The sequence below is a fragment of the Tiliqua scincoides genome, chromosome 9, assembly GCF_035046505.1.
Source record: "Tiliqua scincoides isolate rTilSci1 chromosome 9, rTilSci1.hap2, whole genome shotgun sequence".
Classification (NCBI taxonomy): Eukaryota; Metazoa; Chordata; class Lepidosauria; order Squamata; family Scincidae; genus Tiliqua; species Tiliqua scincoides.
In genome coordinates, this window is record NC_089829.1 from 2590563 (window position 1) to 2731234 (window position 140672).

At 47.2% G+C, this 140672-nt stretch overlaps 6 protein-coding genes and 1 pseudogene across 13 annotated transcripts; 3 read left to right on the top strand and 4 right to left on the bottom strand.

Moving 5' to 3' along the window:
- The first annotated feature begins 289 nt into the window (after positions 1 to 289).
- On the top strand, positions 290 to 24810 carry LOC136660466 (C-type lectin domain family 12 member B-like). 5 transcript variants are annotated; one of them, XM_066637665.1, is made up of 9 exons: positions 290 to 377; positions 3439 to 3560; positions 4860 to 4913; positions 9469 to 9549; positions 12867 to 12997; positions 13351 to 13527; positions 14650 to 14798; positions 15521 to 15630; positions 23227 to 24810. In XM_066637665.1, exons 5-9 carry the CDS (start codon positions 12928 to 12930, stop codon positions 23339 to 23341), a joined length of 621 nt encoding a protein of 206 aa, XP_066493762.1. In that variant the 5' UTR covers positions 290 to 377; positions 3439 to 3560; positions 4860 to 4913; positions 9469 to 9549; positions 12867 to 12927; the 3' UTR covers positions 23342 to 24810. The 5 variants fall into 5 exon arrangements, with proteins under 5 accessions (XP_066493762.1, XP_066493757.1, XP_066493760.1 ...); XM_066637660.1 differs by lacking the exon at positions 12867 to 12997; XM_066637663.1 differs by lacking the exons at positions 12867 to 12997; positions 23227 to 24810 and adding an exon at positions 16969 to 17028.
- Positions 24811 to 39195: 14385 nt separating this feature from the next.
- On the bottom strand, positions 39196 to 42660 carry LOC136660234 (C-type lectin domain family 2 member B-like). The gene is made up of 4 exons (XM_066637338.1): positions 42648 to 42660; positions 42294 to 42478; positions 40501 to 40535; positions 39196 to 39310 (listed from the first exon to the last, which is right to left on the bottom strand). The coding sequence occupies exons 1-4, from the start codon at positions 42658 to 42660 to the stop codon at positions 39196 to 39198; spliced, it is 348 nt and encodes a 115-aa protein (XP_066493435.1).
- Positions 42661 to 48436: 5776 nt separating this feature from the next.
- LOC136659954 (early activation antigen CD69-like) lies at positions 48437 to 62545 on the top strand. Its single transcript, XM_066636842.1, has 8 exons — positions 48437 to 48511; positions 53192 to 53286; positions 54676 to 54870; positions 55637 to 55735; positions 56615 to 56778; positions 58664 to 58770; positions 59311 to 59434; positions 60335 to 62545. The coding sequence occupies exons 2-7, from the start codon at positions 53211 to 53213 to the stop codon at positions 59411 to 59413; spliced, it is 744 nt and encodes a 247-aa protein (XP_066492939.1). The 5' UTR covers positions 48437 to 48511; positions 53192 to 53210; the 3' UTR covers positions 59414 to 59434; positions 60335 to 62545.
- A 6097-nt stretch (positions 62546 to 68642) lies between these two features.
- Positions 68643 to 74616, bottom strand: LOC136659953 (zinc finger protein 420-like). Of its 3 annotated transcripts, none has more exons than XM_066636839.1 (4): positions 74529 to 74616; positions 73687 to 73769; positions 73350 to 73476; positions 68643 to 72729 (listed from the first exon to the last, which is right to left on the bottom strand). In XM_066636839.1, the coding sequence occupies exons 1-4, from the start codon at positions 74596 to 74598 to the stop codon at positions 70994 to 70996; spliced, it is 2016 nt and encodes a 671-aa protein (XP_066492936.1). In that variant the 5' UTR covers positions 74599 to 74616; the 3' UTR covers positions 68643 to 70993. The 3 variants fall into 3 exon arrangements, with proteins under 3 accessions (XP_066492936.1, XP_066492935.1, XP_066492938.1); XM_066636838.1 differs by having other exon boundaries at positions 68643 to 72732; XM_066636841.1 differs by having other exon boundaries at positions 68643 to 72732; positions 74525 to 74596.
- A 2647-nt stretch (positions 74617 to 77263) lies between these two features.
- On the bottom strand, positions 77264 to 107456 carry LOC136659959 (zinc finger protein 420-like). 2 transcript variants are annotated; one of them, XM_066636858.1, is made up of 5 exons: positions 107408 to 107456; positions 105332 to 105414; positions 104968 to 105094; positions 101404 to 103170; positions 77264 to 79316 (listed from the first exon to the last, which is right to left on the bottom strand). In XM_066636858.1, exons 2-5 carry the CDS (start codon positions 105401 to 105403, stop codon positions 77617 to 77619), a joined length of 3666 nt encoding a protein of 1221 aa, XP_066492955.1. In that variant the 5' UTR covers positions 105404 to 105414; positions 107408 to 107456; the 3' UTR covers positions 77264 to 77616. The 2 variants fall into 2 exon arrangements, with proteins under 2 accessions (XP_066492955.1, XP_066492954.1); XM_066636857.1 differs by lacking the exons at positions 77264 to 79316; positions 104968 to 105094; positions 107408 to 107456 and having other exon boundaries at positions 100400 to 103170.
- A 5241-nt stretch (positions 107457 to 112697) lies between these two features.
- LOC136660236 (zinc finger protein 420-like) lies at positions 112698 to 115976 on the top strand (annotated as a pseudogene).
- A 2276-nt stretch (positions 115977 to 118252) lies between these two features.
- LOC136659961 (C-type lectin domain family 2 member B-like) lies at positions 118253 to 137949 on the bottom strand. The gene is made up of 7 exons (XM_066636866.1): positions 137888 to 137949; positions 128248 to 128352; positions 126405 to 126497; positions 124976 to 125080; positions 123033 to 123211; positions 121671 to 121777; positions 118253 to 119774 (listed from the first exon to the last, which is right to left on the bottom strand). The coding sequence occupies exons 2-7, from the start codon at positions 128270 to 128272 to the stop codon at positions 119666 to 119668; spliced, it is 618 nt and encodes a 205-aa protein (XP_066492963.1). The 5' UTR covers positions 128273 to 128352; positions 137888 to 137949; the 3' UTR covers positions 118253 to 119665.
- Between the last annotated feature and the right edge of the window lie 2723 nt (positions 137950 to 140672).

Here is a 140672-nt window from a genome sequence, read left to right on the forward strand (position 1 = left end):
CACGCCCCGCGGGCACCGGCAGGGGACAGGCCTGGCCAGCGCGGCTGCAGCGCTGCAGTAGAGCTGTTAGCTTCAGGGCTGCTGCCCAGTCCTGGCGCGGAGGCCCCGCCCACTCGCCCGCTTCCAGGATGGCCGCGCCTCCTGTTGCGCCAGCTCCTGACGTCAACCGAGACGCCGCCTTTTCAGGGACTGGTTGTTATGGAGCCGGTGACGTCACTGACCGGTAGCGAGGAACCCGGCCCTGACAGGGCTGTGCGCCTGTCACTCTGACCATGCGTCCCTCCCCTTGCCGGGGGTGGTGACGGGGGCAAGATGCCGGCCGGCGCGAACGGCGGTCCTCGGAGGCGGTGATCAGGCTGGGCAGCTCGCCTCAGCAGGTGGGTGGCTGGCTGGCAGGGGGAGCTGGGGCAGCAGAGGCCGGCTTCGGGCCTCCTCGGTCGGGGGTAGCGCTCCGCCCCGCAGCCACGCTGTCCTCCTCTGGGACACGGGCGGGCAGAGGAGGCTGGAGCCGCCGGGCGAGAGCCTCCCTGCTCTGTGGCTGCCTCGTGCCCGGCAGGGAGGCGGCGAGTGAGGAGCGACGGCCGCTCTCGGAGGCCCTAACTCGCCCATCTCTTCGCGTGGGCTGCGGGCGGCGCTCTTGGCAGAGCGCGAGAGGACGCGGTCCCTGCCCCGCGGGGCTTCCAGTCTCCAAAGAGGCCGCAGGCATCTGCTGCTGGGCCGGAGTGCAGGCACTGCTCCCCCCACCATGTGTGTGGGGGGCCCTGCCTGACCTGGAAGGGCGCCTCTTCGCCAGGCAGCACCGTCCTCTGGCACCCCGGCTCAGGCCGCTGTCTCTGGAGGGAGCCTTCCCAGCAGCCACTGAAGTCACTTGGGTGCAGGGCGTGTGGTGGGTGGGGAGGCAGAGCCTCCCCAGCGGAGGACTCCACCATGTGAGGTGCTCAAGTACAGTGTGCTCTGCCTCCCCACCCACCACACACCCTGCACCCAAGTGACTCCGCTACACATCCTCACTTTTTGCTTGCACATGGGTCCTAAGAGCTTGCAGGCCTCCCACGGAGGCAGTGCTTTTCCAAGGACTCCAATGCGGACACTTGGGAAGCTCTGCCTCCCCTCCCGCTGCACATCCCTCCTCTGGGCAGCTTAGGATTAGGCTGTTTTTGGCCTGATCCTCTGCGGCTCTTCTTCTGTTCCTATGTTCACTGCACTGCTCTGCAGTCGCATTTGTTATTGTGTGTTTTACTCCTGACAATTGCAAAAGCTGTGCATGACAGAGACACACTCCTGCATTGTCCATTGGGCCTGCTCCACAAGGCTGGCCATCCAGCACACCTGAACCACAGCACTACACAGCTCTTCAGTCACATTTGTTTTTGTGTATTTTACTCCGGGCAGCTACAAAAGTAGTAAATGACAGAGACATGCTCTTGCATTGTCTCTTGCACACTCTTACATTGTCTGTTGAGCCTGCTCCGCATTGGTGTTGGTAACAAGCAGGTTTATTAACAGTGGTGTATATGTGTCTCCTTGGGCCAGGCTCAAAGCAACCCTGCAGTAGAGGACCCTCCCCTATTCGTTCCTTAGCACAGTGTGGGTTGGCTGCCACTTGGCAGCATTCCTGAAGTGCCACAGAATGGGAGAGTGGGGGCTTGCCACAAGAGGGACATGGATGTGTCATACATAAATGTATGACACTTACATGGTGAAGAAAAAGCTCTGGAGAATATTGATTTCCACTTTTATCTCACCCTTCCTCCAAGGAGCTCATGGTTCTTTCCCTCCTCTTGTTTTCATGACAACTCTGTGAGTTAGACTAGGCTGAGAGAGAGCTTCCTGGATGACCTTGGGTCAGTCACTTTGTGGCTGAGTGTGCATTTGAACACCAGAACTACTGCACCGTCTTGGCTCATAAGAACATAAGAACAGCCCCACTGGATCAGGCCATAGGCCCATCTAGTCCAGCTTCCTGTATCTCACAGCGGCCCACCAAATGCCTCAGGGAGCACACCAGATAACAAGAGACCTCATCCTGGTGCCCTCCCTTGCATCTGGCATTCTGACATAACCCATTTCTAAAATCAGGAGGTTGCGCATACACATCATGGCTTGTACCCCATAATGGATTTTTCCTCCAGAAACTTGTCCAATCCCCTTTTAAAGGCGTCTAGGCTAGACGCCAGCACCACATCCTGTGGCAAGGAGTTCCACAGACCGACCACGCGCTGAGTAAAGAAATATTTTCTTTTGTCTGTCCTAACCCGCCCAACACTCAATTTTAGTGGATGTCCCCTGGTTCTGGTATTATGTGAGAGTGTAAAGAGCATCTCCCTATCCACTCTGTCCATTACCTGCATAATTTTGTATGTCTCAATCATGTCCCCCCTCAGGCGTCTCTTTTCTAGGCTGAAGAGGCCCAAACGCCGTAGCCTTTCCTCATAAGGAAGGTGCCCCAGCCCCGTAATCATCTTAGTCACTCTCTTTTTTAAGTCCACTATGTCTTTTTTGAGATGCGGCGACCAGAACTGGACACAATACTCCAGGTGTGGCCTTACCATAGATTTGTACAACGGCATTATATTTGAAATGAATTAATCACTATGGATTGGATTGAAATTGATTAACAATCGCCATCCTGATTAATGAAACAAACTGATCAGTCCTGATAAAAACATGACCTTGCTTCGGACTCTTAAAATGAGGGATTAGAAGAACAAAAATATGACAGAACAAACCTAGGCAATTTTTTTGTGCCTTAAGAATTAAGAACAAAAAATGATAGTGAACGTAATCATTTAATGATTAGCTTATTGTAAAATAAGGGATGTGTAAAATTGAATAAGGGGTTAAAAATCACCTGATGATGGGATTATCTACAATCTGAATTCAAGGACATTTAGCAAGTATGTGAAGCCTGGAAAAGATGCATTGTTAAAAAATCTTTTGTTGTTTTTGGATGTACAAGTTGGAATATTGACTACCTCCTGTGATTTGGATATCTGTGATTGCAAGACTATTTCACGAAAAAGAAATTAGCCCCAGGAAATTTGCAGAGTTTGAAATGTTGTTTGTAGAGAAGGATATAGAAGAGTTTTTTTTCTCGAACGTTGGATTCTAGCAATCCACTTCTGTTTCTTGTCACTCCACTGGTGGAAGGTTCCCAAGGCTTAGCCTTAGCCTCATAACATGATTGTTGCCTCACTAGCGTATTGCTTGTGCAAGGAGCAGCTCCTTGCATGACAGGTGGAACCCCTGTACCATAGGCCTTCCCTGTTTGAAAAATAAAACCACTCTTCTGTATAAAGTTTTAAAAAAACACAATACAAATGATGAGAATCAATCAGCTTTCAGGCAAATGCTTTTGAATAAATCCTGCCTAAATGTTGAAGCTCTCGGGGAATGTGTATATGTTACAGATGTTTACATGTCTCTGATTTTCCAAAGGATGGAGCAGTTGGCTCAAAATGATGTAAACATGAACAGTCCCATTGTGGAGAACAAAGAAAAAGATCCAGGACAAGTCCAGTTGCTCCTGAACAAACCAGCAGAAATGAGAGACTCTCCAGGTAAGCCAATTTCTGTTCTGCTGCAGAAGAGAGGCTGAGCGATCAACCTTTCAATGGAGGAGTACCATGCTGAGCTGAAAGCCCCGTCTCCAGCACCTGGGAATTCCCTCCCAAGTCCTGCTATGAGTTTTGTGGGCCAATTACGCAGTTCTCAAATTGTGGTACTGGTAGCTTTGTGGTATTGCCAAGGCTCACACTTGCTATGGGCCTCCCAGCTCCAAAGTGCCTCTGACTTACTGATGATGGTGAGGCACAGGCCGGGTTTACAGTAGTTCCTGTTGGACAACTGTCTCACTTTGGAAAAGTGCAAGAGGCCCTTACACTCACTGCCCTGAGTGAAAACGACTAGGAGAATACACTGGGGAGTCAAAATTTGTAATTGGGACTAACTGGATACCCCCTCTCCCTGGTTTTACCAGACTGTTATTTTTTGTTTTTGTAAAAACTCGGGGCTAACTCAGGGTTAAGAACCCTGAATTAAGAATCTTGCATGCCAAATCTGTGAACACAGAATATGCATTAGCCATGAATCCTGATTTAAGAGATAAAGACCAAGGGCAGAGAGTTTTCAGTGACTCACCATAGGAAAATCTATGGATCCTATGGATCCTAGTCTAGCCTCAGAACAAAAGCCACACCACATCTCTGTGGTGCTCCAGGACATTATCTTGTTGAGAACAGTCTACGTAGTCTCTGTCCATGTGTGGAGGAGCTCAGAGTGGGTCTGGCAGCATTCCAGAAACAGCCATGGTAGCTGCTAAATTTAGCATATATACCTGTATGTGTGTTGCATGCTGTGTGTGTGGCTGTACTTGTCGTAGATGGGACTCGTCAGCCTGGGAAGGCAGCTCATCTGAGAGAAGGAAAACTCTGATCCCAAACCTCCACTGCCTTGTGGCTACATCCAGTTATGGAAAATGCTTCAGGAGTCAACCTCGAGGCAAAATCCGGAGCCAGAGTACCTGAGGCAGTTCATGGCTGAACACAGTCATGTTCTGGCAACTCCTGCGACGCCACTGGAACTAACCGTACTGGCTTCTGCCTTTCCATTGGACCATTTCAGCGATGTGGAGAGGGGGAATTTGCTGCATGGGAAACAGCCTATCCTCCATACCTACTTTACCCAGGCTTCGCGCACTGGAGAGGACACTCTGTTCCAGAACCACCATTAAGAGCGTGATATCATAGTCTTCCGAGACTGAAGGATGCCAACAACATGGTGTTGCATGTGGCTTATTCATATTTGCCCTACTGTTGGGTTGACAGGCTTTTCTTCTTTCTCAATTTCTTTCAACTTAGAAAGTGGACAACAACAAAAAAGTCCCTGGACATTTGTAAGGAACTGGTGCCTTGGTAAGTCTTGTATCTTGCATACCCAGTACAACTGCAGAACCTGATTGGTTCTCTCTTGACATCATAAGAGCAGTTTTAGACATAAGTACTGATCTGCCTCTTAACTGCCTTATTTTGAATAGATTTTTGGCGAATAAAAACAGATTATTTCAAATGTCTACTCCATTGCTAATGGACTTTAGCAATGGACTAATGGACTTCAGGTGTGTGTGTTTTAATTGTCATTAATAAACCCTCAGCTTTTGTAGCAGAGTTTGGAAGTGTTCTTAAACATGGGGGCTATTTCTGAATGCCCACCTTAGAGCCAAAACGCTTCTTGTAAGCTTTGGTGTATAGCAGGGGTGTCCAAACTTTTTGGCAGGAGGGCCACATCATCTCTCTGACACTGTGTTGGGGGCCAAAGAATTAATTTACATTTAAAATTTGAATAAATTTACATAAATTAATATATTAGAGATGGAAATTTTATGAATGAATGAAGGTCTTGCAATAGCTCAAGACCTATAAAAGGCCTTGCACAAAGCAAGACTGGCCTTTCCTTTGCTGCCACTGCTGAATCACAGACATGAAACAGCAAGCAGTGGAGGAAGCCCTCGAACTACAGATCACATGAGAGGTCGAACAGTCATCCTCACGCTGAGAGCAGTTACATCGGGCCAGCATGGGCTCCGGCAAGTCGCCGGAGGGCTAGGGGCTCCTAGAAATGGCCCCTGGGCCAGGGGTTGGGCACCCTTGGTGTATAGGAAAGAGTACCTTTCTATAGTCCCTCAAGGGATCTATGCTGCTGTATGGACCTCTTTGGTTGCTGTGTGGTGGTACAGCCATTATTGCCGACTTCCAGTTCAGCCACACTACATGGAATGTGACTTCGAGCTGTGCAGCCACACAGCATGCTGGGAACAGGGACACTTTTATCTTGAAAATTAAGGATCTGGCCGTGGCTGTATGTGTGATCCTAACCACTTAACTACCACAGCTCCCTCCTTCGGGGAAACTGACCCCGAAAATTCCTGTTGAAAAGGGTGTGAAGTAAGGATGTTTTCTCCCCCCCCCCCTTCTCACTCTTCCTTAATGATTTGGTTTCTTTTCTCTTGGAAGTAGATGGTCACCCCCCTAAGTTGGGCTCTAGGCACGTGCCTCTGCTGCTTTATGCTGATGACGCTGTCTTGATGTCCTGCTCACATATAGGTTTACTGCGTCTTCTAAATGAATGTAATGATTACCTAGTTGCTAATAAATTGGAACTTAATTAAGGGAAGACTAAAATCTTGGTATTCTCAAAGTCATGGAAACCATATCCATGGTCTGTAGAAGGGAGGAAAATTGAACAAGTTAAGACTTTAAATATTTGGGGGTGAATTTTTGTTATAATCTTACATGGACTGCCCATCAGAAGCTGTCAGCTAACTTAACCCACTATATCAGTGGTACTCAAACTTTTCTGGCCAGTGGCTCCCTTGACCCCCGTGTCTGTTGGCCATGACTCCCCATCATGTTCCTGAGGGCTGGAAGTGACATCATTAAACAGGAAGTGGCCAGAAATATTAACTATATTTATATAGTTAACTATAATATAATATCAAATATATATTAACGTTATTAATAAACAGCAATATACATGCTTTATAAATGATCAGCTGCTGATCACTATTGGAGACAGGATGCTGGAGTAGGTAGATTTTGTCTGGTCCAAGAAGACTCATTTTTTTTAACTTTGTAAGCATACCAATAGAATTGTTTTATCAAATGAACTTTGTGAACAACCAGTCTGACCAACATTACACACACACACACCCCTGTGGACCCCAATCCAACTAGTCATTTCTCCCATTCTCCTTGGATAGGATTGAACCCTTTATTAATTTAATTAAATTAAATTTTTCCAGCAGCTGGTGGGGAAAACAAAAATAGACCATGAAAATATATCAGAGCTGATAAGGGTTTGGTTAGGATGCTGATTTTTCTCCTATACTAGGAGATGCACAGCCCAATCCTATGCATGTCTACTCAGAAGTAAGTCCCATTAGAGTCAATGGGGCTTACTCCCAGGAAAGTGTGGATAGGATTGGGCTGGCAATCACTTCATCAATGGCTGATAAGTATTCCCTACAAATAGCAAGATTCATCACTTTAAAAATATACCCTTTTCTCTTCAGTCAAACAACAAGATTAATAAATCACTTTAAAAACAGTACCCTTTTTCTGCTCCTGGCCAAGTAAAGTGTGTGCTTGTCTCTCCCCTCCCCCTTTGCCAACTGCATGGAAACAACTTTAAGGGGAAGGGGAGGAAAGTGGGAAGGTTTGGAGATTGAAAGGGGGAAGAGGGAGGGGGTTGAAAAGAGAGATTTCACTTTGATGAGAATCGATCCCAGGCTGGGAACTAGGAACCAACCATACAAGGATCAGCAAGGGTTAAGGACTGCAAGCTGAGCATGCTCAGAAGCGGGCGGGGCAGCAGCTACTCTTGCAGCTGAGCAACTCCTGTTTCTTCTGCTTTAAAAAAAAGTGCAGAAGACGGCTCTTATTCTGCCCAGGGGTGTGACTGTATCGCTTTGAGAGGACATCCCGTGCCTCCCCTTTGAGTTCCTAGCACTTCCCTAAAGAGCTGCGCCTCACAGTTTGAATAACACTGCAATATACCATTCAATCTATCACTCGTTTCTTCTTTAGGCAAGGCAATTGTCATTTTCCATCCACTCTTAAAGTTTGTAATGCCAGAGTAATACCACAGCTCCTATATGGTTCTCCAGTATGGTGTATTGGAATCGCGGAAGATCTGGCGAGGAGGTGGACGTGGTGTCAGCAGTGGCCCCTTTAAGGTTAAGGCCTGGACATCCAGCAGAGTGTGCTGCACAGCTGCAGCCACCTGAAGGCAATAGGGCCCTCAGGGATATAAGGAACACCTGAGGCAGGAAGGGTTGTGGGTTGTAGGAGGAGTGTAGGTTGGAGTTAGGAGAAGAGACTGACTTGGCTTATTGAATTTGGAATCTGACCGCGGACTGTGACTTGGCTTAATGACTTTGGACTTTGACTTGGATACTTTGACTGATTTGACTGGCTACTTGGAATCTTACCTTGAACTGTGACTCGGCTTATTGGCTCTGGACTCTGGTTTGGCAACTCTAACTGATTGGACTGACTTTCTTGGAATCTGTGAACTGGGACTGGACTCTGACTTTTGCTTGCTGCACTTGTGAGTTTAACAAGGGAAACTAATCAGCGTTAAGCGGGCATGAGATTCAGTGGGGAGGAGAATCTGGCAGAACATATGGTTAAGCTCGATTAATCATTCGTTCGAGCGTCCTCAGGCTAAGTTCTTTAGGGGGTACACTGGGTCTCCCTAGATGTGCACCTGATACAGCTACTTGTTTGTTTTATTTTTAATTATTTATTTCTTTTTATTTTACATCTTGTTTTACTTTGATGACTCATTTGTTGGAACATGAATTAATGCCAATAAAGGTCTCTAAATCTAACTACCACAGCTGCCGTTGAACACAACCTCGAAACTTGAGCCGATCCAGGTTTTGGATGCAAGACTTTAAGTTGCTCTTATCCACAGGGCTCAAGTCGCATTGATCTTTCTGTGAGCTTTGCTATCTCCCATTTGTTTCTGGGCTAAATTCCTGGGTCTGGGACACCTTAAAGGGAAGAGGGTGCTGTGTGCCTTTTTCTTCTTTGTGTCATGGTCACATTTGAGTTTTTTTAAGATGCAAAAGGGGTATAAAATTATAATAAAAATGAATTGCAAATGGAATTCCATTTTGAATGCACTTGATCTCCAAACTGGCGACCACTTGATCTCCAAACTGGCGACCAAACTGGCGACCACTGTACACCAGGAAAGGCGTCCCTGGCACGAGCGGTGCTTACCATTCCTCTGGGGAGCTGCTGTTCTGCACTTCTGATACTGATACTGCTGAAACTGTGACTTGGCCAGTTTCGTCTACCTGGAAATCCAGGCGCAGTGGTCTGCTGAAGGCTCTCTGGGCACCTGCATCAGGAAATGAGCCACAGCCTCTAAGTGGCCTTGCAAGGACATTACTGCTTAGCAGTAGTTTTAAGCTTTCACCTATGGTATAGCTTGAAGGCATTCTGCCACTGCCAGGTGGGGCTGGTGTTGGGGTGCTTCAGCCCAATGAAGAACATCTGCCATGTTCCAAAGTGGCTTTCCCCAAGTAGGATCTTTGGGGGGCTTCCAGTGCACTCACCACAGTGGTGAAATTGAGGCACCCTGCAATTTTCAGCCTTTTGTTGAAAATGTCCAGGTTTGTCCTAAAATTTAGTGCTAAATCTTCTGTTTGCACATTTAATTGTTTTGTGTAATGTGCTTTTAGGATATTAGCTTTTTTGTATTAAATGCATGTGGTTGCATTCATGCGCATATACTTACCTATTTTTTGTTTTTAAAATAAACCTTGCCCATCTCTTTTCATTTCAGAGGTGTCACTTGACCCTTCTCTGTGAGTCTTGTGTCTTTGATGTTTAGGGCTGTTCTTTTATGGTTGCAGTCAGTATACTTGTGTTAAGCAATACATTTGTCTCTTTGTCTTAGCAAACCCCTGGAAATGGAAAATTATACTTGTTGCTGCTGCTGCTGCCATCATCGCTGCTGCCATCATTGTCACCATCTATAGTGAGTTCTTAATTCCCTTGGTTCTTATACATTTATGGGCATCCTCTCAAATTTTTTTCCTGCTTTTTTTTGGGGGGGGGCTAAATGCATTATATAGGCTTCCTTCTGTCTCCCCTAAACCCTACCTTATAGGTCAGATTCTCTGTGGCTCTTTACTTTCACTCTCCTGGGCACCTCACACAGCAGCGGCATTTTTCAAAGGACTCCGGTGGGGAGGCTCTTCCTCACCTGCCTCCCCACCCATCGCACATCCCTGGTATTTTCTGCCTTTTTCATCTTATGGCACACTGTCACGGTGCTAAAATTGTCAAGGCATATCATTTTTTGGACAATTGACAAGGCACTCGACACTGCCGTCTGGGGACTCACATCCCCCAATGGCCCTATTAATAAATGACTCCTCCCCTAAACTCCTACAGCACACCTGCGAACCATTCACAGCACACCAGTGTTGAAAAGCAGCACAGTGGTTGAAAATTGCTGCCCACTGGGTTCCTTCACTGTTAACTGTGGCCCATTGTGGATTGTAAATCTGCAGACAAAATAACTAGAGATGGCAATGGAGCCTTTTGAACTTTGCCTGAGAATGCAAGCTGGTGATTAGGAATGGCAGCATACAGAATTATGGGACAAGCAGCCTTCAGCCTCAGTGTCCAGCTAAGATGTCTGAATCTAGACAAACCAAGTGGAAGTTCAGTTTGGACAAAAATGGTTGGCAACCTTCAGTCTCGAAAGACTATGGTATAAGCCTACAGCACCCGGTATTCCCAGGCGGTCTCCCATCCAAGTACTAACCAGGCCTGACCCTGCTTAGCTTCCACGATCAGATGAGATCAGGTATGTGCAGGGTAACAATTGGACAAAGCTGGTCCAAGGAGTTAAGTCAGATAGAGGTTAAAAGAGAAGATGTTTCAGACCTCATTGATAAATTAAAGATCAATAAGTCACCGGGCCCTGATGGCATCCACCCAAGAATTATTAAGGAGTTGAAGAATGAATTTGCAGATCTCTTGACTAAGATATGCAACTTGTCCCTCAAAATGGCCACGGTGCCAGAAGATTGGAGGATAGCAAATGTCACGCCGATCTTTAAAAAGGGAAAGTGGGGGACCCGGGAAACTATAGGCCGGTCAGCCTAACATCTATAGCGGGTAAGATGGTGGAATGCCTCATCAAAGATAGGATCTCAAAACACATAGATGAACAGGCCTTGCTGAGGGAGAGTCAGCATGGCTTCTGTAAGGGTAAGTCTTGCCTCACGAACCTTATAGAATTCTTTGAAAAGGTCAACAGGTATGTGGATGCGGGAGAAACCGTGGACATTATATATCTGGACTTTCAGAAGGCGTTCGACATGGTCCCTCACCAAAGGCTACTGAAAAAACTCCACAGTCAGGGAATTAGAGGACAGGTCCTCTCATGGACTGAGAACTGGTTGAAGGCCAGGAAACAGAGAGTGGGTGTCAATGGGCAATTTTCACAATGGAGAGAAGTGAAAAGCGGTGTGCCCCAAGGATCTGTCCTGGGACCGGTGCTTTTCAACCTCTTCATAAATGACCAACAATACGGCTGGAACCAACCGTATTGGCCTCTGCCTTTCCATTGGACCATTTCAGCAACATGGAGAGGGGGGATTTGCTGCATGGGTAACAGCCTATCCTCCATACCTACTTTACCCAGGCTTCACGCGCTGGAGAGGACACTCTGTTCCAGAACCACCATTCAGAGCGTGACACCATAGTCTTCCGAGACTGAAGGATGCCAACAAAAAAAAACATAAATGACCTGGAGACAGGGTTGAGCAGTGAGGTTGCAAAGTTTGCAGACGACACCAAACTTTTCCGAGTGGTGAAGACCAGAAGTGATTGTGAGGAGCTCCAGAAGGATCTCTCCAGACTGGCAGAATGGGCAGCAAAATGGCAGATGCGCTTCAATGTCAGTAAGTGTAAAGTCATGCATATTGGGGCAAAGAATCACAACTTTAGATGTAGGCTGATGGGTTCTGAGCTGTCTGTGACAGATCAGGAGAGAGATCTTGGGGTGGTGGTGGACAGGTCGATGAAAGTGTCGACCCAATGTGTGGGCGGCCATAAAGAAGGCCAATTCTATGCTTGGGATCATTAGGAAAGGTATTGAGAACAAAATGGCTAATATTATAATGCCGTTGTACAAATCTATGGTAAGGCCACACCTGGAGTATTGTGTCCAGTTCTGGTCGCCGCATCTCAAAAAAGACATAGTGGAAATGGAAAAGGTGCAAAAGAGAGCGACTAAGATGATTACAGGGCTGGGGCACCTTCCTTATGAGGAAAGGCTACGGCGTTTGGGCCTCTTCAGCCTAGAAAAGAGACGCCTGAGGGGGGACATGATTGAGACATACAAAATTATGCAGGGGATGGACAGAGTGGATAGTGAGATGCTCTTTACACTCTCACATAACACCAGAACCAGGGGACATCCACCAAAATTGAGTGTTGGGAGAGTTAGAACAGAGAAAAGAAAATATTACTTTACTCAGCGTGTGGTTGGTCTGTGGAACTCCTTGCCACAGGATGTGGTGCTGGCGTCTAGCCTAGACGCCTTTAAAAGGGGATTGGACAAGTTTCTGGAGGAAAAATCCATTACGGGGTACAAACCATGATGTACAACCTCCTGATTTTAGAAATGGGTTATGTCAGAAGGGTTATGTCAGAAATGGGTTATGCAAGGGAGGGCACCAGGATGAGGTCTCTTGTTATCTGGTGTGCTCCCTGGGCGTTTGTTGGGCCGCTGTGAGATACAGGAAGCTGGACTAGATGGGCCTATGGCCTGATCCAGTGGGGCTCTTCTTATGTTCTTAAACTACAATTCCCAGGAGGCCTTGCAGGTCTCTTATTATCTGGTGTGCTCCCTGGGGCATTTGGTGGGCCGCTGTGAGATACAGGAAGCTGGACTAGATGGGCCTATGGCCTGATCCAGTGGGGCTTTTCTTATGTTCTTATGGTCATGATGGCTGAAGAGACTTGAAAGAGGTGAAGATTTTGCTCAGTTGTAGAGCGGAAGAATCCAGGCTCCGCTGAACACAGAGTAAGCACTTAGGCTTGTGACATTTGACCTAATTGGTGTGTTAAGCAGTGGCCACAAATGTCTGTCAGCTCTGTTTGATAAAGTTTTAATTATTTCCTCCTTCCGAGTTGTTGTCAGTTCACTAGTGTAGGAGGGGCGGCTCCTTTGTCTTCACCTCCAGGTCCATTCATGTTACCTCAGTTCCTAACCCAGTTTAAAGACACAGAGTGACATTTGATTGGCCTGACAAACATTCTCTCTACCATTGGGAGGAGGAGGAAAATAGTAACACATGACGTCTACCACTGAAATCTCCGCCTGCAACTTGTAGAGATGGGCTGTGAGCTGGACTGCAGTATATCCAAGGTGCATCTAGAAGAAAGAAGGGAAGGAGAGAAAGGAGGTAGGGAGAAAGATCTTTCAAAATGGCTGGTGGGGTGCTTGTGATTCATCTCATGTAAAGGGTTGAGCATCAAATTGTCAGGGGAACAAGAATGTTTGGCCCAGCAACCGACTGGATTAGCAGTTGGAGTGCTGTGAGGCTGCAAGTGCCCTAGCACAGAAGTGCTTGCAGCATCACCCAGGTAGGGTGGTGAGTGAGGATTCCTTGAAGGCCCCTTCTCATTCTACAATCCTGTGATTCCGTAATAGCTGGATAGCTGGATTCCCCTTTTCGCTCCCACCCAGCCCCTCCTGCTTCAACTACAGTGTGTAGAGTAGCTCATTCTCTTCCTCCCACTGTGATATGTTCTTCAGTGGCCTCTAAGACAAGTGGGATCTCCAACCAGCAGTCCCATAACAGCTCCCTGGAAAGCTGGACTGAGAAGACTACAGGCAACACCACAGCTGACTGCCTGAGAAACCAAAAAGAGTACCATCGCTGTTTAAGAGGCGTTTCTGATTTCACAGATGGAAACATTACCTCACTACATGGTGAGTAAACTCTTCCCAGCTGCTGAAATAGTTTGCTGAAGACTGGATAGAATCACAATTTCTTTTCTCCTTAACGATATGAAAGGGATCTGCTGGATGCAAACCCAAGACCCATCTAGTTCAGCATCCTGCTTGCCACAATGGCCTGCCATATGCTTATGGGAATCCTACATACAGAAAAAAGGGCCCGCCACCCCAGTTGTCTCCTAGCAACTGGTATTAAATGGTAGTCTTCTGCATATGGGGGCTCTATATACAGCAAGTCCTCACTTAGTCATTGATAGGGTCTTGAAAACTGCAACTTTAAGCGAAATGGCTTATGTTTGTAGTACAGAAACCAGTTTTACCGTAGACTATTTGGTATATGTAAACATAAGTTGCCTTCCTCCAGCATATTTCTGGTCATGAAAAGTTACCAAATTTCTAAATAGAGATCCCAAAGACTTCTAATTTTAAACATTTAAATAAATGTGAGTTTGGGGGGCGGGAGGAAACCCATGCAGTCATGGGGAGAATTTGCAACTCCACATCGAGAGTGGCCCCAGCTGGGAATCAACTAAGTGAGAACTTGCTGCATAGCCAATGGTAATGGCTAGTTCTCAGATGCCCTTTTAAAGCCACCTAAGCCGGCTGCAGTTACCAGTCTGAAGGCAACACATTCCAAATGTTGGTTTTTGTTTCTTTTAGCACATAACTATCTCTGTGTGTCCTGAGTCATGTAGTGCTGTCCTGAGCACTGTTGCATGGTGGTGAACAATGTTATCGCACCTTCTCCATTGAGCCCAGATGCACCCCATTTTGTCCTTGCAGTTTCCCAGAGAGGGGGTGAGGGTGGAGACTTGGCAGAGGGTGAAAGCACAGAAAAGCATCTTCCTGCTTTCCACAGCTCAGCATTGGGAGAGGCCCTTCTCCAAAACCTGGCAAATCACACCATGAAGTTTAAAAGTCTTTGCCAGGTTGAAAACTTGGTGGTCCCTTGTCACCGAACTGGTCCAGGACTGAGAAGTGCTCTATTTTGTCCAGCAGAGAGAGGGTAAAGATGAAGTGGAAGTGGATGGGCTTGTGATGGGATGGAAGAGACTATCCTAATGTGGAGGAATCCTTTTCTTTCTCATCTCATAGGGACCTTTGTTTGTGCACATTGCCCACGCACTGAGAGAGAAGAGCCCATATATTTTGTTGCTGGACAGAAAGTAACATGGTCTGAAGCCAATAAGTTTTGTAGAGACAAGAAAGGGAAGTTGTTCACACTCAAGAACGAGACAATACTGGTAAGAAACGCAGTAGGATAATTGCAAAATTCGTGTCTGGAATATGGGTTGATGCAGATTCTTCAGATGGGACATTAAGCATTAAGGAAGAAGGTGTGTTACTCCTTCAGACACTTTTCCCCCTAAATTCTACAGAGGATTGATTACCCCACACTTTGTTTTATTCCCCGCAGAAGCTGAAGGGGAGGATTTCATTTTTTTCAGAAGGGCACTATGAGCAGCATCATGGCTGTTAATTTGGGAAGGGCAGGCACACCTACAATTCCCCCATTCCACATGTATAATCAGGGCTGGCCAACCCTGCAGCCAGTAGAGGTCGCTGCATGGCTTTAGACTGCAAGGGAAGGAGGGAGGTAGTGGCAAAATCTGGGTGCTTTTCACCCTCAGTCTGCAGTGCTCAGAGAAGGAGCTGCTTCACATGGGATTAAGCACAAAGCAGCTTCTGCTTCGCACTCTAAACAGATCATTCCCCTGAAGACTTCCAGGTTTCAGGCAGCAGGCAAGGAGCACAGTAAGGGTTTGGGGTATTCTTAAGGTGTCATGGCAGACCTGCATCAGCATTATTTGTGTGTGATAATCTGGCTTCAGCTGGATCAGGGCACTTTCCCCCTTAATTTATCCTGAGGTTTGTGGGGCATACAGTGGTAGCGAGTACATCTGGGGGTTAAAGATCCTGGGGAAGACCCATGAATGACAGTTCTGGAATGCAATTTATTTGGCAGGAAGCTATCCCGCCCTTCATCCTACCCAACTTTTCCTATTGGTTTGCGGCTAGCTGTGTGCCTTCAGGAACCTGCAGTGGGACAGATGGTTCGCCATTCGATCCAACCCTGTGAGTGTGTTCCTGTGTTCTCTGTTTTATAACTGCCTGAGAGAGAGAGAGTACTTAGAAAAATGTCCTAATCCCTTGGCATTATTGGTCTTCTGGTTGTCCTCTTTGCTTCATGGTTCAGTACTCAAAGAATTGGCCAATCCTCTCCCATACATAAACGTAATGAGAGTGAGCTGGGCTTCACATACACTCACCATGGATTTAAACTTTACATTTGTGGCACCCCATAGTGATGTCTGTACTTTCATTGTATTGTTTAGGAGAGTTCCTTGCCAAACTCACTCGATGTGTGTCATTGATAGCAAGAGAGTTTTTGGTGAAGAGTCCATGTATCTAACTTGAGGGAGTGGATTTTATATTTGGGTCTCCATTCCAGAAAGCTGCTGCTGTGGCTGACATCTGCAGTGAAATTTCAGTAGAATCCACACGTGATTAAAATACTCAACCAAGCAACCAAATATCAACTGCCCCCTGCCCTTCTTTCAGCACTGTCTCATTGGAGATCATGTCTGGCCACAGAAAACCTCTTTTAATCCATGATGGGTTGCCTCTGTCACGTGCTCAGGTCCTGGCTTGATGCAGCCACCCATTGTGACTGGAACATCCATTGTGTGAATTCACCCTGCATTTGGGGTTTTCAAAAGGCCTAGTCCCCTCTAAAAGGGCAGGCAATTGCCATAGGACTGGTTCTTCCTTCATTCTTACCATCTGATTTAACTTCATTTAAAATATTTTATATACCACTATAAAAGGAGAAAACATTTATGGAGCATTTTTCCATTGCAAAACAAAAGGGAGGATGATTCCTTGCCTGAAAGTGGCTTATAGCTAGAGGTGGGTTTTTCATTGATAATGAAATAAAAACACCGCTTTCTGCACTTCTCAGTTTTGTAAAAAAGCAAAAGCAATCAAAATCTGTGAAAAAATAAAACCATTCTCTAACATCTCTCCATGCATGTGGTTGCAACTACTGACACTACACCAGCTATGTCTCCTATGTAGTACACTTTTAAAGGAATTATAAATTATATTGTATAAATTCATTTATTATAATTTATAAATATTATATATAATATAATTTATAAATTATGTTTATATAACTTATAATATAGATTATATAATAGTATACATTATATAACATATTATAAGTTATAATAATTTTTATAAAAATACATCCTTGGACGAAAAACATATAACAGTGGTTTCTGCATTACTAACTTTGGAAAACACAGAAGTCAACAAAAAAAGAACCATTTTCACCCACCTCTACTTATAGGGCATGCCTGTATTTCTCTTTAAGCTATATCTGCTGGAATTCTGTTCTGTAACTCCCCGCAGTTAAGTGAAACCATGGATACGGGGTGAACATTCCCCACCCTCTGGAGCCAAGGGGGAGCAGAGTCTCTGGAGCAGAGTCCTACTCGTGAGTAAGAGCCCAAGGGTCAGGCATTTAAATCAAAGTTGAAAGTTAGCTGCACCTAAGGTAGCACCTAATCGAAGGAAGGGAGGAAGATAATGTGAAAAGCAGGTTTTTCTACTTGTTTAAATTAAACCTATACTTAACCCAGGTTAAACTTAATCTAAGTTAGAACATAACCTAAACAGGTCAGTAAATTGGGACACAGGATCTAGAGAGCAATAAATAATTAAACAAACCCAAATAAAAACTAGCTTGAGGTTACAAAAACAGTCCAGCCTAAGAGAACAGAACTAGGAGGGAAAGAACCTAGGAAGGGCCAATTCCCAACCCATTAAGAGCCCCATTAGGCTAATCCAAGCAGTCCATTCAGGAGCCTGCAGAGTAGGTCACACCCATCAGCAGCCATTTGCCTTCCTGAGCTTTTGTAAACTCACCTGGGAAGGCCAGCCCCCTTTCAATCAGGAAGGAAGGAGGGAGGGGGAGCCAGCCAGGAGTATAAAGCTAGGCCGGCCATCGCGTGAGGCTCTCTGCAGACGCGTGTGGCCTCTGGGAACCAAGTGCCTCGGGAACTAAGTGCCAGGTAAGGCACGAGAGTTTAGCATCTGGGCGAGGAGGCCAGGGCCCCATACACTGCCCTTCCTCTTCCCTTGAGAAAAGGGCTGCTATCCAGTGTAAAGTTTTTAAAAGGACCCCTAAATAAAACAACAACAACAACAACAACAAAGCTATTCAGTCAGACAGCCAGCAGGAGGGTGGAGGCTATCCAGTGTTCTGCATCGAGTGCCACATGTATGATTATATGCCTCTGGGGCATAAGTCATGGGTGTGTCCTCGGTGCAAGGAGCTCCAGGGTCTCAGGGAACGCGTCCGCTCCCTTGAAGCCTTGGTGGCCGACCTGGAGAAGCGCAGGCAGGCAGAGGAGGACCGTGGGGAGACTTCCGGGGACGATCAGGCTTCGTCCCAACCTCAGGCGTGCAGCTCCTCGGCTGCCCGGGTGGGAAGTCTCAGGACTGGAGGACGTCATCCTGGAGAGGAGGGAAACGATCCCCTAGGGGGGACCCCTTCTCCAGGGGATGGGCCCGTATCCGAGCGCACTCGGGATACTCCTCGGTGGGAGGGGGGTCGGGGGCTTCTTGTAGTGGGGGATTCAATTATTAGAAACATAGGGAGGGGGGGTTGCGACGGATGTGAGGACCGCATGGTGACTTGCCTGCCTGGTGCAAAGGTTACGGACATCACTTCTCGTATAGACAGGCTAGTAGACAGTGCTGGGGGAGAGGTAGCGGCTGTGGTGCATGTCGGCACCAACAACGTGGGCAAGTGTAGCTGGGAGGTCCTGGAGTTCAAATTTAGGCTTTTAGGCAGGAAGCTGAAAGCCAGGACCTCAAAGGTAGCGTTCTCTGAAGTGCTACCTGTTCCACACGCAGGGCCAGCTAGGCAGGCGGAGATAAGGGGTCTCAATGTGTGGATGAGACAGTGGTGTAGGGAGGAGGGGTTTAGATTCGTTAGGCACTGGGGAACTTTTTGGGACAAGTGGGGCCTGTACAAGAGGGACGGGCTCCATTTGAACCAGAATGGAACCAGACTGCTGGCGCATAACATTAAAAAGGTGGCAGAGCAGCTTTTAAACTGATCCCTGGGGGAAGGCCGACAGGAGCCGAGGGGCATCCAGTTTGGGACTCCTCATCCCTATGGGATGAGGATGGGGAGGTTAGAGAACAACAAGACAAAGGCAGAGTAGGAGAAGAAATTGGGAAAGGTAGGGTGATGGGATGTGATAAATGGTTTGGCACAATGAGAGGATGCGTGGACAAAGGAGCGAATAAGCAGCCCATCCTTGGGCATTCCGTGTATAAATACTTTTATGCGAATGCCCAAAGTCTACGAGCAAAGGTGGGAGAACTGGAATGTCTGGTGACAAGGGAAAATATTGACATAGTGGGCATAACGGAAACCTGGTGGAATGCGGAGAATCAGTGGGATACCGCAATCCCGGGCTATAAACTCTACAGGAGGGACAGGCAGGGGCGTGTTGGAGGTGGGGTGGCCGTTTATGTTAAGGAAGGGATAGAATCCAGCAAAGTAGAGATTGAAGGTGGGTCCGACTCCACCGTAGAATCTCTGTGGGTTAAATTACCAGGCTTGTGCAGCGATGTAATACTGGGGGCGTGCTATCGTCCTCCAGACCAGAAATCGGATGGGGACCTTGAAATGAGGAAACAGATCAGGGAGGTGACAAGGAGGGACAGGGTTGTAATCATGCGGGACTTCAATTATCCTCATATTGACTGGGTCAATTTGTGTTCTGGTCACGATAAGGAAACCGGATTTCTTGACGTGCTAAATGACTGTGGCTTAGATCAGCTAGTCACGGAGCCCACCAGAGGACAGGTGACTCTGGATTTAATATTGTGCGGTACGCAGGACCTGGTTAGAGATGTAAACGTTACTGAGCCATTGGGGAACAGTGATCATGCTGCAATCCGTTTTGATGTGCATGTTGGGGGAAGAATACCAGGCAAATCTCTAACAAAAACCCTTGACTTCCGACGGGCGGACTTCCCTCAAATTAGGAGGCTGGTTAGAAGGAGGTTGAAAGGGAGGGTAAAAAGAGTCCAATCTCTCCAGAGTGCATGCAGGCTGCTTAAAACAACAGTAATAGAGGCCCAGCAGAGGTGTATACAGCAAAGAAAGAAGGGTTCCACTAAATCCAGGAGGGTGCCCACATGGCTAACCAACCAAGTTAGAGAGGCTGTGAAGGGCAAGGAAGCTTCCTTCCGTAAATGGAAGTCTTGCCCTAATGAGGAGAATAAAAAGGAACATAAACTGTGGCAAAAGAAATGTAAGAAGGTGATACGGGAGGCCAAGCGAGACTATGAGGAACGCATGGCCAGCAACATTAAGGGGAATAATAAAAGCTTCTTCAAATATGTTAGAAGCAGAAAACCCGCCAGAGAAGTGGTTGGCCCTCTGGATGGTGAGGGAGGAAAAGGGGAGATAAAAGGAGACTTAGAGATGGCAGAGAAATTAAATGAGTTCTTTGCATCTGTCTTCACAGCAGAAGACCTCGGGCAGATACCGCTGCCCGAACGGCCCCTCCTGACCGAGGAGTTAAGTCAGATAGAGGTTAAAAGAGAAGATGTTTCAGACCTCATTGATAAATTAAAGATCAATAAGTCACCGGGCCCTGATGGCATCCACCCAAGGGTTATTAAGGAATTGAAGAATGAAGTTGCAGATCTCTTGACCAAGGTATGCAACTTGTCCCTCAAAACGGCCATGGTGCCAGAAGATTGGAGGATAGCAAATGTCACGCCTATTTTTAAAAAGGGAAAGAGGGGGGACCCGGGAAACTATAGGCCGGTCAGCCTAACATCCATACCGGGTAAGATGGTGGAATGCCTCATCAAAGATAGGATCTCAAAACACATAGACGAACAGGCCTTGCTGAGGGAGAGTCAGCATGCCTTCTGTAAGGGTAAGTCTTGCCTCACGAACCTTATAGAATTCTTTGAAAAGGTCAACAGGCATGTGGATGCGGGAGAACCCGTGGACATTATATATCTGGACTTTCAGAAGGCGTTTGACACGGTCCCTCACCAAAGGCTACTGAAAAAACTCCACAGTCAGGGAATTAGAGGACAGGTCCTCTCGTGGATTGCGAACTGGTTGGAGGCCAGGAAGCAGAGAGTGGGTGTCAATGGGCAATTTTCACAATGGAGAGAAGTGAAAAGCGGTGTGCCCCAAGGATCTGTCCTGGGACCGGTGCTTTTCGACCTCTTCATAAATGACCTGGAGACAGGGTTGAGCAGTGAAGTGGCTAAGTTTGCAGATGACACCAAACTTTTCCGAGTGGTAAAGACCAGAAGTGATTGTGAGGAGCTCCAGAAGGATCTCTCCAGACTGGCAGAATGGGCAGCAAAATGGCAGATGCGCTTCAATGTCAGTAAGTGTAAAGTCATGCACATTGGGGCAAAAAATCAAAACTTTAGATATAGGCTGATGGGTTCTGAGCTGTCTGTGACAGATCAGGAGAGAGATCTTGGGGTGGTGCTGGACAGGTCGATGAAAGTGTGGACCCAATGTGCGGCGGCAGTGAAGAAGGCCAATTCTATGCTTGGGATCATTAGGAAGGGTATTGAGAACAAAACGGCTAGTATTATAATGCCGTTGTACGAATCTATGGTAAGGCTACACCTGGAGTATTGTGTCCAGTTCTGGTTGCCGCATCTCAAAAAAGACATAGTGGAAATGGAAAAGGTGCAAAAGAGAGCGACTAAGATGATTACGGGGCTGGGGCACCTTCCTTATGAGGAAAGGCTACGGCGTTTGGGCCTCTTCAGCCTAGAAAAGAGACACCTGAGGGGGAACATGATTGAGACATACAAAATTATGCAGGGGATGGACAGAGTGGATAGGGAGATGCTCTTTACACTCTCACATAATACCAGAACCAGGGGACATCCACTAAAATTGAGTGTTAGGCGGGTTAGGACAGACAAAAGAAAATATTTCTTTACTCAGCGTGTGGTTGGTCTGTGGAACTCCTTGCCACAGGATGTGGTGATAGCGTCTAGCCTGGACGCCTTTAAAAGGGGATTGGACAAGTTTCTGGAGGAAAAATCCATTATGGGTTACAAGCCATGATGTGTATGCACAACGTCCTGATTTTAGAAATGGGTTATGTCAGAATGCCAGATGCAGGGGAGGGCACCAGGATGAGGTCTCTTGTTATCAGGTGTGCTCCCTAGGGCATTTGGTGGGCCGCTGTGAGATACAGGAAGCTGGACTAGATGGGCCTATGGCCTGATCCAGTGGGGCTGTTCTTATGTTCTTAAGGGGTGCTATGCTCCTCTTGCCTCCATAGGGTCTTCTGAGCTCAGCAGAGGCTGCGCTCATCTGTCCATGGACTCTGCCAGGCTCAGACTTATACTTAGAGTCAAAAACGCATTACTTGCTGTTTTTCAATTTTAAAAAAAATGCCTGGCTTCCTTGGGCCTCCTAATGTTTTTTAAGGCATTAAAAAATGACTTCCAGTTTTATGGGGGGGGGGGGGGGAACCCAAACTGACGTCATGTTTTTTTCCATTGTAAAGCTCAGTTTCAGTATGGCAGAGGCTGCAGACAGATGTGGGCAGCCTCTGGTGGTGAGGGGAGCAGACCTCTGAGAAGAGTGGCATGCCCTGGTATCCATGGTTTCAATTAACCACAGGGAGTTCTGGAACAGAACCCCCACAGATACTGGGGCATGCCTGTACTTACAATTTATAAAAAATGCACACTTGGAATAAAAACACAACTCTGCTTTCTGTGCTTGGAAAACACCAAAATCCGTGGAAAAACTGTTTTCACCCACCTCTACGGATAGTTTAGGAACATAGGAAGCTGTCGTACCAAGTCAGGTTCCTGGTCCATTGAGCTCAGTATTGCCAACACTGACTGGCAGCAGTTCTCCACAGTTTCAGGCAGGGAAGTCTGTCTGAAACTGTCCCCACCCTACCTGGAGATGCTGCTGGGGCAAAACATGGCTGAATGCAGAGCAGGAACAGCTTTACCACTGAGCTGTGGTCCCTTCCTGAACTATGTTTGGACAGTTTGGTTTTGTTTGGTGGTTTTCAACGTGGATGGTTACCCTGGGAAGTTTTGCTTGAGGAGGGAAGTGGGAATACTATGAACCATTGATTTCCATACAAGGGGCAGGGGAGCCAACCAAGCAGCCATGTGCTGTCACCAGGGTCTTTCAGGTCTGCTTGCCTCTATGGTGAGGGGAGGTGTGAAGTGGAAAGGCACACTATCAGCTCAAGCAGAGTTGAGCAGTAAGGCAAGCCATCAACTGTTTGGATGCCTATAGTGGGATGACCACAACTTATGTCCAGTGGATAGCACTCTGGGGTCAGACACAGCCAGGGCACTGACTGCTGGGAGTTGCAAAGAATGTTAGGCTAGGAAGCAGATTGGTTATGCCTGAATTGTTAAGAGTCTGTTTTCCCTTGCTTTGTAAATTTGAACATGTTGGTGTACCAAGGGGATTTTAGTTGTGCTTTTGAACTGTAGGCTATGTGAGGCTTAAGTCAGCCTGCCTTTGAAATTAAGCATTTTCATTTTCACATCTGGAGGAAGAAACTAAAGGAAGAAACTAAAGGAAGAAACTAAAGCAAAAATCTTTTCTTTCTACAGCTACAATGTCACTCCACGCAGGAAAGCAAGAAGCTGTGGGGCTTTTGAAAATGGAAAAATTAGTTTTGAACTGTGCAATGACAGAAGGAGATTTATCTGCACATTTGAAATTTGACCTCCAAAAAGCTGTCAACCGAACACCAGCCTTTTATCCCACTGCCCTTTGGGACAAGAGATATCCAGGGTCTCCTGCAAAACGATGGTCCGTGCCTTTCTGACTTCAAGACTGGATTACTGTAACTGTAACACTCTTAAGTGGTGCAGCCCTTGAAGACTGTTTGGAAGCTGTAATTGGTGCAGAATGCAGTGTCCCGGTGGTTAATGGACAACTGCTCCAGTGACTGCACTGGCTGTCTATTCATTTCTGGTCCCAATTCTCAAAGTGCTGGTGTTAGCCTGGACCCAGAGCATGAAGACACTTCAAGGTCATTGAAGGGACCACTTTCCCCCATACACTCCAACCTGCCCTCTTAGGTCGCCAGTTCAAGGCCACGGGAGGGAATGGCGAGATCTTGAAGCAGCTGACAAGCTGAGCTGAGTTATTCCACCTGCTCTTTGGTGTGAGCAAAGAAGTGTCTTGGCTGCCCTTCAAGATAAAGGAGCTGCTTGTCAGCCAGCATGGGAGGCAACTGGGGGCCAGAAGTGATACCAGACTGTGAAATGTTGTGCGGTTCTTAAGACAAAACCTTTCTGTTATTGTAAAAATCTCCTCGGGGATTTAGAGATAGGCAGGCTATGTGAACTGCCTTGAATAAAGTCAGAGGAGTAATCTGATGACCAGAAAGGCAGTATTATTATTACTGGTATTATTATAATACCAGTATTATTATTATTTTATCTGAGGGGGCTTTCCTGCAAGTGCCACCAAGTTAAGTTAGAGCAGGATTTCTCAAACTGTGGGTTGCGACCTGAGGTCAGGTGGGTTGCGGAAAGATGGGCGCTGCCATCTTGGAACCTGGCAAATTAGGCAGGCGGCGCCATCTTGGAAGCTGGAACTGCCTTTGCCTAAAGCTCTGAGCTTTCTGTGTATGTGGAACACCATCTTGGAGGCTGGCAAACAGGGCAGGCAGCCGTCTTGGAAGGTAGAACTGCCTTTGCCCCAGCTTGCCTGTGTGTACTCAAAGCTCTTCCCAGGAGCAAAAGAGTGGCTTGCAGAGCCACACAGGGAGTGAGAGTGGCTGCTGAGTGCCTCAGGGAACGTTGCTGGATTATCTTGAGGTGGGATTATCTTCAGCCTCTCCCTGCAAATGGGGGGTGTTACCAAAAAGGCTGTTTTGTTTAGGGGAATTAGTATATTAGCCTTTTGGAAACTTTTAGGATTGCAGGCTGGATAGCAAGACAGTGTAAAGCGAAGAAATCCCTTGTTTAGCTTAAAAAGGAGACTGGGAGAAAGGTAACTTTCAATCAAAGGATTATATTTTTATTGCAAAAACACACAAAGGCAAACATAATGCACATGGAAAATGGTAAGTGTATGTCTACTTGAATCCTAGTATTTGGATACAGTGTACCTAGCTTTATGATGGTTGTATGTGCTATGTATTTGGGTGCATCCGAAAAGGAATCAGAAATGGATAGGTTGTAGAGAAGTATTTTAGGGGTTCCTTAATTTGCTAAACCCAGTTTGCTAACTAAAGATGAGGGAAGAAGGGGAGAAATAGGTAGGATGGAAGGGAGAGAGTTTTAGACGCAAGATATATTTACCTGTCCCGGGGAGCAGTTGGATGGGAAAGAGTCCTAGGAAGGACCACTCCCTTGGGAGGGCAGCCAGAAAGAGAGAGACATGTGCTCAGAACTTTCTCTTAAAGGCTTGTGTCTGACCTAGAATGACCCAGATGTGTCCTACAGCTGTCCTAGATGCGCATGCTCAGTACAACGCAATGGTACACCTGGAGTATGTTAAAAAAAAAAAAAAGGGTGGAAGGGTCCAGAAATCAGCTATCAGCAAAGCCTGACTGGGGGAGGGGGGAGCCTGACTTGCTTCCTGTTGCTACTGGATTTTGGAGATGTAGCTTAATGGCTGTAATTTAGTTAACAATAGGTGGAGGCTAGGTATTTAGACTTTTCTGCCAAGGTTCTCTTCCCTTAAGGTGTTTGCATATTCAGTGATTGACTTAAACAATAAAGACATTTCCAGTGTCTCTAGAGAAAATGAGTCTTTCCAGACTGAAGGTGGCCAACAACATGAGAAATGAGTGAGCTTATGATTTGACTCCTTTTGTGGCCTGTAAGAGAAATTTTAGGCCTGCATTTTAGTCCAAATACATAACCAGATATAAAAACACAACTTGGAAGGGAAAAGGGGATTTTCACGTAACAGGGGCTTGTTTCTTGTTTGCTTTGCTTTCTCTTTTACCACCTCCTTCCAGCTCAAGTCCAGCCCCCCTCTCCCCTCACTTGCATCCAGCCCAGCTGTGCCCTTCCCACCTGTTACGTGAAAATCCCCTTTTTCCTTTTAGTTGTGATTTTTTCTCTCTATCTGGTTATGTTACTATGGACTAAAATATCATGCAGGCTAAACTCACACAGGCCACATTTCCAAAACTCTGGTCAAGTTGCAGGCTCATGGTTACACCACCACCACCTCCCTATGGTCACACATTATGGGAGGAAGTCTGGCATCGTAAATCATTGTTTAAGTGTCTCCTACATTACTGTATTCATTGTATTGTTTTAACCCAATCACTGTTTAAGGCAAAAGTGTCTCCTAATCCAATCACTGTTTAACTCCTGTATGCAAACTTGAACTGCCTCCTTGTGTTGCTGATTCATTGTATTGTTTAAGTTCCCCCAGCTAGGAAGCCAGCCATAGACCCCATTGAATTTTGCTGATAACGGACATTCTGATCCTTTCAATGTTTTACACACTCCAAGCACCCTGCTGGGTGGTAGTAAGGAAGTTACCATCCAGCTCAGCACTGTCTGAAAACCCCTTTTAAGTGAGGGCTTCCTCTCACATACTCTCTCTGGCTCTCTCTCCAAGGACCAACACATCTGTGTTGTGTCAGAGGGTCCTCTTCGCAGGACTCTCCCCCTCCCATCCAGCTGCTCTACAGGACAGGTAACTATCTTGCAACTGGAACTCTTTCCCTTCTTCCCCCCTTTTTTCTGCCCTTCTCTCCCCATCTTTAGTTAGCAGCTGGGTTTGGCAGATCAGGGACCCCTAAAATCCTTCCCTACAACCTTTCCTTTTTCTAATTTCCTTGGATGCACCAAATACTCTTTACACGCAACCACCATAAAAGCTGGGTACACTGGATTCAAGTACTAGGACCAAGAAACATACACTTACCATTTCTCCATGTGCATTATGTTTACCTTTGTGCGTTTGTAATAAAACTATAATCTTTTATTAAAAGTTATCTTTCTCTCAGTCTCCTCTTTAAGCTAAAGGGAATTTCTCTGCATTACACCGTCTTGTTATCCAGCTTGTGACCCTAAGGTTCCAATTAGGGGAATTATTACACTGCCCTTAACAAAACAGCCCTTTTGGTAACATTTTAATTGGTGGAGAATGCTGGGCAGGCATGTGTTAGTTATGCCACATGTGACAGAGCTAACACAGGATCAGACAGTAGGTCTGCAGAGATCCTTTTGGAAAGTTTGGAAATGCTAGGAAAAACCTTGCTGAGTGTTAAAGGAAGAAAGCATAGGAAGTAGGAACATAGACTTGAGAAGCGCTAGACTCACAGACTTGTGATATTTGGAGTAGGGTGCAGTACCTGAATGCAGACCAGGGAAAATTTATGCCCGTGGTACAGGTTAACAGTCTGCAAGAATCAGACCCTCCAGTATTCTTTGGACAGTAGTAACTGTTGCAGGACAGTGAATAATACGTCTTTTGCTCCTAAACCTGCTAAAAGAAGTCAGCTATTTGCTCTTTATGAGTCAGAAAGCCTCAATAAGAGTTCCTTTTTGGTGTGCTTTAACTGAAGCAATTGGCAAGCAAAATAAGCATATATAAACGAGGAGAAGCAGCATGAAAATGAGTGGTGAAAAAGCAGAAGGTAAAGAAACTCAGCTTGTACACAAGCTCAGGAATTAATTGTCTGGAGAAATGGGTTAGGAAAAAAAGGACAGAGTCCTTGGGCATTTGGATGTTTTGAAGATGAGGACATTTGTGGAAAGATGATTCATCTGTGAGGAATATAAAAAGAAATACAAACCAAGAGGAGATAAGAAAGATGCTGTTTTTGCCCATGCTTTGTGGAATGGTATTCTGACCTTCCAGAAAAGCATACAAATCTTAAAGGAGTTTGATGGAGCACAGAATCAGTGGGATAAAGAAAAAGAAAGGTTGCAGCTACAGCTTACTGACCTTGCACGAGACAAAGCCAGGCAGGAAGCAGAGAAAGAGGCTAGAATAAATGATCTGACCAGGCAATTACAACATTACACAAATCAACATGCCATCTACACCATACAAAGGAGAAAGTTAGTAGAAGCGTATGCAGAAGTTCATAAATATAAACAAGAGAATAGTAAGCTAAAGGAGGATCTAGAACAGACTAGAAACTTAGTGTTAAAACTTATGACCCAAGCCCAGCAAAACAAACAGGCTGTAAGCCATGTGAGTTGCCGGAACCAAACACAGCAATTGAAAGAGGCTTTGAATTCCCATAAAGCAGCCATTGCAGCAGTCTATGGGAGTGGTGCCCAAGAAATCTTTGAATCAGAGCAAACCTTGCCCTCTGATTCAGTGCCAGAGTCTCCATTTAACCCTCAATGGGAAGGAGAGACACAGTACCCAGTTAATCACTTCCTGCTTGATGATGTCACTTCAGGCCATGACATCACTTCCAGGTTGATCACGTCACTTCCGGCGGGTCCCGGACAGATTGTCATTCTGCAAAGTGGGTCCAGGTCTAAAAGGTGTGAGAACCACTGAGTTAGATGGATGGCAGTGCAAAGGTGGCTCCACAACTATGGAATTCCCAGGGAATTAAGAACCACCCCCTCCCTAATGGCTTTTGGAAAGGGCTCAAAACGTTAAGTTTTGCCTGATGTTTGAGTAGGGGTTGAGTTCTGTTCTCTGTGCTTCTGTAATAAAGCTCTGTAAAAAAAAAAAAAAAAAATTGGTCCAAATAGTTGTCATCAGCCCTCATAGCTCTAGTTTTATTGTTTTATAATGGTTCAATTTTTATATACTGTGCAATAAAATAGACTGATATTGTTTCCACTAAATTATTTGTCTGAACCCCATCTCCTTACAATGTCATCCTCCTGCACACCCCATCTGCCTTTCTGTGCCTCTCCTCCCAAAGCTCTGATCACAGGCTCAAGATGGGAACTTTTGGGTTAGGGCAGGGCTTTTCAGACTGGGGCCTCAGATTGCTCCACTTTCACTTCTGAAGCTGCAGGGAGCCCTGCAGAAGGTCGCGCAGAGCTCCCCGCACTCCCACCAGGCTGCAGGAGGCTCAGGTAAGTGCACCCAAGCCCCTGCAGCCCCCTTGAGCGGTGCAATCCTGGGGATCGCACCACTGCCTTTCCCCACCCCTGCTATCTCTCCCCCCCCCCCCGGCAAGAATTTAGAGAGGCTCAAACTCTCCCCAAGAGTTTGAAAACCGCTGGGTTAGGGAATATACCCCAACCTTTCCAATGGTCCCTTGACAGCCCCATTCCCTCTGATCAACCAATGAGCATGCACTCCAGCAATTTATTTTAAAAGTTTGTTAAAGCTTTTGCACATTAGTGAGAGATACTTCCTCCACTCCATAAGATAGCTCTAAAGGGAGGGTCCCAAGGCCGTGATTGACAGTCCAATCCTATGCAGTTCTGCTCATATGTAAGTTCCATTGTGTGCCATGGAGCTTACTCCCAGGAAAATGTGCCTAGGATTACAGCCCAAGATATACATTTTCAAGGCAGCAGTAAACAAACTCTTCATGACTCTTGTTTATCAGAGTCCCACTGCAGGGTGGGTGGGCAGAACATCCTGGTGCACGTATCCCTGTGAGTTCACCTACTGTATATATGGCCAAAACCCTCTTTGATCCAGTCCACTCAAAAAGCCTTACATCTTGCAGTCATGATCTACCCCTCATAGCTCAGGTACACGGCATAATTCCAAATTCACAGTGCCTGGTCATGGGCCATGCAGCCTGCATGGTCATCAGATAACAGGCCACCTGTGGGTTATCCCTTTTGGCAGGGCCTCTTAGAGGAATTTTATCAAGGAGTACAAAGTTCTTTTGGGCCCTTTGCAGAGGGTGAGGGGTGAAACCACAGGGGAGGGTGGTGATGGGTAAGCAGAATGGGGGCAGGGAAGGGGGATACCTTTTGGTGGGAAAGGGGGGGAAAGTCTTTGGAAAGGGGGGGAAAGCTGGAAAAGTCTGGAGCTCAGGGGTGGCCCACCCATGTGGCATCGGCTGCTAGATACAGTAATACAGAAAACCAAAGACACTCCTAAGTCTCTGTAAAATCTTTTAAATATAGGAAATCATGTAGAAAATTAGCATCATTGTATTTAGATTAACACTAGAATAGAGAGTGTCCTGTGCAGACCAAAACTGGCTTCTGCAGCAGCTGTAGCCCCACAGCTGTGACCCTGAGCTCCTATACACTCCTTTATGGCAAGCAGATCCACAAGCCAAAGAGCTACAGTATCAGACCAGTTTTCTCCCACTGTGGGCACAATCCTAACCAGGTCTATTTGGAAGTAAGTCCTATTTTGTTCAATGGAGCTTAGGAAAGTGTGGTTAGGATTGCAGTCTGTGTTAAGGAATGTCATGTATGCATTCCTTGGCCCAGCATATATGGCTTGCCAGTAGCTGTGGTAGCTGCAGCTGCATGCTCATGGTAGTGTCCCTAGCATCCTGTGCAGGCAACAAGTCTGAGTTGATAGGAAAATGTAAGGTCCCAGGAAATTTCTGGGCCCCTCCTTTGGCTCCTGGGCCCCCTTTTTTACCCTGGACCCAGATACCAATTACCCCCTTTACCCTCCTCTCCTAGGCCCTGCCTTTTGGTTTCCAGGCCAGTAACACTCCACTCTTGGCATTTGGTGTGTTTGTTTTATTCCCCTAGCTGGGCAGATCTCTTGACTTCTCCAGCCATTTCAAATACTTTCATGCTCTCCTCCAAAAATGGATATTCAATAGTGAGCATTGCCACGTGAAAGCAATCTGGATCTTACAGACCTTATATCAAAGCACAAAGCTCTGGTCACTTTTAATCCCCACCATTACTTTTCCCACATTTCCACTCACCCTTCCAAGAGGATGTAACAGAAGTGGAGGGGGGAGAAAACCCAGCTCTGTAATAGTGAAGGTGGTAAAACCAAGGTGGCGGGTCTGAAATGTTCCACAGAAACTATTTGGTTGCCTTCAACAGCTGCTGTTTGACCCACATGGCCTATAGGCAAAGGCTGAAGGTGCCTTAGGCCAGCTCATTCTAGTAGTTTTCGATGTGGTGGTGCACCAAGGCAAGGGTATTCTACACACATCCATAGCATTCTGTCCCAAGGCCAGATCACCCAACTGGTCTGGATTAGGCGCATGTGTTGCCCGCTTTCCTGAGGGCTATTGAGGGCCAAGTGCTTTGCCCTCCCTCCCACTGCAGCTGCCCTGGGGGGCTCCCCATCCTACAGCTGCGTGAACTTGGGGCACCCTTTGCACAACTGCCCCTCCACTCCTGGCACCATCCCACATGCTACCAACCAAACTGGTTTTCTGAGTGCACAAAAACATGGCCCTCACACAGACCCGCAGCCCAGTCTTCAGTGGAGAGGACACCCCTAAGCATGTGCAGAGTGCAGGCCCACACCAGCAGCTATACAGGGACAAGAGGTGTGATGTGCAAATAGGCACTGCTCCTTCAGGAAGCACAGCACTGGGCCCGTTTCTGCCTCCCACTGTATGACCCCTTCTTCCCCCTCTCTCCCATGAATGACTCAGCAGTGGGAAAGGAGGGAGATCCAGCATGATGTGAGGGCTCTGCATTAGAAGACCGCTTCTTATGGCTCAGGTTCCTCCTGAGCCATAAGCCCCTTGAATTATGAGCCCTACCTGGGAACTCAAAACCTCTTTGAGTCTGGAGCAGGGCATGTTTTACAAAGCAGGTCTGAAAATGATTCCAGCCTGTGGGTTTAGGGCACACTCTGGCTCTCTGCCCCAGCGCCCTTCCCAAATGGGGCTCCCCTCTGACCACAGGTCATAAGAACAGCCCATGGCCCATCTAGTCCAGCTTCCTGTATCTCACAGGGCCCACCAAATGCCCCAGGGAGCACACCAGATAACAAGAGACCTGCATCCTGGTGCTCTCCCTTGCATCTGACATAACCCATTCTAAAATGAAGAGGTTTCACATACACACCATAGCTTGTAACCCATAATGTATTTTTCCTCCAGAAACTTGTCCAATCCCCTTTTAAAGGCATCCAGGCCAGATGCCGTCACCACATCCTGTAGCAAGGAGTTCCACAGAAGCCTCTTAGAAATGGCTAAATGCATGCTAACTGATGCAGAGCTACCCACAAATTTTTGTCGTGAAGCAATAGTCACAGCCAACTATTTGCAAAACAGACTACCCACTAAGGGTGTTTTAGACAACAAAACCCCTTTTGAGCTGTGGCATGGCAGAGCACCAGACATGAAGCATCTTCGTGTGTTTGGCTGCAAAGTTTATACTTATGTTCCAAAGGAGAAAAGGTCCAAGCTAGACCTCAGAGCTAAAGAAGGTCTCTTCATAGGAGCCCTCCAGGCACAAAAGGTTACAAAGTTATGGACATGCACACTGGAAAGGTGACCACGAGGCATGGTCTATACTTTGCTAAGAAAGAGAGAGCCGACAAAGGTAAAAGGTTCATTAATGGTCTATCACAGACAGATGGGGAACTCATGTATGTACCAGTTTAGCATAACAGCATGCCAGGACTCTCATCACCAGAGTCTGAGACCAGTGCAGCAGAAGAAGGGGAAACTGATGGGGAAGAGGAATTGTTGGAGCCAGAAGTTGCTGCAGAAGCAGACCAGGTTCCAGCAGAACCCAGACGTTCATCCCGAGAGAACAAAGGCGTACCACCTCCACGATTTGGACTGACCTACCTCGCAAGCTTGTAGCCAGAATGCGAACCAGAATCCTGGGAAGAAGTGGAAGCAATGCCTGTAGATGAATCAGGTAAGTGGAAAAGAGCTGCACAAGAGATAGATGCACTACACAAATACAAAACATGGAAATTAACCAAGTTACCACCAAGTAAAAAGGCCATAGGATGCAAATGGGTCTTTAAAGCCAAAACAAATACACAAGGGCAAATAGAGTGCTACAAAGCAAGACTAATAGCCAAAGGTTACTCCCAGAAATATGGAGAGGATTTTGATGAGGTTTTCGCACCTGTAGTGAAACACACTACTATAAGACTGCTCCTGAGCATAGCTGCTTCAAGGAAAATGTCTGTCTGCCATTTGGATGTTTAAACTGCATTTCTCCACGGAGAAATTAAAGAGGAGCTTTATATGAAACAGCCACCAGGTTTCACAGACAGCAAGAAGGCTCACCTTGTATGCAAGCTTCAGAAGGGGCTGTATGGCTTAAAGCAATCAGCCAAAGCTTGGAATGAGAAACTGAACCAGATGTTAACACAACACTTCACACAAGGTGCAGCAGACCAGTGTCTGTACACAAATCAAAAGGATGGAAAATGGACATATCTCTTAATTTACGTAGATGACTTGCTTTGCTTTTATGAGAGAGAACAAGACTACAGAGACATAGTAAATCACCTGAACAAAGAGGTGGAAATTAAGGAGCTAGGAGATGTTGCTCATTACTTGGGTATGCGAGTGGACAAGGAGGAAGATGGAAGTTTTCTTCTCAGCCAGAAAACAAAGATTTTGGACTTGTTGGGGTCAATAGGACTCAAAGATGCACACCCAACAGCTACACCAATGGAAACCATCTTTCTTAAACAAAAGGATGAAAGTGAACCTCTCCCAAACAATACACAATACAGAGAAGCAATAGGCCGGTTGCTTTACCTGTCCAACACAACCAGGCCAGACATTGCTACTGCTGTAGGGATTTTGAGCAGGAAAACTAATTCTCCCAGAAAATGGGACTGGCTTGGAGTTAAAAGGGTTGCAAGATACCTGAAAGGCACCCAAGACTTCAGACTGAAGTTGCCAGCCAGTGAAAAGCCTCAATTAGCAGTTTACACTGACTCAGATTAGGGAGAAAGCAAAACCAGTGGACATTTGGCTCTGTATGGGGGTGGAGCAATCAGCTGGGCAAGCAGGAAACAAAGCTCTGTTGCTCTTTCTTCCACAGAGGCGGAGTACACGTCTGCATCAGAAACATGCAGAGTTTCTGTGGGCATCTGCATCCGATGTGGCATCAGATGCAGATGCAGATTGCTTCAGGCGTACTGATTGGACATTATTTGCGGAGGACAATATACTTCGACTGTACTGTTCTTTATCAAAAGCTGCATGGACACTGTCATTTGTCACCAGACAAATACAGGTGTTTCCTAATAATAAGCCAGAGATGTGTGCCTTTTGATAAGAGCCTGGACTGCCGCTTTCCATTCTGGAAACACACTACAGTACAGTGAGGCCAGAGCGAACTTTAAAAAAGGCATTAGGGATGCAAAGGCCATGTACAGAAGGAGGATTGAGCAGCATTTTGAAAGTTCAGATACCCACCGGGTATGGCAGGGCCTGCAACAACTTAGTGAGCAGAATTATAAAAATAGTCTGCCCAGCAGTAGTGATTCTGTGGCAGAGCAGCTTAATCAGTTTTTTGGCCGGTTTGAGAAGGAGATAGCAGCCACCAACATTCCAGCTACAGCCACTGATGGTCAGTCACTTGTCCTGCAGCCTGATGATGTGAGACGGGTTTTACAGAATATTAACGTCCAGAAAGCAGCTGGCCCAGATGGAATTCCAGGGCGGGTCCTTAAAGACTGCGCTGCAGAGCTGACCGAAGTTTTTACAAATACAGTGGTGCCTCACATAACGAAATTAATCCGTTCCGTGAGTCCTTTCGTTATGCGAGTTTTTCGTTTTGCGAAGCACGCTTTCCCATAGGAATGCATTGAAATTTAATTAATGCGTTCCTATGGGCAAGAAAAGTCAGAACAAAGTCAAATTTGGTTTACAAAGTGTTTATTAAGTGCTCTTTAAAGGCATACATACTGTACAGAGAATTTCAAAAACGGGGGGGGGGGAGATGCTGAGTGGGGAACTTGAAGGCTGTAATCCTGTGCACACTTTCCTGGGAGTAAGCACAATGGGACTTACTTCTGAGGAGACACGCACAGGATTGTGCTCTAAGCTGGGGAGGACAGAGCAGCTGCACTCAATTGCTTGCTTTTGCTGTGATCATGGGGGGAAACGTGAAGGAAATGGGGCAGTGAGAGGGTGAATGAGCGATGGGGGGATGCTGAGTGGGGAGTTTGAAGGCTGCAATCTTGTGCACACTTTCCTGGGAGCAAGCACAATGGGACTTACTTACATAAACTGACATGAAGATCCTCCCCTTACTAGGGTGGACGGGATCATAAAGTGACATGAAGATCTGCCCCTTACTAGGGTGGACGGGATCATAAAGGGACATGAAGATCCGCCCCTTACTAGGGTGGACTGGATCATAAAGTGACATGAAGATTCGCTCCTTACTAGGGTGGACGGGATCATAAACTGACATGAAGATCCGCCCCTTACTAGGGTGAACGGGATCATAAAGGGACATGAAGATCCGCCCCTTACTAGGGTGGACGGGATCATAAAGGGACATGAAGATCCCCCCCTTAAGACAAACCAAAACAATACAAAACAAAAATTCGTTATGCGAAGCATAAGTCATAAAAATTCGTTATGCGAGTTACCAAACTTCGCACACTGCTTTCGTTCTGCAGGATTTTCGCTGCGCGGGGCATTCGTTATGCGAGGTACCACTGTATTTTCAATTTATCTGTGTCACAGTGCTCTGTCCCTACTTGCTTGAAGATAGTGCCAGTTCCTAAGCAGACAGTAGTTGCTTCTCTCAATGATTATCGACCTGTGGCTCTAACTTCGGTAATTATGAAGTGTTTTGAGAGGCTGGTGTGGGTCTTCCTTGGATCCTTGTCAATTTGCATACAGGAGTAATAGGTCGCCTGATGATGCCATCTCTATTGTTTTACATACAGTCCTTCGTCATTTGGAACAACGGGGTACATATGTACGGCTGTTATTTGTGGATTATAGTTCTGCTTTTAACACCATTCTACCTAGCAGGCTGTTTTTTAAAATGACTAGTTTGGGCATACAGCAAGATACTTGTCTGTGGATAAAGGACTTTTTGACAAATAGGCCACAGTCAGTTAGGATGGGCTCTTATTCTTCCATTCTGATATTAAATACAGGAGCTCCCCAAAGCTGTGTGCTAAGCCCCTTCCTCTATTCCCTGTATACACGATTGTACCCTATCACATAACACCAATGAAATTATAAAATTTGCAGATGATACTACAGTGGTGGGGCTTGTTAGTGGGAATGATGAGTTTGCTTATAGGAAGGAGTACAGAAGTTGTTATTGTGGTGCAAAGAAAATAATCTCTCACTTAATATAAAAAAACTAAATAAATTATAATTGACATCCGGAAAAAGAGGGATGTACACACACCATTACACACAAAATGGTGAGGAGGTGGAGAGGGTTGCTAGTTTCAAATTCCTAGGTATCTACATCACAGAGGACCCTTAACACCAGCATGTTGATAAAAAAGGCACAAAAGCAGTTATATTTTCTGAAGAAGCTTGGGAGGTTAAATTTGTCACAGCAGCTGCTTGTGCCTTACTATCGTTGCACCATTGAGAGTGTCCTAACCTGTGATATCTTGGTGTGGTATGGAAATTGCTCTGCAGGGGACAAAAAAGCTCTGCATTCTTAAGATCGCGCAGCACATCATCAACCTTCATCTACCAGCTTTGGAGGACATCTATACATCTCGCTGTCTGCAGAAGTCACATAGTATTCTGAGAGACCCCTTCCATCCGGCTCAGAAGTTCTTTGAACTGCTGCCTTTGGGTAGACAATACAGAACTATTAGAGCAGCACCACATGATTCCTGAACAGTTTTTATCCCACAGCCATAATTACGTTGACTAAGGCAATATAGTTGTTACCATGCTCCTGGGCATTATGGTCTGTTATACTGTTTTTATATTATGATGCATGTTGTATAGAATGTGTGGGTGAGTGTGTAGAGTGTGATTGTTGGAATTGTAGTATATATTTATGCTTGTATCTCAAAGGTGCATACATTTCGTTGTGCTGTAGCACAATGACAATAAAGTTACTACTACTACTACTACTACTACTACTACTACTACTACTACCACACAGATGCCGGGGACAGACCACGAGTGTGCGGCTACAGCTACTGCCAAGCCATATGTGCTGGGCCCAGGAATGCAGATATGACACTCCTGAACACCGTGTCACATCTGGGAGGAAACAGGCATGCTACAAAAGCTCCTTGACTTGTTTATCTACTTGCCATGAAGGAGTGTAGAGGACCCCAGGGACACAGCTGCTGTGGAAGTAAGTTCTGGTACTCACAGGACACTTTCCATTCTAGTGGGAGCCTAAATATGATGGTGCTCATTTTCTGCATGGTTTTCTGAATTTAAAAGATTTCACTTAGGAGTGTGTTTTCTTTTCCATATTACTGTCTCCAGCTGCCAATGCCACCTGGGTGGGTAGACCTGGCTTCCCCACCCTGTTTCACCCCTTTCTACCCCTGTTCTGCTCACCCATCACCACCCTCCCCCACCCCACCTTTGCAAAAGAAACTTTGTACCCCCTGATAAAATTTGTCTCTGAGGTCCTGGCCCACCTAGAGAGGTGCAAAGCTTCTGTTTTGCTCCCTCCGCCTGAAATAGTCTGAAAGGGGAGAGGGAGGCTCTCTGCAAAACTCAGTGCAGCTTGGGCCCTCCTCTGGCTATGCCACTGCATCTAACTGAGTTTTGGCACTGATTGGCAGAGCCATGGAGTGGGGACTCTTCCAGCCCCCCCCCCCCCCCGATGTTCAAGGATTGAACTTGCAAAATACAATTTGGCTGTAGTTTGGGGACCTTTGAACTAGAGCAGTGTTTCTCAACTAGTGATACGGGTACCACCAGTGGTATTTGAGGAGGTATCTGGTGACACTGCAGGACGTCTGAACAACTGCAGCCTGGCAGCGACACTAGGAACACAACACAGCAGCGGTAGGAGGCTTGGCTCAGTGGCCAGTTTCAAAAAAGCCATCCTGTCCACCCTGAGCAGGATGTGGACAGTATTTGCCACTTCGCATCTGACCTCCCAACCCAGAAGTAACTGGCAATGATGTCATTGCCAGTTACTCCTGGTGGTACTTCAAATAGATGAACCATGAGCGGAAGACAAACAGTGTGAAATATCAGACCAGAGCAGTGTGCTTCAGCTTGTGGGTCAAGAAGCCTCATTTGGGGGTTCTCGGAAAAATTTCAAAGCCTATGCAAGAGAGGGGCAGTAATGGTACAGGCCTCCCCAGAAAGGCCTGAGAAATCTCCTCAGAGAGATGCTGCCTAGTCAGTGCAGATGGTGCTGAGTGGTCATAGCCAAGATCTGTCTCAAAAGAGGTTTTAGACCAGAGGTGTCAAACGTAAGGCCCCCGAAAGCTCTTTATCTGGCCCCTGTGATAATTGGGCTTTCCCAACACCACCCTTCCAGCAGTGCAGCTTCTGCTCAGGCTCTGGGAGGGAGAGACAGAAAGAGGCCTCAGAAGGCAAGGAACACTATTAGGTAAGGCGTAGACCAAGAGGGGTGAGAGAGGAGGTGCCACTGAGGTGCTGGGAGAGCACTGTTATCACACAGGCTGCCCTTTCAGCAGCGCCACTTCTGCTACAGCATCACTTCATCCAATCTGCCCCTCCCCCTTCCTCGCACCATCGCTACCCCTTAGTGTTTCTAACTGATCGCCGATTGGAATTGAAACACTAAGAGGTGGCAGCCACCATCCTGACTGGGCCTCAATGTACACCCCCCTCATGTGACACTCCACTAGGGATCCTGAGGCTTAGCCTGCCTGTGGCTAGCTAAGCCACTGACTGCAGCCATCTTGCAACACATCAGTAAATCTCAGTGTACCATGTCTGGGACATTCGGAACACTTAAAGATGCCTCTGGGGTACCAAATGGACAGACACTTGTTATTATATTGTATAATGGCACAAATGCTGCAGTGTGCAAACGTGGAAATCTCTAAACAGAGCAGGGTGTGTGTGTGTGTGTGTGTGTGTGTGTCTAAATCACACTTGATAAGGACTCTCTGTTGCTGTAACTGGCTGCAGGTGGATGCCTTGACCTGCCAATCTACCTATTTTGAGGTGTGTGCCTGCCTGGATCTTTTATCTTTAAGAGTTTCTGCCCTGTTTTTGTAGCATGTACACATAAGAAAAAGAATCCAGTAAGATTAAAATATCTTAAAAGCCACAGCAGCAATGAAATCAACAGCAAAACATGGCAGCACAGCAGAAAGATGAGCAGCGAAAGTAGGCATAGCATCAAAGTGCCTGAAGTAGCAAGGCAGCCCTCCCTGGGAACAGTGCTGTGTAGTCTCAGTGCCACAACTAACCATGAGTAGCTCCTCCCATATTTCAGGCAGGGGTGACAAGCAGCAAAGCTTGATAGTAGTTTTTAGAGTGCCAGTAGCCTCATAGGAGATCCTGGCCATTCAGGGATTCTGGATCCAGACCACTCAGTGCTCAAAATCTGTGTGGGCCTGGGCTTAGATTTTTCTTCTTGAATCAAAGAGAGAGAGAACCCACTGCGGCACGGTCTCTTCAGAGCCAGGTCCAAGCATTTGATTGCATGGAAATGGGCTCACACACGAAAACCACTCAAACACTCTGGAAACGGAGCTGTGGGAAATGTAGGGGATGAGTAACCCGGAGGACTATAGAATATAAACCATCAACTTTAAAAGGGGGAGAGTTCCAGCTGGGCACTATGCACTGAAGCAGCTCAAGACGCATGGAGAGATCGGCTGCAGATCCAGCGCCGTCTGTTGTCGCACCACGTTGAGCTGACTATGTCCTCATTCAGGTAGGCACAATGGCCGTCACCTTCAATTCGAAACCTGGAACATGAGCATCCCAGAGACAAAGTCAGGGTTGTTTTGCTCACCAGAGGACAGAAAAAGCCTTTGAAACATACAAGTTTGGAAAATTTTCACCAGCTCCTTGGTGGTGCTCCTTCATTCATGTATACTCAAATCTCATCCCTCCCTCAGAGAGCCTTCCCATGATGATTCTTCCCCCCCCCCAACAGAAGTCCTTTCCTTCTAGACCAGTGTTTCTCAAACTGTGGGTTGGGACCCACAGGTGTATCCCCATTCATTTCAATATTTTATTTGCAAATCTATTAGACTTGATGCTACATGGTACGTGATTGCAAGCTACTATGTATATTCTTTTAACAACGATAGTCAATGGGACTTACTCCTGGGTAAGTGTGGGTAGGATTGCAGCCTAGGATAGTTAAAAAATTTCCTACTTGATGATGTCACTTTGGTGACATCACTTTCGGTGAGTCCTGACAGCTTCTCCTTCTAAAAAGTGGGTCCTGGTGCTAAATGTGTGAGAATCACTGTTCTAGACAATCCACAAAACTTAGAATCATACAATGTTATAGATTGATGGCAGAGCCTCCAAGATGAATTTTATCATGAGGTACAAAGTTCTTTTGGGCTTTTTCCCAAAGGGGGAAGGGAGGGGAGGTGGGCAAAACAGAGTGGAGAAGGGTGGTGACGGAGACAGGCAGAATGGGGGAAGGTCTTTGGAGCACAGCAAATTGGGGCTTCCCAATTTGGGTTCCACATCTACCTGCCTGTGTGGCATCAGCAGCTAGATACAGTAACAGGGATATCCAAATGTTTAAGGCTGCAATCCTAACCACACTTTCCTGAGAGTAAGTCCCATTGAACAAAATAGGACTTACTTCTAAGTAGACCTGGTTAGGATTGTGCTCTAAGTCTCTGTAAAATCTTTTAAATGTAGAAAATAATTGCAAAAAATGAGCATCATCATATTTAAGCTCACACTAGAATGGAAAGTATCCTGCATGTACCAAAAACTTACTTCTGAAGCAACCATAGCTGTGTCCCTGAGCCCCTATACACTCCTTCATGGTAAGCGGATCCACAAGCCAAAGAGCTACTGCAGCAGGCTAGTTTCCTCCCAGATTTGACACTGTGTTAAGGAGTGCCACGTATGCATTCCTAGGCCCAGCAGATATGGCTTGCAGCAGCAGCAGCTGCTGCGTACCCACTGTGACATCTCCAGCACCCCATGCGGGTAGTGAGTCTGGGTAAGATAGGAAAATGTAAGATCACAGGAAATTTCTGGGCTCCCTCTTTTTGCTCCTGGGCCCCCTTTTTGAGTCTTGGCCTGGGTAAAAATTACCTCCTTTACCCCCCTCTCATGGGCCCGGATGGAAGGTAGGTCATCTAGTTTAACCTCTGCTCAGTGTAGGCTACAGCATCCATGAAGAGGCCATACAGCCGTTGCTTGGAAACTTCCACTGTGGGAGAGCCCAAAGCTGCCAAGAGGCTGGCTACTCTGATGCCACAAAGATGCAGAACTTTAGAAAAGTTCTGATTAACAATCTCTAAATGCAATATTATTTAGAGCAGTAATTTTTAAACATTCTGCTGTCTGGGATCCCTGAATGTTATATTATGGGGCAGGAATGTTTGGTCTTAATGAACCCGAAATGTGATCAATTGATTTCCCTGTCATTTAAAAAACAAATTAGCAACATTTCAAGCATGCTGTAATGACTTGAGCTCATGGAAACCAAAACACATAGGGGGATTCTGCAGGAAAAATGCAGCATGTTCTGTATTCAGAATTAAGTATTGGTGATTAAGACCTGGGGAACTCCAATTGGAAAAAAATTTACCCCAAACGGTATGTATTCTAAAAAAGGTTTCATGTGAGCTTTCACTTACAAATAGACATTTAAAAAAACAGAAAAAACCAGCAAACCCTCTGGTCCCAGCCTACTGATGCAAAGTTCAGACTGAGAGCCCCCCTGCCCTTACCAGTTGCTGAAGGGTGAAGCATTGGGCCAGTTCCAAGACTGTTTCTCATCTTCCCGCCAAAGGCCAATCCAATAATAATTATAGACTTTATGGTGCATTATAAAATCCTTTAAAAAAAATTGACATGACTTTTAAAACTGTTTTTGAACATTCATGTATATGAATAGAATTCATAAATGCATTTTTTCCTTCAATAGTCAGGCTCCCCAATGCGCCCCCCGCCCCCGCTGTACAGCATACATTGGCATTTGCTCCCTCCTCCCAACATAGTGCAATTAGCCTATGACGTTTCCTGTTGTTACCACATAATGTAAAGGTTTAAAACCTATCAGTGCAGAAGCCACCAGAACAGCCTGGGAATTGCAGGCAGGTGGTCACCAGTTGCATCACATCCTGCCATCCTTCTTGCATGTGGTTTATTGGGAGGGTGAGGAAAAGAAGCATGTTCTTGAAGTCAGGAGGAGGGATAGGGTCAGGGAAAAGAGGGGAGGGTCATCTTGGGGGTACAAAGTCTCCACGCAGCTAAGGGCTTTGTGGGTCTGAAACAGCCCAGCTGTGACTAGAAGGGAGCATCACATTTTCTGCCAACTGAAGCACCCAGACAGTCATCTGAGGCAGCCCTACAGTCCAGCCACAAGGTTCTAAAAGGCTGAAACAGTTATAAGAGGATGAGAGCTGCTAGGACTGCGTCTGAAAGAATGAGCAAAAGCTTGTTAACTGAATGGAATTCATGAAAAAAGTACTCCTGGTTGTGCATGAACAGAGTTCCAGCCCAGCAACGCACCCTGGAGCATCTCCTTGGAGGTTGGCTCCTACTGCACAGTAGTCAATGCCGGACTTGTAGAGGCTTGAAATTTCCACTGGAGGGAGAGGCCTTCTCAGCCTTCAACCAGTATTCCATGAGTAAGCAATGTACAGTAAGTTACTTAGAAGCAATGTAAGCTAAGAAGGAAAGAGGAAATGCTGCCAGCTAGCTATGGGCCTCTCTCACAGACACACAGAGCGCAGCCTCTCTCACCATTTCCGCCTGTGTGTCAACTGTTACTAGAGAGCCACCAGAGGAGGAGCAGTTGCTCTGGCTGAAAATCCAGGACCCTTCAGTAGGAGAGAAAAAGTAGCATCTTCCTCCTTTCCCTATCCAGTCTTGGGGGCATGAAATGTTGCCTGAGGAGGATGGAGCCACTGGAAAAGGTCGCGCCTTCACTGTTGGAAGAAAGAAAGGTGATAATGTCTGGTGCCCAACACTTCCTGTGGCTCAGAGAATTGGGGCACAATCTTAACCAACTTTCCAGCACTGACATGGCTGTGCATCCTGCAGTGGGGAGGCAGTCAAGGGGGGCTCCTCAAGGTAAGGACAGGTTTGTTATCTTACCTTGGGACTGCATTGCAGCTAGCTCAGTGCTAGAAGGCCGGTTAGGATTGAGCCCTTCAATGCTGGAACTTGCCTGCTGGGAGCAGGATAGGATGCTGGAACTTACTTTCTCTGGAGCGGAACAGAAAGAACCCTGGAACCGGTAGCTCCTCTTGCTTCAGAAGACTGGGTCAAAAAATTGGAAATGGCTTCCCAATGATGAGGCAATGGTGCCCCAGCGGTGGGTGTTCTCTAGCTACATACAGTTAGGGACCTTAAAGACACCACTCTAAACATGGAAAACATCACACACACAAAACAGTAGAAGGAAAAGAGAAAAAAGACCCCACTCATCCCACTTGGGAAACCCCTTGCGAGCCTGCATTCTTCCCCTTCCAGCCATGCTCACTCACAGCCATTATCACTAATGATGAATAATCTAGTTGGGGGAGGTAGGATAATTTCTTGGAATGCCCCCTTGCTGGGTCTCTATTTTGACCAGCAGAACCAATCCACGTGTGTGTTGAAGACGTGAGTTGCAACACTGCCAATCCTTCTTTCATGGGGTTCAAAGGTAGATAGACCTCATCAGACATAAAAGCACCACCACCCCCTTCACCATGCCTTTTAACTCACTCTCCCTACCCCGCCTCTCTCTGACTTGACACAAAAGCAGGTCAGAAGCACAGAATGTAGAACATCAACATTTTTTGAGAGAGCTCTGTCAAAAAGTCCATGTCATGTTATGGCAGGGCCATAACTGGGGAGCGGCCTACTTCCTGAGCCACCATGAGAAGTTGTTTCCTTTTTTCCACTCTGTTTTCTGGAGCTAATAGACAGACCAACCCATTCTAAGATCCCCTCCATTCCACTGCAGGAGAACAACAACATCCAGTATTAAATGAAGGTTGAGACACAAGGAGATAAAGCTTTGAAACTGAACATATGCCTGTCGTAAACTTCGTACACTCCCAGGGTTTTGGGGTGCTCAGAGTTCTTGGTTCTTGAACCCTAGAGCCCTCAAGGACCCCTGTTTGGTAGTACTGCCACCACCCTGTATGTGCCAGTGTCTCAGTCCAGGGACACTGAGACCCTCTAGGCTTAATTCTATCCCTTGCAGGCACTGAGCACTTTCTTTAATTAAAGCCTCAGTCCTCAAGTTACTAGTCCTCAATGAGTATTTGGTAGCTTGCTGAACGGCTAGACAGGATTCTGAACCTTTGTCCCCACCAGACAATGAAAGCTTAGTAAAAGGATTTTTACTTTATTAAATACATAGGGTTACATAAAGTTACAAAAGGCAGCAAATGCTAGAGGCATAAAACTTCTAGGAAACATATCAGCATTAAAATAACAAAGCTAACTGGCTATCTCTATTATTCCCTAACTCTCACCTGGGTCAGCTTTCCTTTGTAGATCTTTCAGTCAGGTTACCTAAGAGGCCACATGGCCCTGGTGGAGCAGGCTCTCTCCAGGATGTTGCACCCACAACATTTTCCCACCAAATGAACAAAGACAAAAGACCAACATACCCCTTTGGGCTTTGTTCTTATACTTCACATGCTAACAGGACTCAGGTGACTCTGTACTCATTTAAACTGCCCAATCAGAACTCTTGGGGACAGAATCTTCTTGAAGTGGGGCTGGATGCTAGTCCCCTTAGTTCTTCCCCTCCCCACTGGAGATTCATGGACACCTCTCTGTCTGCTTAGGTGCCACATTATCACCTTCCATTGAGTTGTAAATTCCTTGCAGTTAGGAACTGCAAGCCACTTCTGTTACTGGTTTAGCTTGGTTCAGGCTTTACATTCTACTAGGCCTAAACTGTCCATATTCATGACAATGCCCAACAGTGATTCTTGATCGCTCATCCAGGTAACAGGGTTCAGTTTGGCAAAGGAACTATCTGGAGGACCTCCCTGACAGGAGCAGCCAATTCTATTTTTCTGGAATTTTTCATCTCTGAAATTCATTCCTTAAAGGCAGTTCCTGCAAATTTCCAACCTGAGAAAGGAGGAGGAATATAACAATAGGTAAGCCAACTGAGAATAGGATGAGGGTTAAGGAGTCACAGGTAGATGGACCTATCAGATGAGGACCCAGAAACCCCTGTGTGAATTCATTCAAGTCCCTTTTAGAGGTGGACTGAAAAGGAATGGCTTTTAAGGCAAGATAAAAGCAAGGAGGCCACAAAGAAAAAATGTTGTGGTCACCTTTTCCACTTGTATGTTTTGGGTATTGCACAAACAGAAATGCCAGTCCTTTTTCATTCAAAAAACTGGACAGGAACTAGGTACTCACCCGCCTGGAAAATATTGAAACCAATTGAGACCAGTGCAGCTGTGCAGGCGATCGCTAAGAGGATGTTCTGGTGACGCTGCCTACCTCCCTTACCTAAAAGAGACAGTGAATTCTCCATTAATAATGAGTGGTTTTGTCATTATTTGTTCTGATAAAGAGCCAAGTTGCAGAAGAGAAGCTCTGGTGGGTGTGTTGTAGCAAAAGGGCCTGATCCGTGGCACCTGGATGACCACAGGTCCCAGCTCACACTCTGCTCCTCACGAGCAAGACTGCCTGAACTGGGACACAGAAGATCTGCAGGAGATGGCACTAGTCAGGGATATGCAAGTCCCAAATCTTCATATGCAATGGAAATTCATTTCTTGTGCCTTGCTGTGGAAATACAATCAGCCATCAAATGGAAAGATTTGGTCAGGGAAACAGTGGGTGCTGCTTTTTCATCATTTGAATGGCATCTGCAGAGAAATTCTTTCATTTACCCTCCTCGAAAACACAATCTTGGGCATGTCTGGTTCTAGCTGGGATTCTTGAGAGGCATGAAATTCTTACCTTGATCCCTGCTATTTTGAAAGGGTCTCATGGACTTTCTGAGTCTAGTGTTTAATTCCGTATATCCATCTTCCTCCAGCACTTCTGCAAAAGTTCCAACAACATGAGAAGCTAAAAACAAACAGATGCTGAGTAAAGCCTCAAACGGTCCTGATCCAGCAGGAAGCCATGCCTGTGAGAACAGGCAACACTGGGTGCTGGTCACTGGACAGGGTCTATAAAGAAATCCTTTTGTCTGCCCAAAAAGTTGTAATGGCTGAACACTTTCCAGTCAAAGCAGGGATTCTGCGGAGATGTGAACGGTCTTACCTTGATTTGTGGAGTCTGCATTTCTTGGCTGGATTTTTAATGCCATGTATCCATCTTCACTCAACATTATGGCAGAAGTTTAAATTTCAAGCATAACTGAGAGGCTGGAGACAGACTGGACCTGACTAGACAGTCAAATGTCTGCATTCTCCTTTGCACAAAGCTGTGGAGGAAATGTAAGTGTTGCTTTCCGGCAAGTCAAGTGTCAAAACCACAGGTGGGGGGTCTTAAGAATGACCCGACACAGATCTACAGCTCGGTGCTGAGCAGCAGGTTGAGGGGGGAGATTCAGCACTATCTTTCAATTCATTAAGAGGGCGCAAGATCTCCCAATGCTTTAGCTGCCTCACTCATCTCAAAAGTTCCTTTTTAGGCCATGGTGCTCCATGGTGGAGCCCCTGCTTTGAATGCCAAACACACCAGGTTCAATCCCCAGATGGCAGCATCTCCAGTAAAGCCAAGAAAATACTTTAAGATGCTCAAGAGCTGCTGTCCGTCTGTGCTGACAATACTGTTACTTACAGCAGAATCCTAAGTCCACACAGCCTGCACTGTATCCATTGTAAGGTAGGAGCAAGCTGGAGGTCACCTTGGGGTAAGGGGATATTTTTCCCCTTAGCCCGAGTAATGTCCCAGCTTGCCTTATGGAGTTACTTGGATCTACATGTAGGAGAAGCCCCTGAGGGCTGCCCAGGCAAGGAGTGGGGGGTTAGGATATAGTGTGCACCCCTGCTGATCCCGGGTTGGATCTTCTCCAGTTTCACCCTCCCCCCACCCAGAAATGCTCCCTCCCTGCATCTACAGCATCCTCCTGCCACCCTCTCCCACCCACCCCCACACCTCCAAGTGCACATTTACTTGTGTTGGCCTGTGTGGGGACTGGATTCAGTGCCAGCAGGCTGGTGCACATTTTACGTTGGTGCTGCCAGCTCCCAAGTTGATGCAAATATGCCTTATAGGGAGGCCTGCACCAGTTCAAGCTGGAGTTTGGATTGGGCTGTCATTCAATTTGCTGCAAAAGCTTGCACTAATTTGAGGGGAACATTATCACACATTATTAGACTCCAGCTTAGAAGTGCAGGAGCTGGCTGTGTCAAATGCCTTTGATATGTGGTGACACTATTGTTGGCATCACTGATCTACACCGCAATTTGCAGAGTACTGTAGGCATAAAGACCCTGCTAGGAACTTACAGTCTAAATTTTGTGAGTGGAACACTGAGGCAAGGATAAACGGGGGGGGGGGGGGAGATGAAGGCATGTAAATGGAGTTAACGGGTCTTAGTAAGCTTTCATTTTGGTAAGCTGTTTATTTAATTGATTATAAGGGCACAATCCTAACCTACTTTCCAGCAATGCAGCTCCAAGGTAAGGGAACAAGTATTCCTTTGAGGAGACCTCTGCAGTTGGCACACCCAACTGCAGGATACAGCACACATCCCATTGGCACTGCTATGCCAGTGCTGGAAAGTTGGTTAGAATTTGGGCCTAAGTGTAGTACTTAGTCCTTAGTACTCTGTCACTTCTTGGAACCAAATGTGGATGTAAAAGTGCATTTATTTGCCATTTCTCTTACATGTGTTGGGAGACTCTTGCTCTGCTGCCATTTTTTGTAGGCTCTGTTGAAAAGAATATTGTCTTCCAAGGAAGAAAGAACTCATTTTGCCTCCCTCTGCCATTTGCTTGGATGAGTGACGTCCCAGCGAGGTCTCTTCCATGATGAGGACATAAGTTTATTTTCTAGTTAATATGCACCCCCCTCCATCCCTGTTGCAAATATTTTCTCAGCATTGGTGGAAATGCTTAGTGGACTTCCTGCTTTAGTCACAGGAGCTTGTTCTGAAGCCAGCGATGACACTTTCGGTCATCTTCAGACCTCTTCAGGGCCTCTCAACCAGCAGCAGATGCACAATCATCTTGCCATGTGGTGAAAATCTTCTGGTCACTGTTTCCTTCCATCATGCAGAGGTGGGTTACTTGGGCTTCCTGTGGAAAGTGCTCAAGAGAAAGAGTGACTGCCAGGAAGTGGGGGGTACGCAAAGGACTGTAGCCTTCACCACATACCAGCTCACCTCCAGAGATGGGGGGGGGAGGGCTCCAACTTGGGCTGCCCTTGAATAACAGAACTCCTGTTATTTTTTTAAAAATCTGACTCTTAAATTTGCAAGAAATGCCGTAGATCTTGCTCACTGGGTGGCCACGCGGCCTCACAATTTATGCACACAAACACATTTAGAGATCTATTAAAAACACACACTGTGCTTGAATTTTATATAACCGGTTGGAATTGAATTTCTACAATTTGTATAGAATTCAAAAATGCAGTTACAAACCAGTGGCGTAGCGGGGGAGGGGCAAAGCACTAAGTTTTGCAGGGAGCCTCACCGCAGTATGCAAGCGGCCCCTCCCCTTCGGAGCCATTCCGGGTAGGGGGTGCCAAAAGGAGGCGAAAGTGCTTTGCCCCCTCTAGCTACGCCACTGCTACACACACACCCCCCAATCAGACCCCACGGACACGAGAAGAGGGTCCCTGAAGGCGCTGCAGGGGAGACAGTCCCCTTCCCCTGCCTGCCTGCGCAGCGCTCGGAGCTGCGGAGGCGGCCTCTGGGCGGTGCGTCTTTGCGCACGGCCTCTCCTACTTCCCGACCAGCTACCTCCCGAAGCAGCGGCGGGGGACGCGGCTCTCCGCCGAGCCCCGCGATCCGCAGGGTCGGGAGCCCGAAGGAGGTAGGTGGCTCAGCCCCCGGCCCGGGCAGGGTGTCCCCACGCGCCCCCGCACTCCCCAGCCCCGAAGGGCCGCTCGGGGACGCGCCGCGCTAGCGGGGCAGTTTCATGGGCGGGCGGGCGGACAGGCCGGCCGCATCGAGAAGCGCTGAGAGCTCCGGGCTCTGCTGCTGCTGCTGCCGCGGTGCCACCGCTAGGAGCGCCAGAGCACCGCCTTCCGGGCTCTGCCTGGGCGGCCGTCTGCTGCGCAGCTGCCCCTGCCCAGGGCGCGTCCTCCTTTGCAGCAGGGCCTGGGAGAGGGAGATCAGGGGGGTCATTTGGACCCTGCCCAGAAATGTCCTGGGAGCTGACATTTTCCTATCAGGCTTGGGGCTCTCACTGGGACATCTTGGGGACACTGCCACGAGCAGGCAGCTACTGGCAAGCCACATATGCTGGGCCAGGAATGCAGGCAAGACAGTGTCGCATGTGGGAGCTCAACCTGATTCTCACCAGACGCTCCAGCCTTCCCAGCATCAAGATCACATGCAGCTATCGGGGTGCTGCCTGCGACACTGACCACTCCCCGGTGTGCAGCAGAGTGAAACTGCCAGCAAAGCGACTGTCTCACAGAAAAAGGAAGGCGGACCTGGCATTGACACCAGCAAGACCAGGGACCAGGGAAAAGTGGAGTAATTTGCACAAGCACTTGAGGAATCTCTTCCAGGCCCGGATGATGCAGGTGCATCCAACAGATGGGGACATTTCAAGAATGCCGTTTACAACACCACCTTGTCCTTATTCAGCAAGAAGACCAACAAGACAGCAGACTGGTTTGAAGCCCACTCTGAGGAGTTGACACCAGTCATTGAGGAAAAGAGGAGAGAGCTCAAGCAGCATACAAAGCCCGTCCCAGTGAGCGCAACCTGCAGGTCCTCTGAGCTGCTCACAGCAAAGTCCAGCAGACTGCCAGGAGATGTGCTAACAACTACTGGCTCCAACTCTGTTCCTGGATGCAGATAGCAACTGAAACAGGCAACATCAAGGGGATGTATGATGGTATCAAGCAGGCCCTAGGTCCAACACAGAAGAGAATTGCCCCTCTGAAGTCTGCCACAGGCAAGGTCATCCAGGACCGGGCGCAGCAGATGGAACGCTGGGTGCAGCACTACTCTGAGCTATATTCCAGAGAAAATGTAGTTACCAAAGAAGCACTGAACAACATTGAGTGCCTGCCTGTGTTGGAGGAGCTTGACAGTGAACCAACCCTAGAAGAACTTAACATGTCCCTGGACTCCCTTGCCTCTGGTAAGGCACCTGGGAAAGACAGCATCCCTGCTGAGGTCCTAAAGTGCTGCAAAGAGATCATCACCACTGAGCTACATTAAATCCTGCCTCTCCTGGAGAGAAGGTGGAGTACCACAGGACATGAGGGATGCAAACATCGTCACACTGTACAAGAACAAAGGCGACAGGGGTGACTGCAATAACTACCACGGCATCTCTCTCCTTAGCGTTGTAGGAAAGCTGTTTGCCCGAGTTGCACTAAAGAAGCTCCAGGTACTTGCAGAGAACGTCTATCCAGAATCGCAGTGTGGATTCCGAGCCACCAGGTCCACCACTGATATGGTCTTCTCCCTTAGACAACTGCAGGAGAAATGCAGGGAACAACGACAGCCACTCTTTATAGCCTTCATAGATCTCACGAAGGCTTTCGACCTGGTCAGCAGGGACGGCCTCTTCAAGATTCTCCCCAAGATCGGATGTTCACCCAGGCTCCTTGGCATCATCAGGTCTTTCCATGAGGACAGGAAGGGCTCCACATCAGACCCCTTTGACATCCGAAGTGGAGTGAAGCAGGGCTGTGTTCTTGCCCCGACCTTGTTTGGGATTTTCTTCGCTGTCCTGCTGAAGCAGGCCTTTGGAACTGCAACAGAAGGCATCTACCTCCGGGCCAGATCAGATGGAAAGCTCTTCAACCTCTCCAGACTGAAAGTCCAAAGTCCAGCTGAAATGTCTGCGTGACTTCCTCTTTGCCAACGATGCAGCTGTCACTGCCCACTCTGCCAAAATTCTCCAGCAGCTCATGAATCGTTTTAGCAAGGCCTGCCAAGACTTTGGACTGACAGTCAGCCTGAAGAAAACACAGGTCATGGACTCACCTCCCTGCATTACAATCTCTGCGCATGAACTGGAGGTTGTCCATGACTTTGTGTACCTTGGCTCAACTATCTCTGACACTCTTTCTCTTGATACCGAGCTAAACAAATGCATCAGTAAAGCAGCTACCACGTTTTCCAGACTCACAAAGAGAGTCTCGTCCAACAAGAAGCTGATGGAACATACCAAGATCCAGGTCTACAGAGCTTGTGTCTTGAGTAAACTTCTGTACTACAGCGAGTCATGGACTCTTCGCTCACAAGAGGAGAGGAAACTGAAAGCAGTACACGGTCCCCTTGCAAGTAAACCAAACTGCAATTTAATTGCAATCTTGCCATTTTAAATTTAGTAACAAGTTATAGAGTGTTTTAAATTAACCACGTGGAATCAATACATGAGTGTTTTCAGCTTTAATTTTGTCATGTCCTACATTTGTCTTGGATGTCCCACATTTTGGGGTACCTGGTCCTCTTTTGCAGTTATGAGATCTGGGCACCCTGGTCCTGTTAGCCCAGGATAGAAAACGTGGCTGCCTCTCCATGAGTGACTGTTACAGGCCCATAGGCAAGATTCTAGAGGTGGGTGGGTGACTATTTCAGGGTAGGAAATTATGTCAGGTATATATACTGGTATCCCTCAACACCTGAAGTGGTAAAAGAGGAAGTAAAGAAGAAGAAGAGGAAGATATATACTGGTGCGCAAAATTAAAGGATAAGTATGGAGGAACATCAAAGACCCATAAATGCAAGGGTGGGCAAACTGCTGACTTGGGGGGGGGCATTGCCTACCCCCTCTTGCTACAGATCTGAACTGTTAGCCTTATTAACTCATGTCCCACATTTTGAGGTGCCTCATCCTCTTTTGTGGTTATGACGTCTGGTCACCCTCTCCTGTGAGCCTGGACTAGAAAACATGGATACTTCTCTATGAGTAACTGTCTTATTAACTCATGGTTAGTAAGTGGAATGGATGGAATTAAACTGAATGGAATTCTTGGTCCACCCAGAAACTTACAATCAAATTTGTGAAGGTGGCATTTGTCCTGTAACCTATTAAATTGTGTTAAAATTTCACCCACAATATTGTTGTGGTTCTGAATTTGTAACCGAAGTTTATTGGCATATGTATGGGGCTTAGAGGTGTTTGAGAAGACACAGGAGCAGAGGGTTGTTTCTGAATGGGAGGATTTGCTCACAAATCCTTCTCTACTTCTCTACTCTTTACTTCTCTACTCCTCTCCACCCACTGCTCCAGAACATATTCAAAACACCTAAGGTGGCAGTTCCTCATAATCTACTTCAAAATCTGGCTCTTTTAAACACATATCTACAGCCACAAAAGCACCCAGAAATGCCTGTTGTCTGTTTGTTCCATTTTTTAACGAATCACCCTGGAAGCTGAGCAGCAGTTCCCAAACCATGGGTTTGTCACCCACCAGTGGGGTCATGGCCCAATTTTGGGTGGTCTGTGAAACTGATAGGGTAGATTAGGCTATGTGCCCCAAGGGTTAAAGAACCTGCTACATGGGAGGGAGGACTGCTGCCCAGTCACCATTATAGCCACAGGGCACAATCCTAACCAGGTCTACTCAGAAGTAAGTCCTATTTTGTTCAATGGGACTTACTCTCAGGAAAGTGTGGTTAGGATTGCAGCCACAAACGCTTGAGTATCTGGTAAGGTGTAACTTTTTTTTAGGTTGGTCCCGAAGCTAAAAAGTTTGGGAACCACTGATATAGGCATGCTAGCAACATCACTGTTGGCTATTTTCTAGCCAAAAAACGAGCATAGCCACTGTTGCAGCCTCCAGGGTAGCTCTCAGTCCTCACCTGACCTGGGTGCAGATGCCTGCAGGCCTGTGGGGTTGGTACCCTTGCTCCCGGCACTGCTCTCAATCCTCACTTGCAGGTTGATGCTGATGTATGGAAGTACCAGGCCAGTCCTGGAGAGTTGGCAATCATTGTGATTCAGCTTAGGGAAGGTGCACCTGCGAGAGAAGAGGAAATGAAGATAATGAGACCCCTCCCCCCAAAATTAGAGTTTCCAGTAAAGGGGCTTTTGGGGAATCTGATGAGGGAGGTGAGTTCCTGCCACCTTCTTTCTCCTCAAGAGCCCAGGTTTCCCTGCATATGAATCTTGCAGGGCACGTTCTGCATGTATCTACACAGAAGTAAGCCCCACTGAGTTCAATGGGACTTCCTTCCACATGAGTGTGCGAAGGGCTGCAGCTTTCGTGTCTACTATCAAAAGTATATATATGGTATATGTTGTGTATGAAAGGGTTAACAGCCAGGGGGTGGGTCCGTAGAACAGCTGAGGAATTAAGAATGATCCCACTACTCAGGAGTCTGGAAATGATTATAGGGAAATTGGGGGGTGGAGTATAGGGATAGTTAAGTGGGGCTGTTGCCCATGTATTTTGCCCTTTTACTACTGATGCAATAAATGAATTTTATGGACTCCATCTGGTTGGCGGTATTTGACGTTGAACCCATGATATCACAGTATATAGCATGCTTATTTCTGCTTATTTTTTATTTCTTGAAGGGCTTTGGCATCTCTCAAAATGCGCCCTCTTGCAGTCTTTCAGAGTGAATCAAAAGATGTGCAGAAGATACAGGCAATGAAGCCAGACCTTACTGGTAAGTCTCTTTCTGTCAAAGAACAAGGAGACATTGGCCTTCCTCTGGGGAACTACAACCCTATTTACAGCAGAATCGTGAGCAGCCAGAAATTCCCACATTGCCACAGCTGTGACTATCCTCTAATTTACAGGTCTTTGTTGCTGTTCACACCATGGTTAATGCTAGCAAGACTATGCTGTGTTAAGGAAGAATGAGGCAGGTTCTATTCACAGACAATATCCTTAGCTTAGTCCAGGGCTTTTCAAATTGGGGCATCGTGATACCCCAGCCAGAGAGTCCTGGCCATTTTCCCCGTAAGGGCAGGGGAAGGCAGCAATGCGATCGTCAGGATTGTGTTGCTAAAGAGGCTGCAGAAACTGGGATATACTCACCAGTCCATGGAACAGCCTCCCAGGGGTGCAGGAAGCCCTGTGCGACCTTCTGCAGGGCTCCCCAGGTCTTAAAGAGTGAAAGTGCGGCGATCATGCTCAGGAGTGAAGTGCTATCGCTCCACTTTCACTTTTAAAGCTGCAGGGAGCCCTGCAGGTCACACAGGGCTCCCCGCACCTCCGGGAGGCTGCTGCAGGGACTGGTGAGTACATCCCAGAACCTGCAGCCCCCTTAGCGACACAATCCTGGCAATCATGTCGCTGCCTCCCCCAATGCCCCCGCAAGAACTTACTGCGGTTCAAACTCTCCTAGTGAGTTTGAAAACCACTGGCTTAGTCTTTTGTCTAAGAGAACACATGTCCCCCCTCCCGCAACTGGTTCACATCTACAATGAGAAGTGACAACCAGGCTGTAAACTACCCCTTTCCACTGACTCCTGGAATTTTATCTGGTGAGGAAGTCAGCAGAACTTCTCATTCTTAATACTGGGGTTGACTTAGATGTGATGTGAGGCAGTCTCATCGTCGTTTTCTGGGCATAGAAAGCACCTACAGGAGATGCAGGATTGAAGAACAGCCTTGGTACAGAGGGAGGGTGGAGCCATTCCCCTCTCCCAGTCCCCTGTGTAATTTTTCCAATGGATATTACCTACCCTTTCTCCACTGCTGTTAGGTGCATTAGCAGTGGAGGAAAGAAAGGCACGCATTGTAATCCTTGTATGCACCTCTAACATAGGTATAGTGAAGCCACCCAAAATGCTGCTTCCTTTAAACACTGTTTCATTGCAGCGTGTGATCGACAGCTACTGCAGCCGATGGGAACTGTGTATCGGTCTGGCTAGCACAGACAGTCAGCGCATGTGTCATATCCTCAGTGATGTCTCCTGTAGTGCTATTTTGGATGGCACTCAGCTTTGCAGGAACATATTCCTGCTTTACCTGAGCTATTGCTGTGCTATGAGAAAATGTTGAGCTGGAAGGTAGCAATATCAACATATGACTCTTGCTCATATCCTAGAAAACTGGCAAGCTCCTGAAGCACAAGCTCCATGTTCCTTCACCGTACATTTGGCGACAGGGCTCCCTTACGACAGTCAGGTTTCTTCTCCTTTGGTCAGTGACCCTCTCATGTGTCTCCCTGCCCACCAATGGCCAGAAGCCAAGTATCCATGCAGAACTGATGGCCCCATCTGGTATACGCAGAAATGTTCACGTAAGTCTTTGCTGCTGCCGCAATTCAAATAACTTCATTATGGATAGATTAATTGACCTCCTGGTTGGGCTTTGGGTGTTCAAGCTTGTGTTTTCTGAGCCGAGGCAAATGAAAGGCTTTTTCTGCGGATGCCGTTCACATGACAAGCAAGCAGCATCTGCTGTTTCTGTGACCAGGTCTTTCCCTTTGATTGGCGACTGTATCTTAGTAGCCAGGAACAAGACACAAGCTGTCTTTGCATATAAAAATTGGGGGCTCTTGTATCCTGAGCTATCGCCATCTCCTGCAGATGTGCTGGGTCTCTGTTCCAGCAGTTTTGCTTGTGAGGAACAGAGTGTAAGCTGGGACATGTCATGGGAACTGGAGGCCTCTATGGTTCAGGCCCTTTTGCTACAACAGGCCCCACAAAGTTTCTGAAGTCCTCAGCTCATTATCAGAACAAAAAAAATGACAAAACCTCCACCTTGGAATTAAGAACTGCTCCCTCCTTGGAGACCTTCTAGCAGGGACTTAAGACCTTTTCATTCAGGATGGCATTCAATAGCTGACAGGATGGACTGGTGTTTTAATCAAATGTAATTTTAACTGTTTCCATGTGATCCATCAGGGTTTGTCTTGTTTTTGTAGTTTTAATTGTTTTAAACTATTTTATTTCTGCAGTGTTTTAAACTCTGTAAGCCGCCTTGATTGCCCTTAGTGGGAGAAAAGCAGGGTATAAATCCTTTAAATAAATAAAATAATATTAATGAATATATTTTTCTTTTAGGTAAGAGAGATAGACAGCGTTACCTGATACCATCCTTACTCATAGCTAACCTCTTCCTGCTTGCATTTCTCTTGATCCGTTTCAGTGTTTACTACCATGGTAAGTTCTTAATTTCCTTCTCCTTTTTTGGAGTGTGTGTGTGTGTGTGTGTGTGTGTGTGAGAGAGAGAGAGAGAGAGAACGAGCACGAGCCCAAGAGACCAAAATATTTTTCTTGCCTTGGTGTTTCCTTTTGGTCTGCCTCCAAACGGACCTAAATGTGTCCACACAGGGATTTTTCATTTCCCTTAGCCTGCATCTGATTAGTCCCTCTGCCTGTGGCTTTTGAATCCTCATTCCCTGCAGTCTCTCCCAGCTTGCCCTGCATATGACCAGTTTAGGAGCTGAGGGCCCAATCCTATTCAGCTTTCCAGTACCAATGCAGTTGTGCCAATGGAGTATGCTGCATCCTGTGGTGGGGAGGCAGTCATTGAGGCCTCCCCAAGAGGTAAGGGAACATTTGTCCCCTTACCTCGGGGCTGCACTGAAGCTCAGCTCTAGAAAGTTGAATAGAATTGAGCCCTTAATCTCCTCCTTTGCTCCCCAACTTCAGCTACTACTGGAAATTGTAGTTGTCCTGCAGTAAAGGATTTGGGGGGGGGGGGGATAGAATGTGTTGCTCCTTCCACTTGCTCCAGAAAGCAAGGTCAGAACATGAAATGTCTTTCCATGATGCCTTGGGAGGGTAGCCACATCCTAATTAGGGTCCTATCCAGCTCCATGGCAGAGGCTTTTTGACATAGCTCAAACCTAAGCCTGTTTCTTGGACTGGAGATCAAGAATCACTGCTTGATGTTTGGCATATTTGGCATATCTAATTGAGGAGTTTACACCCACCAGTTCAAATTGAGCCTTTGAAATGCTGTAGTTCCTCCTCCACAGGAACAGGCTGAAGAAGATAGTGAATAACGTTTCTTGCTTTCTTTTGACATATCTCTAGCTTTGACGCATTTCCCAGGTGTCCCTTCCTGCCCACAAGGCTGGCATGAGCACATGGGCAGATGCTACTTCTTCTCGAATACGGAAGCCTCCTGGATTTTCAGCCAGAGCAATTGTTCTTCATTCGGAGGCTCCCTGCTTATGTTTGACACACTGGAAGAAATGGTGAGAGAGCTTAGGATGGTCCTGAGTCTTAGGATGGGTCTGAAGCAAGTGTGTATCATTGCAAGCAACTGTTGTCTGATCAAAGCCTCAGTTTGGTGTTTTTCATCCAAGATTCCACAGAATCCTTGGGTTCTCCAGAGTTTCTATGACAATTTACAGCTTCCCACCTCAGGTCTTTCTTACTTGTTGGGTTGTGGGAGCGGGTCAGGGGCTTCTGCAGGATATCATAACATACTACAGGAGTTTCTCCAACAAAAAAAGGCTTATAAATCCCTGCTGTTGGGCGGTAGGAGCCAACCCATCGCGGGTTATCCTCTTGTGTGTGAGGGAGATGCTGCAGGGTGCATTGCTGGGCTAGAGCGCTGTTTCATGCTCAGCTAGGAGTGCTTTTCTCATGTGCCTCATTCAGTTCAAGTGCTGTGGCTTTTTCTTTCAGATGCAGTCTTAGCTGCCATTGTCCTCTTGTAATAGCTTGTGCCTTTTAGAACCTTGTGACTGGATTGTGAAACTGCCCTCAATGACTGTGGGCACTTCAGTTGGCAGAGAATGTGATACCCCTTCTTGTCACAGTTGGGTTCTGTCGAAGACTTGTTCGATACAATGCCTCTTTTCCCAGGCCCTATTCCCCCTCCTTCAAGAAAGTGCTTTTTTCTTCCCACCTTTCCAATAAACCACATGGGAAAAGGACCACTTGTATACAGATCCCAGGCTGTTCTGGTGGCTTCTGCACCGATTGGTTTCAGCCTTTTTAAAAATGTTGCTATAATGCATAAGACTTCACAGTAGTGATAGTAAATGTCACAGCTAATTGCAGTGTGCTGGGATTCCTTTGTCCACTGAATAGCGCAAGGATTAAATTCAGGTGATGGTGGACTACATGTTGAGGAAATAAGCTTAGTGCGCAGTCTTTGTGTGCCTGCTCAAAACAAAGTCCTGTTGACTTCCGTGGCGCTTAGTTTCAGGCATAGGACTGCAGCCTTACTGTGTCTAATTTTGACCGTAACCCTCCCAATCTGCAAAGGAAGTGGGAATACTAACCGTATATTGCAACATATAGAAATAGTTGCCAGTTTGTTTCCAACTGTGACTCAAGGTACTGATTATTGACTTATTGTCACCATAAAGAGCTTGGGGTCAAAGCACCTGTCTCTGCTAGGTGGGCCAAGAGGCACCTTGTAAATGGTTCTCTTATACTTGGTAGGGGGAGAGAAGCTGTGGGCACCTCAGCAAGAGTGCCAGTCACCATTTGCTGATGTCCCATTTGGGACAGGGAACTTTTTAATCATTTCTTTGCTTTGTTAATTTTTTTGTCAAATGTGGCATATAAATATTTATATGATCGGCAGCCCAATCCTATGCATGTCTACTCAGAGGTAAGTCCCGTTAGAGTCAGTGGGGCTTACTTCCAGGAAAGTGTAGATAGGAAGATGTTACACTCCACCCCTCTGCTCTTCCGAGATGGATATGTTCTTTAAAATACCTGAAGGGCAACATATGAGTCTGCCTGTTCCATAAGATCTTTAAAGAAGGCTCCCTGAGGGTCCACAACTTGTGGGGACATGTAAGAGGGCTTTCTCAGGCGTGGCTGCTTCCTTGTGGAATTCTCTCCCACATGAGGCACAGTGTACCAATGTTTTGGAAGTTACTGAAGGTTTCCTTATTTCAGCAGGCTTTCTCCAATCCCCTCTGCTGCCTTTTGTATTTTTATGTTTGCCCTCTTCCTTGTTAGAGTAATGGTTTTTGCTTAAGTTTTTTAGTTTTGATATTTTGACTTTAAAAAAAATTCTCTTATGAACCTCCTGAGATGCAGTATGAGAAAGGTGAGATCTAACGCATCTTAAATACATAAAATAATGTATTTTGAAAAAAGAATTTTTTTTTTAAGGACTATATCATAGATACCCAAATCCATCTGTACAATTGGATTGGCCTTCAGAGGGAGGATGTCGAACAGCCCTGGCACCTGCCAAATGATTCAGTCTTCAGAGACAGGTGAGTGCTCCTCCGCTTTCTCCAGAACTTCAGAAGGTAACAGATTCGGGATACTGGAGGCCATTTTTAAAATGTGTTGATATGAAACACTTCCTATATTTTTTTGTCCCGGTTGGGGTTGTGGTGTGGTGATTCTTGGTCAGTTTTTCCTGTTTGGGTAACCAGTTCCTGATGACAAATCTCAGCTGTTTGATATGCAGCTGATATTTGGGTTACAGAAACTCCCACACATCTTGTTTTTAGGTTTATTTTTTTAATGAAATATACTGGACATGATGCTTAATTCTGTGTCTAATGTTCAGATTAAAAAATGTGTGGAAATTGCATGTTTAAAAAGTGTAAACACACCCACAGGTAGGCACAAGTTTGAACTGGGACTGAAACAATCTCTCTGCTGCCTGAGGCAATGGCTTTGCCATCCTCTGCATGTACCAGCCCAGATTCTAGCCTTTCCCAATGAAAGAATCCCCTCTTTGTTGTAGTTCAAGCTGTGAAATTCCAAACAGACAGAGGCACCTGACACCTGTGCTCTTGTTGCAGCTTCCCCATCACAGGGGAAGGCCGCTGTGCCTACTTGAACGAAAACGAAGTCAGCTCAACGTGGTGTGACAACAGGCGGTATTGGATCTGTAGAAAACCCTGAAGAAGAAAAAAGACAGTGCAGGTACTGAAAGGGGTGGGTGTGCCAGGAACAGCTGAACTGGGCTTGGCGTCTTTTGTGAGCGGGCACTTTCACCAACCTGCTCCATCTGGGAGCCTGGCAAGTTGTCCATCAGGACCAGAAGAGGGAGTACACCCATGCACGTGTCTATGATATTTTGTATTGTCCTGGTTTTCAATACCTGCAAGCTGCTTTTAGGAGCCAGCGTTGGCTTGAGATGGGGGACAAATGTAGCTATGGGGAAGGGCCCAGCCTAGAGTGAGTGTGGCGTGAATGGCTTCAATCCAAAGGAAGAAGGTACCAGAGGATGGTGGGGCAGGGGGAAGAATGCCGTTTTCCTGCCTTCAAGGGCTCCACCATGGCTAAGGCAAAAGGGACTGAAGTCTGCAAGAGGGGTCAAAAAGTCCAGCCCTAAACCCAAGAGAAGTTGGGAGACAGGAAGCAGTCGCTTCCCTGCTGTAGAGTCTGAGAGACGGCCCTCTCGCTGCCCTAGTCCTCCCTGGACAGAATATTTAGGTGTGGTCCTGGGTACCAGGTGGGGGAGGATGGGTGTGGGCTTCATTCCAGCGGAGGCACCTGCTCCTTTGCATTCTGTGCCTGTCGATATGGGTCTTCTGTTGCAACAAACATGGACGTGCAGACAGGATGCATAGGAGAGCCAGCTTCACTCTTTGCTGAAGAGTATTGTCTGCAGCCTGCCATCATTGAACAAATACAGGCTTCAGTTATGAATCAAATTTAACAGAGACACGAATAGGAAATTTGGAGGAATTTGACACAGCTGTCCATTCAGTTCCCTCTCCAAGTTTTCCTTATGGTCAAATGGGGAATAGCAAGATTCAGTAATATATTTTGAGGTGTCCATGTAGGTGTTCTTTTAATAAAATGAAACTTAATTTTCAGGTTGTCAGCTACAGAATGCAAGGACTGGAAGAGGCTGGTGCTGCTCCATCTTTCCTCTCCAGCTTAGTGGAGCAGTTAACGCTTGGCTGCTGTTGATCTCCCCCCTCAGCCGTGAAGTCGGTTGAGGAACCTCATTAGCTGCACTTGTCCTCTCTGTTGAGAGCCCCATGCTGTGCATACTGCTGGATGGCAGCACGCCTCCCACGCTGGTGCTGACTGCCATAAAGCACCTTCTCATCTGCTCCGTAGCTTCTCCCACCACTCACTGGAGTGGGTAAGTCAGCGAGAGAGATGGGAGGAAATGGCTGGGGTTGAATGGGCAAGCCATTGGCAGTGCCAGCAGCGCCAGCACCACCATATCCTTTTTGCACCACACTTTGCAGAGAAGGTCAATCAGATTCGGCATGACTTAGACGCTGCTGTGGGCATATCTAGTGATGTCCCCGGGGAACCTGTCTATCCTACTATTTGGGATTCTTTTCAGCTTGTAGAGCCTGAGGATGTGGACAGGATTCTCTGGAGTGTGAGACCTGCTGCTTGCCCGCTCGACCCTTGCCCAGCATGGCAATTAGGGCTGCCCGGGAAGGGCTGGCCGAGTGGACAGAGAGGGTGGTGAACTCATCTCTGAGGGAGGGGGTGCTCCCGCCTGCCTTGAAGCAGGCGATGGTGCACCCCCTCCTGAAGAAGCCCTCCCTGGATCCCACTAATTTAAACAACTTTCGGCCAGTCTCGAATATCCCATTCCTGGGCAAGGTGGTGGCGTCCCAGCTTCAGAGGGTACTGGAGGAAACGAATTATCTGGACCCATTCCAATCTGGCTTCAGGCCGGAGTTTGGGATGGAGACTGCCTTGGTCGCCTTGGTGGATGACCTTCACCGGGGAATGGACAGGGGGAGTGCGTCCCTGTTAGTCCTGCTGGACCTCTCGGCGGCTTTCGACACCATTGACCATGGTGTCCTTCTGGGTTGGCTGGCCGGGTTGGGGCTTGGAGGCACTGTTTTGAAGTGGTTCCGCTCCTTCCTGGCTGACAGATCACAGAAGGTGGTGCTGGGGGACGCTTGTTTGGCACCCCGACCTCTTAGGTTTGGGGTGCCGCAAGGTTCCATCTTATCCCCCATGCTCTTTAACATCTACATGAAGCCGCTGGGAGAGGTCATCCGGGGGTTTGGAGTGGGGTGCCATCAATATGCCGACGACACCCAGCTTTATCTCTCCTTTCCCCCTGATTCTGAGAAGGCGGTTGGGGTCCTGGATCACTGTCTGGAGGCGGTTAGGGGCTGGATGTGGGCGAACAAGCTGAAATTAAATCCAGATAAGACAGAGGTGCTTTTGGTTCGGAAATCCACAGCTCAGGTATTGGACTATCATCCTGCTCTGAATGGTGTTGCACTCCCTCTGAAGGAGCAGGTCCGCAGCTTGGGGGTTCTCCTGGATCCACAGCTGCACCTGGAGTCCCAGGTGGTGGTGGTGGCCAGGGGAGCCTTTGCTCAGCTTCGGCTGATTCGCCAGCTGCGACCGTACCTGAGCTGTGCGGACCTGGCCACGGTAACCCATGCCCTAGTGACATCTAGTTTAGATTATTGCAATGTAGGGCTGCCTTTGAAAACGGTCCGGAAATTACAACTAGTACAGAACGCGGCTGCTCGTGTGGTTGCTGGGGCACGTCGGTTTGACTCTGTCGAGCCGTTGCTTCGGCGACTACACTGGCTGCCGGTTCTGTTCCGGGCCCAATTCAAGGTGCTAGTTTTGACTTTTAAAGCCCTTTATGGCTCGGGCCCGGGGTATTTGAGGGACCGCCTCCTTCCTTACAATCCTGCCTGTACTCTTAGATCATCTGGGGGGGCTCTTTTGACTGTGCCGCCACCAAGAGATGTGAGAGGGGCGGCGGCCAGGAAGAGGGCCTTCTCAGTGGTGGCCCACGAACTTTGGAATACCCTTAGAATTGAGAACTGCTCCCTCGTTGCTAATATTTCTGCGTGGACTGAAGACCTTTTTATTTCAAAAAGCTTTTAACTGTTGACAGGCTGGCTGGCTTTCTTCTTTTATATTAGAATCCACAGGGTTTGTTTTTAGATTTTTAATTATTTGAAAACTGTTTTTATTATTGTTTTTAATTGTTAATTTTGTATTTTTAATTGTTGTAGGCTGCCTTGTGTGCCCATGGGGCAAAAAGGCGGGATATAAATTAATAAAATAATAATAATAATAATATCCCATTGGCTGTTGTTGACGTTGCAGAATCTTTGCTGTTTTCTTAAGAAAATCTAGTCTTGGTGACTCTAGATTTACTTAAGCCATTTCTGCTCAGCACTGCCTGTTGCCCTGATGCAACAGGGATCAAATGTCACCTGTGGGCTGGGCAGAAATGGGTTAAAGAACCATTGCAGTTGCTGAAACTCTCCTGGAAGGTGATGGGGAGACGGGGTGACCAGACTCCAGCAAGAATCATGGGCTCCCTGAATGTGCCTGGCTAGGCCTGCTGTCTGAAGCTGGCCTGGAAGCCAAGAGTTGCATTGGACCCTAATGTGGAGTCTTTTTGATTTTTCAGAAAACCTTCCAGTTGGGAAGCATCAGGAAGCTGGACCAAATAGTTACCCCTCTCCCCTAGTTACCCCTCCATCTGCTGTGGATACAGCTCTACTATGGATTACTGTGGATCTACTATGAGGCATCATTCTTAATGATTTTACTTATTGTTAGACATTGTAAATTTTTTTTTAGTAACTCTGCAAGCCACCCTGCTATTTGCTGTGGTGTGGGAAAGTGCAGACTTACTGTCTTGTTGTAAAACAATCTCCTTGTTGTAAAAACTTTATTCTTTGTCTTCTTTGAAAGAAGATGAAGAAGAAACAAGTACTTAGGATACATTTCACTAGAATACTGGAGAAATAAAAATAAGTTTTCAAGCATGAATTTGTTGTTGTGAAGAAAGGGACTCACCTTTGAAAATGCTTCCTGCCTCCTACCCTTGTAGACAGTTACTTTTCAGCATGCTCACTTTTATGCTTAAGAAGACTGGATTGAACCCAAAAGCTCTGTCCATACTCCTGGCATTTATTAGGCTTCTCCAATGTAAGGCTGCTCGGTGATAGTGAATAAAACTATTCCAGTGACAGAATCTTTTTCTGCAAACCTGACACATGTAGGGTTTCTCCCCTGTGTGGGTTCTCTGGTGAGATGTAAGATGGTGCCATGTGTAAAACTTTCTCTCCTGTGTGCATTCAGTGATTAGATGTGAGGCTGTTCCTGTGGCTGAAGCTCTTCCCACACTTCCAGCATGTATAGGGTTGCTCCCCAGTGTGGGTTCTCTGATGAATTCTAAGGTTGCTCAGGAGACTAAGGGCACAATCCTAACTGTCAGTTAGGGACCCTGGGAGGGTGACAAACGTGCCGTAAAGCATGTTTGTGCCTCCTCAAAGGGAAGCCAGGTTGGTGCTCCGAGAAGCGCCGGCCTGCGGAGGCTGATAGATGCCTCTGCACCGGCTTCCCCTCTAGTGCCTGCGTTGGCCCCACAGGGCTGACACAAGCGAAAAAGGTAGGCGTGGGGGGGAGGGCGGGCGGGAGGCATTCCTGGGCGGGGGAGGGAGGGCAATGGGCGGCCCCAGCGGCAGGCAGGGAGCGGGAGGCAGGGCCGAGATCTGGGAGTTAAGCCGGATCCCAACCCCCGTTCCCAGGGAAAACGGAGTGGCCTCAAGCTGCTCTGCACACCTCAGACTTGTGCCACCTCAAGAGGTAGCGCAAGTCTGAGGAGACTCATAAGCGCCGGCAATCCTTACCCAGGGGTAAGGGGGAAAGTTTCCCCTTGCCTCTGGTTAAGCTGCTTCTGGCCACAATCCTGCGCTGGATACAGCACAAGCCTCCTAGCTTGCCTGTTCCAGCACAAGTTAGGATTGTATCCTAAAGCTCTTTCCACACTCTCACATGTATACTGTTTCTCCCTGGTGTGTGGTGATGATAACCAAGGCTGACACATTCCTGGAAGGCCTTCCGCATTCCTGGAACCCTGTGTGGTTCCTGTGATGGGACCTAAGCTCACTGCTGCAATTGAAACTCTTTCCACATTCTGGCATGCATGGGTTTTCTCCAGTTAATGACGGTCAGTAAGACTGCTTTTGTGAGTAAAGTTTTTTCCTCAAACTTGGTGTACATAGAGTTTCTTCCATGTGTGGCTTTGATAATAGAAAGCAAGGGAGCCTGCTGCTGCTGAAGCTTCTTCTATGCTCTTGACAAGTATAGGGTTTCTCACCCATGTGGGTTCGCTGGTGGTGGCTAAGGCTGACCCACTGATTAAGCCTTTTCCACACTCTTGACGTATATATGGTTTCTCCCGTGTGGGTTCTCTGATGGAAAGTAAGCTTGTCCTTGAAATTAAAGCTCTTTCCACACTTCTGGCACAAATAGGGCTTCTCTCCTGAGTGAGTCTGATAATGGGATGTCAGCTGTGACTGAAGCGCCTTCCACACTCCTAGCGTTTATAGGGTTTCTCCCCTGTGTGGGTTCTCTGGTGGTAAGTAAGATTGTCCCTGAGGCTGAAGCTCTTTCCCCACTGCTGACATGTGTAGGGTTTCTCCCCTGTGTGGGATATTTGATGGGACGTGAGATGGCCATTCTGAGTAAAGCTCTTCCCGCAAATCTGGAATGCATATATGGTTTCTCTCCTGTATGGGTTCTTTGATGGGCCGTCAGGTGGCTGCTTTGACTGAAGCTCTTCCCTGACTCAAGCCCTCACTGCAATTCAAATGGAATTGTACCAGGACAGGAAAAGCTGCAGGGTAAGAGAAAGAAGTGGAAAATATGGACATTTTCACTTTGGCAGTAAGTTCAAGAGGAAAATCCCCTCTGAGATAGGGGGAGAGACCCCCCAGCTGTCCCTGCCCATCTTCCTCACCTGGACCAGATGGGAAGCAGCCATTTCTGTTTCTCCACAAGAACCTGATGGGTTGGTTTTCACTGGCCCCCATCTCTCCACTGCCTGTCAGGGAGAGAAAGCAGGAGAACCATACAAGGATATTCATCTTATACACACTTCATATCAAATATTCTTGTTTGAATCTTTTCTGCTAATTGCAGTAAGGGTGCAATCCTAAACCCTTATGTCAGTACTTTCCAGCCAGTGGGAAGTGTGCTGCATCCTGTAATTGGGTATCATTCATGGAGGCCTCCTCAAAGTAAGGGAATGTTTGTTCCCTTACCTCAGAGCTGCATTGCTCTTAAGTCAGTGCTGGAAAGCCCTTAGCCCTGGTTTAGAGCAATTCCTGGAGGAGGAGCAGTTCATGAATGGCTGCTAACCCCGAGGGCGACTTGTTACATATCTCCAAGTGCAGAGGCCGTCTGCGTTGGGAGGTTTACCTTTGTGCCTGGCCTGTGGGTTCCAGAGAGGCATTTGGGAAGTTCAGCGGCAGAATCTGCCCAAGGAGCCCCAGCCCTCCACAGAGGACCTCCAGGAAAAAGGGACAGAGGGACTGGCAGAAAAATTGAGAGCTCAGCAGCAACAGCACCTAGGCTTGAAGACAGGGGAGCCAGGGTGGGGGAATCCCCAGGCCCCAAAACAAATTATGCAGTACAAAACAATTTTATTACAAAATAAATGTCGGTACCTTGATCTCAGCCTAACTAGGGCTGCATTTCCGCTACAGCTTTAATCCACTTTCAATGCACTAGTTTCCCAATACATTCTGGAGACTGTAGTTTGTTAAGGGTGGCTCTCACAGCTCTCAGATTCCTTAACCCACTACAGTCCCCCTAGAATGTGTTGGAGGAACAGAAGTGCATTGGAAGTGGATTAAAGCTGTAGTGGAAATGCAGCCCAGGTCTTCTCCATAAGCACCAATATGTGTTAATACCAATGGTGTACCCAGGTCTTCTGGTGCCCAGGGCAACACCTGATGTCATGATGCCATGCAGCGTCATGACGTCATCTGCACACTCGTGCTCCAACCGCTTCCCGACAGGAAGTAGTGGAGTGTGAGAACGTGCTTGGCAGCTGGCTGGGCGAATTTGTCCAACTGGCTACATGTGCTCCAACTGCTTCTTGATGGATAAGCAGTTGGAGTGCATCCTCTGGTGCCCCCCAAATGGTACCCAGGGCATGTATCATGTTTTGCCACAGGGGCGGTATGCCTCTGATTAGTACAGTTCAGACATGGGAAAGTGAAGCATACACCTTCAGACCAGAATGACAAGGCCAGCAGTAGGTGACCCCCAGTTCAGTTCACAGAATTCCCAGGCCCAGATAGTCAGCTCCACCTGTGTCTGCAACACATGGCCTTGAACCAAGTCAGCCTGTGTTTTGGTACTGTCTGAAAGTGAAGTTAACAGTATGGAGTACAAAGATAGGTCTGGAGCAAAGAAGAAAAAGGAGGAAGACAATGACAAATCCAAAAAAAAAAAAAAAAAGCCAGGCAAGTTTATGCCACCCAGGCTTGGTTTCAAAATCATCACCCAGGAATGGGGGAGAGAGTGCAAGGCAGTCCATGGGTGCCCCTGCATTGTTGGAAGGAGAAAAGGTCCACGAGGAGAACTGTGCTGGGAAAGAAGAGGAGAAACACAGTAGCACTACTCAGAGGAAGGAAATCATCCCAGGAGGTCTGGTCTAGAGGGCAGGAGGTCTGGTCTAGAGGGTAGAGCCTCCATTTGCCTGAAGATTAACATCCACAAGGTCGCCAGTTCGAGGCCACCGGCACCGTGTGACCTTGAAGCAGCTGGCAAGCTGCAGCTGAGCTGTTCCATCTGCTCGGAGCGTGGGAGGATGGAGGCCAGAATGTTAAACCAGATCGGAGTGTAACATCTTGAATGTGGTGGTTCTTGAAAGAGAGAACCTTCTTTCAATTTGTAAAAATCCCTGCGTGGATTTAATAAGCCTGCCTGTGTAAACCGCCTTTAATAAAGTCTTGAATAAAGACCAAGAAAGGCGGTATATAAATACTGTATATTATTATATTATTATTATCCCATTCAAATCCAGGTTTTCAGGCAGTTTCAGTCTTACTCCTGTTCAGTTAAAAGTGGCATTTAAAAACTTGTTTTAAAAAGGTAGTAGCTTCTGGTCTGTAGTGACAATTGAAGAGGGGGCCAGCAGGCATCTTGCCCCGGCCCCAGTGCCAGCTCTCAGCAGCAGCCCTGGTAGCAGTAGCTCTGCCCTGCCGCCCACCCCATCCTGGGCCATCCTAAATAAAGCTCACTTACCCTTGCCGAGCATGCCCAGTTGCACAGGCTGAAGCTGGCAGCCCTGGAAAAGGCACCTGATCTGTCTTGCTTAAGAGAAATTCCATGAAACATGATCAGAAACCCTTCCCGGAGTCTCCACTTGCACACAGACTGGGACTGGGATGGTCCACCAACACTTTCCTTTGGGAATAAATTGAAATTGTTCAGGACAAGTTCCAAGCTGGGGAAAGGCAGAGAGTGGGCAAGCTCCGTTCCTGGCACTGCAGCCTCGCCCTTGCTAGCTCTCTGAGATGGTGCCTCGTCTGAAAGCATCGCTGCTGAGAAGCCAGTCTGGTCTCTGTTTCCCAGCTGTCAGTCTTCTTCCAGCCATTCTTGAATCCTGCATCAACTCCACTTGCAGCTTGTTCTTTTGATTGCTCTTTAACTTAACCCACAATCATGCGCTCTACTCGTGTATCAATTGAGAGACTCTCTCTTCTCTTCCTATGAGTGATGGGTTTCATTTTTTGATATCCTTCTTCACCAATATCTTTTCCAGTAGCAGTTGCTACGCTCTCTCTCTCTCTCTCTCTCTCTCTCTCTCTGTGCGTATATGATTATGAGCCCTTCTGGGGCAGGGAACCATTCATTGATTTATTTCATTATGTAAATAGTTTTGTTGAAAAGAATACGTATTCTTAATATATCTCCATGCCTTGAAATATTCATGGCAACAAATCTTGCTGCTGTTTCCATACCTCATAGCATAAAATTCTGTTTTGAAGAACAGCTGGGCATGCCCAGCCCTTCACCCTAGCCACCCATCTCCTGCCCTGGAGAGCTGAAGCCTGGTGGGAATATGTAACAAACAACCCCCCCCTCCCCAACAGGAATATTAATTCAGGGGAGTTATCAAATGGCAGTCTGTCGCTACTCCCTTAATTCAACAGGCACAGATTCCCTCTGAAGAGAGCCTGAAGGAATCTTTTGGCCCACTAGGACCAAAAAGATTTGTACAAAATGCACCCTGTGGTAACACCCCCACCCACCCACCCCCCTTTCACCTCAAGCATTCACCCCCATTCAGTAGAATGGTCAATCAGTCCAAGGACTGCATTTGGCTGAGCAGTGATTTCCCATTTCAAATAAACACACAGTGTGAAAAGTTTAAAATAATTTTATTTCAGGAATAAAATTCACAGGTGAGCAACCAAGAGGCACAAAGCCCAGGAAATTGAGTTCAGAGAGAGAGGCATCATTCGCAGAGCACAAAAAAATCCACAAAATCTAACTCAGCTATAGTTACACATGCACATTCCAGCATCTCAGCCAAAGTCCAAACACAGAGAGATAGTTCATGGTGCAATGGATAGCAGGCCTCCCTTGCCAGGTTCAGGCAAAAAATTGCTTTAACAGACCATAATATAGAGTAGAATGCTCCAATCAGGATCTCAATGGCTTTGTGCTGGATCAGGCTACCTGGCAACTGTTCTTTAGTCATGTAACCCCCCCACCATGTATATAACTTTTATCTTGATTAATTACCCAGATTCCCCTTTGCATCTTCACAGCTAACCTTTTTAGATCAGCATTTTTCACCTTTTTCATCCCATGGCACACTGATAAGGTGCTGAAATTGTCAAGGTGTTTTTTTACATATGACAGGCACTCTGCACTGCTGATGGGGGGCTCACATCCCCCAACAGCCCTACTAGTAAATGGTCCTCCTCAAAGTTCCGTGGCACACCTATTTGCGGCACACCAATGAGCTGCAACACAGTGGCTGAAAATCTCTGTTTTAGATAACACAGAGTAGCCTTCCATACAGGGCCTCTGAGAGGAATTTTATCAGGGGGTGAAACGGAGGGGGGGTGGCAATGGGGTGGGCAGAATGGAGGCAAACCAGAAAAGGGGAAAGTGGCAACAACTGGATTAGTCTTTGGAGCCCAGGTCTACCAATCTTCCCAATGCAGACCTTAGGTCTACCTGCCTGTGCAATGTTGGCAGCTAGATACAGTAATACAGAAAACCAAACACACTCCTAAGTCTCTCTAAAATCTTTCAAATATAGAAAATCATTGCATGAGATTTGTGTTTAGGCTTACACAATAATAGAAAGTGTCCTGTGTACACCAAAACCGACTTCTGCAGCACCTGCAGTCCCACAGCTGTGTTGCTGAGCTCCTCTACGCTCTGTCATGGATAGCAGATCCACCAGTCAAAGAGCTACTTGTAGCAGCAGATGTGACACTGTTAAGGAATGTATGCATTCCTGGGCCTGATGTGTATGGCTTGTGGCAGTAGTCACTGCCATGTGCCCATGGTAATGCCCTCAGCATCCAGCGTAGGCAGTGAGTCTGGTGAGATTGGAAAATGTAATATCCTAGGAAATTTCTGGGCTCCCTCCTCTGGTGCCTGGCCCCCTTTCTGACCCTTGGCCCAGGTACAAATAGCTGGCCCAGTTTCCATAGCTGCAAGTCACTCCGTGTCAAGTCAGAAGATCAAAGGGAGGATCCTGGAGAAGAAATGGCTCCACAGGGTCAGTGGCGTAGTGAATGCTTGGCTGATACCAAGCTCAAAATGATGCCCTGGAGGTGACATCACACCTGGGCTTTAAAAAAAAAAGTGAAAATGGGGGGAAATCGGCCCTCCCAGCAGCTTACCACCCACTTGCTCTGCAGCCTTCCCCATGCCAGTGGCATAGCTAAAGCATCTACTACTGGAGGTCAAAGAAGATTTTTGTAGCCCTCCTCCACAACAAAATCAAATTTAATTAATTAAATAAATAAAAAGTGTGCCCCGAATTGTGTGCCCAGAGACACTGTGCTGGGGTGAAGGGGGACAGTTATTCTCCCCCAACTAAATAGAAGAGGAGCACCATTTGAAAAAGTTAAAATTTTAACTTTAGTTAACAGAGGTTAGCAGGTTAGACCCAGTTAGCAGAGGTAACTATATCCTGAACATGTATGATACATGAAAATGAGAACTGACTCATATTAATACCATATTGGTTTCCCGTTTATCATAATAACACCTAATTGGTTCTCAGAACAATCAGTCTCATAGATCGGTTTTGAGTTAAGAAAATTCCGTTTTTGTTACATAACACAGTTGTGTTTTTGTTTTCTGATTATTTGGCTATAACTTTTGATAGAATAGAGATATTTTGACACAGTTTATTTCATTGCATTCTGCATTAAAGTCTGCATCAAATGATATATAATATGATATTATTTGAAAATACCAAGGATTTCACAATTTTGACCACTAGTGTCAAGCTCAGGTTTTTGCCCCCCTAAAACTTGTTACCCAGTGCAATTGCTAATCCTTAGCTATGCCACTGCACAAGGCAGTTGAATGTGTGAATCTACCAAACTCCAGGAAAATTTTTGAAAATGGAAGTACAAAAGGACTACCTGCCAATAGATCTTTTAAATCACCTTCACTTCTGCACTAAACAAACATTTCAAAGGACTGTCAATCAGCACTTCAAAGGAATAACAGTTGAAAGAGTCAATAGCTCTTCGTGGTCACCAGTTGCTGGAAACATAACTTCATCAGAAATATACGCTTTCTTGATTCAATCTCCTGACAGGTAAATGGATTCTCCCCTGTGTAGGATCGTTGATGGGTTGTAAGGTGGGTCTTCTGCCTAAAGCTCTTTCCACATGCTTGACACACATAGGGTTTCTCCCCTGTGTGGATTCTCTGATGGTTTGTAAGATACCCATTACAAGAGAAGCTCTTTCCACACTCCTGGCATGTATATGGCTTCTCGCCTGTGTGTGTTCTTTGGTGGAATGTAAGGTGGATCTTCTGACTAAAGCTCTTTCCACATACTTGGCATGTATGGGGTTTCTCCCCTGTGTGGATTCTCTGATGGTTTGTAAGATACCTACTACAAGTGAAGCTCTTTCCACACTCCTGGCACGTATACGGCTTCTCCCCTGTGTGTGTTCGTTGATGAAATGTAAGGGGGTACTTCTGACTAAAGCTCTTTCCACACACCTGACACATATAGGGTTTCTCACCTGTGTGAGTTCTTTGATGGCTTCTAAGATACCGAGTACAGGTGAAGCTCTTTCCACAATCCTGGCATGAATACGGTTTCTCCAATGTGTGGGTTTGGTGGTGGGATGTAAGGTGGATCTTCTGACTAAAGCTCTTTCCACACACCTGACACATATGGGGTTTCTCTCCACTGTGGGTTCTTTGATGATTTGTAAGATAGCTACTAGAAGTGAAGCTCTTTCCACACTCCTGACAGGTATACAGTTTCTCCTCTGTGTGGGTTAGTTGGTGGGATGTTAGATACCTACTACGAGAGAAGCTTTTTCCACACTCCTGACATGTATACGGTTTCTCCTTTGTGTGGGTTCGTTGGTGGCCACTCCATATGAAGCTATTTCCACAGGGTATCTCCCTAACATGGATTCTTTGATGAGATGTAAGGTGGACATTCTGACTAAAGCTCTTTCCACATTCTTGGCATGTATAGGGTTTCTCCCCTGTGTGGGTTCTCTGATGGGCTATAAGGTGGCATCTCCGAATGAAGCTCTTTCCACACTGCTGACATGAATAGGGTTTCTCCCCTGAGTGGTTTTGTTGATGGGATGTAAGCTGGCCTCTCCATAAGAATCTCTTCCCACACTGCAGACACATGTAGGGTGCCTCCCTTGTATGGATTCTCTGATGAGTTTTAAGTTTCCTTCTCTCACTAAAGCTCTTTCCACACTCCTGGCATGAAAAAGGTTTCTCCCCTGAGTGGATTCTCTGATGGGATGTAAAGTTACCACTGTGATTAAAGCTTTTGCCACACTCCCAGCATATATAAGGTTTCTCTCCAGTGTGGATTCTCTGATGAGATACAAGTCGTCTTCTGCAGATGAAATTCTTACCACACTGCTGACACATGTAGGGTTTCTCCCCTGTGTGGCTTTTCTGATGATAGGTAAGGTTAAACCTAAAACTGTAGGTCTTTCCACACACTTCACACATATAAGGTTTCTCCCCGGTGTGGGTTCGTTGATGGGATGTAAGATACTTCCCGCAACTGAAGCTCTTTCCACACTCCTGGCATGTATGCAGTTTCCTCCCTGTGTGCCTGTGGTGATGGAACCTAAGGCAGATGCTGTAACGGAAGCTCTTCCCACAGTCCAGGCACTTGTAGGGGTTCCCCACTGTCTGGATCCTTTGCTGCGAAGAACATTTCTGCTGCCCACTCCTTCCATCTTGGTTCCAAAGCGATGCTGCTGAAATAAGAAATGCAGTAAGAGACCAAAGGAAGAAACTCCAGCTAGTTGGAGAAAACGATAGCCATGTTCTCTTCTTTAACCAGAATGAGGGCCCAGAAGTGCCACAACTATCTTGGTTGCTGGTGGCTCCATTAACGTTAATGTGTGCAGGAGCCCTCCAAGATCAGCCCACCTCCATAAATGGCAGCAAAGATCAAGCCGTTAAAAAGCTTTTTGCCCGCTAATGGGAGTTTGGGTTTGCCAAATTAATAGTTTGGGTCTGCCTTTGTGTCCAGTGACCCCACATGTGTGCTGAGCCAGAAGGGGAGAATGTGGGGCCATTAAGTGTAGCTGCTCCCATGCGTAGGGGATTCAGGTCCCAATCCTATCCAACTTTCCAGCACCAGTGTAGCTGCTGTGCAGCCCTAAGGCAAGGGAACAACTGTTCCCTTCCCTTGTGGAAGGCTTCATAACTACCCTCCCAACACAAGATGCAGCACAAACCACATTGGCACAACTATACCAGGGCTGGAAAGTTGGATAGGGTTTGCCCCTCAGCCTAGTCATCCCAGCAACATCAGGGAGGTTTCTGCCGGCAACATATATCAAGTTCAGGACTAAGGGATTTGCCTTACCTAAACAGGCCACATTCTCGTAATTGTCCATCATGACTGCTTCATACAGATGCCTTTGGCGCTGGTCTAGCAGAGCCCACTCTGCGCTGCTGAAGTACACAGACACCTCCGCGAATGAAACGGGGCCCTGAAAGGACAAGGAGAGATGCTCTGTGAACAGACTGGGCCAGGCTGTGACTGCAGAGCAAAAGGGCCTGATCCTGCAGGTGGGAAGGCCTGCATGTTTCCTGCAGGATGCAAAGAGCAGTGGGGGAAGGGAGGGAAGTGTGGAGTTCTTTGCTTTGGCAGCGACTGCAAGAGGATGAGAGGCTCCTGCTGTCCTGCGGTTCCTCCTTACCTGGCCTGGATGCTCAGCAGCCATCTCTGCTCCTCTCCAAGGGGGTGATGGTGGGGCCGGCGTGGGCTCCATCTCCCCAGCATCTGTCAGGGAGAGAACGCAGGAGAGCTGCAGCCCTTCCTGGAATCCCGGATGCGGGCTTTGTGCTGGATGCTTGAGGGCCAAACCCTCCAACACGCCAGTGCCAGTTGCGGAAGAGAACGATCATCTCCTCACCTGGAGGAACCTCCAGGACTGCCTGCCTGCAGCAGGATGCACAGCTCGCCCTGCGGCGATGGCGTCGTGCTGGAAGGTTGGACAGGGTTGGGCCCCGCACCCCTTCCGCCAACTGCAGCGGGCCCCAGCACTGGCTCTGCAAAGACTTTGGGCCCTTTCCTGGAGGGGGGTCTCTGGATGGCTGCAGGTCCTGAGGGCGCAGCCAGGCGGTGGCGTAGCTGGAGGGGGTGCAGCGCAGGGTGCAGGGCAGCTCAGCGCGGGGGGCAGGCTCCCTTTTGCTCCCCCCGCAGGGAATGGCTCCGAACGGAGCGGCCGCCTGCCCCCCCCCCCGCTGAGCCTCCCTGCCACACTGGCTGCACCGCCGCCCTCCAGCTACGCCACCGCTGCCAGGTGTCTACAGTGCAGAGGCCAGCCGGTCGGGGGAGGCGCCCTGCCTTCTGCCCGGCCTGGGGGTTCCGGGGGACATCTGATGCCCGCGGCAGGATCCCCTGGAGCCCCAGTCGCAGTCCCTCCGCGGAGGCTGCCCAGGGAGAGGAGCGGGGGACGGGCAGGAGGCAGCGCACTGCGGGCGCAGCATCAGCTCCTCCCTGCCCACCAGCCGGGCAGACCGGACGAGACTCACTCACCCGCCGCCTCCTCCGCCGGGCGCCGAGGGGGCCCTCGCCCTGGCTGGGAAGCGGCCTCCGTGCGGGGCATCGCCAGCTGCTCCCCGAGCTGCCCCCCCAGGCCACTGAGCATGCTCGGCGCATCGCAGCCCCTCGAGCATGCCCAGTTGCGCAGCTGAAGCCGGCAGGCCTCGAAAGGGCAGGTGATGCGGCGCGTGTGCCGCGCATGACTGGCCGGGCGATTTGCTGCTGCCTCCCCCGGAGCTTCCGATCGCCGCACCGCGAGCCCTTCTCGCCCTCGGGGCTCTGCATCGCTCGCTCTCGGACGGCTCTTGGCGGACCCGCAGCCTGGCGCTCTGCTGGGCCTCCCCGGGGAGGCTCCGCTCTGCCCCGCCGCGCCTGATGCGCTCACCAGCTTCAGATGCGAGTCTCTCCCCCGCCCCCCGTGCATCGCACCAGCCCCCTCGAAGGGAAACATCCGCAGCCTGCGGCAGAGCGGACCGCGGGGCTGGGTCTGGGGGCCCCTCCTGCCTGCACTGGACCCCGAGCAGAACTCCGGTCCCGAGAGAAGCCTCGTGCGATGCGCCTTCGCTGCTGCGAGATGCTCTTCCGTGGGGGCCACAAGGCTCGATCCCCCCCAAAGTGGCCGTTTCAAAGCACCCGACGCTTTGCATCAGCCCCGAAATCAGAGGCACCCCCGGACCGAGACCTGCACTGACTGCAGAATCCGCCTGGGGCGGACGAGACGGGTCCCTGCGCCGTCAGGAGGCTCTTCCTCTGAACCCAGCACGGAAAGGTCTTTCAGTTTCAAACTCCTGCTGCTTTCTGGACAGTTTTCTTTCGCGTGCTGACATCCTTGTTTCTTTGGGGCACGATCCCAACCCACTTTCCTGCCTAAGGAAGGGGGTCAGACTAGATGACCCCTTCCAACTCTATGATGCTGATTTCCAGCACCGAGCTCAGGGCAATGCAACTCCAAGGTAAGGGAACAAACATTGCCTTAGCTTGAGGCCTCCATGACTGCCTCCCAACTACAGGATGCAGCATATTCCCCACTGGCACAGCTATGCCAGTGCTGGAAATTTGGTTAGGACTGCATCCTTATTTGGACATTCCTTGGACTGGTGGGACTCAAGGGCTGTTCTCTGCACCCCCCCCCCCCACTTTCATTTTCGCTTTCCTTTTCCTAAGCCTTACATAAACATTCCCACTGCCTTCCAGCAGGGACTCTAAACCAGGGGTGCTCACACTTTTTTGGCTCGAGAGCTACTTTGAAACCAAGCAAGGCCTGGAGATCTACCAGAGGTTTTTTTACAATGTTTGCGCCATCATAACATATAACATTTATGTGTACAATGTATGTTGGTGTACCTTGAGCCCCACTGAGTATAACAGGACTTACTCCTGAGTAGACATGCCTAGGATTAGGCTGAGAGGCTGCAATCCTAGCCACACTTACCTGGGAGTAAGCCCCATTGAGTACAATGGGCCTTACTCCCAGAGTTTCCTCCCAGAGGCACCTGAATGGGGGGGGGGTCGGCACTCCGCGATCTACTCATTTTGCCTCGCGATCTACCGGTAGATCGCGATCCACCTATTGAGCACCCCTGCTCTAAATCCTGGGATATCCATACCCCTTGGGTATATGGGAACCAAATGACATGGGTCTCTGAACAATTAAAAAAAATTGTTCATTTAGAACAATTATTATTAATTATTATTTCCATTATCAATATGGACTGAGGTGTTCTGTTCCCAGTCTCTGAAGTGAAAACAAGCAATTGGTGGTGGTGATCTTGACAGTCTTGCAAAGGGGGTCTGGGGACATATTGGGCCCCCCACTAGGGGGGGTGGGGGGGTCTGTAATTGTAAAAATGCTAAGAACCCAAGTCTTAGAGCACAGAAGAAAATCCAGGGCAGTAAAGCACAACAAGGATAGTGCCTTCAACTGGCACATTGTCCGGTGTTACAAATCATGACTTGAAACATCAAGTTTAAATTACTAGAGATGTTTCTGCCTCCCACACTTCTACATCCAGGTTTCATACTTGAGCTCTTCGGAATCCATGAGTATGAAACTGCTTGAATCATATTTTTACACACATTTATCTTTCTGTCATTGGTCAGCTGTTCAGCGTAGTGCAGGCTGTAAAGACCAAGCAAAGCTGTAGCCCAGGGATGTCAAACTCATTTCAGTGGGTTGAAATAGCATTCATGATGCCTGCTGAGGGCCGGAAGTGATGTCATTAAGCAGGAAATGACATTATTAAGCAAGTCATGACCAGAAATAGGCACTTTTTAGTCAGTTAGAAACTCATCAACTGCAAATGACAGAAGATAAAATACACAAAACTTGACCATATTTTCCAGATATGGGAGAGGCCAAATCATGCAAGCCACCCTGTCAGAAGTGACACCTCAGCTCAGCAGCTGACAGCAGCTGATGGTGGTGCTTGGAGGACCTGAAGGCCAGATAAAGAACTTCTGTGGGCCGCATCTGGCCCCAAACTTTGTTTGACAACCTTGTTGTAGCCTATCAGTTATTAGAAAAGGGATGGAAAATAAGCCTGATGATATCATAATGATCAGTGCTGGAGCCCAGCTTGGACAAAAACTTAGGAAAGCCCAGGAGCTTCGTATTTTAATATTAATAGGAGTAAGCAGAGAGCCCGCAACTGCAGCTGGAAACCTGGAGAAGGAAGCCTCCCTCAAACCACAGCTGAAGGAGCAAGCCAAGAGTTCGGTCACCAGGTACAGCCCCTTTCACATGCAGAAGCCCTTCCACTTAGATAGCAGAAGAGCAAGTTGCAGTCCATACTGTCTGGGAAGGAATACCAGGACATGCTATGATACATTTTATTCTTGGAAAAAAGGAGAAAAAAGTACTTCATATACATTTCAACTATGGAGAAACAGCAGGAATTTTATAAATATCAATTATTTGATGCCAAGGGACTCAACTCTGAAAACAACTTCCCCTTCTTCTGCCCACCAGCATGCATGCAATCATTCTCCATTGTGGCCTCCTTTACGTTCAGCAAGAGTTGACTGAGCACAAATACTTCTTTCCACACTCTGGGCATGTATATAGTTTTTCCACTGTCAGTGACTAAAGTTTATGCCACACTCCTGGCAAGTACAGAGTTTTTCCCTGTGTGGCATCAATGATAGGATACAAGGCAGCTACGACCACAGATTCTTCCATGGTCCTTTCATGTGTAGAGGTTATCTCAAGTGCAGGCTCGCTACAGGTGGTGAATCCTACTGTATCTCTTTCCATACTCATGGGATGTATAAGGGTTCTCTCCTGTGTGGCTTCGTTAATAGAATGTAATGCTATAGAAGGTTTTTCCACACTCCAGGCACGTATTACGTTTTCCCCTTTGTGTGTTCTCTGATGAGAAATGAGAGAGCTATTACAACTGAAGCTCTTTCCGCACTTCTGGCATGTGTATGGTTTCTCGCCTGTGTGGGATCGTTCATGGGATGTAAGGTGGGTCTTCTGTCTAAAGTTCTTTCCGCACACCTTACATATATAGGGTTTCTCCCCTGTGTGGATTCTCTGATGGTTTGTAAGATACCTACTACAAGTGAAGCTCTTCCCACACTCCTGGCACGCATAGGGTCTCTCCCCTGTATGAGCTCGATGGTGGGATGTAAGGCGGCTCTTCTGACTAAAGCTCTTTCCACACTCCTTACATGTATAGGGTGTCTCCCCCATGTGCATCCTTTGATGAGCTGTAAGGTCACCTTTCTTATTAAAGCTGTTTCCACATTCATGGCATGTATATGCTTTCACCCCTGTGTGAGTTCGTTGGTGGGATGTAAGATACCTGGCACAAGTGAAGCTCTTTCCACACACCTGGCATGTATGGGGTTTCTCCCCTGTGTGGGTTCGTTGGTGAGATGTTAAATACCTACTACAACTGAAGCTCTTTCCACACATCTGGCATGTATATGGTTTCTCCCCTGTGTGGGTTCGTTGGTGGGATTTAAGCTGGCCTCTCCATATGAAGCTTTTTCCACACTGGTTACATGTATAGGGTTTCTCCCCCATGTGGATTCTTTGATGAGATGTAAGGTGGACATTCTGACTAAAGCTCTTTCCACATTCCTGGCATGAATAGGGTTTCTCCCCCGTGTGGATTCTCTGATGAGATGTAAGGTGGCATTTCCGAATGAAGCTCTTCCCGCACTGCTGACAAGAATACGGTTTCTCACCTGTGTGAAGTGTTTGATGAGATGTAAGCTGGCCTCTCCATAAGAAGCTCTTTCCACACTGCTCACATGTATAGGGTGTCTCTCCTGTGTGGATTCTTTGATGAGTTTTAAGTTTTCTTTTCTCACTAAAGCTCTTTCCACACTCCTGGCATGAAAAAGGTTTCTCCCCTGAGTGGATTAGCTGATGGGATATAAAGTTACCTCTGTGACTAAAGCTCTTTCCACACTCCCAGCACATATAGGGTTTCTCCCCTGTGTGGATTCTCTGATGGCATACCAGTCGCCTTCTGCAGATGAACCTCTTTCCACACTGCTGACAAGTATAGGGTTTCTCTCCTGTATGGCTCTTCAGGTGGTAAGTAAGATTAACCCTAAAAGTGTATCTCTTTCCACACTCCTGGCATGTATACAGTTTCTCCCCTGTGTGGATTCGTTGGTGGGATGTAAGATACTTCCCACAGCTGAAGCTCTTTCCACACTCCTGACATGTATACAGTTTCCTCCCTGTGTGCCTGTGGTGATGGAACCTAAGGCAGATGCTGTAACGAAAGCTCTTCCCACAGTCCAGGCACTTGTAGGGGTTCCCCACTGTCTGGATCCTTTGCTGCGAAGAACATTTCTGCTGCCCACTCCTTCCATCTTGGTTCCAAAGCGATGCTGCTGAAATAAGAAATGCAGTAAGAGACCAAAGGAAGAAACTCCAGCTAGTTGGAGAAATCAGTAGCCATGTTCTCTTCTTTAACCAGAATGAGGGCCCAGAAGTGCCACAACTATCTTGGTTGCAGGTGGCTCCATTAATGTTAATGTGTGCAGAAGGAGCCCTCAATGACAGGCCCACCTCCATCAAAAGGCAGCAAAAATCAAGCTGCCCCAAATCTTCTTACCAGCTAATGGCACAATATCCACAGTTTGGGGCTGCACATTTGTGCTGAGCCAGAAGAGGAGGATGTGGGGCCATTAGGTGTGGCTGCTCACATCAGTCAGCCTAAGAATCCATTTCCCCCAGCAACATCCAGGAGGTTTCTGCCTGTAACATATATCAGTTCAGAACCAAGGGACACCTCCTTACCTAGAGAAGTCACATGTTCATAATTGTCCATCATGACTGCTTCGTACAGATGCCTTTGGCGCTGGTCTAGCAGAGCCCACTCTGCGCTGCTGAAGTACACAGACACCTCCGCGAATGAAACGGGGCCCTGAAAGGACAAGGAGAGATGCTCTGTAAACAGACTGGGCCAGTCTGTGACTGCAGAGCAAAAGGGCCTGATCCTGCAGGTGGGAAGGTCTGCATGTTTCCTGCAGGACGCAAAGAGCAGTGGGGGAATAATAATAATAATAATAATAATAATAATAATAATAATAATAATAATAAATTTTATTTATATCCCGCCCTTCTCCCCAAAGGGACCCAGGGCGGCTTACAACATGTTAAAAACAGATTAAAAACATAATTTAACAGCAAATAAAAACGTATTAAAACACATTAACAGATACCATAAAAACAGTAGTCAGATAAAAAGAGCAAAACACAGCAAATCATAGAGGAATCAGGCCTGTAAAAATACTAAAAGATATAGAAAAGATGTTAAAAAGGCCATGAACTCAGAAGGCTTGTTTAAACAAAAGGGTCTTCAGGCCTCGCTGAAAAGTCTCAAGAGAGGGAGCAATTCTCAAGTCAAGGGGAAGGGAGTTCCATAACTCTACTGAGAAGGCCCTATTTCTTGCTGCCGCCCCACGTACCTCCTTAGGCGGCGGCACTTGTAAAAAGGCCTTATCTGATGACCTAAGAGGATAAGCCAGATTGTACGGAATACGCTGCAATACACTGCAATGAACTGTCTATATCCCACATCCTGCTTGGCACGTAATAGGAACTGTGCATCAAAGAAAAGAATTCAGAGGAGGAGAGTGGAAAAATAAGAAGCAAACAGAATCTAAGCTGGTGAAGTTAGGAAGAGAAATGGGAGATTGGAGAGTCTGGTTTGGACATACTAAGTCTCTTCTGCTGTGTCCAACAGTTGGTCCATCTCTCTCGATATTTATGAGTGCTGACTGGCAGCAGCTCTCCAGCATTTCAGAAAAGGGTCTTTCTCAGCCCTACCTGGACATCCTGCCAGGGATTGAACCTGGGACTTTCTGCACTCAAAGCATGAGTTCTGCACTGACCTAAGGACCCTCCCCTGAATGAAAAAAGACAATTCTATGAAGACTTCCATTATCTAATCCAGCAGTCTCCAAAGTGGTGACCGCTGTGCAAAGGCCCGACCTGCGCTTACATTCTGTGGGGGAGCCATCCATCCCTGCCACCGATCTTCCGCAATTTGAGCTCCAACTCACCGCACCTGCCCAAAAATCCAGGCACAGTGGCTGCTGGGGTGACAGAACCCTGAAGCAGCAGGCCGGAGCTTAGATTGGGAGAGATTGGTGGCAGGGAAGGAAAATTCTGCAGCTCCCCCATGGAACAGGGTGGTGGATCCGGCCTGCGGGACAGATCTTGAGAGCCCTGATCTAATCCACAATCGAACATTAAAATGCACTTTACTAATCTGGCATTGGGGGGGGGCAAACTGTCAACTGAGAAAGAATTTAGGCTCTAATACTCCAGAGAGTGGGGTCAACTGTATCCCAAAGTATATCTTAGAAACTACATGTACTGCCTTGCGTGTGACACCGGGAGGGGGGGGCGGAGAATAAACCCTTTATTAAATATTTCACATTTGCACTACAGGATTATAATGGCAGCAAAAGTAGTGGGGTCAATAGTAGTGATATGATTGTATCATATCAAAGCGGTGGGGGTAAAAATGACCCCAGCTCTGTCAGAGTATACATTATAATCTAGAAAAAGCTACAAGGAGGTGGAGACATGACGCATAACAGATAAATTGACCTCTAGTTAAGGGATACAAACAGTACGGCATTGTAGAAGGTGGCAAGCCATGTGTTACGGGTTTTGTTGTGCTTCTCCTGGTCAATTTGGCCCCATTTGGCAGAACTAGGATTTGAGGTGGCTACTTTCAGACCAGCTTGAAAGAACTGAAATCAGTCAAATAGCTCCATCCCATTCATCCAAAAGCTGATTATCTCTTTTTGTAAGATAATCTTTTTAAAAGGTTCTTATCAAGGGAAAAATCTCTCCTTCACATGTGTCATATCTTCAGGGAAGGGAGGGAAGTGTGGAGTTCTTTGCTTTGGCAGCGACTGCAAGAGGATGAGAGGCTCCTGCTGTCCTGCGGTTCCTCCTTACCTGGCCTGGATGCTCAGCAGCCATCTCTGCTCCTCCCCAAGGGGGGGATGGTGTCTCCCCAAGACGGGCCCTGGCCCCGTCTCCCCAGCATCTGTCAGGGAGAGAACGCAGGAGAGCTGCAGCCCTTCCAGGCTGCCCTGCAGCCCTATACATGCTTTGCGATGGCCACTCCGGTCCCTTCTGCTAACTGCAGAGGGGAGCCCCAGCCCGTCCGCGGAGGCTGCCCAGGAAGAGGGGCGCGGGGCGGGCGGGGGGCAGGGCACTGCGGGCGCAGCGCAGCTCCTCCCTGCCCACCCGCCGGGCACCCCGGACGAGGCTCACTCACCCGCCGCCTCCTCCGCCAGGCGCCGAGGGGGCCCTCGCCCTGGCTGGGAGGCGGCCTCCGTGCGGGGCATCGCCAGCTGCTCCCCGGCAGCGCCCCGCCAGGCCAGTGAGCATGCCCAGCGCATCGCAGCACCTCGAGCATGCCCAGTTGCGCAGCTGAGGCCGGCAGCCCTGCAAGGGGCAGCTGATCCCTCCGGACTGCCGCGAAATCCCCGCAGACGGTCAGATTCTCTCCTCCAGGCACAGATCGGGACTGGGACGGTCCACCCCACCTAGGAGGCCTAGGAGGGGGGTAAAGGGGGCAATTTGTGCCCGGGCTCAGGGGCGAAAGGGGGGGCCCAGAAATTTCCTGGAATCTGATGTTTTCCTGTCTACTCAGACCTGTTGCCTGCACGCGATGCTGGAGAAACTACTGATGGCACATGGGTGGGTAGCCCTGGGCTCCAAAGACTCTCCAGCTGTGGCAAGTCTAGGGTTCGCGAAACCCCCCATGCAGTGGGCGGGGCTAGGGCGTCACTAGGGTTCGCGTCATCCCCCATGTAGTGGGCGGGGCAACACCCCAGGTGGTGGGCATGGTGATGTACCATCACTCCACCCCCACTAGTTTTTTGGCTGTCCCTTTTGATAGAACAAAGATAGAACACATTCTGCATGAAATTACGCATTGATATAACATGATGGGATTATTCCTCCAAATTATGATTTTAGTGATTTTGGTCACTAGTGGTGTCACACACACACACACACACACACACACACACACACACACACCAGGGTATCAACTTACTAACACCTTATTGCAGCAGTTCTCAAACTTTTAGCACTGGGACCCACTTTTTAGAATGACAGTCTGTCCAAGACCCACCAGAAGTGATGTCATGGTGGAAGTGACATCATCCGGCAAATTAAAATAAATAAATATAAATAATTAAAGTAAAACAAATAATTAAATAAGCAGAAGCCAGCCCTGGTCCACCAAGTGAATTTCCTCTGCAGTCTGCCTGCAATAACACCCCCCCCCCTCCAAAACCAGTAAGGTTTTCAGCCCTACCCAGTGCCCAGTTCAATTTAAGAACTTCTGTTTAAACCAGATCACTGTCAGGATCCACCTGGCTTTGCAAGTCTCAAAAAGGTTCACCTTATCAGCTGAAGCCTCTGTTTTGATCCTTTCTAGTGGGAGGGGGAGGCTGCCTTTTGGAGCACTTGATTAGCTCCAGGTGCATAGGATCAGGACCATTCTGGTAGCTTTGCACTCTCCTTCACCTGATCTTCCACACCAGCCAAGGCACGTTTGCTTACTCGTGAGTAAACACAACAGTGAGGCTTAGTTTCGTTTTCCATAGGGCTCAATACGTTCATCTGCTTGGAGGGAGAGACTTCCTTCTCAGGTGTTTTTTGGGGCTGCATTCATTGGATCAGGAACATTCTGGTGTTGTTGGATTCCTCTCAGCCTGCCCTTTCTGAGGTCTAAGGCAAGTTCGCCTACTCACGAATAAACATGGGATATGGCTCACTTTCACTTTCCATAGGGATCTATGCATTTTTTGTTCTCCAGTTTTTTTGCCATAACTTTTGATAGAAAGGAGATATTTCACTCTGGTTTTTGCATTGCATTCTGTTCGAAATTCTGCATCCAACGGTATATAATATGATGGGGTTACTCCTAACCACCATGATTTTAGCGCGTCACCCCCCAGTGCACATCACCCACCCTGTGCACGTCACCCGGTGCAGCCCGCACCCCCCCCCCGTGACACTGGCTGTGTCTACCCTCCCTGCTTCGCCCCTCCCTGCCATCATCCACTCTGTTTCACCCCGCCCCCTTTGCAAAGGGGCCCGAAAGAAACTTTGCACCCCCTGATAAAATTCCTCTCGGAGGCCCTGACCCCAACACTCTCATTGGGAAGCAAAGTCAACCCTCCGTGGTCAGTTGCAGCCTCAGCCATCCTCAGCCGGCTTCAGCCCAGAAGCCAGCCTGGGCCCTCCTTTCCAGCCGCTCTGACCTTCTGCATCCACCCACCATTCGCTCTTTTGATTGCTCTTCAAGAATCCCAATGAAATCATCCCCGAATTTAACTGGGAGACTCTCGATTCTCTTCCCTATTATTGGTGGGTTCCAAATTTGGATCCAGCTCCATTTCTCCCAACATGCATCCAATGAGCCCTTCCTTCCCTGCAGCCGTTTTCATGCTCCTCCTCAGAGGATAAAATCCCAACCCGACAGCAGACCAGAGTGCCCATCCCTGACCAGAGAAAGGGGGTTTTACAGCAGTAAGGAACCGTTGTGACCCACTAAGATCAGCCTGGTAGTTCTTCATATAAAAGTATCCTCACTGCTGCAAGATGCACTTCTATGATCTCCTGAGACTTCATTCCTTCCTGCAGTTTGTCTTCACGCTAAACTTTTCAGCTGCAGTAGAGACGAATACAGCTACTATCCCATCTGAAGGCTTTCCAGGGCTGAATATATTACCTTAACCCACTTCTGCCCAGCCCACAGGTGTGTACACATTTGATCCCTGTTGCGTATATGCAACGTTGGGCAGAAATGGCTTAAATAAGGGTACGGACTGGTTCCGTCTTCTCCACTGAAGTTATTAATTTAAAGAGGATTCTCCCCTTTGCATCTCTACGCATTCCTCACCCTCTGTGGCAAGAAGGGCCTCCACCTCTTCCTGTGTTGTAAGGGAGGCTCCAGCTCTCATACTACTTTTCCTTCCTCTATGACATCATCAAGTTCAGTAAAGTCAAAGTCTTGAATGGCTTATTCCAGTATTCTCAAACTGTGGTCTGGGACTCACTAGGTGGGTCACAAGCCAATTTCAGATGGGTCCCCATTCATTTCAATATTTTATTTTTAATATATTAGACTTGATGCTACCATGGTATGTGCCTGTATTGGGGGAAATGTGACAGATCTTTACTTTTAACAGGCTACTGTGTATGTGCTTGTAACAATGTTAGTAAATGGAACTTACTCCTGGATAAGTGTGGGTAGGATTGCAGCCTAGGATTGTTACAGATTTTCCTGCTTGATGATGTCACTTCTGGTCATGATATCACTTTTGGTGGGTCCTGACAGATTCTCATTCTAAAAAGTGGGTCCTGGTGCTAAAAGTTTGCGAACCGCTGACTTATTCTAACACGAAGGGCAAAGAACACAGAAACATGGCTTTCTATTTGTGTGTATTCATGTAAAAAGCATTAGCTTTTAGAGGCCCCTCCTGATGAGAGGTCCCAAATTGTCACCTCGTACAGAAAGCCAACCCCCCTCCCAGGAAGCATGCAGGCTCACAGCCCCCCATCATTCTCCTGCCACCATTCATTCCTCACTGTTGACTTTTATCAGCTCCAGAAAGTAGCCAGGAGAGAGAAGAACCCCTTCCCTCGGCCCTCACTTGGGCTGCGCCAACTGGCATCTCTGTGCAAGACAGGAGGGGAAGAAAACATGCATTTGGAGGCTGGAGCAGGGGACTCTTCGGAGATCAGTTCTACGTCACAACCCATCAAGCTCTGTAGAATGCAGTGAGGGGGACCCAGCAATCAATGCCGACAGAGCAGCAGCATTTCCAGACAATGGAAATTATCACAAGAAATGCTCATAGCAGCCACTTTTAGAAAAGATGGTGCTTTTCAGCTCTTGGGCAGGAAACGACAGGATCAGCCAATCCCTTTAGCCCAAGTGGACACATCTGCCGGTGGTTATTTGGATGTGGGGCTGCCAGCTCTGTGCTATTCCTGGGCCCTTTCCCCAACATGATGTTATGTCATTTAGCCAGAGCAACCCCTTGAATATCAGCAGAATTGCTTTCAGTCCGGAGGGGAGGATTGATGTTGATTTCCAGAGCTGCCAGGAGCATCTGAAAGCAGCTGAAAGCTACACAAGCAAGCAGATCTGCAGAAATAATTTATGGGAGAGGAGCAAAGTCTAATGAATGTTGTGTTCCTAAGGCTTTGAACTAGAACTCTAGAGAAAATCATATCTGAGCATGAGCAGAGTGCTATTTACTACCTGGTAACTTGTTGACAAGACCTACCTAGAAGATCAAATAACTATTTCTTTAATGCAGTCACCTCCCCTCCTTCACTCTTCCCATCCCAGAACAGAATGGAGATAAAAAATTTTATGGAGCACAGGGCAGCCTTGATGGGGCTACTACAGTGGTGCCCAAACTTTTTGGTCTCTACAGCCCTACACTCCTCAAAATTATTGCAGCTCCCCAAAGAGAACATAACATAAGAACATAAGAACAGCCCCACTGGATCAGGCCATAGGCCCATCTAGTCCAGCTTCCTGTATCTCACAGCGGCCCACCAAATGCCTCAGGGAGCACACCAGATAACAAGAGACCTGCAAGGCTTCCTGGGAATTGTAGTTTAAGAACATAAACTGGACCATAAACCAGAACATAAACCAGTCTGGTTTAAGAACATAAACCAGTCTGGAGAGATCCTTCTGGAGCTCCTCACAATCACTTCTGGTCTTCACCACTCAGAAAAGTTTGGTGTCATCTGCAAACTTAGCCACTTCACTGCTCACCCCTGTCTCCAGGTCATTTATGAAGAGGTTGAAAAGCACCGGTCCCAGGACAGATCCTTGGGGCACACCGCTTTTCACCTCTCTCCATTGTGAAAATTGCCCATTGACACCCACTCTCTGCTTCCTGGCCTCCAACCAGTTCTCAATCCATGAGAGGACCTGTCCTCTAATTCCCCCGACTGTGGAATTTTTTCAGTAGCCTTTGGTGAGGGACCGTGTCAAACGCCTTCTGAAAGTTCAGATATATAATGTCCACAGGTTCTCCCGCATCCACATGCCTGTTGACCTTTTCAAAGAATTCTATAAGGTTCGTGAGTCAAGACTTACCCTTACAGAAGCCATGCTGACTCTCCCTCAGCAAGGCCTGTTCGTCTATGTGTTTTTGTTTATGTGGGTTCTACCTATCGCTGATCACCACATTAGAATTTAAAACTTAGCAAATACCATGACTTGTTAAATAACATATTTTTCCCCCAAAATAATTTTAGAAAATGTTTAGTGCGAAGAGTGGCATTGACTTTTTCAGTTTTGCAAAGCTTTACAGTGGCTTATTAGAAGGCAGCTGGGTTCACATTTCCTTATTATTCTCAATAATGCCTTTCCTTTGGGGGGAAAAGGCACTCAGGGTGGCTTACAATCATATAAAAATACATAAGAACCATAAATACATATAGAAAGTTTCTGTTTCTGTTGCAATATTTTGTTCCAGAGGAGATGTGCACCGCTTCTGGGGCTTCTTGTCACCATTGGAAGCAGTGCCCAGAACAGGTGAATCCTGGAAGTGGCACTTGCTTCTGTCCTAAGTACATTAACCAACAGCGTCAAGAAGCTCTGATGGAGCCTTTTGCGCTGCTTGATTGTGGTGTGAAAGGCTCCACTGGAGCCAGAAGCAAAGCAGTGTACAACTCCAATTCTGGAGGAGCCTTTTGCACTGCTTCCGGTCACTTCCGGTCACTTCCGGTCACTTTGCTGGTCACTTCCTGGGTGCTTTCCAGCAGTGCGAAAAAGCTCCATTGGAGCCTTCTGTGCTCCTAGAAGTGGCGTAGAAGGCTCCATTGGAGCCTGGGCTCCCTCCCTCCTTTTTTCAAAGGGGGAATAGGGGAGGCAGTGCATCAGTGGTAATTACAGTGACTACGATGTCACCACAATTTCTTCCGGGTTGGGGGGAGGCGGATGGGGTCATGGCCTCTGGTGGGAAAACTTCCAGGAATGCCACTTACCAGCATGACCTGATTTTTTGCAGCTCTACAAAAATGTTTTGTACCTGATTTTTTGCAGCTCTTTTTTGTCATGGCTCTACATGCTGGAGCCATGACAGGAATTTCTGCTGGATGGCTAGGACTTGCCTCCCCCCCCCCACCTTCTCCCCTCACTCGTCCAGGGGAAAAGCCCCCATCCAATGATCATAGGTTCCTTCAGAGAGGGACAAGGGAGCCCACTTCCACCTCCCCCCCTCCTGCTCGATGCAAAACCAAAACATTAACCCTTCCCTGCCTCCTGGCTGGAACTTCCCTGCTGCTCACCCAGTCTGAATGATGGCCACACGAGGTCTTTCATGCCGCAAAAAAAGTAAACAAGTACACTCAGACACTCAGACTCAAGTAAGTACTGGAGTCACTGACATGCCCAACTCAAGTGTAAATGAGTCAGCAGAAAACACGTTGTTTTGTGACTCTGACTCGAGTCACCTGACTTGAGTTCTCATCCCTGCTGATCTGCTGCAGATTCAACGCCGTTTCTCTGTGCATGTTGCTGATCTGACCACATCTCCATGCAGGTAGGCACAGAGTCCCTCACGCCCAATTGGAAACCTGAAAAAAGAGAATTTCTATAGTGTCATCAACGTGGCTGGCAAATAATTTGGAGGATGCTGAAATTGCCACTACTGCAAATTTTGGAGGCTGCTGTGCTTGCACCCCCCTAGGGTATAAACCCATGAAATAAACTCTGTGTCAAAAGGTTTGGGATGCAACATCATTGGTGTCTCCCAGAAGGCCCAGCCCCTGAAATCAGCACTGTGGAAGGCTTTTAGTAGCAGTTCTGTCTCTTTCCAAGTGTGTTTTTTGGGTAGTCTTTTCCAAGCGTATTGCACAGAGTTGTGCCAGTTCTTCACTGGGCTCTCCAGCAAATCTTCCCTCTGCCTGTGACCCTGTGACCCTGTCCCCACTCCTCTCATGCCCTCTTTTGTCATCTGCCCTCACCACTCACCAGTCTTCTCCTCCTCCTGTCTCTGCCCTGCTTGATCCTTCTGTCTCTTTGGGCTAAGATTCCCAACATCTTCCTGCCACCATCTTCTTCATCCTCCTCCTCCTGCCGTCCAGCCTCCTTCCACCCTCTTTGGTATCTCTTGCCTTCTCCAGGGTCCCTCAGTTCTCCTTCCTCTGTCTTGTCCACCTCCTCTTGTTTGTTCCCTGCCTCCTGCCATGGTTCCCCCTCCCTCCCCATATTTGCATGTCTTCTGTCCAAGTTGCAACAGCCTTCCTTTCTCCATCATCTCCTTCCCTTCTCACAGCCACGCTTTCTTTCTCCTGCCCCAATTCTACTGGTTTGGAGAGATCCTTCTGGAGCTCCTCACAATCACTTCTGGTCTTCACCACTCGGAAAAGTTTGGTGTCTTCTGCACCAAACAAATATTCCATTGCCCCAAAGAGGCCTCAACATGCTGAAATTCCGCCGCAGGATACAGTAGAAGCCATGCTGGCACAGCTGCATGGGGTGTACATCTATGACTGTGAATAGGAGTTGCAATTCAGGAGTTCAGGAGTTGCAATTTGGTGGGTGTTTAATTTTAGGAGACCATTTTGGTGTTCTCTGTCCAGATAACATGCACACCTGGAAACTGCAGGTGAAAGACATCATGGCTTTTAATTTCTTTTTCTTGGAACAGAAGAGAATGAACAGCTACAAAAAAGAAGTGAAGAAGCTGCCACTGCATCAGTTGCCTCTTGTCTCCCAGGTTGGCACAAGAACCAAGGACGATGCTACCTCATCTCTGAGACCGAAAAGACCTGGGGTGACAGCCTGAAGAACTGCTCTTCCTGCAGCCTCTTTAGTCAAAATACACCCAAAACCAGAACTGGTGAGAGCCTTTGACCCTCCATTGGACTTGCCTGTTCCTTCTAACCTCCAGGTCTTTCGCTTGGAGATTCTGTCAGTTGCTTCCTTGGTGGACAGTTTGAATTCATGCAGAATGTGGTTCCCCTGCTGGACACATCCAGTGCTGCAGTGGTGAGCTTTAAAGTGCAGGAGCTTGTCACACCCACACCTGCGTAGTGGTGCCCCATTGTGACAATAAGAAACAAAAAACCCAACTTCAAATTTCTTCCCTAGAATGTTTTTCTCTCCTGCCACTTATTTCTGCTTTGAAGTTTATAATGCTTCAATTAAAGATCTCGCTCATCTCAACATATACTCTTAAAAGGGATTGCAGTTGTTTAAAACAACAAGTTAAAAAATGGAATTTAAAAAAATACCCCAAATAAAAATAAAAGGTATAATAAAGGCATGTTTACATAGAAGTAATGTTTACTTCTAGTAATGTTTACCCCTAGGCATGTTTACATAGAAGTAGCACCTACTGCATTTAGTAGAACTTACTGCAAAGTAAATATCCAGCGAAATTTAGCCTTTGTATAACATGAATTACATACTGTCTCTCAGGTAGCCCTCGATTTAAACCTGTGCCCCTAAGAAAATTTTTCAGCTGGACTCCTTACTGAGCTGGATGCTTTTTGGTGGCTAAGTAAGTTTCAAAGGTATCATCTGAGCACTCTGGCTAATGATATCACTGCTTTTTCTGTAGGGGAGGTCCTGGAGCTTTGCTTTTCCCACTAGCACATCCAGGAACTTATTTCAACCTACAAATTCACAACAACGTAATGTCCTCTCTGTGCTGGGCACCATCACCACTATTCTTCACCACTGTTCATCACCACTGTTCAACCAGGATAACTTCTACCCCCCCCCCCCCCCAATAAACAAGGTGGGAAAAACCTCCCAAATCCAATACAGCCAGAGACTGATTATTTCTTAGCCTTGTGCCTGTTTTATGGCTGTTCTGGATATTTTTACATTGATTAGGTTAACTGTAACACCAGGCTCTACAATATGACGTGGGAGAAAGTTCCACAGGTTAATTGTGCTATCATGGGGCACAGATGGGAGTTTGATTGTCTAGTGGACAGCACAGAGAGGTAATTGCTAATCATAGAGCAGGGGTGCTCACACTTTTTTGGCTCGAGAGCTACTTTGAAACCCAGCAAGGCCCGGAGATCTACCAGGGGGGAAGGAAGCATCTGACAGACACCCCCTTTAATGTATGGAGCCCCTGCTGGAGTCTAGTCAGTTTTGTCAGTTTTGTTGCTGCATGCCTGAAGAGCAGCTAAAGTGTCAGTTTCAGTGTCAGTTTAGGGTCAGCTAAATATGTCAGTTTCGTCTAGTCACTAGATGAAACTGACATATTAACAGTTTGGAGAGACAGGGCTCCGCGATCTACTCATTTTGCCTCGCGATCTACCGGTAGATCGCGATCAACCTATTGAGCACCCCTGTCATAGAGCATATGAACATTGAGGAAAGGCATTTGAATATTTCCATAACTTGCCCCATCCATAAAATCTGTATGTTGGCAAAGACAGAATACTGCAAAGTTAATTCATCTATAAAATATTTCTTATTTTCTTTCTCTTTCAAAGGATTTTTTGATAAATAATATCACCCGTATTTATTACTGGGTTAACCCCCAAAAGGAGGCAATCAAATGGCTTTGGAAAGAGTCAAATGGTTCACTCTGCTTGGCCAAGTAAGTAAGTCTGTTTCTTCCAGACTTTGGGTCAATGAGGCAAAGGATGAGGGTTGTTTGAGGGGTCCTTCTCTGCAAATGCACAAAACCTTGTCAATGTTCCTTGGTAGCTTTAAGTAAAACTTCCTGCTTGTGGAGAAAATCTTGACAATGAATCCTGCACATCCAATGTCTAAAATGCGACTGATTTGTCTTTTCATATATTTAATGGGGATTGTAACTGTATGCATGTTTACTCAGAATTAAGTCCTATTCTGTTTAATGAGGCTTACCAGGAACATGCATACATAGAATTGCAACCTAAAACTTACTAGAAATGATGGAATATTTAGTTTTAAAAAAAGAAACAGGTATGTAAATTGAGCAAATGACCACACTGTGAGTGGGTTAAGGACTGAGAATCCAGTTTTTAGCTTAGAAGCTTATTAGGAGTTACTCCTAGTAGACCACACAAGGAAGACAAGCTGATCTTTCCCTACAGTTCAGTGTCAGAGGAGACTGGAAATGTTTCTGGAGATTTTCAGTTCACATCTGGGAACCAAGCCTGCCCAGTGTTCCACAGAAGTTGCCTATGCCGCCCTAAAATAGCCCAGAATCTTCCCCAACATTCAGAGGCTCCCCAGGCAATCCCAAGTGGCAGGAGCAGCAGGGGAGGCAAGCAAGTGCCTGAGGCAACCACCTCAGCTGGCTCCGTGGATGGCCTGGCTCTGCAGGTTCTGGACACAGAAGATTGCAAGCTGTAGGACTTGAGTGTGATTTGTACGCGGGCAGCAGCTGGCTCTTCTCTGTGGAGAACAGAGAGGGAGGAATGGCCTGGCAATTCAAAAAGTGATTTGGCAGGCTTTAAACACAGCAGAACAAAACACTGGCTCTCCTTTCTGGGTGTTTTTTGTTGCAGCTTTCAAAGCAAAGGTGAGGATCTTTGCCCCTACATGAACAACAAGAAGTTGAGCAAAACAAGGTGTACCGACACCCAGCACTGGATCTGCAGCAAACCTCTCCATGCCCCTTGAGACACACACAGACATTTCTGAGGTCGCCTGAAAGAACTGTGTTCCTCTTGGAGGAGAAATGGTTGCTACTATGTTGCCCTCCACCCTCCTGCCTGGCCTCCATAGCCTCTCCAGCTGGTGCCTCCTTAAGCTTGAACTATGCCCCCTTTCAGGGGTCCATGAGAGGTTCTGTTTATTCAATATGTGAATGAGGAATTTAATAACTTATTCTTTTAGTATTTAATAAATTATCTGCTTTATAAAATAAAGATGAAAAGTCTCTGAACAAGAGCTTGTCTCTGAACATGCTGAGGATCTGATATGCCGTTCCAGCTTATTCTTGCACATTCCGAATGTAGCAGGTTGAAATTCAGACAAGGATCAAAGGACACCAGGAGGTCAAAAGGAGTAAGTTTAAGTTCTCCTAGCAATGTGTCTCAGCAGAATCTTTTCCCAAAGGCTGAGCCTCGAATACTCAGGGCTTCTAGCTTTTATACAAGTCAGATTAACATTGCAATGCATTGGCTATACTTCTGATTGGTTATTCATAAATGTGACACCAACTCACAACCTATCAAAACTGTTTGAGCAACTCATGTGAAGAACCCACCTCTGCTTGCATCCCCCCTACTCTATTTGAAGCCCCCAACTCTTGTTTACACGTTGAAGTGTAGTGGAAAGTTCCCAAACTGGTCTGTGCCTGTTTTGCAAGACATTTCTCTAGAAGTCACCTCTTACATGCACCTCTAGACAGCTTCTACTTCCTGTTACAGCTCGGGGCTTGTTGTTAGCCTTATTTCCTCTTGCAAAAACACAAGTGTCTTTTAGCATCTAGCTGAAGCAATCTGCAAGTCTGACTTCCTTTGTTTGACTAGGCACTCTGTACATGCTCAGAGTGGACTCAATAAACTCTGATCATGTTGCAGAGAGCCAGGAATCTCGCCCAGGCTCTCCCACATGAGGACCCTTTTGCTTCCCTATCCCAGCCAGCTTTTTGGCAAGGTAACTCAGTTCTGCAGCTCTTCTATTATCTCCTGCTCCCCCCACTCCATGATGCAGATGGGCTTCTTCTTCTCTCCACTTCCCCCTTTGTCTCTTGGACTGGACATTCTGCATCGGTTTTCTCTCCTGGGGAAAGCAGCAGAACTCTGTCCATGCTCCATTCTTGCCACTCCCCTCACAGAATCTTGAGCGGAATTCTTGCTCTTTGGAGCCCCCTGGTGCTGTGACTCTGCTGTGCATTCCAGCCTCTGCTAGAATGATCAGAAGCTGCTCTTTCAGGGGCCCTTTTGTTATAACAACCACTTCAGGGTCCTGCTTTATTTCCTTTGTGGGCGTTTGATCTTTGCTCTATCCAGCCAGCTGGCCGTTCACACTTCAACTCCCCTTCAGCCATCTAATTAGTCATATAACAGATAAGCAGGGAAGGGAAAGAGCAGTAGAAGACTTTTCACTCACTAAATGCAACATAATAAAAATCACGCCATATCCATATATTGCTAAGTACTGAATAACTCAGTGTGTAAAATGAAGCCTGGAAGTTGCCTAGCACAGTGTTTCTCAAACTGTGGGTCGGGACCCACCAGGTAGGTCATGAGCCAAATTCAGGTGGATACCCATTCATTTTAATATGAATGAATGAATGAATAAACCTTTATTAGGCATAGATAGAGAAATCATAAAAGCAAACATAATTAGTCCTAATCCCGTTTATCAAAAACGGAGTTAAGATACTAAATTACTAATAAAACATTTACAGTTCAACATAAAATATCAACATTTTTGACAAATTACATTAAGAAGGCTTGGAAATCACCAAAAGTAAAAATTTAGAAATTCCCTCAAGCACATCTGGTGAGCAGTCATTTAGGAGACACTTCAGTTTTGCCTCATCCGAAAGCCCATTCATTTTGCCGAGAAGTGGAGTCATGTAAGTGTGGCGGGATCTAGTGTGCCGAGAACAATAAAAAAGAATGTGTATGATTGATTCAACATTTCCCAAATTACAAGGGCAGAGGCGTTCTTTATATGGTATTTGCCTATATCTGCCTTCTGTGACCTTGGATAGAAACACATTGAATCTTGCCAAAGAGATTGCACGACGTTCAGAGGGGTTGATCAGAATACTCAGATAAGGAGCCATTTGCCCATACTTTAGCGGGATAGAGAAATTAAGAGGGGAGCAAATTCTAGAAGCAAGTTCAAAGAGGTTTTGTGCCTCAATGTCTAGCATTCTTTGCTTTACCCTTTGATAAACTTCAGGGAATGGATAGAAACTTAAAAAATCCAATGAAAAACCAATTGATTCGATTTTTGATTTAATTTGGCTATACCATTTAGAAGAACCAGACTCAGATAGCATTCTGGATAGGAGACTGCCTGGTTTCACGTTATAATGTAATTGGAGCCAATAGCGTATGGTTAAAAGCCATGCTCTTGATACTAAGAGCGATTGTCCGGTCTCCAAACATAATGCAGAGTATGGTACAGATTTAGGTAAACCCAGGATAGCCCTCAAAAATTTAGCTTGGATACTCTCAAGGGTGTGATTTATAGAGCTAATCCAGATAGGGCACCCGTACAGGAGCTGTGCCGATACCTTGGCATTAAATACCTTGAGAGCAGCTGGTATATAACGATTGCCCTGACTAAAAAAGAATCGATTGGTGCTCTGCAAAGTGACACGGGCCAAGTTGGTAACCAATTTTTGATGAGTACCTCAGCAAAGATTGTAGTGGAAATGAATTCCAAGGTATTTAAAGCTTTTGACCTGTTCCAGTTTCTCCCCTCCAATAGACCAAGTACCTGGGCTCCATGATTTTGAAAAGACCATAACTTTGGTTTTCTGAGAGTTCAGTTCAAGTTTGTTACATTTCAGATAGTCAGAAGTTCTATTTAAAAGTCGCTTAAGTCCAATAGGTGTGCAGGATACTAGCACTGCATCATCTGCATAAAGCAATGCTGGAATATGGATTGAACCTAGTTTGGAAAAATGTCCATCTATCTGAAGCAAAAAGGGGGTAAAATTGTGTAGAAAAAGATTAAAAAGAGTGGGTGCTAAAATGCACCCCTGTTTCACTCCCCTTTCGACCTGAATTTTGGGGGTCAATTTCCCCGAAGATGTAAATTTAATTTGGCAGGTGGTGCCTGTATAAAGTTTCTGAATAAGAGTTAGAAGTCTAGGGTCTATATTGAGTTTAACTAGTTTGTCCCATAGTAGCGATCTATTAACGGAGTCAAAGGCTCCTTTAAGATCCAGAAAAGCAACATATAATTTTTGATTTTTTAGCCTTGTGTACTTGTCAATCAGATAAGCTAAAACAGCACAGTGATCAATTGGTGAAGATCCTTTTCGAAATCCTATCTGATCCCACCCTGGAAGGCCCAGATCTTCCATCAAGGATAGCAGCTTGTTTAAAAGATGTTTTGCATAAAGTTTTCCCCCCACTGATAAAAGGCTTATAGGTCTAAAATTAGAGGGATCACGATGGTCGCCTTTTTTGTAAATAGGCACTATAGTAGCATTTGTCCATTCAGCTGGTATTATACCTGTTTGGTCCACCACTGTGAATAATGAGGATAGAATAGGGACCCACCATTCAGGGTCCACTTTCAGGATCTCTGACAATACCAAATCTGGCCCAGGAGCTTTCCCTTGTTTACTTTGAGAGACTAGCTCTATAATTTCTTCAGTGGATACAGGAGGCCATGGGGTGGTTGCTGAAGGATTTAAAGTAAAAGATGCTAAGCCACTTTCACCCTCCTGGCAATATAAGGTGGAGAAAAAGCGGCACCACTCATGTGGGGAGATGACCATCTGAGAGCGAGGGGCAGTTTTCTGAGCAGAATTGGTGATTATACCCCAAAATTGCTTAGAATTTTTATGTTCTATGGCGGCTAGTAGTTTATACCACAAGCGGGAAGCATAATTATGTTGCTTTTCTTGGATCAGTTGTTTCAGCTGCTTCTTTAGAATAAAATATGTATCGGGAATTTGAATAGCCCCTGAATAGCAGTATTGCTGGTAAACGGATCTAATCTGATTTTTGAGATCCATACAATCCCTATCAAACCAAGGGGATATTGTTTGGGATCCCTCCCCTGTACCACCTTTAGCAGAGGGTATACTAGTGTAGGAGACTAAAGTGGATGAAACCCTAGAGATTAATAACTCATATATCTTAATTAGTTCTATCGGATCTGACTCATTTAAAAGTTGGATTCTATAGCTCTTGTACGGCTCCGTGTAGAGCTGTTCGCTCATTTTCTGATTAATTGTAGTATTCCACATGATTTTAGGCCTAATTTCATATTCATTTTCAAGCTCTACATCTGGGGTGGAGTACTGGAAAGAACCTAAATCTAGCTTGAGTATTAAAGGAAAATGGTCACTCATTCCTAGATCATCAACCAAAAAATCAATAACATTGACCTTGAGGTGAAGTGGAACCAAGAAATAATCTATAACACTGGAACCAATGGCTGAAGCATAAGTGAATTCACTTGAATTGGGGAAATCTACAAAGCCATTTAACCATATTGTATTAAAATTGACACAGAATCTGGCCAAATAGAGGCCAGCTGCATTCGTTTTATTATCTTTGGAAAATCTTTCCAAAGAAAATAAATCAAGGAGAGATGAATCAGGATCTAAGTTTGCGGCAGTACTGAGCAACGGCTCTGAATTTCCAACCCTGGCGTTGAAATCCTCACTGATAAGACAATGGCATGAAGGAAATTCCATGTCTAACTCTGTGACAATTTTAGAGAAGGTGCTCCAATTCTGGGATAATAATTGGTTGTTCAAGCCAGGAGGAAGATAAACATTTACAATTATTAACTGGAGATTGTTAAGAATAAGCTTGACTGCATGACATAATTTGCTAGTTGTCTTGGTGACCACCAGTTCTGAATTTAGCTGGAAAGAGACAAAAATTGTCATCCCCGCTTGCAAACGCCCCTTGGAGCTTATTCTATAAGCTGGAATGTTGTAGGAATTAAAACCTTGAAGGAATTTGAGACCAGGTTTCCTGCAAGAGGATTACGTGAAAATCACATAAATATCTCTGGAAAGTCTCATCATTAACCTTGCTACGCCATCCCGCAATATTCCAAGAAAGAAGTTTTAAATATGTCCTTGATGTGAGATCAGGTGTTGCAGATGTAAGTCAATCTGATGGGAGAGCTTGAATGTCTTCCTCTCCACATCCCAAAGAAATAAGCTTCTGTGTTTTAGACGGTTGAACAGCAGATGGTTGGTGGGGAACGTTAGAGTTCGACTGAGCAGTCCTTGTTCCAATAGCAGTTGAGGTCATGGTCATCTGTCCAGCCATAGAGTCTTTAAGTTGGACTCTAATCTTATCCAAATTATGTCTCTCCAGCAGACAAATTTTTAAAAGCCTCCAAAACCTCTGAGGAAAGAGATCCCTCCTCAGCCTCCAGTTGGAACAAAAGTTCTCTAAAATCTAGGTCTTCTTCCCCAGTATTGTCTTGGGTGCGTATAGTTTCCAGTCTCATATTACTTCCATTGACCACACTGGATTTCTGGAGAGCAGCGCTAACGCCAGATGATTGTAAAGAGAGAATGCAAAGAGAGATTGTAAAGAGAGAATGTGCTGTGAGAATGCCTCTGAACCTGTTTATGAAAGATCTCTGCAAGCTGGGAGACACAACACAGCTTCTACACCCTCCTCTCCAACAAAGGAAAATACTATTCTTACCGACTGCCTCCTGGAAGATAACACTGACGCGGACAAACTTCAGAACTCAAAGGAGGGTAAGGAGGGTATGTTTCCACCTAACAGTCCCTTGTTGCCTCTTATGGCGGAGCAGTGTGTGATATCAGGGAGGACCGCCTTGATTTTCTTTCAAGAAATAAAATGTATAGCCTCCTGTGTTAGCACCCTCCAGGAGTCAGTTAACTCCCTCCAAGAATTGTTTTGTAAACATTTCGTTGACCCCCAGCCACCGCAACAGCAGACACATGGGAGGCATAAAAGCTTCACTCCTAAACCTGAGAGGCATAAAAGGCAAAAAAGCTTAACTCCCAAGCCAAAGAGTGGGGGAAGAGAAAGGGAGAACATGGAGAATCCAACTGTATCTCGGCATCTTCTAGTGAAACAGGTGACCCTTGAACTCAAAAAGAATGTGTATAATGTAGGTAAATGGCTAAATAAATTTAAAATTGTGGATTCGCTGGCTAGACATTTTAATATTTTATTTTTAATATATTAGCCTTGATGCTACCATAATATGTGACTGCATTTGGGGAAATGTTACAGATCTGTACTTTTAACAGGCTACTATGTATATGCTTTTAACAATGATAGTCAATGGGACTTACTCCTCCTGGGTAAGTGTGGGTAGGATTGCAGCCTAGGATTGTTACAAATTTTCCTGCTTGATGTCACTTCCGGTCATGACACTACTTCTGATGAGTCCACACAGATTCACATTCTAGAAAGTGGGTCCTGGTGCTAAACGTTTGAACCACTGGCCTAGCAAAAAGGTGCCAATTTTGGTTCTGATAGTGACTTGCACTGCTACATTACAGCCCTCTCTCCTTTTGGGGGGGGGGGGTTGCAAAAGGTGGGGCACTATTGGGCTGTCCATGTGGGGTACGGCAAAGGGCAGGGTAGGATTCTCACTTGCAGCCAGAGATAAGAAACAGACCAGAGAGAGGGAATCCTTTCAGGCACAGGGCCCATTTCCTGGAATCATTTAAAAAAAAAAAATTTGTTGGGGGGGGGAATCCAGGATTTTCAAGGAATGGTGACTGGGCAGTAGCAGCATGTCTTGTCCTCCCATCCCCCACTAGCTTGTCCCTGCTTCCCAAAAATTCCTTTGAGAAGGCAGGCCAGACCTCTCTCACAGAGCTCCCCTGGGATTTAGCATGCTATCGCTTTTGTTTCAGGAGGAAATAGTCAGGCAATGAAGTCAGAAGGGTAAACCATGTCCCTGTCAAAGCTGTGGGGTGGATTTGGGGCTATCATTCAGGATACAATTTAAAAGCTGGAATGCAATAGGTTCTTAATACATAAGATGGATGCTTAAAACAGGGGCCTGCAATTCTGTGGGTGCCTTACAAACAAAAATTCTTTTTAGTAATATTAAGAATAAACTGCTGTTGTGCTGCTGTTCAACAAGAGGTTTACAAAGCAGTTTATGTAGCAAAATAAGGCAGGTTGGCCATCTGTGCTTATAAGGCAGTGAGTGCACTTTCCACAGTCCAGCAGCTGGTTCCAAGGTTTTCCCAAACAGGGGAAAGTCCCCCACTGCATGCACTGGCCAAGCCATGTGCATACCCATGTTGCCAAGAGCTGTGCCCACCTACTGGCACCCACTTGCTCTGGCTGAAGCTTAGGGCTCAGGTGGCCCTCCTGGGAAGGAAACCATGATGGGAACGAGCAACTTTACTGGCTCCTTGAAGGACACCTTAAATTGTGGCTTGGAATGTCAAGCTTAGAAAAAGCCATTGTGCAGCTGCCTGCCCACTGTGCTTTGCAGACATCCTTGGAGTCTTTGAGAGCTGGTGTTCTTACTGCAGTTTCAGAACATACTGTCATTCAAGAAATTTAACCTGAACTTCCTGATGTACCTATAAACCTAGATTAAGAAGTCTCCCCCAACACCCCACAGCTCAATGGCCAAGAGTCCTGTTAGTGCCCAAGTAGAGCCGCCATCAATTCCCCCAGGCTTGAAAGAGACCTGAAATGTGGAGAAGAGAAAAGCATGGTTCATAGTCTCTAGGAAATAATAACTGGCAGTATTGGACATATTTTATTCTTTGTAAAACAAGGAGAAATTGGACTTCATATACATTTCAACTGTCCCCTAGAAAAACATCAGTTTTTCAAACATCAATTCTTTGATGCAAAGAAAGGGAATGAGCTCTGAAAATGTTTCTCTCTGCTGGCCCACATCTATATGGTTACCCTCCCACGTAGTGCTTCTAAAACTGTGGGTCGGGATCCAATAGGTGGGTCACGAGCCCATTTCAGGTGAGTTGTGTAGCACCTAGCTTAGCCATCATTGAATATACAGAGCTGAAAAAAACAGGGTACAGAGCTGCTGGGCAGGGCCAGCTCCCAGTAGGAGAGGCCTGGTACTTTGCCCTGAATAGGTGGGAAGATGCGATGTGAGGTTGGAGAAGGAACCAAGTCTGCATTCTGCTTTGTCTTCCAAGCTTCAATGTTTAAATTCCGATTGTTTAAATGCAAAAATAATGTTTTGATAATATAGCATAATAATAAGAATAGCATGAGTGTGTTGTGTAATGGGACCTTTGGCTGATTGCAGCTTAGGGTTGAAGCCTAAATTGATGATGTCACTTTTGGCTCTGACATCACTTCCATGTTAATGGCATCACTTCTAGTGGGTCCAGACAGATTGTCATTCTAGAAATTGGGTCCTGGTACTGAGGTTTGAGAATCACTGCACCACTGTGTTTCCTCATTGACTGAGCACCAAAAATCTTCCATACTCCTGCCATGTATAGGGGATCTCTTGGAAAGGGATCTCTTTAAAAATTCTCTGGAGGAGTATAAAAGGATAACCGTAGCTGGAATTTCCCAGGGAGATTACCTCAGAAACTAATGATTGTGCTTGAGTTGAAAAACTCTGCCCTCTGATCAACTGGGAGATAAGGCGAGGTGATGATTTGAGCTTGATTACTTGGCAATAATTTTATGTATCGATGGTGCTTTCCAGTGTGTCCCTTTTATGCTCAATTGGACCAGGCTGAGCACTAAAACTCCTTCTGGACTCCTGACATGTATAGTGTTTCTCCCTTGTGTGGATTCGTTGATGGGTTATAAGGGAACTACTCCGATTGAAGCTCTTTCCACACTTCAGACATATATAGGGTTTCTCTCCTGTGTGAGTTCTCCGATGGGTTATAAGGCTGCTGATCCAACTGAAACTCTTTCCACACTCTTGACATGTGTAGGGTTTCTCCTTTGTGTGGGTTCTCTGGTGACATTTTAGATGGATCTTGAAAATGAAGCTCTTTCCACAGTCTTGGCATGTATAGGGTTTCTCCCCTGTGTGGGTTCTTTGGTGAGTCATAAGGCTGCTGATCCGAGTGAAGCTCTTTTCACAATCTTGGCAAGTATAGGGTTTCTCTCCTGTGTGGGTCCTTTGGTGAATCATAAGTCTACTGATCAGACTAAACTTTTTTCCACACTCCTGGCATTTATAGGGTTTCTCCCCTGTGTGGATTCGTTGATGTGATATAAGGGACCCACTCCGATTGAAGCTCTTTCCACAGTCCAGACATACATAGGGTTTTTCCCCTGTGTGCGTTCTCTGATGGTTTATGAGGCTGCTGATTCGACTGAAGCTTTTTCCACACTGCTGGCATGCATAGGGTTTCTCACCAGTGTGGATTCTCTGATGGCATTTTAGATGGATCCTGAAAATGAAGCTCTTTCCACAGTCTTGGCATATATAGGGCTTCTCCCCTGTGTGAGTTTTCTGATGGATCTTAAGGTTGCTGATCCGACTAAAGCTTTTTCCACACTCTTGGCATGTATAGGGTTTCTCCCCTGTGTGGGTTCTCTGATGGCATATTAGGTAGATTCTGAAAATGAAGCTCTTTCCGCACTCTTGGCATGTATAGGGTTTCTCCCCTGTATGTGTTCTCTGATGGATCATAAGGTTGCTGATTGAATTGAAGTTCTTTCCACATTCTTGGCACGTATAGGGTTTCTCTCCTGTGTGGGTTCGCTGATGAATCATAAGGTTGCTGATCCGACTAAAGCTCTTTCCACACTCCAGGCATGTATAGGGTTTCTCTCCTGTGTGGGTTCTCTGATGAGTCATAAGATTGCTGATCCGACTGAAGCTTTTTCCGCACTCTTGGCATGTATAGGGTTTCTCCCCTGTGTGGGTTCTCTGATGGCATGTAAGATCATTGCTGACAATGAAGCTCTTTCCACATTCCTGGCACATATAGGGTTTCTCCCCTGTGTGAGTTCGATGGTGAGCTACAAGGTGGCTGCGGTGATGGAAGCTCTTTCCACACTCCTGGCATGTGTAGGGTTTCTCCCCTGTGTGGGTTCGTCGATGGGATGTAAGGTGACCATTCTGACTGAAGCTCTTTCCACAGTCCTGACATGTATAGGGTTTCTCCCCTGTATGGATTCGATGATGAGATATAAGGTGACTGCTGTGATGGAAGCTCTTTCCACACACCTGGCACATATAGGGCTTCTCTCCTGTGTGAGTTCGATGATGAGATATAAGGTGGCTTTTGCGATGGAAGCTCTTTCCACACTGCTGACACATGTAGGGTTTCTCCCCTGTGTGGGTTCGTTGATGGGATGTAAGGTGGCTATTCTGACTAAAGCTCTTTCCACACTCTTGGCACATGTAGGGTTTCTCCCCTGTGTGAGTTCTCTGATGAGTCATAAGATTGCTGCTTCGACTGAATTTCTTTCCACACTCCAGGCATGTGAAGGGTTTTTCCCCTGTGTAAGTTCCTTGCTCTGAAGAACATTTCTGTTTCCTGTTTCTTCCAACCTGGTTCCAAACTGATGCTGAAAGAGTAACAGAAGTGCTTGTAACAGACTAAAGGAAAAGCCTCCAGTTAGTTGGAGAAATTATTAGCATTTTTCAGTTGATCAGGGAAGCCACAGCAATCTGGAACTGCCATAAATCAATATCATGTTGTGTTTCTTTTAGAGGTGTTAAAGGAATTGCAGGGAAATAAAGTCCACAACTGAAAATCAAGAATAAGAAATAGTGAAACACAAAATTAGAAGGAAGGATGCCTTCTTCCTAAGAACAAGGCATTTTGAAATGTAGGGAAGAGAAGAACTCTGTCAGAAGTTCTCTAGGAAGGGTTTGCCCTGGTGATACTGAAAACTGTTTCCTTTTCTGGTTATATGAAGTTAGTTAGCATGCAAATTACAGGTTTCTCTTTCAAAGTTTGATGAAATAAGGCAGGAGGAGCAGTTTGCTTTTGAATTTCTCTCTCAAGGGGCTATCTGAAACAGGGAGGAGCTAAACAGAACCAGGGCTCAGTCGTATCCAACTTTCCAGCACTGACGCAGCCATGCCAATGGGACTTGTGCTGCATCCTGCTGAGGGGGGGGGGGGCAGATACAGAGGTCTCCTCAAAGTAAGGGAAATCCTCTTCCCTTAGTTCGGGGCTGCATTGTGGCTGCATTGGCACTGGAAATTTGGATAGGAATGGGCCCCCAAAGTGCATATAAGGGCCAGCTCCCAGCCATTCAGTGTGGGAAGATGGCATCACCAGAGAATTGCTAAATCTCTGTTGGACTGCATTACTGAACCAACTGAGAGATACTCTGCTACCAAAGCTGCCCTTATAAATAGATCTATTTTTGTTTTAAGAGCTGCCGTGGATTCTGCTTGCTCCCTGCAATGTGGTCAAGCACAGCACCAGGTTGCCAGAAGGGAGTGTTCCTGATCCCTCAAGGCCTTGAAGGACCAGATGAGTCAGCTTTGGGCATCTTGGTATCTCTGGAGAGAAGCCACAAGAGCAACAATGCAACCAGTTTCAAAGGCAGGCATCAGATGGGTCCCTGAGATTTGGCTACATTGTGTACAGGCCTGTGTATAATGGAGAAATACTTATTTCTCTACACATTGCAGATAAAAATGGAAAGTGCACTTACTAAGCTAAGCATAGGAACAATCAAGACATGCAGAGATTAAAATATTGGTTTTCCTGGGAGTATATTTGACCAGAAGAATCCCCAGTCATCTGGGAAAGCTGCTCACAGCCTTCACCAAACTACAACTCCCAGATCCTTTAAGGGGAGCCATCACAGTGGTATGCTTGTATAATTTGCAGTGAAGATATAGCCAGCAGACATTCCCTGTTTCTGTACTCCAAACCCTAACCACTGCTTCAGATAAAGAGCTTCTTCATTCCAGAACCTCTGTCCATCATAGAGGAGTGAGTTTTGAATGCATGGAGAGAATGCATGTCTCCACCTGCTGTCCCATCTGAGCTTGCAATGCCACTCTGCTGCACAGGTAAGAAAAACTACTAGTGTCTCTCTGATTCCTGGCACAGAGAAGGAGAGCCCAAACCCAGGGGGAAGTGCCTTTGAAGACCAGCCCACCTTCTCCAAAGGTAGGCCAAGGGAATTGGTGTCCAAAGCCTTCCGACCAATTACTGACACAGAGTCCCCAGGTTCAGCGTTCCTTCTAGATCTGTGTTGGACCTGACAGGGAGGATGTGAGGCCATCCAGTGCAGAAGCAGCTGTCACACAGCTAAGCCACCAACTCACTAGCATATCCAACAGAAGAGAGATTTCCACCTGCTGCATCTCTCAATTCAGAGCCAAGGGAGCCTCCTTACCTAAACAGGCCACGTTCTCATAATTGTCCATCATGACTGCTTCGTACAGATGCCTTTGGCGCTGGTCTAGCAGAGCCCACTCGGCACTGCTGAAGTACACAGACACCTCTGCAAATGAAATGGGGCCCTGAAAGAACAAGGAGAAATTTCCAATGAGGGTTATCCCTCTCTGTGACTGCAGTCCCAAAAGACATGATCTAGCAGGTGAGAAGATCTGCATGCTTCCTGCAGGATGCAAACAGCCATGAGGGAAAGAGGTGGGGAATGTTGACAGTCTCTTTTGTTTGCCTCCTGGCAGTAAAAGGAAAAGCACACATGAGACTAGGGGAGGGATCCAAGTAGTTCCTTAGCCATCTTGCATTACCTGGACGAGATGCATGGCAGCCATTTCTCCTCCTCCACAAAGATGTGATGGGTGTGTTTGCATTGGCCTCATCTCTTCAGTATCTGTCAGGGAGAGAAAGGAGGAAAGCTGTACAAGTTCTTTAATCTCAAATAAGCACTTCATTTCAGAGGTCCTTGTCTGAATTCCCTTCCATTAACTGCACTGATGGCTGCCAGTCTTGGCTTTGCAATGGCTTTGGACAGATTCATGGAGGAGGAAGGTCTAGCAATGCTGCTAGTCCTGATGGGCACTTGCTCTGGGTTTAGAGGCTGTCTGTGTTGGGAGGGCTGCTGCGAAAAAGCTTTGCCTTCATACCTGCCCTGAAAGGCTCCTGAAAGGTGTGTAATTAAATACTGCAGGGAATAGGATGATGGGCTGGGCTGGACTGGATGGGTGCACTTTGGGTCTGATCCAGTAAGGTGCATTATACATTTGTCTGAATCACCCTCCCTACTTCCCTGCATGGAAAACATATGCTGAAAGGGCAGCTATTTACAACAGTCTTGGAAAGAAATATCCAAAAGTCAGTAGCATGGTCTCTTCACAACAAACAAATCTGGAGTTGAAGGATTTTTACTTTTTATTTTGCACAACACCAATTTTCCCTGGCTGCATGGACCTGCCCTTAGGGAGAATGCATGGTGACCATAAGCTTTGTCCTTTCCTGAGGGCCGAGTTGCTTTTAAGGATATACGAGATCCTCGTACCTACAGATTCCTGATCATTGTGCTCCAACAGCGTTCCTAGCATGCAATGGGGACATTTGGCCACAAGAGGCCTCACTTCTGGTTTCAAGTGACAAAGCAACAAGCTCAGTCCTGCCCTTCCCTATAATGGGCACACACAGGGTCTCACAGACTTTCCTCTCTGGACAGGCACAGATCTACCTTAGGACATCTCCAAAGGAAGGCAAGACATACTATAAAATTTTTACTCCAGTATTTCAGAGGCCATGATAGAACAAACCCCTTCACACTCCCTCCGCACAGAAATTGTACCCTCCCTTTTTTAACCTTTCCATGCCTGTAAGATAGGACGTCTTTATTTCCAGGCCCTCCTCCTGAAACTTATTCTGTCTTTACATCACTAACACCAGCTGTGGAGCAAGATCCCTTCTCCTCCTCTGGCCCTGGACACCCTCTGTCACACAGCGCCACTTCATTCCCCATCCGTGCAGCATCCACTGAATGATTTCAGTGCATCAGTCAGGGATGTGCGTCAGGTGGGGAGGCAGGGGAGGCAGAGCCTCCCTACAGGAGTCCTTTGAAAAGCAGCACCACTGCATTGTGAGGCACTCAAGCACTCACAACCCGCATTCAAGTGCTTGGGTTGTGCTTGTGTGGGCACAATCCTAACCCCTTATGTCAGTGCTTTCCAGCAATGCAGCTCTGAGGGAAGGGAACAAACATTCCCCTACTTTGAGGAGGCTTCCGTGAGTGACACCCAACTGCAAGATGCAGCACATGCCCCATTGGCACCGCTATGCCAGTGCTGGAAAGCACTGACATAAGGGGTTAGGATTGCGCCCTGTGCCTTACACGCCCTGTGCTGCTTTCGAAGGACTCTGGTAGGGAAGCTCTGCCTCACCTGCCTCTTCACCTACCCTTCACACATCCCTGCTCTCAGTTGGGGGTGTGAGGGCTGCCTCTGGCCCTGCTCTGAGCTTCTAGTTTTGGAGCTGGAGAGAGAAGGGGACACTTGCAACTCCTTAGTCTGCATAGGGTGGGTAACCTGGGGTGGGGCCCACAAGGCAGAAAGATGCCTGAGATATGGGGAAGGTGTAGAGTCTGAAAGCAGGGGTCTGAAAGTAGGGGGCAAGGACACAGTGGGTGTATGTGGTAGAGGAGAAAAGGCTCCTCCGAAAGTCCGATGGCTCCTCCAGCTTGCCTGCTCGAAGCAGCCCAGCACTGTCACCTCTGCCTGCTCAGGGTGAGCAACAAGCGGGCAGTGGTTGCTGCATCTCTTCCCGCCCCCCCCCCCATTAGCACAGCTGGGAAAAACTGGTGAGTCACGGCGGCAGGGCTGAGTCATGCAGAGCGTTTTACATAGACATACTGCAGAGCCAGAGCAGAGCAACAGCAAGAGAGGCGGCTGGTCGCTTGCAGGGCACTCAGAACAAGCAGGCAGGAAAAGAAGCCGATGAGAAGTCCACACAAAGTGGGAGAGAGCAGCCCACCAGCCCTCAAACCAGGCACTGCGTAGTAACAGCTCCCCCTCCGGGCGGGGAGGACCGCCCACAAGCACTGTGACTGCAGGTGTCACTGTCCTGGGTGGCTGGTCTTTCAACACCTTTTGTGGACAGTACATGTTGTGTACTCGCTACTAAGTCCATTTGTGTCCGTGGTAGTGACTTAGGGCCCAATCCTATCCAATTTTCCAGTGCCGGTGCAACTGTGCTAATGGGGCATGCGCTGCATCTTGTCACAGAGGCCTGTCACTGGGGCAGCAGTCACAGAGGTCTCCTTAAGGTATAGGAACATTTGTTCCCTTACCATGGGGCTGCATTGTAGTTGCACTGGGGCTGGAAAATTGGATAGGATTGGGCCCTTAGGAAGCGCATCTGCAATCACTTTCTCCGAGGAGCAGTGAGTGCTGCATGACACCGGGCCCTTGCTCTTGCAGGCACTTTAGGAGGGGATGTTTGAGGTTAATGTGCTTTTGTTTCTGACAATTTTACACATCCTGATTGCCTTCAAAGATTGGCATTGGATCAAGTCTGTCCAGCCCCAGATCCAATACCAGTTTATGAATCCAAATGGCCTCCTGACATGCTTGTGTGGCTGACTGGCACTGCATCCTGCTTCTGTTGATGAAAGCAGAATGGTTGCCTGTTTCCGACTGACCCAGCTGATGATCCCTCCCTCATATGGGAACAGGTATATATCCAGGGGTTCCCAAACATGGTTTGCCCCAGTGCTGGGTCAGAGGGAAAGGAGCTTTTGTGCTTTTTTTTAAACCTGTGCCCTCCTCCCCCACTCATTCACAACCAATGGACAGTCTTCTAACTGTCCTTAAATTTACACCAGCCCCTCTTTCTTGTCTTTGGATAGTTCTTTGAGAAAAGCTGGGAGGGAGAGTCGTGTTTTTGGATGGTCACCAAGACAAGCCTGTTTCTGCTGGAACTCTCAAACAGACACAGGTCACCTTGAGCCCTGCACCCTGAGTCTGATGTGACCTCCTCCAGCCTGCCAGGGAAAGACAGGGCCACCCGGATCTGCTTCCCATTTGCTAAGAGCGAGAAAGCAGATCCAGAGGCAGTGACCTTGCGCGGTCACTTCAAACATATCAGGAAGGGTGGAATGCCACCTCTGGTAATGGGGACCCACCCCTCCCTCCTGCAGTTTCCAGTGTAGCAAGAGGCACCTGGAGGGGTGACAGCTCTCTTTTGTGTAGTGGAATAGCGAAAGATCTGGTGAGGAGGTAGAATGTGGTGTCTGCAGTGGCCCCTTTAAGAGTTAAGGCCTGGGCTTTCAGCAAAGGGTGTGCTGCACAGCTGCAGCCACTGAAGGCAATAAGGCTCTCAGGCATAAAAGCACCTGCTGACGGGAGAGTTTGGAGACTGGATTAATAGGCTAAGGAATTGATGGGCTAATGGGCTTTGGAAGCTGCTGGAGCAGAAACTATTGGAGACACTGAGTGGTGTTTGGCTGTTGTGACCAAGACCTGCTGAGGACCAAGGGGCTGCTGTAGTGGTGGGAGGCTGCTGGCAGGAAGGAGGACCTCTGTAGGTTAAACAGGCGAGCTACCCTGGTGGTGGGGTCCAGCAGTACTGCAGGGTCATTCTTGGGTAAAAAAGGGGTGCTAATTAGCTAAATGTGGGCATAGTTCTCCAGGCAGAGCTTGGATTGGGATTTTGCAGAACATTTAGTTGCCCCAGTCACTGCACTAAGAAAAGGGCTTGTGGCACTCCCCAGGTGCGCCTTCCTTGCTAGAAGACTCTGAGCCTGGCATGATATTCCTTCCTTCTGGTGAGCTGTGGGGGCTCTGAAAGCCAGCCAGTGACTGGTTGATGCTCAGGCAGCCTAGGGTGGCATGATCATTACAAATGATCATTACCAGTGCTATCAATGACAGAAATGCTGTCAGCCACCAGCTGACTATGCTCAGGGCAGGGTGGGCTGAGCAGGGCAGTTGGGCTTCACCACCCATATGAGGAAGGGAGAGGAAACTGCAGGGAGCTTGCGGGCTGGGAGGAAGGGGCAGTCCTTGGTCTGTTTTGCCAGGAACGCACAGTGGGGGTGAGAGACCTGGTCAGCAAGGGCGTCTCTAGCTTGGGTCCCTAGGCAAACTCTTGGGCATTTTTCAACAATTTTCTCTCCCCCTCCCCTCCACGTTCACTGGCTGTGAAGATGGGTGGAGAAACTCTAGGACAGTGTTTCTCAACATTTGTCCCCCACCGTCACATTGTCCACCTATTTGACATATCACTGGAAGTAACTGGTGCTGACATCATTGCCTGTTACTTCTAGGTTGGGAGGCCAGATGCAACATGACAGACACAAGTAAGAGGCTCAGGGTGGGTGGGAGGCTATTTCAAAGTCAGAAAAGTATGCTTTGAAGCCTCCTACTGCTGCTTGTCGTGTCATGTTGCTGGTCTTGCTGCCAGGCAGAAGGGGTTCCACAAGTAGCACCAGACACCACCTCAAGTATCACTTGTGTACTTCCTGTACACTGGCTGACAAACACTGCTCTAGGATGAGGTGACTTGCAGAAAAAAGAAGCCAGTGTCTTCTGTGGACAGATCTCCTTCAAATGTCAGAAATGGGGCGATTGGAGACACAGGTGGGAGTTCTCACCCCCTGCACAAAGCTGTATCTCTCTCTAGCAAGTGCCTATCAACAGCCTCTCCTTCCAAGCCAACTTCTCCCACCACAGAGACTTTTGGTCAGCTGTAGCAGGGAAGCTTTTGTCACTTGGCGGTGACATCACTCTTGCATTACCCGTGCTGGGCAGCTGCCCCCCCCCCCGGCGAGGGAAGGAGGGGTGAGGCCTGGCGGGGCTCCCCCGGGGGGCGGCCGGGGACGGGGCTGCTGCGCAGGGCCCCCTCGGGGGCACACTGAGCGGGCGGCGGAGGCGACGACGAGGACCCTGGACGGTCCCGCCGCGCGGAGGGAGGGCGAGGAGGAGGAGGCCCGGCACGGCTGGTGGATCCAGCGGGGTCGCGAGGGAGGCGGGGGCGGGGGTCTCTGAGAGACACGCCCGCGCGCGGCCTCCACGCCCCCAGCAGGCGACCGCCCCGCCCCGCCCCGCCCCCTCTGCCCCCGGCCCCCCCGCCCTCCTGCTGCTCTCCCTCTGCCGCACTGTGCCCCCCGCTTTCAGGCTCCCCCATCTGCGGGGTCCTCTTGCACCAGCAGCCCTGCCCTGACAGCCCCTCCCCCTTATTCAAGTGCCCCCTTGGCAGACCGAGGAGGCCAAAGCCCCAAGACTGAGAAGCCCCCCACCTCCCTCCCCCTCTGAGGACCCTCCCCAGCAGAGGGTGGGTTCAGGGCGCCCCCTATGAGCGTGATGGGGTGGAAGGGGACGAGCCCCAGGAGGCTGGTGGCAGAAGGGCAGGGGCAGAGGAGGGGCCAAGAAGTCCCCCCTTGCTTTGTGCAAGGCCTTTTATAGGCCTTGAGCTATTGCAAAACCCTCATTCATTCATATAAGTTCCATCTCCAATATATTCATTTATGTAAACTTAATGTAAATTAATACTTTTTTCCCTGGCCCCCAACACAGTGTCAGGGGGCCTCCTGCCAAAAACTTTGGACACCCCTGGTGTCCAGGGACACCAAGGAGGCTGAAGCCTTGCCTCCCCTCCCAGCCCCGAGACTGAGTAAACCCCCCACCCACCTGCTCACCCTCCCTCTTCTGAGGACCCTCCCCAGCAGAGAGTGGGCATTGACTGGGATCACAAGGGGGAAGCCAGGGGAGCAGAGAAACACGTCCGCATGCAATAAGGACGCCAACTCAAGACTCTCCTGTGTCTCTGCAGGCTTTGTTCCAAGACTGTTGCAAACAGCTGCCCTTCAGCATGTGTTTTCCATGCAGGGAAATGGGAGGCATGATTCAGATGAATGTAAAAAATGGCTGCTGGATCAGACCCTGAAGTTGTCCGTTTAGCCCAGCATCCTGTTCTTCTCAGGGGTCCACTGCATGGCCTCTGGGGAACCCACAAGCCAGACATGAATGCAAAGCTCCCCTCTCATCACTCTCCTCACCCCAGATGGCCTCTGCACCTGGAGGTACTCAGCATGTAGCCACCATGACTAGTAGCCATTGATGGAGCTTTCCTCCTCTAGGAATTGGTCAAGCTCCTTGTAAAGCCAAGGCTGGCTTGCCATCAGTGCAGATTGTGTTGCTTTTAATTCCCTTCCCCTAAGTGAGTGCATAAGGTTAAAACCTTGTACAGTTCGCTTCCTTTGTCTCCCTGCCAGACACTGAAGAGACAGGGTCAGTGCAAACCCAACCGTCACCCACGTCCTGCAGAAATGCATCTGATCCAGATAAGGAAGGTGTTCAGGGTATGCCATGGGTCTCTCCTCCTTTCTTGAAGGGGCTTTTCCTCTTGACATCAGTGCCAGATTGCAAAGCAAAAGAGACTGTCCACTTTTTCCACCTCTTCCTCCCATTACTCGTTGCACCCTGCAGCAAACATGCAGATCTCACCTGATGGATAATCTCCCTTCAGACTACAGGTATGGCCTGGGATGATCTGTTCATCAAGCATCTCTCCTTTTCCTTTCAGGGCTGCATTTGCGGAGGTATCTGTGTACTTCAGCAGTGCTGAGTGGGGTCTACTAGAGCAGCACCAAAAGTACCTGTATGAAGAGTCATGATGGACAATTCTGAGAATGTGACCTATTTAGGTAAGGAGGCTCCCTTGGTTTAACTGATAAATACTGCTGGTGAGAACCTCTTCTAGGCTGCTTGCTCTGGGCATGCCTGTTGATGATCTGACTCACACAGTTCACCTAGCCAAGCCAGATCTAGAGGAAAGCCCCAACCAAGGAACACTGCCATTAGAAAACTAGCCGCTCCCTTGCCTTCCCTTTGGAGGAGATGGGTTGGTCTTGGAGTGCACATCCCCCTGGGTTTATGTTTTCCTTCTCTGTGTCAGAAGATGCCTCAGATAGAAATTCTCCTCCATAGATTGTGAAATTCCATCTTGAGCTGGGATGGAAGGACAAGGACAGATCCCACACGGTTTCTAATACGGTCTCCACCTTGTGAAAGCAAGGAAATGGGCTAAAACAAGGCACACTATCAGCTTTGAAATGTGCTGGTGGCACCTGGCTGTGTCTTGCTGTAGCCTCTTAACCTATGAGGAAGCAGTTGTCTGCACTGCTGTCTGGGGGAGACAGTGATGGGCTGGATGTGGGCTAACAAAGTGAGTGCAGACCTAGCAAAGGTTCTTTTATTTCATAGGAAAGTCTGCCTGGGGAGAGGGCATGAGCTTTTCCTAGATGGGTTTGCCCTCCCTCTTAAGATGCACTTCAGAGCAAGGAGCTCACACAGTGGATAAGCCCTACACATGCCTGGAGTGTGAGAAGAACTTTCCTTCCCAGAGTTGCTTTTGTACCAGCTTTGATCCAGGAAGCTCAGGTATAACTGAGGCCCTGAAAGTCCTTCAGCTGGTTGCCAGTTGTGTCCTCTGCTGGAGAATGTCTGAATTGCTTGGAAATGTAAAACCATCAACTTGGTAGCGGAAGCTTGTTTATACCAGATTCCCAGGAGATTAACTCAACCCACACCTCCCCTCCTTTTTTGTTAGTTATTGCTGAGCTTGAGGCCCAGTGAAAGGTGTCTGTAGCTGTTGATCTTCATAAAATGACTAAGAGCCCAATCTTTTCCAACTTTCCAGTGCTGTTGCAGCTATGCCAACTGGGCATGTGCAATGGAGGGGCAATCATGAAGATCTCCTCAACTGCACTGGGAAGACTGAGTGCAGTCTTCCCAGGTTGCAAAATGGTTGGCAACCTTCAGTCTCGAAAGACTATGGTATAAGCCTACAGCACCCAGTATTCCCAGACGGTCTCCCATCCAAGTACTAACCAGGCCTGAACCTGCTTAGCTTCTCAGATCATACAAGATCAGGCATGTGCAGGGGGAAGTTGGTTAGGATTGGACCCTAGTTTTGCTGTAATCTTCTGAGGCTTTCTGATTGAAGCCAGCATTGAAACAGAACGCAGCATTCTGTATTTCGTAATCTGAATTTTCTTATTCTTAACTGGTGGCAACTTCTTCCTTCCTTTGTCCTTTAGCTATTCCTTATTTTTGTTATCTGGCCTGTGGCCTTCTTCCATTAGAATACCATCTTGAGATTCCTTCAGCTTTGCTATAGAAACTAAATATAATATTAATGTAATCTCTGGCAGTTAACAGTTTGCTTCAGCTTTTCTAGATAAGTTTTGCTAATGAATTTTCCAACTAGCTGGAGTTTCTTCCTCTTACTGCATTTCTTTCCATATTTTTAGCAATGTTGTTTTGCAATCAGGTTGGAGGAAAGAGGCAGCAGAAATGTTATTTGGAGAAAGGAGTTCACACAGTAGTTCACACATGCCTGGAGTGTGGGAAGAGCTTTCCTTCCAACAGCCTTTTGAGACGCCATCGGAGAATCCACACAGGAGAGAAACCCTATGCCTGCCATGAATGAAAGAGCTTTGTTTGCATTCACCATCTTACATGCCACCAGAGAACCCACACAGGGGAGAAGCCCTATGCTTGCCAGGAGTGTGGACAGAACTTCAGTCACAGTAGTGCCCTGAAATCTCACCAACGAATCCACACAGGGGAGAAGCTGTATATGTGCCAGGACTGTGGTCAGAGCTTTAGTCACAGTAGTGCCCTGAAATCCCATCTACAAACCCACACAGGTGAGAAACCATACACATGCCAGGACTGTGGAAGGCGCTTTAGTCGCAGCGACAACCTTGTGATCCATCAGAGAATCCACACAGGGGAAAAACCCTATACATGCCAGGAGTGTGGAAAGAGCTTTGTTCAAAATGGCCAGCTTACGTCCCATCTAAGAATTCATACAGGGGAAAAACCGTATAAATGCCAGGACTGTGGAAAGAGCTTCAGTCACAGTGGTGCTCTTACATCTCATCAACGAATCCACATGGCGGAGAAACCCTATATGTGCCAGAAGCGTGAAAAGAGCTTCAGTCACAGAAACACTCTTATTGAGCATTACCGAATGCACACAGGGGAGAAACCCTATACATGCTTGGAGTGCGGAAAGAGCTTCAGTCACGGCAATGCCCTTACCTCTCATCAGAGAATCCATATCGGCAACCTTCAGTCTCGAAAGACTATGGTATCGCGCTCTGAAAGGTGGTTCTGGCACAGTGTCTAGTGTGGCTGAAAAGGCCAATCCGGGAGTGACAATCCCTTCCACACCGGGAGCAAGTGCAGTCTGTCCCTGGTCTGTCTCCCTGGCTATGGGCCTTCCTTCTTTGCCTCTTTGCCTCAGACTGTTGGCCAAGTGTCTCTTCAAACTGGGAAAGGCCATGCTGCACAGCCTGCCTCCAAGCGGACCACTCAGAGGCCAGGGTTTCCCATTTGTTGAGGTCCATTCCTAAGGCCTTCAGATCCCTCTTGCAGATGTCCTTGTATCGCAGCTGTGGTCTACCTGTAGGGCGCTTTCCTTGCACGAGTTCTCCATAGAGGAGATCCTTTGGGATCCGGCCATCATCCATTCTCACGACATGACCGAGCCAACATAGGCGTCTCTGTTTCAGCAGTGCATACATGCTAGGGATTCCAGCACATATTCAGAGAATTCAGAGAATCCACACAGGGGAGAAACCCTATACCTGCCAGGAGTGTGGAAAGAGCTTTGTTCAAAATGGCCAGCATACATCCCATCTAAGAATCCACACAGGGGAGAAGCCTTTTCCATGTCAGGAGTGTGGAAAGAGTCATAGGGGTGCCCTTACATCCCATCAACTAATCCACACAGGGGAGAAACCCTATTTATGTCCAGAATGTGGAAAGAGCTTTAGTCACAGAAACACCCTTATTGAGCATCACCGAATGCACACAGGGGAGAAACCTTATGTATGCCACAAGTGTGGAAAAAGCTTCAGTCATGGTAGTGACCTTAGATCCCATAGGAGAATACACACAGGAGAGAAACTCTATACATGCCAGAAATGTGGAAAGAGTTTCAGTCACAGTAGTGCCCTTAAATTGCATCAGAGGTCTCATACAGGTGAGAAGCCCTATACTTGCCAGGACTGTGGAAAGAGCTTCAGTCATAGTAGTGCTCTTAAACCCCATCAACGAATCCACACAGGTGAGAAGCCCTATACATGCCAGGAATGTGGACAGAGTTTTAGTCACAGTAGTGCCCTGAAATCCCATCAACAGACCCACACAGGGGAGAAGCCCTGTATATGCCAGGAATGTGGACAGAGTTTCAGTCGCAGCAGTAACCTTTCATCATCAGAGAACTCACACAGGGGAGAAGCCCTATATATGCCAGGAATGTGGAAAGAGCTTCACTCGCAGTATGGGCCTTATGATGCATATGAGGACCCATGCAGGAGAGATGCCCTATAGATGTCAGGAGTGTGGAAAGAGTTTTTGTGCTCAGTCAAGTCTAACTGAGCATATAAGGGAACACAATGGAGAGTGACCATATATGTGTTGGTGAGTATATCAGGAGAAGCAGATTCAAAGTAGAGACCTTTCTTCACATTCAAGTTTTGGTGTTTTTAAAGTTCCTGATATTCTCCAGCTGCAGGAGCTCAATGGGCTGGGCTGGGCTGGGCTGTGCAACAGGGCAGGACAGGGCAGGGGCATCTGCCACGGCAGCCATCAGCAGTACCAGAGCCCACGGAGGCATCGCTGGAATGGTACCCAAGACAGAGCAGGATGCGCAGGAGACAATGAGCTATGTGTGGGAGCAGGGTGCGTCTGAGTGAGGGAGAAGCAGTCATTTGGAACAACTGAGTCCATCTCTTTCCTTCTTGTTCCCCCCTTCCTACTGTATATAAACTTCAAGCACTCCGCTGGAAAGCCCAATTTGCTAACCCCCTTCCCATCAGCTTCCACAGTTGAAGCTGGACACGGGGGAAGGGAGGAGAGTGATCTTTTTAAAAAGATAGGAGAAAGAGAGGCAACCTGCAGAAGGCTGTACCTTTGTTTCTCAAGCCATTTAAAGGGTTAAGTCCATCTCCTCTTTCCTTCTTGTTTCTGCCCCCCCCCCTATTGAATCCAAACTTTAAACTTTCTGTTGCAAAGCTGAGGCTTGCTAACCCCTCTCCCCATAATCATTCACCACTGATGAAGTTGTACTGGGCAGAAGAGGAAGAGTTAACTTTTATAAAAGGAAAAGTGTGTGTGTGTGTGTGTGTGTGGGGAGAGAGAGAGAGAGAGAGAGAGAGAGAGAGAGGCAATCTCCCTGTGTGTGGAAGAGTCCAGGAGACCTTGCAAAGATGAAAAACACAGGAAAAGCAGAGGGTGGAATTTAAAATAGAATTATTCTGCAGCAACAGGTATTTTAGCCAGAGATCTTTGCTGTATGCTGACAGGAGCTCTGAAGCACTTGCAACTGCTGCTTATGTTGTAAGCTTTGAGGAGAGCATGCTTGCTTCTGCAATATCCCCAGGCAATCAGGCATTTCTGCAGCACAGTTTAGCTGCCTCTGAGATCCCATTGCAATGTTCTGTGCCCATGCAGGAGCCACTGAAACCCTCCTGGGGGAGAAGTAAGGGATTCATTACCATCTCTGAGGTCCCCACCCCCCACTTGGGGTTGTGTGTGAATAATCTTATTGGCTTGCTCTATTGTACTTCACACTTTGGCTTTTTACTAGTTGTGTTCTTGCAGCCATGCTAGTTGTCTGTTGTTTATTATTGATGCAAGCTAAAGAAAAGCCATAACCCAAACCCAAACAAATGTTATGCTAACAGACCAAATGTTCAATGAAAGCAAATGTAATGCCATGCTCACACATTATAGTTTATATGTTTAGCAGCTTAATAGAGAAATGTTCAAATGTTTAAAAAGCCTATATGGGTTTAGCATGCCCACAAGCCAGCTAAATCCATCTCTGAGTCTGAAGAAGTCTGAAATTACAAGTGCAGGCTAATTGGCAGTTTTACTGAGATAGCAGAGGAATGTTTCCTTGGCCTTCCAAGCAGATAACACAAGGGAGTTTTGGGGGTAATACATTCCCTCCTGCTCTTTTATAAAGACAGAGTTGCCAGACAAATGACCGAAGTCATTTATGAGTGAATTAGTTTGAAAATGAATGCTAAGATCAAATCAAATGTTCAGAAGCCAATGTGTTTAGCACATATCACAAACAAATGGGCAGAAATTCATTTTGCCCTCTCTGAAGAAGTTTAAAATAGCAAAGCTGAAGGCAAAGCCGTAAATCAGGGGATGTTTTATTGCTAGGCTGTCAGAGCATCACATAAGGATGAAACTGGAATTTACCAGCTGACAGGATGATGGATGAAGTTAAGCTGTAGTTTCATTTTGAAATCAGGAATGCACTCCTAAAGCTTGAATGCCTGCTTTTAAACAGAGGAAAACACACAGAAAGATTTTTGAACAGGGAACATTCTGAATTTTAAAATATAACTAAACAAGCTTTCTTTCAAACCAAAATGTGCACTGGGAAAGAGCTATCAGAAAGTTTCATGTCAGAAGAGTCTTGTGTATGCATTCTACCAAAAAGCAACATCATGATGTGTGACTGCATTTGGGAAAATGTTACAGATCTGTACTAATCAGGCTACTGTGTATGTACTTTTAATGTCTACTGAGTAATGCCCTTAGAGTTGTAAATAACAAAAGAAGGTATCTGGAAACTGCCAAAGCCACACACCCAAGGGTCATAGAAATGCCAAATGAATTACTCTTTACTGCCTTAATGGTTATAGAATACAATTAACAATATATAAGGAAGAGTGAATTTTAGCTGTTAAAATTAGTTTGATTAAAGCATGAAAAACACAGAATAGTAAAAGCTAAATTGAAAAGACTTGGGTCTCAGATGTGCCTCAAATTAACCTTGAAAAGCAGATGTAGCACAGTTAATTAATCAAGGTAATACAAACAAGCTCATGGACTTGGAATGTAGTATTCTTAAGCAAAGGCATTCCAACTCTATATCATGCCTGTCAACTAGATAAGAAACACCATACAGAGAACTAGGGAGTGACCAGAAAATTTATATCTTTCTCTTGGTACCAAGAGCAGATAGTTGAGGTCAGAAGCAGTTTAATGAAAAGACAGTCTATCTTGTTTGACAGACAGAGATAGAGCTTGGTAGATACAAACACCTACAAATCAGCTAAGACAAGAACAGATAAGCAAAGAGCATTCCTAAGAGGATCCTCTGGTCTGGAAAACATCATTAGAAGCTCTAAGTTAACAAAGAAAGCAGGATTTAACAAAGAGAAATCTCTTGAAAACCCTTGTTTGCAGGAAGAATTCAGTCTGTTTGGTATTAGATTAAGTTTATATACATATTGAGAATTATAGAAAACCAAAAGTTTAGTTTACAGAAAGTCTACATTGTTTGATAAAGAATTCAAACGAGCTCTGCAATAAATGGGTAAACAGTGCCATCTAGTGGTTGTTGGAACCCATGTTTTCTATGTGCACCTAGCCTTATAAGGAAACTGAAATTTGAAACTGACCAATCAGATGCTTGTAAACTTGTAACCAATCCTAAGAAAGTCCCCATTTCTGATGTCATGATCCCCCAGCCAATGACAGTGAGATTTTTCAAACAAAGAAGCCAGAATCCTATATAAGCAAAGGGTTCACACTGAAACATTGCTATTCTCTGGAAGCACTGAGAGTTCTCACATAGCTCTCTTTGCTCCCCACTTTGGACAAGAAGTCCCTGAGAGGCCCGTTGAAATAAAGCTTGCAGATGATCACCAGTCTTGCCTACTGAGTTTGCTTTTTGAACTTTGCTGCGGACCTTGCAACAATTATAATATGGATATTTTAAATTAAATTCTTGTATATGTGTTCCTAGATGCTACATTAACCACTAGGGGGATAATCTTATGCTTGAGAATTTTTGCATCATATAACTTATCACAGATGTACCGCAGACAATGCATCTCAATGATTTCCCCTGAAATGGGTCACTGTAAAATCCTACTCCCCTCTCCCACATACGCAGGGCATCTCAGTGTATATCCAAATGCAGCCAAGATCAGAACAACTGGTGTTCAAAGGGGGAAGTGTTAGTGAGTGAATGCAGAGCACAGTGAGGTCTGTCCTCAACCATAAGTGGGGCTTCTCCACCTGGATCTCACATGTGGCCCCTGAGGCTATGCATGGCTTTGCTCTCTCTCAAGTGACAGGCTTGCTGCAGATCCAGAATCGGGTGTTTGTGCACCAGGTAGAGCTGAACACTGGACCATTCAGGTAGGCACAGAGGCCTTCACCTTTAATTGGGAAACTGAAAGAAAATCAAACCCAGAATTAGCCAGTGTTTTCTTATGCATGAAAGGAGACACATAGCCTTGGAGTTAGAGTCTGCTAAACAATGGCCCAGCCACACTCTTCCCTCTCTCTTGGTTTATGGGTCTCATAAACCCATAAAAACTTTCTTCTGTGATCCCATCTTCTCCCATAAGGGGCTTCTCTCCACAGCCTGCTTTTTTCACCCTTCAGCTGTGTACCTCCTTTTGATCTGCCATCTTCCACCCCAGAATGACACCAAACAAAACTCCCCTTCTCCTGCTCAAGGACCTTTCCCCGTAAAATGTTCCTCATTCACCTGGGCTTATCTCCCACCTTCCGCCTGAGCATTTCCTTCTTGACCCTGGGTTTTTCTGAGCATCTTTTGATATTGTCACCTAATTCCTGGTCAGGGAAAAGGCTTGAGGAGGGCTGACAGGAGAAAAGCCAATGCAAGTAGGAGGGATAAGAGAGTAAGGGCCCAAACCTATCCAATTTTCCAGTGCTGGTGCAGCTGCGCCAATGGAGTGTGCATTGCATCCTTTGGTGAGGAGGCAGTCACAGAGGCCTCCTCAAAGTATGGGAACATTTGTTCAGCTCCAGGCTGCATTGCGGCTGCACCGATACTGGAAAGTTGAATAGGATTGGGTCCTAAGGCTGCAATCCTATACACACTTTTCTGGGAGTAACACTTGCATCTGAGTAAATATAGTATTGCATAGGACTGCATTGTTAGAATGGGGATCTGTCTATGAAAACGAACAAGGTCCAGGTAGAAAGGGACAGGAAAGGAGTGCAAAAACAACAACAGGCAATTATTTCTGCAGAAGTGATTAGATTGTCCCCAACACAGACACCCTTCAATGGAACAGGCGAGTGCGTTAAGGCTGCATCCCTGTACGTGCTTACACAGGAGTAGAGCTCATTGGGCACAGTGACAATGCCAAGTACACTTGCATGGGTTTTACTGAGCATGTGAAGGGCTTAAGCTTGAATCACTCCTGATGCCTCCAGCATTACAGTGGTGCAAAGTAGCCCCTGCCCAAGACAGATCTTTGCCTGGGGGTTCCACAGCCCCACTTCTTGTACAATGTATGGAGGTCTTACTGGTTCCCCACAGTCACTCACTCTGGTCTTTGGTGGAGTCTGAACGTTGAACTCCAGTAGGGAGAACCCCACACATTTCAGGAGTTAAATGATTGGAACTGGAAACCTGCCCTCTGCATCAAACCTTGATCAGTAGGTGACAATATTGTCAAGGACCCACATTCAGGCAGCACATTTTTGCCCGAAAAGCCCAACAACAACATTTTTTTCAAACTCTGATTTCAAATTAACTGCCCAATCCCAAGTACTTTCTCGTGCAACGATGCAGCACCACCAGCACAAGCTAGGCTGCATCCCAGAGGGGAATTTCGGCTAATGAAGATCTCATCAGGATAAGAAGACATTTATCCCCTTGCTCCAGAGTAAACCCCAGCAGCTGCAACAGATCAACTCAGACCTGTGCCAGCTGGTGCAAGTCCATGCAGATTTCTGTTGGCGGAACAGGTCCAAGGAAGGGGGATAGGATATGACATATGCCAGTGCCACCAATCCTGCCCCCCCCGGGCCCAATCTGCCCACTCCAGCTGCCACCCTCCTCCCACCCTGTTCCCTTCCTCCCACCCCTGTGCCCAATTCACCTGCTCTGGCAGGCATTCCTTCATGCACTGGTGCCAGCAGGAAGGCTCCTTACTCTGTCACAAAGTGCTTTACAGCCACAAGCCTTTGTCACAAAGGCCTGGCATGCCAATGGAACACATGTTCCACAGGTGTTACAATAGGATTGGGTCAAAACTCTCCGAAAGTCCATTGCTCTAGGGCTCCGAAGAAGGAGAGAGGAGAAACTTACGTTTGGTCAAAGAGGGACCCATCCGGCTGCATCCAGGACTGACTGAGACCTTCCCTCCAGAGGCCAATCCAATACCCGATTCGGTCTCTATGGCGCTTTATGAAATCCTGTTTTCAACAAGGAATTCAGGTGTCCCACCTTTAAAAGCTACTTAATAGACTGTTCTTGACACTGAATATTGCAGGAGACAGCTTGAACCCAGCTCCTGGGTGTGGTGCTGCACAGTACTTGGTTTTTAACAGGGACCAATGGGCTTCTCTGGCCCTGAGTCCCTTCAGTGGCCTTTGGCTGTCCAAGGATCCTCATAAGTGCAGGAAATTTTTGTTATCTCACCCCACTAAATTATACTTGTAACTGCAGGGAAACTTATAAATGGAGACATGGATAATGTGTTCTCTCTGTACTTTTGCACAATATGTTATGAAGTATGCAGACCTCTATGTACATCTATGTAGAAATAAGAAACTACCTATGTGCTCCTCATATGGGGAACACCCCAAGCCATACTCAGAGTAGTGTGCATTTCTCCTGCTCATGTTCCCCATAACAACCTCACAGGGTAGGGGGAGACTGCATCTTCTCCAAGGAGATTCATGTCTGATGAGCCTATTTGAACCCAGCTCTTCCTGCTCCTAGACCAGCATTCTGTCCCCTACACCGCATTGATGGTAATTACAGAAAACGATTGTTCTTCTGCCCCCAAAAACATATTTTGCCACCAAAATGACCTCTCTACATTCCCAGGTCCACAATCAACTTCCTGCCATCTTGGAAAATGGTGGCTACAGAATTAATGCCACAGACCGAGGTCTCAACAAGATCATTTTGTAGCTATGTGGTTCAGCAACACATACCAATTTGAAGGTTCTCTGCACATACATGCTTGTTGGAGATACTGATTGACTGCCTCAAGTGGAGCAACTGAAAAGACTTCCCGGCCAAAGCAAGAACCTGTAGTTCCAGGAACAGTGAAGGATCTCAGGGTATGAAGATTGGGGAATGCTGAACTCCAGGAGTGAGGAAGGGAGGCTTCCACTCATTCATGTACCAGCCCCACCAGTAGGGACCTGCAGCCCAACCAGTTTTACCTGCAGTCTTATCTGGTTTTGGAGTTAACCCATGTGCACCTATCTCAGAGACTCAGACACAGAACTGGATAGCGAGTGAAGCCACCTGGAGCTCTTTTCAATAGTCTCATCCCCTCACAAATGCACACTTGCAGCAGCTCCATGGGACAGTCTCCTTTTCACTCCTGCCAAAGTTCCACCTTCCTCATTCCCCCCCCCCACTTTGCTTGTTATGGTGAAAAGGCAGGACACGAGTATTTCCCATAAATGCACACAATTTGCCTGGCTCACTCACCCTTTCCTCTAGTGTCTCCATAGTCACTAGGGATCCACCCTGGGAAGTGCAGTGGTTCTGGCTATGAGTCCAGTTTGCTTCAGTAGCAGAGAAAAAGTAGCACTTTTCTCCATATCCAGTCCAGGGTATGGGGCATGGAACAGCAGCTGGAAGGCATTCTTTTGGTTTTGCTTTTGAAACTAAGAGAGAAAATAATGTAAAGACACCAGATCCTGCCTGACAGTGGCAGAACTCCCATTAAGAACAATGGGGCAAATGCCCAGGCGCCAGCCTCTAGGACACCACTTAAGCCTCTCTGAGGCTCCTGACGGGGTCGGAAACTGTGCTTCTGGTTTTCCGGAAGCACATTTTAAAGCCTTGGGTAAGCCTCGGGAAGCTTCCCCAATGTACTCTGCAGTTGCGCAAGGCTCCATGAGCCTCAGGTGAGTGGAGAGGGGTGGATTTGCACGTGGGGAGATGGCAGCATCCCATGGGAGGGCACCATCTTGGACCTTTGGGTTGGGGAGGTTTGCCACTGCTGCCTGACCCCACTCCATACCCGAGGTGGCCTGTGCACCCCCCCCCCAATGTACAGTGATGTTGTTGGGAGTGTGGAATATTGAATAATTTGATGTGGCATAAGCAGGTCTTCAGATGTGTCTGAGAGATGGAAATGTGACAAAGGTTGGGAACTATCCCATGACACAGCCATAGCAAAAGGCCTCTTTCCATGTTGCAAGAAAGCAATGGCTCTCACACCTGGGTTGCTGCAGGGTCTTTGGAGAGACAGACAGGTATGCATTCTCCGCTTGTATTGCCATCAGGAAGTGGAAACTTCCGCCATAGGAAGCAAAAGACACACAAGAGCAGACCCGCAAGAAGAACTGTTGTGTTGGCTCTTGTGTGTTGGGGGGGCTGGAGTGGAGTAATCAGTGTAAGACCCCCTTACAGTATTAAAAAGGAGCTCACAGCCTGAGGCTAGTAGCTATCAGGCACACACACAAAAGGAGTGTGGTTTGATTGGAAGGTTTCAAAAGAAAAAGCTTTACTCATAGATCATAGTTGCATATGTACACAGGGCCAGCCTTAGGAGCTGTGGGGCCTGATGTGATACTGTTTGTCGTGAACCTACCCCCCCATGCCCCTACTACTCACTAGGATGAGTGTCAGGTGTGCCCAGGACTGATGGCACCCGCCATGAAGCACATAACCTGAACATACATTGCAGTGACATGATGACATCACCACTAATTGCTTGGGGGGGCATTTCAGGCAAAACAGACACAGGAGCAGGTGGGGGAGGGCCAATTAGCGGCAATGCCTCAATCGCTGAACTGGCCTCATAAGCATCCACTGACGAGCAAGGTGCCGGTTGCAGCAGCAGGTGATCCGTTTGCTGTCCTGGCACAGGGCCCAATTGGGTCAAGCTGGCATTCAGCCCAGGGCCAGCCCTGGATGTACATCTTCTGATCAGGATCAGAATAAGGGACCCTAATAGATGTTCACTTTGAGTGCATGTGTGGGGAGGGGATGAGCTCTGATGTTGAGCACACCTCCTGCATCACTTGCTCCTCCAAATGCTGGAGAACAAGAGGGGGACATGTGGGTAAAGAGCAGGAGGGAAACAGGACACACTTCCTGCAAGAACCACAGAGAGGGCAGGCGACCCAAGTAGACAGTCCCCCAGAGTCTTGCAGGAGGTTGCACTTCAATATCCAACACTGTATGTGCCTGAAAGGTACCTATACTCCCACTAGGTGAAAGGGACTCTCTCTCACCCTCTGGTTCCTGGCTTCCTCTGTAGATTCCTAATCTGGGGGAGAGGCTAGAATTACATGGAGGTGCAGGAAGGAAGAGCCACAGGAGGGGGCCTAGCAAGGAGTCAAGATACTGAAGAAAGGAGGCAGACAGGCAAAGGACAGCATCACCGCCTGGTGGTCAAAAGGAAGGGAAGCAGAACTCACCAAGGTGGAAAACAATGCCAGAGATCAGGACCAGCAATAGGAAAACGAAGAATCCAACAATGAAGGCGAAGTATTTCTTGCCAAAATTTGGTTTTTTCCAAACGACTGAAAGAGAGACAATACAGAGCACAATACAGGTGTTCCCCCCCTTTTTTTTTGGCATAACAAGACTGGAAACTTTCTATAGAGCAAATTTGGGGTATTTGCAGTACCAAAGAGAGAGCTGTGGATGGGCCAAGGGTCATCACATCAGCGTGACTTGAAGGGCCCTTGCAAGGGTACCAGATGGTAGTGGCCGGGGGTGCCTTCTGCCTTCCCTGGGGGTGGGGGTGGGGGTGGAAACCAACCATTCCTTCAAATCAAGTGTACCCTTGAAGACCTGCTGGAAGTTGCACTGTTCCCCTGGTCTCGCTGTGTGACAGTCCTTTGCAACCAGCCTCCCAACAGCCATCCTCCCTCCCTGGAGTCTTCCATGTGCAACCAAAAGGCACAGTTGGCATCAGTGAGGAAGACCAGGGGTACTCTGCACACAAACTTCAAACTGTGTAGTCAGAGTACACAGTGGGATTTCAGCCTGTCAGCACTGGATTCTCCGCTCACCTGCTCCACTGCACCATGGTCCTCAATGGGACTCCTCAAAGGTATGCCAGATATTTTACAAGTGTACCTCTGGGGGCAGGTCTGGATCGGGATGGGGGAGGGGAAGGAAAAGGTCTGGCATGCGCCAGTGTTGAGGAGATCTTCCCAATGTCACCGCAAACTCACTTCTCCACCAGCAGGCGTCTGTTGGCAATGGATCTGCAGTTCACTGTTGGCAGCTTGTGGCACTCTGGGCCATGCAGATCAGTGAAGAGGCTGCTCTACTGGCAGACCTTGTGATTCAGCAGCATAGTGTGCAGATGGAATTTAGCCCCAAGTCCCCTAAAGAAGCCAAACCCTCTCACACAACCACTCCAATCCAGGGTTGCTGGGTCTTCGTGGAGACAGAAGGGCCTGTCTTTTCCCCTTCTGCTGTCATCAGGAAGTGAAAGAGTCATAGAAGAGCCCATTCAAATGTGAACATTTGAATTCCTCAGAAGCAAAAGACAAACCAGTCCAGACACACAAGAAGAACCATTTGAGTTTGGCTCAGGTCTGTGCCTGAAAGGTACCTGCACTCCCTCTCTCTCTCTCTCCCCCCTCTCTCTCCACACACACACACACACACACACACACACACACACACACACACCCCTCTGGTTCCAGGTTTCCCCTATGAATTCCTAACCTGGGGGAGAGGATGGGATTATGGTGGAGTCAGGAAGCAAGAGAGAAGGGCCACGGGAGGGGACCTAGCAGGGAACCAAGGCACCTGGTGTCAAGACATTGAAGTCCAGAGGGGAGGCAAAGTCAAGGCCAGGGGGCAAAATGGCAGAGATGCAAAACTCACCGGTCAAATAAATATAGCTAGAGAGTAGGAGTAGCAACAGAAAAACCAAGATTCCACCAGTGATGGCATCCTGTTTCTTGCTGAACCAATTGACTAGAAGAGAGAAAAACAGATCAAAATACAGGTGTTTGCACCTCCTCTTGGGGGGTGGGGTATAACAAAACTATGGAAGCTTCCCGAGGAGCAGCCTTGGGGTGTTTACTGCACAAGGAAGAGAACTGAGGCCCTGTCAAACACAGCTCCTCTCACACAGCTACCAGCAATCCAGGGTTGCTGCAGGGTCTTTGCAGAGATGAAGGGGTCTGCATTTTCCCCTTGTGCTACCATCAGGCAGTGAAAACTTGAGTCACAGGAGGAGCCCATTCAAGTGCAAAAGCCACAGAGGAAGCAAAAACACACTAGACCTGACCCTGTTGGCATTTGGCTCTTGTGCCTGAGTTAAATGAAAGATATCTGCACTCACACCAGGGTGGATACTCTCTCTCTCTCTCTCTCTCTCTCTCTCTCTCTCTCTCTCTGCCCCCTCCCCCAACTTTCCCTGCAGATTTCTGATTGGGGGTGTGGGGAGGCTGGAATGACAGCGGAGGTGCAGGGAAGGAAAGATAATGGGCCACAACAGAGTGCCTAGCAGGGAACAAATAGGCCAGTCCTATTCAGCTGGGGAGGGGGGGGAGAGGATATGATTGGGTTCTAAGAAATCGGTGGCACACCTACCGTATTTGACACTGGGAATGGAATGGATCATTTATTTTTCTACACCCCCCTCCTCTACAGTACAAAATTATTTTCAGCAATAATCATGAAATGAAAGGAATAATAATAATGTCCAGAGGAAGGAACATTATGGACATACTCCCAAAACAAACATGTCGCTGAATCCAACTGCATAGCTGGGAGTTCTCCAATTTAACTTCCATGCAGAATACAATGTTTAGAAAATGAATGTGCTAATTTGAAGCTCAATTATATATCATTACAATAGTGACTTCAGTAATTGTTAGACCTACAAAAAGATTTTTGGGGAGAGGAGTTTTTTTTCTTTATTATGGGCATGAGTTGCTAGTGATAATAAAAAGCAGACCAAGTTTTAGTCATTGCTTTTGAATTCACAGACAATGCACCCCCTTTTCCTTGGAGTGGTTGGAAAGCCAAGCACAGCTATACAGACAGAAGACAGCTCCTCTTGTAATCAAAATGACTTCCTATCCCTAAGTTGCTTGCTATTAAGACTAAATGATGAGCATAAAGTGAGGCAAAAAGATCAAACAAATACTTTTGGTTCCCAATCACACCAAGTTCAATTTTCCGTTTTCAGTTATGCTGCTTCTAAATGCTATTTAAATGTTAAATGTTTTGTCTGCTAGTCACCCAGTCGACAAACAATGTGGGTCCTGCTTGAAACTGAATCTGTAAAGTGGCTCTTGTGGTCTGTGCAGATTTGTATAGCATCTGGTTTAGGATCAGAGGGTCTAACAGCTATGAACACATAAACATAACCTTGTTGTTTATCTCTCTTGGTTTGAGAGTACTAACTGCTGAGAAGAGCTCAACAAAGCACTTCCCCAGAAGTTCACTGTCACTGATGATTGGCAGCTGGTCAACTGCTGCTTCTTAGAACACTCCTGCCCACTGAATGTTACATCAGTCTCTGAAGCTCTCTCCTGTAGTTCATGTTGCCCTTACTTCTAACACTTCTTGCCTGCAGGGAAGGGCACTCCCACTGTCCCTCCCACTGCAGGCACTCCCACTGCCCTGACCTTGGCATTAAAGCCTAGAGAGCAGGCAGGCACAATAAAAAGCAGTATAACTGCCAAGGGGCAAAAAGAGGGGGCGCAGAACTCACCAAGCAGGAAAGTACTGCAGGACATCGAGACCAGCAACAGTAATTCCAAGATTCCAACAACCAGGATGATCTGCTTCAGGCTGAACTTTGGTTGATCCCAGGCAGCTAAAAGAGAGACAAACAGATTACATTACAGACAGCCAAGCTGCGCTGCGTGACAGCCCTCTACACCAGCTGCTACTGTCACTTAGGGGAGTCTTCCACATGCAGCCAAAAGGCCTGGTTGGTATCTGTGAAGAGGGCAGGGGATTCTCAGAATACTAACTGCAAACTGGGCAGGCACAGTAAGTGGCAGGACTTCAGTCACTCTGCAGTTGTTCATTCAGCTACTGCAAAATGGACTTTTAGGGAATTCTGATAATATTGGCCTCAGATGACAAGTGGACAGAGAACGGGTCTGTGACTCCAGAAATGGTTAAGGACAGTGGAGACAACACATGGGCAGTCCCACCTAGTGGGCCTCAATGTCAGCACTGGGTGTTGCAAATGTTTGCACCACCCACTGAGTAAATGGTGCAGGTTCAAAAGCCCGACACAGGGCTTCTTCAGTCTGCACCAGCAAAATACAGTCAGTTCTCATTATCCACAAGGCAGTGGTTCACAACCTGGGGTATGTGTGCTCCCAGGGGTACTTGCCAGGACCTTCAGGGGTTTTTGAAAAAGAATTGCATAATGGTTGGGAAAAGGCAAAGAATGCCTTGTGGGGCTGGCAAACCAGGAAGGAAAGTAATTAGCTGGCTGGCAGCCCAATCCAATGCTTCCCGGGGCTGCAGTGGCACTGAAATAGCGACTGCTGCATCCAGAAGGGCTGGGAAGCAACTCCAGGTCTCCTCGAGATAAGAGAACTTATGTTCCCTTACCCCATGCAGCGGCCAGGCAGCCCCAATGAGTCTCCTCAAATCTGTGCCCACTATTGAGTGGGCACAGAATTGAGGAGACCTATGTCAGGTCTGTCAGGCAGGGAGGGGGTTAGGATATGGCAGCAGAGTCTGCCACCATCTCAACCCCCCTCCCGTCCTCTCAATCCCACCCCACATTCTGCCTTTCCCCCACCCTCCCTGCCCCAGAACTCCTCCCCCCACCCTGACTCACTATTCTGCCACCCAGCACTCACCCAGAGCTCCGGGAGGCTCTCAACCGGCCTCTGCCTGGTGCTGGTTTCCCACCAACTGCTAGTTTTTGGTCATCGATTTGTGTATTATCAGATATTGCTCAGTAGTTGAAAACTGGCACAGTAAAAAAGCTGAAACATACTGTGAAAAGTGATTATCACTAAGAATTTATCAGGGCACACTTTGGTGCAAAACAGTGAAAAGGCATAGACTTCAGTTCTTCAAACAGGTAAAAAGAGAAAATACTGAGATGAATGCATGAAGAAGGGGTTTTCATATGCAGCAGATGAAAACTGTCCTAAGCTTCAGTGTTTATGGGGAAGTGTTATCCAATGGTAGCACGAAACCTTCTTTACTCTTGTGACATTTACAAACAAAACATGCCAGAATATGGAGCTGGCACAGGGGGCTTCCTCATGCCTTCATAAAAAATATCAAAGTAAGGTGAATACAGGTCTGCATCTCACATCAGTTGAACCTGATTTCAAAAAATTATGTAACTCAAAACAAGCTCAAGGATCGCACTGAACATTTGTGGTTTTATATTTTGCTGTTTATAAAAATATTTGTTGTTATCCCATTATTGGGCCATTTATTTACAGTTACAACTTATAAATTTGAAATAACAGCAAGTATATTAATTACAAACATTTTGCTAATATGAGGGAAGAATTTTTGGAACTGTGCTGCCAAAGGGTACACAAGGGAAAACAGGTTGGAAACCACTACGCTAGGTCAGGTTCCTGGAAAACTTAGAGGATACCGAATAAGCAGGTACTGAATAAGCAGGACTGAATAGTCCTGAGTATATGGGTAAAATGGGGTTAGGTTCTAGGAGACCCTCCACCATATACTCTACAAATTTTATGAACATGAATCTGAATTTGCAGACTATGCAGCTAGGTGATAGTGAGGGCTCATCAACATCTCCTCCATCTGATGCCGGCTATCCCTCAATGCAGTGGTGTAGCTAGCGAGGGGTGGGGTGGGGGTCCAGCCTTGGGGAGGTGACGTCACAAGTGATCAAAATCGCTAACATTGTGGTGGTTAGGAATAATACCATCATGCTATATACTGTTGGATGCAGAATTTACAACAGAATGCAATGAAAAAAGAGTGAAATGTCTCCTCTCTATCAAAAGTTATGGCTAAAAAATCAGAAAACAAAAAATGCATGGAGCCCTATGGAAAATGAATCTGGGCCATATTGCATGTTTACTCGTGAGTAGGCGAACCTGCCTTAGTCCTTCAGAAAGGGCAGGCCGAGAGGAATCCAATGACACCAGAATGGTCCTGATCTGATTAACACAGCCCCCCCAAAACAGCCAAGAAGGAGGTCCCTTCTTCCAAGCTGACGAGTATATTCGTATATTCGTATGAGCCTTATGGACAGCAAAACTAAGGGCACAATCATAACCAGGTCTACTCAGAAGTAAGTTCTATTTTGCTCAATGGGGCTTACTCTCAGGAAAGTGTGGTTAGGATTGCAGCCTAAGCCACATGTCTGCATTTACTCACAAGTAAGCAAACGTGCATTGGCTCCTGGTCAAGTTGGGCACAGGGGAATGCAAGGCTAGCCGCATGGTCCCAATCTGATGAAATCTGTTATTGCAGGCAGGCTACAGAGACAATTCACTTGGTGCAATAGGACTGGCTTCCCATTATTTAATTATTTGTTTTTCTTTATTTTAATTATTTAATTTGCTTGATGTTGTCACTTCCAGCCATGACATCACTTCTGGTGGGTCCTGGACAGATTATCATTCTAAAAAGTGGGTCCTGGCGCTAAAAGTTTGAGAACCGCTGCCTTAAAGCAAAACGAACCAATGAGACATGGGGGGGGGAGTGACACCCTAGTGACTAAAGTTATTATTATTAACAGTATTTATATACCACTTTTCAACAAAAGTTGTGGAAATGGAAGCTTTTAGGAATAAAACCATCATATTATACACTATTTGATGCAGAATTTCATCCACTGCTTGTGGGGGAAAATCCACTACATTTATTTTCTGGCCATTATTATTATTAATTTCATGTCATGACTATTACTATCTCTCAGTCTCACCTACCTCACAGGTTGTTGGGAGGACAAAATAAGGGGAGGAACCATGCACACTACCCTGAGCCCCTTAGAGGAAGGGAGGCATAAAAATGTGTATAATTAATTAATCATATGGGGTGACAAAAATTTGTGACCCTTGGTCACAAATGACCCTGGGTCACAAATGACCTAGCCATGCCACTGCCTCAATGCGTTGAAGGTTGGTGGCAATGACGATTTTTCCGTGCTGGCTATCCCTTGACTTGTTGAAGGTTGCTGGCTGAACGAGGCCTCAGAGGAGGCCTCACCTGCTTCACCTGTCCTCATCACTGTGGCCAAGATTGTGAAGGTTCAGCTGGAGTCCCCAAGATGGTGACCATGATAGTGGGGCAAGTCTGAAAGCGGACACAAATGTGTCAGATGGTTCTCCATGGGCCAAGACTAATGCCTATTTGATGTGGCACCAGCACAGTATTAGTAGATAATTAGTAGATAATAAGATAATGTATTGGCAACCTTCAGTCTCGAAAGACTATGGTATCGCGCTCTGAATGGTGGTTCTGGCACAGCGTCTAGTGTGGCTGAAAAGGCCAATCCGGGAGTGACAATCCCTTCCACACCGGGAGCAAGTGCAGTCTGTCCCTGGTCTGTCTCCCTGACTATGGGCCTTCCTTCTTTGCCTCTTAGCCTCAGACTGTTGGCAAAGTGTCTCTTCAAACTGGGAAAGGCCATGCTGCACAGCCTGCCTCCAAGCGGGCCGCTCAGAGGCCAGGGTTTCCCACCTGCTGAGGTCCATCCCTAAGGCCTTCAGATCCCTATTGCAGATGTCCTTGTATCGCAGCTGTGGTCTGCCTGTAGGGCGCTTTCCTTGCACGAGTTCTCCATAGAGGAGATCCTTTGGGATCCGGCCATCATCCATTCTCACGACATGACCAAGCCAACGCAGGCGTCTCTGTTTCAGCAGTGAATACATGCTAGGGATTCCAGCACGTTCCAGGACTGTGTTGTTTGGAACTTTGTCCTGCCAGGTGATGCCGAGGATGCGTCGGAGGCAGCGCATGTGGAAAGCGCTCAGTTTCCTCTCCTGTTGTGAGTGAAGAGTCCATGACTCGCTGCAGTACAGAAGTGTACTCAGGACGCAAGCTCTGTAGACCTGGATCTTGGTATGTTCCGTCAGCTTCTTGTTGGACCAGACTCTCTTTGTGAGTCTGGAAAACGTGGTAGCTGCTTTACCGATGCGCCTGTTTAGCTCGGTATCGAGAGAATGAGTGTCGGAGATCGTTGAGCCAAGGTACACAAAGTCATGGACAACCTCCAGTTCATGCTCAGAGATTGTAATGCAGGGAGGTGAGTCCACATCCTGAACCATGACCTGTGTTTTCTTCAGGCTGATTGTCAGTCCAAAATCTTGGCAGGCCTTGCTAAAACGATCCATGAGCTGCTGGAGATCTTTGGCAGAGTGGGTAGTGACAGCTGCATCGTCGGCAAAGAGGAAGTCACGCAGACATTTCAGCTGGACTTTGGATTTTGCTCTCAGTCTGGAGAGGTTGAAGAGCTTTCCGTCTGATCTGGTCCGGAGATAGATGCCTTCTGTTGCAGTTCCAAAGGCCTGCTTCAGCAGGACAGCGAAGAAAATCCCAAACAAGGTTGGTGCAAGAACACAGCCCTGCTTCACTCCGCTTCGGATGTCAAAAGGGTCTGATGTGGAGCCATCGAAGACAACAGTGCCCTTCATGTCCTTGTGGAAAGATCTGATGATGCTGAGAAGCCTGGGTGGACATCCAATCTTGGGGAGAATCTTGAAGAGGCCGTCTCTGCTGACCAGGTCGAAAGCCTTTGTGAGATCTATGAAGGCTATAAAGAGTGGCTGTCGTTGTTCCCTGCATTTCTCCTGCAGTTGTCTAAGGGAGAATACCATATCAGTGGTGGACCTGTTGGCTCGGAATCCACACTGCGATTCTGGATAGACGCTCTCTGCAAGTACCTGGAGCCTCTTTAGTACAACTCGGGCAAACAGCTTTCCTACAACGCTAAGGAGAGAGATGCCGCGGTAGTTGTTGCAGTCACCCCTGTCACCTTTGTTCTTGTACAGCGTGATGATGTTTGCATCCCTCATGTCTTGAGGTACTCCACCTTCTCTCCAGCAGAGACAGAGGATTTCATGCAGCTCAGTGACGATGATCTCTTTGCAGCATTTTAGGACTTCAGCAGGGATGCTGTCTTTTCCAGGTGCCTTGCCAAAGGCAAGGGAGTCCAGGGCCACGTGAAGTTCTTCTAGGGTTGGTTCACTGTCAAGCTCTTCCAGCACAGGCAGGCACTCAATGTTGTTCAGTGCTTCTTCGGTGACTACATTTTCTCTGGAATATAGCTCAGAGTAGTGCTGCACCCAGCGTTCCATCTGCTGCGCCCGATCCTGGATGACCTCGCCTGTGGCAGACTTCAGAGGGGCAATTTTCTTCTGTGTTGGACCTAGGGCCTGCTTGATACCATCATACATCATACATCATACATTGTACAGTATTAGTAGATAATTAGTAGATCACTGTACATCATACATTGTACAGTATTAGTAGATAATTAGTAGATAATAAGATAATAAGTAGATAATAAGTAATAGTAGATAATAATTACTTGCTAATTGGGTAATTGGGTACCCCTGCTAATTGGGTAAGAGGCACTTTTTCAAGTGGGTGCTCCTTTTTTTAGCAGGGGGAGAGTAACTGGCCCACCTCACCACAGCACTGTCTGTTCTAGTGGCTGTCTGCTGGTGTTCTTTTGCATCTTTTTAGATTGTAAGCCCTTTTGGGACAGGGAGCCATTTAGTTATTTGATTTTTCTCTGTAAACCGCTTAGTGAACTTTTAGTTGAAAAGCGGTATATAAATACTGTTAATTAATAATAAATAAATAGTAGATAATAAGATAATAAGATGAGTAGATAATAAGTAGCAATTCTGCCCCTTGCAGAAAAGCAAATTCACATATAAAGAGAACTTACTGTAGTTGGCACTGACTTGAGAAGCTCCATTTAGCAGGCTGCGCCTTTACCCAGTGTAAAGGGACAAATGACCCCTTTCTCAGAGACCTCCTGCCTGCTCAGATCCAGCACAGGATCTGATGGTAGCCATTTGGATCTGCTACTCCTGTGCTGGATTGGGCCCTTAGAATTAGATAAGCAAGTCACTAGAATCCCACCCCTCTGGACAACCCCCTCCTCAGAAGGGGAAGGCAAGTAATTAGCCTTTGCCTGACTCTGCAAGCTCTCCACTGAATCAAGGAAACACAACCTGCTCCGTGTTTCACTGGACACTTGCAAGATCTGGACAGTGACAGGTAAAGAGTAAACTACTCACCCCCCCTTCTGTGGGGTGGACTTCTAGTGGGCTGCATATCTGACCACTGACACTGGAGAATTCATCAGAGGAGATGCAAGAAAAATGGTTAAGGAAAAAGATTACAAGAAAGGGATTACAATGTTATAAAAAAATAAAAAGTATCTTCCTAAAACCTATGTAAGGGGAGCCTTATTGGTCAAAAGGGAGTTAAACTTTCTTCCTCTGCTCTCCCTGTTGACTGTGGGAGACAGTTGGTGACAAGAGGGTATTAGAGCATAGCTGGAAGGTTCCATGAGATCAGCATATGAAAAGGAGAGCAAACTGCAGCACAGTTCTCTGTGGGCAAGGAAGGAGGCTGCAAAGGGTCTCCTGGAGAAGGGCTTGCAGAGAGAGAACATAAGAACATAAGAACGGCCCCACTGGAGCAGGCCATGGCCCATTTAGTCCAGCTTCCTGTATCTCACAGCGGCCCACCAAATGCCCCAGGGAGCACACCAGATAACAAGAGACCTGCAAGGCCTCCTGGGAATTGTAGTTTAAGAACATAAGAACAGCCCCACTGGAGCAGGCCATAGGCCCATCTAGTCCAGCTTCCTGTATCTCACAGCGGCCCACCAAATGCCCCAGGGAGCACACCAGATAACAAGAGACCTCATCCTGGTGCCCTCCCCTGCATCTGGCATTCTGACATAACCCATTTCTAAAATCAGGAGGTTGCGCATACACATCATGGCTTGTACCCCATAATGGATTTTTCCTCCAGAAACTCGTCCAATCCCCTTTTAAAGGCGTCTAGGCTAGACGACAGCACCACATCCTGTGGCAAGGAGTTCAACAGACCGACCACGCGCTGAGTAAAGAAATATTTTCTTTTGTCTGTCCTAACCCGCCCAACACTCAATTTGAGTGGATGTCCCCTGGTTCTGGTATTATGTGAGAGTGTAAAGAGCATCTCCCTATCCACTCTGTCCATCCCCTGCATAATTTTGTATGTCTCAATCATGTCCCCCCTCAAGCGTCTCTTTTCTAGGCTGAAGAGGCCCAAACGCCGTAGCCTTTCCTCATAAGGAAGGTGCCCCAGCCCCGTAATCAGCTTAGTCGCTCTCTTTTGCACCTTTTCCATTTCCACTATGTCTTTTTTGAGATGCGGCGACCAGAACTGGACACAATACTCCAGGTGTGGCCTTACCATCGATTTGTACAACGGCATTATAATATTAGCCGTTTTGTTCTCAATACCCTTCCTAATGATCCCAAGCATAGAATTGGCCTTCTTCACTGCCGCCGCACATTGGGTCGACACTTTCATCGACCTGTCCACCACCACCCCAAGATCTCTCTCCTGATCTGTCACAGACAGCTCAGAACCCATCAGCCTATATCTAAAGTTTTGATTTTTTGCCCCAATGTGCATGACTTTACACTTACTGACATTGAAGCGCATCTGCCATTTTGCTGCCCATTCTGCCAGTCTGGAGAGATCCTTCTGGAGCTCCTCACAATCACTTCTGGTCTTTACCACTCGGAAAAGTTTGGTGTCGTCTGCAAACTTAGCCACTTCACTGCTCAACCCTGTCTCCAGGTCATTTATGAAGAGGTTGAAAAGCACCGGTCCCAGGACAGATCCTTGGGGCACACCGCTTTTCACCTCTCTCCATTGTGAAAATTGCCCATTGACACCCACTCTCTGCTTCCTGGCCTCCAACCAGTTCTCAATCCACGAGAGGACCTGTCCTCTAATTCCCTGACTGTGGAGTTTTTTCAGTAGCCTTTGGTGAGGGACCGTGTCAAATGCCTTCTGAAAGTCCAGATATATAATGTTCCCTTCTTGAACATTCCCTTCTTCTCCCTTCCTTTCTTCCCTCCTTCTCTGTGACTTCCCTTCTTCTCTGTGACTGCCTTCCCAGCACAGGATGCAGTGCATGCCCTACTGGCACAGCTGCACCTGTACTGGAAAATTGGATAGGATTGGGTCCCAAGTTACCTACCAGAGACTACTCTGCCCAAATATCCAGCATTCCAGCAGTAGACTACCAGCCAAAGGGGAAAGCCATGTTTACCCTTTCCTCCAATAACCTGTCCAGCAGAGAGTTTAAGAAGGGGAATAGCTGGGTTCTGGGATCTTTGTTCTGTATAACAAAGCTTTACCTTTTATCTTTCTCAATAAAAATCCTTATCCTTGTTCAACTTCACCCTGGTGCCTGTGTGTGATCTGTGCCTTTCTATTACCAATGAATGTTTAAAGATGGCCCTCATCGGTAGGGCTGAGTCCAGCAGCCAGTGACTAAAGGGGCCTTGAGAAATGCAATTATAGTGTCTTTATTGGAGTGACCTTCAAGACCCCTTGAAATCCACTTCCCTCCTTCAGTCAGATACTGTTACATAATACCACAAAGCATAGTGTACTTGGAGCAGCCCATCTCCAAGAGGCCATTTTGCCCTCACCGTACACACAAGGCTTGTGGAAAGTCATTTTGGTGGGAAGTATAAGTGACCAGGAACATGTCTCTCAAAATCACGCAGGAGGCTGACAAAATCCAAAGCAGCTTCGGGTGTAGAAATTCCTGTGTGAAGGAGACACACCTACAGTTCTGCCTGGGACCTGGGCTCAGACATCTGCAAAGGGGATTCTGACCCATCAGTCATAGAACAGGGTCAGGAAAGGAGCGAGGATATTGACAGCGTAGATGTCCCTGGCAGCCATCAAACTCAAGCATGGACATCCAACTGCATGGAAGGAGACCTTGACCCTCGGCTGGGTAATCAAATTAAAACTCTCTCTCTCTCTCTCTCTCTCTCTCTCTCTCTCTCTCTCTCTCTCTCTCTCACGCACGCACGCACGCACGCACACACACGCGTGCACACACACCCCCCACAACCCCTTTCTGTAGCAACTATGAAGGATAATGATTCAGTTGAGGTTCTGTCTTTGCAAAACTTTGTCAAGATTATATTAGCTCTGGTGCACTCTGTGTGGTGTTGGCAATAAAAGCCTAAGAAGGTCCCCAAACAGGTCTACTCAGTTTATGGGGAGTTCTGCTTGCTGGAGATAGCACAGACAGCTCTGCACAGGTCTTAGGTTGCCCTCCACTGAGAAGGGCCAATCGCTCTCCACCCCTTCATTTTTCCCCAGCAAGGAGATCAACTTACCAAGAGACTCTCCAGTCTCTGTGAGTCTGTTGAGAGATTGTTCCTCTTGCTCCAAAGGAAGATACTCAATTTCTTTTTGTTCAAAACAAGGCCAGATCATCACCATTTCTTCTCTCGAAAAGGGTTCTTCTGCCATCCTTCAGAATTATATTGGTATTAGAAATGTTTGGAAAGTGTACAATAAATCTCTGCTCACCTACCATTTGTGCTCATGCAAAGAAACACTGAAGTTGCATTGCTTAGGCCTGTCTTATTAGCTAAATCATGAAGTTTTGTCCAGATCTGAGACTCTTACTGAGTCACAACACAGTTTTCCAAAAGCTACTGGCAATACAAGGGTTAAAGACACAAGGACATCTCCAGAACTGGGGTTTGATCTTTCTAAAGAGTCACTGAGCTTGAACTGTGATGCATATTCCTGAAAGAGGTTCAACAGGACTGCATGTCTTCTTGGAGACCCAAAAAAACTCTCCCTGACTATTCTCCATTTGGAGGCATTGCTTAGAGGGAGGGAGTCAAGTCAAACTGAATGATCTTTGATTGATCATGAGCTGGAATTATGCTTGGTCATCTTTGCCTGTTTTCAAGGGAGAAACAGTGGCAGGTAGAGTGTGCTTAACCCCTTCTCATACTTTCAATTTCTTGCACCCAGCTAGGGTTCCAGGTACATGTTTCTTTCACCTGAGCACACCTGCAATCCCAGTGGGAGGACAAGCACCCAGATGGGGAGGTTTTCGGATAAGCATGCAGGAAAGAAAGAGTTGAGCAACCTCTTCCCTCCCTCAGCTTGTCCCCTGCCAGTCATCCCCATTGAATCATCAGCCGTTTAGAACAGGAGATAACTGGGAGCTGGCGCAGGGTAGTGGTTGAGCAACTGAGCTGTGAACCAGAAATTCTCTGGTTCAAATCTCATCTCTGCCATAAATGAAGTAGCTCTAGACAAGCTGCTTCCTCTCAGCCTCAGTCTTCCGCATTTGCAATATGGGGATAATGATACTTATCCTGTGGGATAAGTACAATTGTAAGGATAACAGACTTCAGAGGGGCAATTTTCTTCTGTGTTGGACCTAGGGCCTGCTTGATACCATCATACATCCACTTGATGTTGCCCGTGTCAGCTGCTATCTGTATCTCGGAACAGAGCTGGAGCCAGTAGTCGTTAGCACATCTCCTGGCAGTCTGTTGGACTTTGCTGCGAGCAGTTCGGAGGACCTGCAGGTTGCGCTCACTGGGACAGGCCTTGTATGCTGCTTGAGCTCTCCTCTTTTCCTCAATGACTGGTGTCAACTCCTCAGAGTGGGCTTCAAACCAGTCTGCCGCCTTGTTGGTCTTCTTGCCGAATATGGACAAGGCGGTGTTGTAAACGGTATTCTTGAAATGTTCCCATCTGTTGGATGCATTTGCGTCGGCCGGGCCTGGAAGAGATTCCTCAAGCGCTTGTGCAAATTCCTCCACTTTTCTCTGATCCCGGGTCTTGCTCGTATCAATGCGAGGTCTTCCTTCCTTTTTCGTGTGATACAGTCGCTTTGTTTGCAGTTTCACTCTGCTGCACACCAGGGAGTGGTCAGTGTCACAGGCAGCACCATGATAACTGCGTGTGATCTTGATGCTGGGAAGGCTGGAGCGTCTGGTGAGGATCAGGTCGAGCTGGTGCCAGTGCTTTGATCTTGGATGTCTCCAAGAGACTCTGTGTTGGGGCTTTGTGTTGAAGAACGTGTTGCTGACACAGAGACCGTGATGACAGCAAAACTCTAGCAGGCGTTGGCCATTTTCGTTCATCCTCCCAGTGCCAAACTGACCTAAGCAAGTGGGCCATGAACTGTTATCAGCACCAACTCTAGCATTGAAATCGCCGAGGATGAACAATGGCTCTTTTACAGGGATTTTCTTTGCCCCTGAATTGCCCCTCTGAAGTCTGCCACAGGTGAGGTCATCCAGGATCGGGCGCAGCAGATGGAACGCTGGGTGCAGCACTACTCTGAGCTATATTCCAGAGAAAATGTAGTCACCGAAGAAGCACTGAACAACATTGAGTGCCTGCCTGTGCTGGAAGAGCTTGACAGTGAACCAACCCTAGAAGAACTTCACGTGGCCCTGGACTCCCTTGCCTTTGGCAAGGCACCTGGAAAAGACAGCATCCCTGCTGAAGTCCTAAAATGCTGCAAAGAGATCATCGTCACTGAGCTGCATGAAATCCTCTGTCTCTGCTGGAGAGAAGGTGGAGTACCTCAAGACATGAGGGATGCAAACATCATCACGCTGTACAAGAACAAAGGTGACAGGGGTGACTGCAACAACTACCGCGGCATCTCTCTCCTTAGCGTTGTAGGAAAGCTGTTTGCCCGAGTTGTACTAAAGAGGCTCCAGGTACTTGCAGAGAGCGTCTATCCAGAATCGCAGTGTGGATTCCGAGCCAACAGGTCCACCACTGATATGGTATTCTCCCTTAGACAACTGCAGGAGAAATGCAGGGAACAACGACAGCCACTCTTCATAGCCTTCATAGATCTCACAAAGGCTTTCGACCTGGTCAGCAGAGACGGCCTCTTCAAGATTCTCCCCAAGATTGGATGTCCACCCAGGCTCCTCAGCATCATCAGATCTTTCCACAAGGACATGAAGGGCACTGTTGTCTTCGATGGCTCCACATCAGACCCTTTTGACATCCGAAGCGGAGTGAAGCAGGGCTGTGTTCTTGCACCAACCTTGTTTGGGATTTTCTTCGCTGTCCTGCTGAAGCAGGCCTTTGAAACTGCAACAGAAGGCATCTATCTCCGGACCAGAT

What these genes read in the sequence shown, in the direction of transcription:
- LOC136660466 (XM_066637660.1), top strand. Translation starts at nt 3,440, where the DNA reads ATGGAGCAGTTGGCTCAAAATGATGTAAACATGAACAGTCCCATTGTG. An exon ending in AAACATTACCTCACTACATG is followed by an intron (nt 13,528 to 14,649) that starts GTGAGTAAACTC and finishes CTCATCTCATAG; the next exon opens with GGACCTTTGTTTGTGCACAT. An exon ending in TCAAGAACGAGACAATACTG is followed by an intron (nt 14,799 to 15,520) that starts GTAAGAAACGCA and finishes TTTATTTGGCAG; the next exon opens with GAAGCTATCCCGCCCTTCAT.
- LOC136660234 (XM_066637338.1), bottom strand. An exon ending in TTGACACACAGGCGGAAATG is followed by an intron (nt 40,536 to 42,293) that starts GTGAGAGAGGCT and finishes TATCTTACCCAG; the next exon opens with ACTCACTACCCGCATGGGGT. An exon ending in GGGGTGCTGGAGATGTCACA is followed by an intron (nt 39,311 to 40,500) that starts GTGGGTACGCAG and finishes CTCATGTTCCAG; the next exon opens with GTTTCGAATTGAAGGTGACG.
- LOC136659959 (XM_066636858.1), bottom strand. Translation starts at nt 105,403, where the DNA reads ATGAGGCCAATGCAAACACACCCATCACATCTTTGTGGAGGAGGAGAA. An exon ending in CTGCCATGCATCTCGTCCAG is followed by an intron (nt 105,095 to 105,331) that starts GTAATGCAAGAT and finishes TTGTTCTTTCAG; the next exon opens with GGCCCCATTTCATTTGCAGA. An exon ending in TGAGAACGTGGCCTGTTTAG is followed by an intron (nt 103,171 to 104,967) that starts GTAAGGAGGCTC and finishes TTACTCTTTCAG; the next exon opens with CATCAGTTTGGAACCAGGTT.
- LOC136659961 (XM_066636866.1), bottom strand. Translation starts at nt 128,272, where the DNA reads ATGTCCTGCAGTACTTTCCTGCTTG. An exon ending in TAGCTATATTTATTTGACCG is followed by an intron (nt 125,081 to 126,404) that starts GTGAGTTTTGCA and finishes TCTCTCTTTCAG; the next exon opens with TCGTTTGGAAAAAACCAAAT. An exon ending in GGGTCCCTCTTTGACCAAAC is followed by an intron (nt 119,775 to 121,670) that starts GTAAGTTTCTCC and finishes ATTTTCTTTCAG; the next exon opens with TTTCCCAATTAAAGGTGAAG.
- LOC136659954 (XM_066636842.1), top strand. Translation starts at nt 53,211, where the DNA reads ATGCGCCCTCTTGCAGTCTTTCAGAGTGAATCAAAAGATGTGCAGAAG. An exon ending in AATGAAGCCAGACCTTACTG is followed by an intron (nt 53,287 to 54,675) that starts GTAAGTCTCTTT and finishes CTCATATCCTAG; the next exon opens with AAAACTGGCAAGCTCCTGAA. An exon ending in TTGACACACTGGAAGAAATG is followed by an intron (nt 56,779 to 58,663) that starts GTGAGAGAGCTT and finishes TTTTTTTTTAAG; the next exon opens with GACTATATCATAGATACCCA.
- LOC136659953 (XM_066636838.1), bottom strand. Translation starts at nt 74,598, where the DNA reads ATGCCCCGCACGGAGGCCGCTTCCCAGCCAGGGCGAGGGCCCCCTCGG. An exon ending in CTGCTGAGCATCCAGGCCAG is followed by an intron (nt 73,477 to 73,686) that starts GTAAGGAGGAAC and finishes TTGTCCTTTCAG; the next exon opens with GGCCCCGTTTCATTCGCGGA. An exon ending in CGAGAATGTGGCCTGTTTAG is followed by an intron (nt 72,733 to 73,349) that starts GTAAGGCAAATC and finishes TTCTTATTTCAG; the next exon opens with CAGCATCGCTTTGGAACCAA.